Genomic DNA, 121,896 nt, shown 5'->3' with positions numbered 1-121,896 from the left:
TCCCGAGCCATGTTGAACCCATCACATAATTTGGATATGCAAATACAGACATTTTTGCAGTTGTCTGGTCCAATTTTTGACAAAAGTTAAACCATTGTTTAAAACAAAATTAATTTGCTTTGTTTTTCACAGGATGCACAAATTCTTTGTAATAAAAAGGTAAGAATAGAAATAGAAGACTGTAAAAAGCACAACTCGATAGAAGAGTCAGTGAAGAGACGAAATGAACAATGTTTTAAAAAATAAAAGACTTCACAGGAAGCTGTTGGTTAATAAAATGCAGAGTTTCACTTCTCTCTTCAAACTTCTGGAACATAGAAACAGACATGCATCACTAATGAACCATGGCAGCAGACAGGTTTCAGGGCTAAAGTTAAAAGTTTCACACTTTGAGGCCCTTACAGTACACAAAGCACATCGGAAACATGAACAAATTAGTAACCAAGATTTATATTCAATCTCAACCTGTGCAATATACTTCATAATGTAAGGTTAACTTCTTTAAATATACTGTGTTTTAATTTGGCTCTGAAGAAGAGATTGCATTTTCTTAGTGTGCACATTTATTATTAAGTAAGCAATCAAGTATATAAGTAAGTGAACTTTATCTATATAGCACTTTTTACAAATCACAAAGTGCTTTATGGCAAGCTTTAAAATATTTGTTAGGCACAAAATACATGCAAAATACATTAAACTTCATTGAATATTACGTTTAATGCATAGAAATAAGTAACAACAAAGTTGCTGTTATATAATTTTTGCTGTTATTATCTTGGTAATGAGAGTTATTTTACAGCTTATCTTCCACCAATCATGTGATGCAAATTTATTGAGCAGTCTTGCATTTTCTAACACCCTTGTCCCTAGTGAGGTTGGGAGGGGTGCTGGTGCCTGTCTCCAGCGAACGTTTCGGGCGAGAGGCGGGGTCACCCTGGACAGGTCACCAGTCTATCGCAGGGCAACACACCTAGGGAGAATTTAGAGACCAATTAACCTAACAGGCATGTTTCTGGACTGGAGGAGGAAGCCAGAGTACCCGGAGAGAACCCACACATGCAAACATGCAAAAAGCCCCTGGGCCAGGAATCAAACCCAGGACCTTCTTGCTAAGAGGCAACAGCTCTACCAACTGCACCACTGTTCAGCCCTGACTGTAGACAGAGGAAGAAAATATCAAATTATTATTATAATTGGATGTTTATATTATGTTTACAGTAATCTCTTAATTTCACAAACAATTTTCTTATTACTTGAAGTAAAATTAACATTTTGGAGAGGCCAAACCAGACTCAGGACTTGAAGAATTGTGAACTTGGAGAAGGAACTAAAGATGAAGGTGATGGCAAGAAGACCTTCTACCCTCCGTATTTGGAGCTTGAAAGAAAGATCACCAAAATAACAGTCAAAACATGCAAAACAAAAAAGGTCATGCAGTATAATAATGGTTTGTTGTCATGGGGATCAATATTTTACTTAATAATATTGAACGAATTAATAATTTTTAAGTCTGAAGCATACTCAGAATAAACTAGGTCCCTCTTGGAGGTAGTTGGAGCGTTTCCATAGAGCCACTTTGCATCAGCAGCTCCATGCTCCAGCGCTCTGGGAGAGTTTATAGTCCTGAGAGTTGAACTCTGGATGACTGACAGCTGTCCTTCATCACAACAGAAGACACAGAAATCCTCCTCATCAAAAACATGACTTTGATCTGCGTCCTCATCTGGACTCTCCTCTGCTTCACTCAGGGTGAGGAAAATCATTTTTCTGTCATGTGAAAATCATTTGGAGTGTAGCTGAGTTTCACCATCTCATGTCCAGAGTTTCTTCTCTCTCCTCAGGATCTGATGGACAAAATGTTGTTGTGACTCAATCAGCAGCCAAATCAGTGCAGCTTGGTCAGACTGTCACTATTGACTGTAAGGCCAGTAGACAAGTAGCTCTCTGTCGTTATCCATCTGATAACTGTCTGTCCTGGTACCATCAAAAACCCGGAGAAGCTCCTAAAGCTCTGATCTACTGGACATCAGACAGATTTTCAGGAATCTCCTCCAGATTCAGTGGAAGTGGAGCAGGAAATGGATTAGACTTCACTCTGACCATCAGTGGAGTTCAGGCTGAAGATGCAGGAGTTTATTACTGTATGAGTTATCACAGTGGCACCGTGTTCACACAGTGAAAAATCATCGTACAAAAACCTCCCTCAGTCTGACTGAACAGAAACTGAACTTTGTTCTGCAGCTGGAATCTGCATCAGACACTGATACAGTTCACTGAACACATCAGGCCAGAATTTATATTTCCATTAAACACAAGAACATATTCAGTTATGATATTAAGACATTATATTTTAAAATGATACTTTTTCATGATGATTTTAGATGTTTGACTTTATTTTTCCGATTTAGAAAAGAAGGATTTTATTTTCAAAATCTTGAGGAAGGCTGAAGTAACTTTGATTTTAGAAAGGCTACAAAATATTTTCCATGTTTTATTTTTAAACAATCATACATGAAGTCAAGGAAAAACATTGGTAATTTATTCTCATAAGCACATGTAGGAAGAAAGGAAAAACAATCCAGGAGGTTCTTTATTGTTGTGTTGGCTCTGGTTAGAATAATTTAATAAGTCTGCCATTATTATTTTAAAATAATTCATATCTAATCATTATTAATGCTTGATCCTGCATTTAGTTTTTAGAACCTGGACCATATGACTGACAGATGACTAGACCCAACATGTTTTGAATATTTGGTTCTAAAGGTTCTTCCAGATATTTTTCACAGACAGAAATACAACAAGCTGAGATGTGAAGTCATTTCTTGTTCTGCAAATTAACAAATAGAGACATAAACAGTTGTCAGATATTAATGACAGAAAGGTATGAAAACTTTTTCTCTGAATTATCAAGAAGTACATGACATTAGTGCGGTCTGTCAGCAGGAAAAAACTTTTTCAAAAGGTAAAAAATTGGATTCTTTGCCAATTTAATAATTTTGAAAAGATTCCAGCTTAATGTGATCATTTTATCAAGTTATAAATTAAACAACAAACCGTTGGGAAACTAGTTTGAATAGGACAAACTAAATCTTCTAGTGTAAAGATTATTTTGATGATAAACTACGATGAAACGCTCATAAAGATATATACATAGTTTGTAAACACATTTAAATATCTTATTTTGTCATAGAGAGTCACTTTGCATCAGCAGCTCCATGCTCCAGCGCTCTGGGAGAGTTTATAGTCCTGACAGTTGAACTCTGGATGACTGACAGCTGTCCTTCATCACAACAGAAGACACAGAAATCCTCCTCATCAAAAACATGACTTTGATCTGCGTCCTCATCTGGACTCTCCTCTGCTTCACTCAGGGTGAGGAAAATCATTTTTCTGTCATGTGAAAATCATTTGGAGTGTAGCTGAGTTTCACCATCTCATGTCCAGAGTTTCTTCTCTCTCCTCAGGATCTGACGGACAAAATGTTGTTGTGACTCAATCAGCAGCCAAATCAGTGCAGCTTGGTCAGACTGTCACTATTGACTGTAAGGCCAGTGTTCAACTAACAGATTGTATCCCACCCTGTCTGTCCTGGTAACATCAAAAACCTGGAGAAGCTCCTAAAGCTCTGATCTACAGAACATCATCCAGATTTTCAGGAATCTCCTCCAGATTCAGTGGAAGTGGAGCAGGAAATGGATTAGACTTCACTCTGACCATCAGTGGAGTTCAGGCTGAAGATGCAGGAGTTTATTACTGTCAGAGTTATCATTACATCAACAGTCAGAGGGTGTTCACACAGTGAAAAATCATCGTACAAAAACCTCCCTCAGTCTGACTGAACAGAAACTGAACTTTGTTCTGCAGCTGGAATCTGCATCAGACACTGATACAGTTCACTGAACACATCAGGTCAGAAATTATATTTCCATTAAACACAAGAACACATTCAGTTATGATATTCAGTTATTACATTTTAAAATATTATTTCATTTATATTTTTAGATGTTTGACACCTTCTTCTCCAATTAAGTAATGAAGTAACTTTGACTTTAGAAAGGTTTAAAAATATTTTCCATGTTTTATTTTTAAACAATCATACATGAAGTCAAGGAAAACCATTGGTAATAACACCAAAATATATTTTAATGATTGTTAAACACCTTACAGGATTTATTCTCATAAGCACATGTAGGAAGACAGGAAAAACAATCCAGGAGGTTCTTTATTGTTAGCTTAGCCTTGTTTAAAATGATTTGCTAAGTTTGCCATTACTATTGGAAAATAATTCATATCTAAATCAATATTAATGCTTGATAATGGATTTATTTTTAGAGCCTGGATCTTACTGCTGCCAGATGACTAGAACCAACAATTTTTGAACACTTGGTTTTAAAGGTCCTTCCAGATATTTTCCACAAACAGAAATACAACAAGCTGAGATGTGGTGTCAAGTCTCTTTCTTTGAATTAACAAATAGAGACATAAACAGTTTGTCAGGTATGGATGAAAGGAAAATATGAAAACATTTTCTCTGAATTATCAAATGATAACAAGTATGTGACATTAGTGAGGTCTGTCAGCAAGAAAAAACTTTTTCTAAAAGTAACAATTTGGATTCTTTGTTAATTGAATGGTTTTAAAAAGATTCTAGCTTATTGTAATTGTTTCTTTTGAATAAATCAAGTTATAAATAAAAGTTTGAGAATCGGAAACAACAAACCCTTGAGAAATAGTTTGAATAGAAGAAAAAAGATGTTCCAATAAAAAGTTTGTTTTGCTTATTGACATCATAAAGTTCACAAATATGTAAAAGTACTAGACCTATAGAAAATTCCTTCAGTGTTAACTGGTAAAAGATTATAAAGAGCCCTATTAAAGTTCCTCTCTTAGTCTTTCTTAATACATTGATGTTTCAGGAGGAAACCTGCTGCCAGTTCAGCTCCATGTGACTGACTGTGTGTTTGCATATGTGTCCTGCCTCTCTGCTCCAGCTGTTAAGAGGTCAGAGTTGATCAGTGGCTGTCCAGGCCTTTCAGAGCCACTGACACACCAGCAGCACAATGATGATGTCACTGACTCTACTGCTGACCATCCTGGGGCTCCTGGTTCAGGGTGAGACTCTGATAAAAACTTGGTTTGAAGAACAAATCATAATTAAAATTCTGCTATCATGGAGAAATATTGAAACAAGATGTTAATGTTTTCTTTTGTCTATTCAGAGATTATCAATCATTTGTAATCAAACATAGTTTCTCTCAATTGTTATTTTCCATATTTTCCAGGTTCATCAGGAGACATCATCCTTACTCAGACTCCTGGATCTCAGTCTGTTGATCCAGGACAGACTGTCTCCATCACATGTAAAACCAGTTCAAGTGTTAGTAACTATCTCCACTGGTACCTTCAGAAACCTGCAGAAGCTCCTAAACTCCTGATTCGATATGCTACAACTCTTCAGTCTGGAGTTCCAGCTCGTTTCAGTGGAAGTGGATCTGTTTCTGACTTCACTCTGACCATCAGTGGAGTTCAGGCTGAAGATTCAGGAGTTTATTACTGTCAGCAGGGTTACACACCGTTCACACAGTGATAGAATGTTGTACAAAAACCTCCCTCAGTTTCAGGGGAACTGATCTGACTCAACAGCTGCACTGAAACTAAAACATTGAACATTTCCACAAATTATTTATTTATTTATTTTGATTAATTTTCTATTTTTTAAAAGTTTATTTATTCATTCAGTCTTTTTCCAAGCAGTCATTTTTGAAAAACCTCTGACTTCTGATGATGGTAGTTCTTAAATATTTTTTCATAGCTTTCATAACAGTAAAAATTTGGAATCTTTGCCAATGAAATTGTTTTAAAAAGATTCCAGCTCATTGTTATTGTTTCTTTTGAATAAATCAAGTTATGAATAAAAGTTTGATAAGTGGAATCAACAAACCTTTGGAAAATAGTTTGAATAGAAAAAACAAGATGTTGCAGTTTAAAGATTGTTTTGTTTATTCACATCAAAAAGTTCATAAAGATCTAAAAATCCTAGATCTACAGAGAATTCCTTGATTTGCTTGGAACAATTAAAGAAACAAAAAAAGCACTAGGAGTTTAAACAATTTTTATTTTGAAATATTTTTATCAAATCATTTTTGTTCCAAGCAGCCATTTTTGAAAAACCTCTTAATTCTGATGATGGTAATTCCTAAATATTTATTCCCTAGTTTTAAAACTGTATTCCAAATATGTTTTAAATTTAATAATGATTTGCAGGGCATTTAATTCTATAAATGACCACTCTGAATATATATATATATATTTTCTCCAATCAGTGAAAAGGAATCACATCAACTATTCATATCACAGAAATTATGACTTTTCTGGTATTTAAGGATTATAAAAGAGGCAAAAAACATGATAAACGTTTTCAGTTACACATTTTATTGAGTAGATCTCAGGAATAATAACTCAATAGAATTTCTTTAAAATAAATTGCTCCTCTTTAAATGATACTTAAATTACTGCAACCTGAACAGACCTATGTCATGTTTAATGATACATGGAGTAAAAAACTATAATGAGAGTATAATAACACCATAAAGACACAATTTTCAATATTTATTCACATTATCAGCATGGTTCCAGCAGTGAGGAGGAAACCTGCTGCCAGTTCAGCTCCATGTGACTGACTCTGTGTTTGCATATGTGTCCTGCCTCTCTGCTCCAGCTGTTAAGAGGTCAGAGTTGATCAGTGGCTGTCCAGGCCTTTCAGAGCCACTGACACACCAGCAGCACAATGATGATGTCACTGACTCTACTGCTGACCATCCTGGGGCTCCTGGTTCAGGGTGAGACTCTGATAGAAACTTGGTTTGAAGAAGAAATGATCATTAAAATTCTGCTATCATGGAGAAATATTGAAACAAGATGTTAATGTTTTCTTTTGTCTATCAATAATTTGTAATCAAACATAGTTTCTCTCAATTGCTATTTTTCATATTTTCCAGGTTCATCAGGAGACATCATCCTGACTCAGACTCCTGGATCTCAGTCTGTTGCTCCAGGACAGACTGTCTCCATCACATGTAAAACCAGTTCAGGTGTTGGTAGCTATCTCAACTGGTACCTTCAGAAACCTGCAGAAGCTCCTAAACTCCTGATTTATTATGCTACAACTCTTCAGTCTGGAGTTCCAGCTCGGTTCAGTGGAAGTGGATCTGGTTCTGATTACACTCTGACCATCAATGGAGTTCAGGCTGAAGATTCAGGAGTTTATTACTGTCAGCAGGGTTATGACAGACCGTTCACACAGTGATAGAACGTCGTACAAAAACCTCCCTCAGTTTCAGGGGAACTGATCTGACTCAACAGCTGCACTGAAACTAAAACAGTAAAAGTTTTCAGAAATGTTCAACTCTTAATAATGTAGAATTCTTCTTCTTGTGTTTTTTTTTTTTTCCAGTAGTTTTTCTTTTTTTTTTTAAGTCCTATGACTAAATCATATAGAATGATGAATTTGGACTGATCAAAGAAAACGAATAAAGTGAAAAGAAATTCATGTAACAATTAGAAATTGTTCATGTAGCCAAGCTTTTAAGAGTGAGTAGAAACATTTCTTTAACTCTGCTTGAGTTTAGAGATCCACAATGTGAAACATTACAATGATGTCATTTCTTGTCTGTTCAAACTCTTCAGTCACAATACAGAAAATGGTTGAAACAAATATTTTTGTCAAATGACCAAATTATTTGAATTAGCCATAATAATCTATAATAAACCAAACTCTGACTTCTTTTGCTAAAACAGCAATTTATAAAGGCAGCAATAGAAGAACATGAACAATTTGTGACGTCATGTTTTTTAAAACACCGAGTTACAAAATAGTTTTATGTGTTAAATATAAAAATTTGCAAGAATTGCTTCAAAATCTTAAATGACCCAACAGCAGTAAACTCCAAACTCTGGTTTGATTAAAAAAATATGATAGTTTTGACATATAAACACTGAATTCAAACTTACTTTAAAATAAATACAAAAGCAGGTGGAAACCAGAAGTTGATGAGTAAATATTTATTATCTGAACAGTGACCAACATGACAAAGCAAACATGACTCAGTGAAAATAGAGAATAATCATCAGAGAAAGAGTGAGAGCAGTGACAGATTAAAGCCAGTATCAGAGTCTCAGAGAGTCAGGTCAGGACTGGGAACACTGGTCTCTCCTCAGTGTCTCTGTGACTGCGGACTGGGAGCCCTGGGAGGCCTCACAGGTCACAGAGCCCACCTTCCTCCACTGGTCTGCAGGGAGCCTCAGGGTGCTGCTCCAGCTGTAGAGGCCGTCATTCTGCAGCACGCCGGAGCTCCTGCTCTGCTCCCAGCTGCTGCTGCTGCTGCTGCTGCCGTCCAGCTTCCAGGACAGAGTCCAGTCTGAGGGGAAGCCCTTGTTGGCCAGACACATGAGGGTAACCTGCTGCTGCTGCAGCTCCACACTGGAGGGGGGCAGCACTGTCAGGGTGGGGCGGGTATCACCTAGGAGACACCAATCAGGTTAGGGAACAGGAACCACACACTTGTTAACCAGACAGCAGAATCTGGACCATCTTTACTGGGAGAAATGACTTTCTTTAAGATTCTTCAGTTGAACATTTTTCTGCTCCACCAGCCACTCCCTCACACACTGTTTCACTTCCCTTCACTGTGAACTCATGCATATCAGCACACAGAGTCCTCATATAACCTGAAATACAGTAAACTAGAAAATAAGATTAAACATAAATTGAGCTCTACTTTTCTTCCATGTGATTATACGTTAAATTAAATCTTAAATATAATCGTTTTAAAACATCTGAATCAAAAATACTTATCTTGGTAGATAATGTTTCACTTTTTTAAAGTAATAAATAAAATAAAGCAAAAAACAGTCAATATTAATTTTTATAGCAGATCAGCTGTTGGGCATAAATGACAATGAATACAATTTTAAAAATAATATATTGTCTCACATCAATTTTAAAACTGTAATTTAAAGGTCATTACAAAACATTTTGAAATAGTTCAATGAAACTTTTGAGTAAATGTGATTTTCATCCTAATATTTTAGTTGAAACAATATAGAAACATTAAAAACTTGCTTGAAGAATAACATGTTTCAGCATTATTTAAATGTTTTATTTCATTTAATTAGTAATAGAGAAATGTGAAGTCCACAATTCCTTGGAAAATATTTAAAAAATAAATTGCTCCTAACATCACACATGATCGTTTTATGATCATTCTCATAATTTATCTCACAATAAATGTTAAATATTCAGAAACTTACTTCCAACACCCAGCCTGGTTCCTCCACCAAAAGTCCACCACAGTGATACAAACTAATTGAGTCGTCGTACAAAAACCTCTGACTGTAGAGACACGGCTCTCTGACTCTGAACACAACAAACTGGTTCTGGTTTAAAAAACTGCATGAAACTTAAGTTATATTTTCCCTTCATATAATCAACACAATTCTTTCTACCAGATATAAAATAACAATTTATTCTCTCTTGATGATTTTAATTACTGACCCAGTCTGGAGTTTTCATCACTGACTGAAGCAAATTAATAAAAACTTTAATTATGGACATCTTTTTTTGTATTAGTTTGTTGATGAACCTAACAACATTGTGCATCTCAGGTAACAGTGAAATATGTGAAATATTCAACTTACTTCCAACATCCAGCCTGGTTCCTCCACCAAACGTCCACCACAGTGATACAAACTGGTTGAGTCGTCGTACAAAAACCTCTGACTGTAGAGACACGGCTCTCTGACTCTGAACACAACAAACTCTAAATGAACAGTTTCAGCCTCCAAAACACAGCTGGAAAGGTTATTTATTAATTCTGTTTTTTTCTGATATGAACAGTCACTAATTTTAATTCATTGTTCATGAACTTTTATGAAGATTTCTATTGTTAAATCCAGACTACTCAACAACAAAAACAGACATTTGTTGATCTCCTTTCTGGAGCAAAAGAGAAAAAGCGTGAAACAAACATAGTCCTTATCAATACAAAGTATCTTTAAAAATTTTGAAACAAATTATCAGAAAATTTGCCAAAGTTTCCCTTTGTATCGTCTTTCTTCTGGATCCATGAGGAAGCATCATTGTTAAGCTTTGAACTTTGATGACATATAGCTTTCCGTCTGATAAATATATAAAAAAACATCTTTAAGATGTTACCTTCATACTTGATAGTGAAAAAGTAATGATCCAAGGATTAAAAGACATTATTGTCTAATCTCTTACTCCTTGAATTGATTTAAATTTAGAATAAAAAAACAGTCACTTGTTTCTGGCATCAGGCTAATATTACTTTAAGTACAGATTGTTCAAAAGAATGTAGCAAATACAATAGATATAAGTTCAGCCATTCAATCTACAAACCAGCATATTTGGGCCTAATTGGGCCTGAATCAGCTGGTGTCAGTGGGAAACGTCTGCCACATTGGATGCAATAAGATGACAAGTGGAGTGAAGAAATTTCAAAGCAGTTGTCAAAAAATGTTTTAATAATCAACCTTTTAAATAATTAAAATGTTAAAATAATTTCAACAGAAATACTCTATGTTCAATTTACCATAAATGACAACATTTATAATAAAATGTTGTCATTTTACCATAAAACCTGAGAAACTCAAGAGTATATTCCATGAAATTCAACTGTTTTATATAACATTCAAAACCTAACTAAAAATTATTTTTGAATATAATAAACCTAGAATATGTTTAAGCTTTTCTGATATCTAATTTTTATTTGTTTTTATTTTATACAGTTTTTTTATACAGGTTTTTATACAGGTTGACTCCTTGAAGTTGTAGATTTCACTGCTTTGATAAAACAAAAAATGCACAAATACAGAAACAATATGAAGACATTTTTAAACATTGACTCCAATAAATGAACTAGTAAAAAAGCATGCCTGAATTCAGACTAGAGAAGTTGATTGAATAAAGTTATTGCATTAGGTTGGTTGTTTCTGGGTTCATATTATGTTTCCATATTTTCATGGAAAACTCAGAAATTATTTTATATTGACACAAGGAAGATGCAAACAATTAGACTTATTGAATCATAAATCTGTGTAAAAAAGTTATAAATGTTGAATTCCTGAAGTGCTTGGAGCTGACATTTATTGTGAATAAATTAAATTGAATTAAATGTGAACATTAAGATGTAACAGCAGTGAGGAAGAAACCTGCTGCCAGTTCAGCTCCATGTGACTGACTGTGTGTTTGCATATGTGTCCTGCCTCTCTGCTCCAGCTGTTAAGAGGTCAGAGTTGATCAGTGGCTGTCCAGGCCTTTCAGAGCCACTGACACACCAGCAGCACAATGATGATGTCACTGACTCTACTGCTGACCATCCTGGGGCTCCTGGTTCAGGGTGAGACTCTGATAGAAACTTAGTTTGAAGAAGATGGAAAAATATTGAAACAAGATGTTAATGTTTTCTTTTGTCTATTCAGAGATTATCAATCATTTGTAATCAAACATAGTTTCTCTCAATTGTTATTTTCCATATTTTCCAGGTTCATCAGGAGACATCATCCTGACTCAGACTCCTGGATCTCAGTCTGTTGCTCCAGGACAGACTGTCTCTATTAGATGTAAAACCAGTTCATATGTTAGTAGCTATCTCCACTGGTACCTTCAGAAACCTGCAGAACCTCCTAAACTCCTGATTTATTTAGCTACAACTCTTCAGTCTGGAGTTCCAGCTCGGTTCAGTGGAAGTGGATCTGGTTCTGACTTCACTCTGACCATCAGTGGAGTTCAGGCTGAAGATTCAGGAGTTTATTACTGTCAGCAGGGTAGCAGCTCCCCGTTCACACAGTGATAGAACGTCGTACAAAAACCTCCCTCAGCTGGAGAGGAACTGATCTGACTCAACAGCTGCACTGAAACTAAAACATTGAACGTTTCCACAAATTATTTATTTATTTTTATTAATTTTCTATTTTTTAAAAGTTTTTAATTTATTCATTCAGTCGTTTTCTACTAATATATATATATTTGGATATGAGACTAAATAAATAATAATAATAATAATAATAATAATAATTCTTTGCCATTTGGTTAGAACAATTAAAGAAACAAAAGCACTTGGAGTTTAAACTATTTATAGAAATATTTTTTCAAATTATTTTTTGTTCCATGCAGTAATTCTTGAAAACCTTCTGACTGCTGGTGATGGTAGTTCCTAAACATTTTTTTTCATAACTTTTTATAAAATTAAAAACTTGGATTCTTTGCCAATAAAATTGTTTTTAAAAGGTTCCAGCTGATTAATATTTTTTCTTTTGAATAAATCAAGTTATGAACAAAAGCTTGAGAAGTGGAAACAACAAACCTTTGGGAAATAGTTTGAATAGGAAAAACAAGATGTTGCAGTTAAAAGATTGTTTTGCTTATTCACATCAAAATGTTCATAAAGATCTAAAAATCCTAGACCTACAGAGAATTCCTTCAGTGGTATTTGCTACTTGGTTAGAACAATTAAAGACACAAAGGGCACTAGGAGTTTAAACAATTTTTATTTTGAAATGTTTTTTTTTCAAATAATTTTTGTTCCAAGCAGACATTTTTGAAAAACCTCTTTATTCTGATGATGGTAGTTCCTAAATATTTTTTCCTTAGCTTTAAAACTGTATTCCAAATATGTTTTTAAATTTAATAATGATTTGCAGGGCATTTAATTGTACTCTTGTGACGGATAGAGACGATGTCTAAAGAGAATAAAGGCAAGACATAAATAAGTAAAACAGTTGAACATAGCTAAAATATCTAAAGCTGAATAAAAAAGCAGGTGGAAACAAGAAGTTGATGAGTAAATATTTATTATCTGAACAGTGACCAACATGACAAGCAAACATGACTCAATGAAAATAGAGAATAATCAGCAGAGAAAGAGTGAGAGCAGTGACAGATTAAAGCCAGTATCAGAGTCTCAGAGAGTCAGGTCAGGACTGGGAACACTGGTCTCTCCTCAGTGTCTCTGTGACTGCAGACTGGGAGCCCTGGGAGGCCTCACAGGTCACAGAGCCCACCTTCCTCCACTGGTCTGCAGGGAGCCTCAGGGTGCTGCTCCAGCTGTAGAGGCCGTCATTCTGCAGCACCCCGGAGCTCCTGCTCTGCTCCCAGCTGCTGCTGCTGCTGCTGCTGCCGTCCAGCTTCCAGGACAGAGTCCAGTCTGAGGGGAAGCCCTTGTTGGCCAGACACATGAGGGTAACCTGCTGCTGCTGCAGCTCCACACTGGATGGGGGCAGCACTGTCAGGGTGGGGCGGGTATCACCTAGGAGACACCAATCAGGTTAGAGAACAGGAACCACACACCTGTTAACCAGACAGCAGAATCTGGACCATCTTTACTGTGGGAGAAATGACTTTCTTTAAGATTCTTCAGTTGAACATTTTTTCTGCTCCACCAGTCACTCCCTCACACACTGTTTCACTTCCCTTCACTGTGAACTCATGCATATCAGCACACAGAGTCCTCATATAACCTGAAATACATTAACTAGAAAATAAGATTAAACATAAACTGAGCTCTACTTTTCTTCCATGTGATTATGAATGAAATAAACTCTTAAACATAACATTTTTATAAAATCTAAATCAAAACTAATTGATGCTCATGTTGCTTGATAATGCCTCACTCTTTATGTAATGAATAGAATAAAACAAAAAAACTGTCAATATTAACTCTTTCATCCTAATTTTTTTAGCTTATACACTTTAAAAACATTAAGAACTAGTTTTAATTAGTAAGACAAAAATGTGAAGTCCACAATTCTTTAGAAAAGGTTTCAAAAATAAATTGTTCCAAACATCACACATGATCCTCTTATGATCATTCCCATAATTTATCTCACAATAAATGTTTAATATTCAGAAACTTACTTCCAACATCCAGCCTGGTTCCTCCACCAAAAGTCAACCACAGTGATACAAACTAATTGATTCGTCGTACAAAAACCTTTGGCTGTAGAGACACGGCTCTCTGACTCTGAACACAACAAACTGATTCTGGCTTAAAAAACGAAATATAACTTATGTTACATTTCCCCTTCATATAATAAATAAAAACGTTTTACCAGAAATAAAATAATTTATTCTCTCTATGATTCTAACTACTGACCCAACCTGCAGTTTTCATCACTGACTGAAGCAAATTAATATAAACCCAAATTATGGACATCTCCAATTATATTAGTTTATTGATAAAACTAACAACAGTGTACCGCTCATATTATAATAAAATGTGAAATATTGAACTTACTTCCAAACTCCAGCCTGGTTCCTCCACCAAACGTGTACCACAGTGATACAAACTGGTTGAGTCGTCGTACAAAAACCTCTGACTGTAGAGACACGGCTCTCTGACTCTGAACACAACAAACTCTAAATGAACAGTTTCAACCTGAAAAACACAGCTGGAAAATATATTTAATTATATTGTTTCTGACATCAACAGTCACTAATTTTGGTTTCTTCCTCATAAATGTTTTTGTTTATATAAAAGGGAAGGTTCCACCACAAAAACATACATATTTTGACACTTTTTCAGAGAGAGATGCAGGCATAAAAAAATATAAATAAATAAATAAATAACTTGGTGGAGACATAATCCTTATCAATATATGTTAACTTTATTGCAGACATTTTGAAACGTTTTACCAGAGATGTTGCCACACAAAACTGTTTCCTTTTGACTCTATTTCTCCTGAGAGGAGGAGGACGGTAGTATCCATGGAAACACTGAGGAAACATCATTATTGAACTTTGACATCCAGGTTTCAGTCTAAAAAATAAATATATATATATGAAAAAATCTTCATGATGATACTTTCATACTTCAACAAGTAAAACATGATTGAATGATTAGAAGATATTTTCTAATCTCTTACTCCCTGAATTCATTTAGATTTAGAGAAAAAAAACTTTAATTTATGTTTTTGTATCAGGCTAACATTAATTTAAATACACAATGTTCACTGGAATGTAACACATACAACAGATATAAATTCAACTATTCTATATACAACTGAGCACATTTGGGCCTAACTGGGCCTGACTGAGAACACAAGATCTTCCATTATGATATTTTTTATGTGTGGATTATAAATCAGCTGGTATCAGTGGGAAACGTCTGTAACCTTTGCTGCATTAAGACGACAAATGGTTTCAAGCAATTTCACAATGAAATGTTTAAATATTCAGCCAATTAAATGTAAATAATTTGAACAGAAATGGTTATCAGCTCTATCAAACAGATTTACTTTGTTTTTATTTATTGTACTTTTTGTGCCAATCATATTTAAAAACGTAAAAGTCAGGATCTTGTTTCTAAAGTTCACCAGTTTGAATTAAATTGAGTTTTACTGTAAAACCTGTGAAACTCAATAGCATAATGATATATTAACATTTTACAAAACATTCAAAACCTACTAATAAATGAATTTAAAATAAATTAAACCAAAAATACATGTAATATTTTCTCTTCTCTAAATGTAATTTCAATGATACAAAACATTTTGTTTTACAGTTTCTCCTTTTTTTGGATCTAAGATCTCATTTACAATGTAGCCCAGGTTTGAAATGACAAAACAGAAAACAACATTGATAAGCACATACTAAATATTAAAACATTTGACTCAGTTAAATCAGCAATAAAAACATGTCTGTATTTGAAAAGTGTATTTTTGAGACCAGAATTAACCCAAATCTGATATCAGATACATATTGATGAAGCAAGAACTTAATAATAAAATATCAAGTATAAAGAACATAATCTAAAGGATTCCATTCAAATCTTAAATAAACTGATTTGCATCAGCAGCTCCATGCTCCAGCGCTCTGGGAGAGTTTATAGTCCTGACAGTTGAACTCTGGATGACTGACAGCTGTCCTTCATCACAACAGAAGACACAGAAATCCTCCTCATCAAAAACATGACTTTGATCTGCGTCCTCATCTGGACTCTCCTCTGCTTCACTCAGGGTGAGGAAACTCATTTTTCTGTCATGTGAAAATCATTTGGAGTGTAGCTGAGTTTCACCATCTCATGTCCAGAGTTTCTTCTCTCTCCTCAGGATCTGATGGACAAAATGTTGTTGTGACTCAACCAGCAGCCAAATCAGTGCAGCTTGGTCAGACTGTCACTATTGACTGTAAGGCCAGTCAGGCACTTTCAACATCTCAATGCAGCAGCAATTCACAGGTCTGTCTGTCCTGGTACCATCAGAAACCGAGAGAAGCTCCTAAACCTCTGATATATGGAATATCAACCAGATCTTCAGGAATCTCCTCCAGATTCAGTGGAAGTTCAGCAGGAAATGGATTAGACTTCACTCTGACCATCAGTGGAGTTCAGGCTGAAGATGCAGGAGTTTATTACTGTCAGAGTTATCATTACATCAACAGTCAGTACGTGTTCACACAGTAAAAAATCATCGTACAAAAACCTCCCTCAGTCTGACTGAACAGAAACTGAATTATAAAGATGGAAGCAGCTGCACAGACTGAAACAGTTCACTGAACACCCACATGAGGTCCACAAAATATATCTCTATTAAACACAACAACACAATCAGTGACAGGATAAATTCCTGCTACGATCCTCTAAAATATTAAAAAGTTAAATAAGATTAAAACAATGTTTAGTCAGAGTTTTATAAGTGTTGGTCTGAGATTACTTAAAGCAAACCATGGTCAGCACAAATGGGCTGATTGTTTTACTTTTTTGCCAAATCATTGAAAATTAATCATATCAAGCAATCAGTTCAGAAAAATTAGGAAGATTGTTGTTAAAATGATGACAAAATATTTCAATACAAAATAAAAGTTTTCAGTCAGAAACTTTATCAAGATGATCAGAGGATGAATTACAACAGGGTAGATATTTTTTTTAAAATCAATAGTTACTCTTTTGAAATGCCACTACAAATTGCAAAGAAAAAATAAAATGTGGTTATAATGACACCAAAAAGAGAAATACATTTAGATATTTACTGACATTATCAGCATGGTTCCAGCAGTGAGGAGAAAACCTGCTGCCAGTTCAGCCCCATGTGACTGACTGTGTGTGTTTGCATATGTGTCCTGCCTCTCTGCTCCAGCTGTTAAGAGGTCAGAGTTGATCAGTGGCTGTCCAGGCCTTTCAGAGCCACTGACACACCAGCAGCACAATGATGATGTCACTGACTCTACTGCTGACCATCCTGGGGCTCCTGGATCAGGGTGAGACTCTGATAGAAATTTGGTTTAGGATTCTATTTGCTGTGATTAAGAAACATTGAAAAATAATCAAATGAACCATCCATTACAAGTGAATCCTGATCTGGATTTGTGTCAATATCTCTCTGTGTCCTGTTTTTAGGTTCCTCAGCAGTCATCATCCTGACTCAGACTCCAGGATCTCAGTCCGTTACTCCAGGACAGACTGTCTCCTTTAGCTGTAAAGCCAGTTCGCCTGTTGATGATTATTTGCACTGGTACCTTCAAAAACCTGGAGCAGCTCCTAAGCTCCTGATCTATGAAGCTATAACACGTTGGACTGGAGTGTCTGATTGTTTCACTGGAAGCGGATATGATATTGATTTCACTCTGACCATCAGCAGCGTTCAGGCTGAAGATGCAGGAGTTTATTACTGTCAACATAGTGAGAACGTCCCGTTCACACAGTGATGCAACTTCGTACAAAACCCTCACCACTGCAGAGGAACTGATCCAAAGCTGAACTGAAACACAAGTTGTACATGTAGGGAATAAAATACAAATTTTGTACTAAATTAAGACTGTTAGTTTCAGTTAGTGATGGAAAATTTTTCGTCTTTAATTTATTGCCATGTGCAGCCACATAGTTTAGCTCAACTTTTTGTTTGATTACTTCTTTTACGTTCAGGGTTCCCTTTATGTGTAGCCTTACACTTGCTTAATTTTATGTGCTTGTTCTGTGACGCAAGCAGGCTTTCTTACTTTTGCATAATATTTTAATCAAACTTTTCATTTTTGAGCAAAACAGTGGAAAGAAATCTACCAAACAAACCCATACAAAATAAGTTATTATTATATCATATAATATATAATATTTTTAAAATGCAGCCAGATGCTGCTTTGCTGACAGGTTTCAGTGTCAGTATTTTTAATTCCATGAGTAAGAATTGAAAAAAACACATTACACAAGCCTGCTACGTCAACACACCTTTAAAGGTTTAAACACAGAAATCAAAACACAAGTTTTGCTTAATATCTGAAACAATATGAATGTTTGGAAAGGTATTGGCTGGAAATATGACAAAAGATTGGAAAGAAGAATACCCACCATAAGATAATTGCAACATAGTGATACTTTTAGGATTTTTTTTAGATTTCAGTAGGTAAATATCATAAATAGAGTTGAGAAGATCAACATTTGTGTTTTACAATAAATGTCAAAAGACCACAATTATGAGGCACAATAAATTACTGAAATGAAACTGATTGGTTAACTGATCAACAGCAGAGTGACCTGTGACCTGTTGTAGTCAGTCAAAGCATTTCCATAGAGCCTCTTTGCATCAGCAGCTCCATGCTCCAGCGCTCTGGGAGAGTTTATAGTCCTGACAGTTGAACACTGGATGACTGACAGCTGTCCTTCATCACAACAGAAGACACAGAAATCCTCCTCATCAAAAACATGACTTTGATCTGCGTCCTCATCTGGACTCTCCTCTGCTGCTGCTTCACAGGTAAAGTCCAGAGAATCCAACTCCTCTCCTCTATGAACATCTGTCCCTCTGAAAATTGGTTGGCAAGTTCACAAAGGTGTTTAATGTGTGTTTTTTTTAATTATTATTAGAATCCAAAATCCAACCTACAGTGACTCAGCCTGCAGCAGTGAGCTCTTCCTTGGGACGATCTGTCACCATCAGCTGTAAGACCAGTCACAATGTTTATAGCTCCAACCGTTTAGCCTGGTACCAGCAGAAAGATGGAGAGGTTCCTAAGCTCCTGCTGTACTCCACCAGCACTCGAGCATCAGGGACTCCAAGTCGTTTTACAGGCAGTGGATCAAACTCTGACTTCACTCTGACCATCAGTGGAGTTCAGACTGAAGATGCTGCAGTTTACTACTGTAAGGGAGAATTCCCATCAAACACTCACGACGTGTTCACACAGTGAAAAACAGTCATACAAAAACCTCCCTAGGTCTCAGACTGAACTGAAACTGAAGTGGTTGCTGCAGCTTCCAGCAGCTGCTGAAGCTGGTGCACTTCGTCAGAGGCACAAAAACATGACAATAAATGATAGACTTTTGCCTCATGAAATTTCATATTTATGTAATCTCTAATCCTCTTCACATGGTGCAGATTCTTTGAAAATTGCAGTATTTAAATTCAACATAAGATTCACTTTCATTAAAATTTGCAAACAATTCATGAAACTCAGTGAAACTAATAAATGGTAAATGGACTGAACTTATATAGCGCTTTTCCAGTCATTTTGACCACTCAAAGCGCTTTACACTAGAGTCACATTCACCCAGTCACACTCACAAACACATTTATACACCAATACGCAGATTGGTAGGCAATTTGGGGTTAAGTGCCTTGCCCAGAGGCACATCGACATGTGGCAGGAGGAAGCTGGAATCGAACCTTCCTACAACCTTCCGATCGCAAGACGACTACTCTACCAAAGAGCCAGAGTCGCCCAATGGACAAACAGTAAAAGTTTTCACACGTTTGCCTATTTTCTTCATTATACTTTAACATCATGTTTAAAACGATCAACCAGCAATAGCAGGTAAACTATGATTTATAAGTTCCTTAGGTAACACTTTATTTGACGGGTTGTGAATAAGACTGTCATGACATCGTCATAAACATGACATGACACCTGTCATGAACATGAATACGTCTTCAAGAATATTTATGACTGTTGTCATTAAGTGTCATTCAGTGAATCATGACACTTTTAATACAAAGTTGACATTATTCAAAATGTCTTTGTTATGACAACTTGACATTAACCAAGAAATCATGATCTGACATAAATTTGTTATAAAAGTATTGCTGATTAAACTTTAAAAATTATGTAGCTTTATGTTATTAAAGCTAAGTTTATTCAGTAATACTTTTATAACAAATTTATGTCAGATCATGATTTCTCGGTTAATGTCAAGTTGTCATAACAGACATTTTATGACAACAGTCATAAATATTCATGAAGACTTATGTTTATGACAGTGTCACGACAGTCTTATTCACAACCCATCAAATAAAGAGTTACCGTTCTTTATATAGCACTCATGTAAAATAAAAGCCATCAATTGTGGTAAAAACAAAAGAAAGAAGACAAGATGTAAAGCACACCACTTCAAACTAAGACTCTTTAATCTCTTACCATCTTATCATACTTGATCATTTCAGCCCCAAAATAAACATGTTAGCAAAAATACATTTCTGCTCATCTGCAAAAATCTCAAACAGGAGAGGCATATTACAGACATACATCAATCATTGGATGACATCAGTTATCATTTGTCTCATGGTAACTACTGAACTTACTCATAATATTCATATTTTCTGTGGATGTCATGGATATTTTAGTCCAAATAATATGAGAACAGTTACCACATTTGCTTTGTCAACAAGAGGTGTTATGTTATTGCTAAATACTCACAACTTAACTCAATCTTTGTTTTTATTTTATTTGTCTCATTTGATTGTTTCATATATAGGTGTAATTTAACATAGGTGCAAATTGTAACTTTCATTCCTAAGTTGCTTTAAGTTTTGTTAGGTTTCTGTGAATAAAATGTTAACAGATGTAGAATCTTTGGACTGTTCAGGCTGAGCAAATGATCAGTCCAACAAACAAACATCATACTTTTATCCCGGAGTGATATGAGTTAATAACTTATTTTCTAAAGTGTTTAAGTTTTCGTTCAAAGCTTCTCCACCATTTGTTTCTCTTTGAAAGCTTTTTTAATCCCTGAAGTTATATTTGTATTATTTTCATCAAACTCCAAAGTACTGGTTATGATCTAGTCATGCAGCAACTTTATCATTGTTCCATAAAATATTTTTAAAAAAAAAGAAAATGAAAATGGATAGAAAAGTCTTGCATCCTATATAAATTTTCAGAAAAGCTGAACCTCCTTGTTTAAGCTCATTTCTTGGTTTTCCAAATGTAAATCTTTCAGCTTTGATCTGGTAACGTCACAGAATGATGAGCTGAGCTCCATGTGACTGACTCTGTGTTTGCATATGTGTCCTGCCTCTCTGCTCCAGCTGTTAAGAGGTCAAAGTTGATCAGTGGCTGTCCAGGCCTTTCAGAGCCACTGACACACCAGCAGCACAATGATGATGTCACTGACTCTACTGCTGACTGTCCTGGGGCTCCTGGTTCAGGGTGAGACTCTGATAGAAACTTGATTTTTGGATGAAAACTGACATCGCAAAGTCATGTTCTACTGTATTGGGTCACCAAAACACAGCAGACTTTCTTAGTTATTCTCTACAGGTTGATGATTTTCAGTTCAGATCTTAATTCTTTTTCCTTTTTGTATTTTCCAGGTTTAACAGGAGAAATCATGGTGACTCAGACTCCTGGATCTCAGTCTGTTGCTTTGGGACAGACTGTCTCACTAAAATGTAAAACCAGTTCATATGTTAGTAACTATCTCCACTGGTACCTTCAGAAACCTGCAGAAGCTCCTAAACTCCTGATTTATGCTGCTACAACTCGTCAGTCTGGAGTTCCAGCTCGTTTCAGTGGAAGTGGATCTGGTTCTGACTTCACTCTGACCATCAGTGGAGTTCAGGCTGAAGATTCAGGAGTTTATTACTGTCAGCAGAGTTACAGCTCGTTCACACAGTGATAGAACGTCGTACAAAAACCTCCCTCAGCTGGAGAGGAACTGATCTGACTCAACAGCTGCAAGGAAACTAAAACAGTAAAAGTTTTCAGAAATGTATATATATATTTTTTATTATTAATACATTCATTCATTTAGTCATATATTTATGCTACAATGTAGCCATTTTATTTCTATTATTTGGTGTAATCTGAGATAAAAAGAAAAAAAAATCATAGCTATGTGGTCAAAATGAAAAAACAGAATTTAAACACTATTTCTATATAACATTTTTCAGATCATTTTATTGTTCTACATTGTTATAATTATGTGATTTTATATATATATAATTCCTGTTCATGTTAACATATCATTTTTATTTCTTTTAAAGCTTACTATATTTCAAAAATATAATTTTGAAATCAGAATAATTTTATTTCCAGGGTGTTTCATCCTAGTCTGTGGGCACATAATGTCTAAAAACAACAACAGTCAAAGAAAAAACTGTGAGACCAAATAAACAGATTTGAAGCTGAATACAAACGCAGGTGAAAACCAGAAGTTGATGAGTAAATATTTATTATCTGAACAGTGACCAACATGACAAGCAAACATGACTCAGTGAAAATAGAGAATAATCAGCAAAGAAAGAGTGAGAGCAGTGACAGATTAAAGCCAGTATCAGAGTCTCAGAGAGTCAGGTCAGGACTGGGAACACTGGTCTCTCCTCAGTGTCTCTGTGACTGCAGACTGGGAGCCCTGGGAGGCCTCACAGGTCACAGAGCCCACCTTCCTCCACTGGTCTGCAGGGAGCCTCAGGGTGCTGCTCCAGCTGTAGAGGCCGTCATTCTGCAGCACCCCGGAGCTCCTGCTCTGCTCCCAGCTGCTGCTGCTGCTGCTGCTGCTGCCGTCCAGCTTCCAGGACAGAGTCCAGTCTGAGGGGAAGCCCTTGTTGGCCAGACACATGAGGGTAACCTGCTGCTGCTGCAGCTCCACAATGGAGGGGGGCAGCACTGTCAGGGTGGGGCGGGTATCACCTAGGAGACACCAATCAGGTTAGAGAACAGGAACCACACACCTGTTAACCAGACAGCAGAATCTGGACCATCTTTACTGCGGGAGAAATGACTTTCTTTAAGATTCTTCAGTTGAACATTTTTTCTGCTCCACCAGTCACTCCCTCACACACTGTTTCACTTCCCTTCACTGTGAACTCATGCATATCAGCACACAGAGTCCTCATATAACCTGAAATACATTAACTAGAAAATAAGATTAAACATAAACTGAGCTCTACTTTTCTTCCATGTGATTATGAATTAAATAAACTCTTAAACATCAAATTTTTATAAAATCTAAATCAAAACTAGTTGATGCTCATGTTGCTTGATAATGCCTCACTCTTTAAGTAATGAATAGAATAAAAAAACTGTGAATATTAACTCTTTCATCCTAATTTTTTAGCTTATACACTTTAAAAACATTAAGAGCTAGTTTTAATTAGTAAGACAAAAATGTGAAGTCCACAATTCTTTAGAAAAGGTTTAAAACATAAATTGCTCCAAACATCACACATGATCCTCTTATGATCATTCTCATAATTTATCTCACAATAAATGTTAAATATTCAGAAACTTACTTCCAACATCCAGCCTGGTTCCTCCACCAAAAGTCAACCACAGTGATACAAACTAATTGAGTCGTTGTACAAAAACCTCTGACTGTAGAGACACGGCTCTCTGACTCTGAACACAACAAACTGACTCTGGCTTAAAAAACTAAATATAACTAAAATTACATTTCCCCTTCATATAATAAATAAAAAACTTTTTACCAGAAATAAAATAATTTATTCTCTCTATGATTCTAACTACTGACCCAACCTGCAGTTTTCATCACTGACTGAAGCAAATTAATATAAACCTAAATTATGGACATCTCCAATTATATTAGTTTGTTGATAAAACTAACAACAGTGTACCGCTCATATTATAATAAAATATGTGAAATATTGAACTTACTTCCAACATCCAGCCTGGTTCCTCCACCAAACGTGTACCACAGTGATACAAACTGGTTGAGTCGTCGTACAAAAACCTCTGACTGTAGAGACACGGCTCTCTGACTCTGAACACAACAAACTCTAAATGAACAGTTTCAACCTGAAAAACACAGCTGGAAAATAAATTTATTAATTATATTGTTTCTGACATCAACAGTCACTAATTTTGGTTTATTCCTCATAAATAATTTTGTTTATATAAAAGGGAAGGTTCCACCTCAAAAACATACATATTTTGACACTTTTTCAGAGAGAGATGCAGGCATTAAAATAAATAAAAAAAATTAAATAAATAACCTGGTGGAGAAAAAAACTCCTTATCAATATATGATAACTTTATTGCAGACATTTTGAAACGTTTTACCAGAAATGTTGCCACATTCATCCTTCATCATTTTGACTCTATTTCTCCTGAGAGCAGGAGGACGGTTGCATCCATGGAAACACTGAGGAAACGTCATTAATGAACTTTGACATCCAGGTTTCAGTTTAATAAATAAAAATATATAAACAAAAAAATCTTCATGATGTTACTTTCATACTTCATCACGTAAAACAGTGAATGATTAGAAGATATTTTCTAATCTCTTACTCCCTGAATTCATTTAGATTTAGAGAAAAATAAAACTTTAATTTATGTTTTTGGTATCAGGCTAATATTAATTTAAATGCACAATGTTCACTGGAATGTAACACATACAGTAGATATAAATTCAGCTGTTCTATATACAACTGAGCACATTTGGGCCTAACTGGGCCTGACTGGGAACACAAGATCTTCCATTATGATATTTTATATGTGTTGATTATAAATCAGCTGGTATCAGTGGGAAACATCTGTAACCTTTGCTGCATTAAGACGACAAATGTGTTCAATTTCACAATAAAATGTTTAAATAATCAGTCTTTTAAATTTAAATAATTTGAACAGAAATGATTATCAGCTCTATCCAACAGATTTATTTTGTTTTTATTTATTGTACTTTTTGTGCCAATCATATTTAAAAACCTAAAAGTTAGAATCTTGTTTCTAAAGTTCACCAGTATGATTTAAATTTAGTTTTACTGTAAAACCTGTGAAACTCAATAGTATATTGAATAAAAATTAGCCATTTTACAAAACATTTAAAACCTACTAAAAATGACTTTAAAATAAAGTAGATCAAAAATACATGTAATATTTTCTCCTCTCTAAATGTAATTTTATTTATACAAAACATTTTTTTTTACAGATTCTCCTTTTTTAGATCTAAGATCTGATTTACAATGTAGACCAAGTTTGAAATGACAAAACAGAAAACAAAATGGATAAGCAGATACTAAATATTAAAACATTTGACTCAGTTAAATCAGCAATAAAAAACATGTCTGGATTTGAAAAGTTTCTTTTTGAGACCAGAATTAACCCAAATCTGATAGCAGATACATATTCATGAAGCAAGAACTTTATAATAAAATATCAAGTATAAAGAACACAATCTAAAGGATTTCATTCAAATCTTAAATAAACTGATTTGCATCAGCAGCTCCATGCTCCAGCGCTCTGGGAGAGTTTATAGTCCTGAGAGTTGAACTCTGGATGACTGACAGCTGTCCTTCATCACAACAGAAGACACAAAAATCCTCCTCATCAAAAACATGACTTTGATCTGCGTCCTCATCTGGACTCTCCTCTGCTTCACTCAGGGTGAGGAAAATCATTTTTCTGTCATGTGAAAATCATTTGGAGTGTAGCTGAGTTTCACCATCTCATGTCCAGAGTTTCTTCTCTCTCCTCAGGATCTGATGGACAAAATGTTGTTGTGACTCAACCAGCAGCCAAATCAGTGCAGCTTGGTCAGACTGTCACTATTGACTGTAAGGCCAGTAGACAAGTAGATTGTGGCACACCCTGTCTGTCCTGGTACCATCATAAACCTGGAGAAGCTCCTAAAGCTCTGATCTACAGAACATCATCCAGATTTTCAGGAATCTCCTCCAGATTCAGTGGAAGTGGAGCAGGAAATAAATTAGACTTCACTCTGACCATCAGTGGAGTTCAGGCTGAAGATGCAGGAGTTTATTACTGTCAGAGTTACCACAGTGGCCCCGTGTTCACACAGTGAAAAATCATCGTACAAAAACCTCCCTCAGTCTGACTGAACAGAAACTGAACTTTGTTCTGCAGCTGGAATCTGCATCAGACACTGATACAGTTCACTGAACACATCAGGCCATAAATTATATTTCCAGTAAACACAAGAACACATTCAGTTATGATATTCAGTTAATACATTTTAAAATATTATTTCATTTATATTTTTAGATGTTTGACACCTTATTCTCCAATTAAGTAATGAAGTAACTTTGACTTTAGAAAGGTTTAAAAATATTTTCCATGTTTTATTTTTAAACAATCATACATGAAGTCAAGGAAAACCATCGGTAATAACACCAAAATATATTTTAATGATTGTTAAACACCTTACAGGATTTATTCTCATAAGCACATGTAGGAAGACAGGAAAAACAATCCAGGAGGTTCTTTATTGTTAGGTTAGCCTTGTTTAAAATGATTTGCTAAGTTTGCCATTAGTATTGGCAAATAATTCATATCTAAATCAATATTAATGCTTGATAAAGGATTTATTTTTAGAGCCTGGATCTTACTACTGCCAGATGACTAGAACCAACAATTTTTGAATACTTGGTTTTAAAGGTACTGCCAGATTATTTCCACAAACAGAAATACAACAAGCTGAGATGTGGTGTCAAGTCTCTTTCATTGAATTAACAAATAGAGACATAGACAGTTTGTCAGGTATGGATGATAGAAAAATATGAAAACATTTTCTCTGAATTATCAAATGAAAACAAGTATGTGACATTAGTGAGGTCTGTCAGCAAGAAAAAAACGTTTTCTAAATGTAAAAATTTTGATTCTTTGTTAATTGAATGGTTTTAAAAATATTCTAGCGTATTGTAATTGTTTCTTTTGAAAAAATCAAGCTATGAATAAAAGTTTGAGAAGTGCAAACAACAAACCCTTGAGAAATGGTTCGAATAGAAGAAACAAGATGTTCTAGTAAAAAGTTTGTTTTGCTTATTGACATCATAAAGTTCACAAAGATGTAAAAGTACTAGACCTATAGAAAATTCCTTCAATGTTAACTGGTAAAAGATTATAAAGAGCCCTATTAAAGTTCCTCTCTTAGTCTTTAATACATTGATGTTTCAGGAGGAAACCTGCTGCCAGTTCAGCTCCATGTGACTGACTCTGTGTTTGCATATGTGTCCTGCCTCTCTGCTCCAGCTGTTAAGAGGTCAGAGTTGATCAGTGGCTGTCCAGGCCTTTCAGAGCCACTGACACACCAGCAGCACAATGATGATGTCACTGACTCCACTGCTGACCATCCTGGGGCTCCTGGTTCAGGGTGAGACTCTGATAGAAACTTAGTTTGAAGAAGAAATGATCATTAAAATTCTGCTATCATGGAGAAATATTGAAACAAGATGTTAATGTTTTCTTTTGACTATCAATAATTTGTAATCAAACATAGTTTCTCTCAATTATTATTTTTCATGTTTCCCAGGTTCATCAGGAGACATCATCCTGACTCAGACTCCTGGATCTCAGTCTGTTGCTCCAGGACAGACTGTCTCCATCACATGTAAAACCAGTTCAGGTGTTTATAGCAACCTCCACTGGTACCTTCAGAAACCTGCAGAAGCTCCTAAACTCCTGATTTATTTAGCTACAACTCTTCAGTCTGGAGTTCCAGCTCGGTTCAGTGGAAGTGGATCTGGTTCTGACTTCACTCTGACCATCAGTGGAGTTCAGGCTGAAGATTCAGGAGTTTATTACTGTCAGCAGGGTCACAGCTCGTTCACACAGTGATAGAACGTCGTACAAAAACCTCCCTCAGCTGGAGAGGAACTGATCTGACTCAACAGCTGCACTGACACTAAAACAATCAAGTCTCTACAAATGCTAAACCACAAATTAATTATGAAGAAATTACTTTCATTATTATCACTACCAGTTTATTTTAGATTTTTCTAGAGCTACTGATTGAGACAGATTAAGAACAAGGGATATATCAGAATTGATTAAAAAAAAAACCCTGAAAGAAGTAAAATAATATTTCTGAAACTGAAATAGTATTTAAAAGTGAGCCTGAATTATTTCAACTCTACCTCACTCTGCAGATACATATAAATAAAAATGTCAAAGATACTTTAATAGTAAATATTTTTTATTTGAACCGTGACCTACACGACAAAGCAAACATGACTGAATAAGAAGAGCAAACAATCAGCAGGAAAAGGAAGTGAGCATTAAGACACTGGCTGCATTAACACCAGAAGCTATTTGAAGTGATTTCACAGTAACTGTCTAAGGAGGTCTAAACAGTATTTTTAGTTTACTTTTTACTGTAAAAGTGATCATTTCAGAGTTTTAGACTTTAATTTTGAATTAAGAAACATTTTTCTATCTGAGAAATTTAAAAGTCTATAGTTAACTTAAGGTTTCTGCATTGTCCAAAAATGTTAAACAAAGTTGGTCGTCTTTCAAAACTTTTGGGACATGGGAGATAAAAAGTAATATCCTAAAAAAATTATAATATATAATTACATGCATAGTCATAATTTAAGTTTTACATTTTCTGATCACTAGTGGAATATCACTCAAATTAAAATTTACACTTCTGGCAACACCCTGATTCCAAATATATGTAGGAAGTTTTCTGTACGAGTAAAAAGTTCATCACAACAAAAAATGCTGAAGAAAAAGCATCAAAATACACATTTGACACAATTAAAAACATTTGCTACATAAATTGATTCATGTCGAAACTTCATCATCATATTGTTCCTGCCCTGTTGGAGTCATTCAGAGTATTTCCATAGAGCCACTTTGCATCAGCAGCTCCATGCTCCAGTGCTCTGGGAGAGTTTATAGTCCTGACAGTTGAACTCTGGATGACTGACAGCTGTCCTTCATCACAACAGAAGACACAGAAATCCTCCTCATCAAAAACATGACTTTGATCTGCGTCCTCATCTGGACTCTCCTCTACTGCTGCTTCACAGGTAAAGTCCAGAAAATCCAACTGCTCTCCTCTCCCTGCACATCTCAAATGAAGAAAACCATGAATCTGCTGCATGTTTTTGTCTCTGTGTCCTCAGAGTCCAGAGGTCAGGTCACAGTGACTCAGCCTTCAGCAGTAAATACCGGCTTTGGAGGCTCGGCCACCATCAGCTGTAAAACCAGTCAAGCTGTATACTATGTTGGATCAGACTATTTGTTAGCATGGTACCAAAAAAAGGACACAGAACCTCCTAAAATGCTCATTTACTGGGAAAATCACAGAGCATCAGGGATTCCAAATCGTTTCACAGGAAGTGGATCAAACTCAGACTTCACTCTGACCATCAGTGGAGTTCAGGCTGAAGACGCTGCAGTTTATTACTGTCAGAGTGCTCATAATATAAACAGTCAGTGGGTGTTCACACTGTGAAAAATCATCGTACAAAAACCTCCCTCAGTCTGACTGAACAGAAACTGGAGTCAGCTGGAGTCTGATACAGTTCACTGAACACAAACATTGATCACACAGTATTTAATTTCAATACACTTTACTAAAAGTCAAGCTCTAAGAAAAAAATAGCCAAAATTTTCTATATTTCTTTATTCACCCATTTGCTTTTGTCACTAATTATTTTATATTTATTAGTTTCAGATTAAATCAGAAGCAGAAAGAGTGGTGTGTTAGAAAAAATCCAAAATACTGTATTTAAAACAATACTCATTATTTAAAATTTCTTCAGGTAGCTGAGTGTTTCACAGACATTCACTACATTACTTCAACTCTTCCCAGGCACGTGATGCCCTTAGTGCCCTTTTTGAGTTTTTTTTTATCTGTATGTCAGAAGGCCTGCTTGTGTCCCTCAGCAATAATATTTAGCTAAATATATTAATTTAACAAAATAAACTAGCCTGGCTGCCCTCAGTCTAATAATGACTCTGTTTCTCTTCCTCCGTGTTGTTCAGACTCCGGGTCCATGGTGAGGAGGAGGAGGCTGATCTGTGCCCTCTAACTATCAAATTATGGGCAAGAATATTTTTTCATACACTGGTTTGTGAATAAAAACGTAGGTCTGATGTTGACGTTGGAAAAACTGTTTCTATTTATATTTTCATATTTGTCCTCGCAATAGCGGGAAAAAACCCGCCTCGCCCCTAAACACAGAAATGCTTCCGCTGCAGAGAAAACTTCTGACTTTAACTTAATCAGGCTGCTAAATGCCCGGTTCGCTACAGGCAGTCTGCGTTATATCAGACATCCTGATATAAGACACGGTACTGCAACTGTCACCGCGAGTCGTGACGCACCTCAAAGCCCCGGTACCACCTGGTACCACCTGGTACCACCTGCTCTGTGTTCGCTCTGCTTCTCCTTAACGTTTCTACCAGGCGGGTTAAAGTCGCTGCTGACTGGATCTGGGCTGGTGAGCGGCTGTAAAGAGAAGTTATTGCAGAACCTCAAGTGTTAAAGGAAGATTCGGCCCATTTAGAGTTCACAAAATAAACATAAGCGAAAATATTGTAGCAATAATTAGAACCGCAGTAAAAAGCCAAACATGCCAGAATTAAATGAATTAAAATGTCCCCAAAGCATCGGCGGACTGACAGGGGCCACCGGGGGATTCCAGGTAGATTCCAGGTAGATTCCAGAGATGCGCATCGCAGTGGCTGTTCATGCAGGGCCGGTCCAAGGTAATATGGGGCCTTAGACAGAACTCCCCCACCAGCCTGAAACCTTTCCTACTAAGAACCTCAGTATCATGTTTAAATATAGATAAGGTGAAGTCTGTGAGAGGGAGACCAGGTTTATTGGCCGAGTTTAAAATCAATCACGGATTATTGGTTGTTTGGGATGTATTTGTGAACAAACCCACTCAAGCACAAAGATTACACCATATTGTAGCCATGGTAACACAACAACCAAACTATCAAGATGATTCTTTAAACTTTTACAAAGTAAACTTCCTAATTAAATCCTAAATTTTTATTTTTATTTTCCAGCTGAATGCATTAAATAAAATTTAATAACATTGTCATTCTCTATAAATGAAGGCTACAGGTTTTTATCTATGGTTTGTGTTAAGATTAAACCATTTCTAGGGGCCCCTGAATGTCTGGAGGGCCCCTACCAGCAGCTACTGAGTTTTCTTTCCTTGATATTCCAGTCTTACAATTCTAGATCTCAGAGGTGCTAACATCAAAAAATTATATAGAGTTAACCCCTCTGAGCTTTTTTGATCTATAAATCTGTTTCCAGCCAAGTTGTTATAGAGGTTAAATAGATATTATTAGGGCTTAATTATTAAAATCGCATCAAATTTGCTTATTTCATAACTTCATAACCAGCGACCTTCTCTCCTTTGGGTCTGTTTAACAGCTACAGTCTCAGATCAACTCAGACCTCCAGGACTGTCAGCATCAGAAACAGCAACTTTATACCTGTTGGGGAAAATATACTACGTTTGCTTTGCATTGTCCCCACATGATGGCAATGATATAGTAGGATCCATTTACATTCTTGATTAATATGGGTTGTTGCAGTGTTGTTGTACGGTGTTTTAAGATCTTGTTCAATGTGCCCTTTTTTAACTTTGAGCCCCTGCCCCTCCAAAGGTCTCTGCATGGCCCTTACTCTACTTGACATTAAACATTCAAGTAAAATAAAAACAGTCAAATCTACTTTTTAAAAAGCTTTAAAGTAGTCATTTTTATTTGCTGAGACATTTATGGTCAATAATACCATCCATCCATCCATCCATCCATCCATCCATCCATTTTCTGTACACCCTCGTCCCTAGTGGGGTCGGGAAGTGCTGGTGTCTATCTCCAACTAACGTTCTGGGCGAGAGGCGGGTTCACCCTGGACAGGTCGCCAGTCTGTCACCGGGCATCAATAATGCCAGTAGAATTATATTTTTCTGGTCAAATTTTATGATTGTACAATTTGCCATGATGACTAAAGGTAAAAGTATAGATTATGCTGTGAAGAACAACAGTTAGTTGTCTCAAACTTTAAGAAAGTAGGTGGACACCGGTAGTTGAGTAATGTTTTTTCCCAAATTATTTCATTAATTAAACAACAAAGAACGTCTGTAAAATATGTCTGGTCTGGCAGAATCTCAGTATTTTCTAACAAAGTTTTATAAATATATTTACAGCAGAATGGATTCATGTGTTTGATTCAAAACACTTCACCAAATGATTTGAAATGTCATAATAGCTTTCTATTAAGGATAATTAATTTTAATCTGTGGCAAATATAGATAATGTTAAGACACCTAAATTAAAATCAAGAAACTGTAGGACATAACCAACAGGTGGAAACCAGAAGTTGATGAGTAAATATTTATTATCTGAACAGTGACCAACATGACAAGCAAACATGACTCAGTGAAAATAGAGAATAATCAGCAAAGAAAGAGTGAGAGCAGTGACAGATTAAAGCCAGTATCAGAGTCTCAGAGAGTCAGGTCAGGACTGGGAACACTGGTCTCTCCTCAGTGTCTCTGTGACTGCGGACTGGGAGCCCTGGGAGGCCTCACAGGTCACAGAGCCCACCTTCCTCCACTGGTCTGCAGGGAGCCTCAGGGTGCTGCTCCAGCTGTAGAGGCCGTCATTCTGCAGCACCCCGGGGCTCCTGCTCTGCTCCCAGCTGCTGCTGCTGCTGCTGCTGCCGTCCAGCTTCCAGGACAGAGTCCAGTCTGAGGGGAAGCCCTTGTTGGCCAGACACATGAGGCTAACCTGCTGCTGCTGCAGCTCCACACTGGAGGGGGGCAGCACTGTCAAGGTGGGGCGAGTATCACCTAGGAGACACCAATCAGGTTAGAGAACAGGAACCACACACCTGTTAACCAGACAGCAGAATCTGGACCATCTTTACTGTGGGAGAAATGACTTTCTTTAAGATTCTTCAGTTGAACATTTTTTCTGCTCCACCAGTCACTCCCTCACACACTGTTTCACTTCCCTTCACTGTGAACTCATGCATATCAGCACACAAAGTCCTCATATAACCTGAAATACATTAACTAGAAAATAAGATTAAACATAAATTGAGCTCTACTTTTCTATAACTAAAGTTACATTTCCCCTTCATATAATAAATAAAAAACTTTTTACCAGAAATAAAATAATTTATTTTCTCTAAGATTCTAACTACTGACCCAACCTGCAGTTTTCATCACTGACTGAAGCAAATTAATATAAACCCAAATTATGGACGTCTCCAATTATATTAGTTTATTGATAAAACTAACAACAGTGTACCGCTCATATTATAATAAAATGTGAAATATTGAACTTACTTCCAAACTCCAGCCTGGTTCCTCCACCAAACGTGTACCACAGTGATACAAACTGGTTGAGTCGTCGTACAAAAACCTCTGACTGTAGAGACACGGCTCTCTGACTCTGAACACAACAAACTCTAAATGAACAGTTTCAACCTGAAAAACACAGCTGGAAAATATATTTAATTATATTGTTTCTGACATCAACAGTCACTAATTTTGGTTTCTTCTTCATAAATATTTTTGTTTATATAAAGGGAAGGTTCCACCACAAAAACATACATATTTTGACACTTTTTCAGAGAGAGATGCAGGCATAAAAAAATATAAATAAATAAATAAATAACTTGGTGGAGACATAATCCTTATCAATATATGTTAACTTTATTGCAGACATTTTGAAAAGTTTTACCAGAGATGTTGCCACACAAAACAGTTTCCTTTTGACTCTATTTCTCCTGAGAGTAGGAGGACGGTAGTATCCATGGAAACACTGAGGAAACATCATTAATGAACTTTGACATCCAGGTTTCAGTCTAATAAATAAATATAAATATATGAAAAAAATCTTCATGATACCTTCATACTTCATCACGTAAAACATGATTGAATGATTAGAAGATATTTTCTAATCTCTTACTCCCTGAATTCATTTAGATTTAGAGAAAAAAACTTTAATTTATGTTTTTGGTATCAGGCTAATATTAATTTAAATACACAATGTTCACTGGAATGTAACACATACAACAGATATAAATTCAGCTATTCTATATACAACTGAGCGCATTTGGGCCTAACTGGGCCTGACTGAGAACACAAGATCTTCCATTATGATATTTTTTATGTGTGGATTATAAATCAGCTGGTATCAGTGGGAAACGTCTGTAACCTTTGCTGCATTAAGACGACAAATGGTTTCAAGCAATTTCACAATGAAATGTTTAAATAATCAGTCTTTTAAATTTAAATAATTTGAACAGAAATGGTTATCAGCTCTATCCAACAGATTTATTTTGATTTTATTTATTGTACTTTTTGTGCCAATCATATTTAAAAACTTAAAAGTTAGGATCTTGTTTCTAAAGTTCACCAGTTTGAATTAAATTTAGTTTTACTGTAGAACCTGTGAAACTCAATAGTATATTGAATAAATATTAACCATTTTACAAAACATTCAAAACCTACTAAAAATGACTTTAAAATAAATTAAATCAAAAATACATTTAATATTTTCTCCTCCCTAAATGTAATTTTATTCATACAAAACATTTTTTTTTTACAGATTCTCCTTTTTTAGATCTAAGATCTCATTTACAATGTAGCCCAGGTTTGAAATGACAAAACAGAAAACAAAATTGATAAGCAGATACTAAATATTAAAACATTTGACTCAGTTAAATCAGAAATTAAAACATGTTTTTTTTGAGACCAGAATTAACGCTAATCTGATAGCAGATACATATTGATGAAGCAAGAACTTTATAATAAAATATCAAGTATAAAGAACACAATCTAAAGGATTCCATTCAAATCTTAAATAAACTGATTTGCATCAGCAGCTCCATGCTCCAGTGCTCTGGGAGAGTTTATAGTCCTGACAGTTGAACTCTGGATGACTGACAGCTGTCCTTCATCACAACAGAAGACACAGAAATCCTCCTCATCAAAAACATGACTTTGATCTGCGTCCTCATCTGGACTCTCCTCTGCTTCACTCAGGGTGAGGAAAATCATTTTTCTGTCATGTGAAAATCATTTGGAGTGTAGCTGAGTTTCACCATCTCATGTCCAGAGTTTCCTCTCTCTCCTCAGGATCTGATGGACAAAATATTGTTGTGACTCAATCAGCAGCCAAATCAGTGCAGCTTGGTCAGACTGTCACTATTGACTGTAAGGCCAGTAGACAAGTAGCTCTCTGTCGTTATCCATCTGGTTACTGTCTGTCCTGGTACCATCAGAAACCCGGAGAAGCTCCTAAAGCTCTGATCTACCGGACATCAGACAGATTTTCAGGAATCTCCTCCAGATTCAGGGGAAGTGGAGCAGGAAATGGATTAGACTTCACTCTGACCATCAGTGGAGTTCAGGCTGAAGATGCAGGAGTTTATTACTGTCAGAGTTACCACAGTGGCCCCGTGTTCACACAGTGAAAAATCATCGTACAAAAACCTCCCTCAGTCTGACTGAACAGAAACTGAACTTTGTTCTGCAGCTGGAATCTGCATCAGACACTGATACAGTTCACTGAACACATCAGGCCAGAAATTATATTTCCATTAAACACAAGAACACATTCAGTTATGAGATTAAGAAATTATATTTTAAAATGATACTATTTCATGATGATTTTAGATGTTTGACTTTATTTTTCCGATTTAGAAAAGAAGGATTTCATTTTCAAGATCTTGAGGAAGGTTGAAGTAACTTTGATTTTAGAAAGGCTACAAAATATTTTCCATGTATTATTCTTAAACAATCATACATGAAGTCAAGGAAAACCAATGGTAATAACACCAAAATGTATTTTAATCATTGCTAAACACCTTACAGGATTTATTCTCATAAGCACATGTAGGAAGACAGAAAAAATAATCCAGGAGGTTCTTTATTGTTGTGTTGGCCCTGGGAAGAATAATTTAATAACTCTGCCATTACTATTTTAAAATAATTCATATCTAATCATTATTAATGCTTGATCCTGCATTTAGTTTTTAGAACCTGGACCATATGACTGACAGATGATTAGAACCAACATGTTTTGAATATTTGGTTCTAAAGGTTCTTCCAGATATTTTTCACAGACAGAAATACAACAAGCTGAGATGTGAAGTCATTTCTTGTTCTGCAAATTAACAAATAGAAACATAAACAGTTGTCAGATATTAATGAAAGAAAGGTATGAAAGTTTATTCTCTGAATTATCATCAAGTACATGACATTAGTGCAGTCTGTCAGCAGGAAAAAACTTTTTCAAAAGGTAAAAAATTGGATTCTTTGCCAATTTAATTATTTTGAAAAGATTAAAGCTTAATGTGATCATTTTATCAAGTTATAAATTAAACAACGAACCGTTGGGAAACTAGTTTGAATATGACAAACAAAATCTTCTAGTGTAAAGATTATTTTGCTGATAAACTACGATGAAACTCTCATAAAGATATATACATATTTTGCAAACACATTTAAATATCTTATTTTCCCATACAGAGTCACTTTGTGTAGCTGAGTTTCACCATCTCATGTCCAGAGTTTTTCTCTCTCCTCAGGATCTGATGGACAAAATGTTGTTGTGACTCAATCAGCAGCCAAATCTGTGCAGCTTGGTCAGACTGTCACTATTGACTGTAAGGCCAGTAGACAAGTAGGTTGTAACACACCCTGCCTGTCCTGGTACCATCATAAACCTGGAGAAGCTCCTAAAGCTCTGATCTACTGGACATCAGACAGATTTTCAGGAATCTCCTCCAGATTCAGTGGAAGTGGAGCAGGAAATGGATTAGACTTCACTCTGACCATCAGTGGAGTTCAGGCTGAAGATGCAGGAGTTTATTACTGTATGAGTTATCATTACATCAAAAGTCAGCATGTGTTCACACAGTGAAAAATCATCGTACAAAAACCTCCCTCAGTCTGACTGAGCAGAAACTGAACTTTGTTCTGCAGCTGGAATCTGCATCAGACACTGATACAGTTCACTGAACACACAAATTAGACGCACACTTTATAGATTCGGTACATAATAAACAGAACTGGAGCAGTAGCAGGGAAATTATTGTTAATTCTCATCTGACACATTAATTTTTGAAGAATAATTTTCTATGTTCTAAAGAGACGTAAAGCAGAACAGATTCTACAAAAGACCAAGTTGAAATTATATATTTTTTTGCTCATTCAAGTGGAATCACATCAACTATTCATATCACAGAAATTAACATGGTTTGAGTATTTAATTATTCATAATAATCTATAATAAACCAAACTCTGACTTTTTTTTTGCTAGAACAACAGCAATTTATAAAAGCAATAGAAGAACATGAGCAATTTGTGGAGCCATGTTTTTAAAACATCAAGTTACAAAATAGTTTCATGTGTTAAATATTAAAAATTTGCAAGAATGGCTTCAAACTCTTAAATGACCCAACAGTAGTAAACTCCAATCTCTGGTTTGATGACAAAAAATATGATAGTTTGACATATAAACACTGAATTCAAACTAACTATAAAATCAATATAATTTCATTCTGATGAATATATATATACAAAAAATACTTCACAATGATACCTTCATACCTCATCATTGAAAACATGATTGAATGATTAGAAGATATTTTCTAATCTCTTACTCCCTGAATTCATTTAGATTTAGAGAAAAAAACCCTTTAATTCATGTTTTTGGTATCATGCTAATATTTATTTAAATACACAATGTTCACTGGAATGTAACACATACAATAGATATAAATTCAGCTATTCTATATACAACTGAGCATATGTGGGCCTAACTGGGCATAACTGGGGCTGCACAGTGGTGCAGTTGGTAGCACTGTTGCCTTGCAGCAAGAAGGTCCTGGGTTCGATTCCCACCCTGGTCGTCTTTCTGCATGGTGTTTGCATGTTCTCCCTGCGCATGCGTTGGTTCTTTCTGGCTACTCTGGCTTCTTCCCACCAAAAACATGACTGTCAGGTTAAATTTTCTCTCTAAATTCTCCCTAGTGTGTGTGTGCATGGTTGTTTGTCCTGTCTGTCTCTGTGTTGCCTTGCGACAGATTGGCAACCTGTCCAGGGTAACCCCGCCTCTCGCCCGGAACATTAGCTGGCGATAGGCACCAGCACCCCTCCTGACCCCACTAGGGGTAAAGGTGTTAGAAAATGGAAGGATGGGCCTGACTGAGAACACAAGATTTTCTATTATGATATTTTATATGCGTGGATTATAAATCAACTGGTATCAATGGGAAACGTCTGTAACCTTGGCTGCATTAAGACGACAAATGGTTTCAAGCAATTTCACAATAAAATGTTTAAATAATCAGTCTTTTAAATTTAAATAATTTGAACAGAAATGGTTATCAGCTCTATCAAACAGATTTACTTTTTATTTATTGTACTTTTTGTGCCAATCATATTTAAAAACCTAAAAGTTAGGATCTTGTTTCTAAAGTTCACCAGTATGATTTAAATTTAGTTTTACTGTAGAACCTGTGAAACTCAATAGCATAACTAGAAAAACAAAATTTCTGAAGAAATTTAGCCGGGGCCTGCCAAGGCGCGCCCGTCGGGCTTGGGCCCGGCGTCGTCACGCCACAAATCGGCGTCGACGCCAAAGAACGCCGCAACGTAACCAGTGGCACGCGGAGAACCACAAGAACGTTAAGCGAGGCGGACGTGCACCATTCAGTACGATTTAAAATGTTGTCAAGGCTTTTATTTTGGAAGTTTTGTTAAACTTCATTTCAAAGGGCCAAACTAATCCCATGCGTAATAGTCCTTGGGTTAAAATAGTTATATAATGCTCAAAACACAAGTAGCTGATGTAAAAATATTCAAGGCTTTTATTTTGAAATTTTCAGTATGCTCCATTTTAAAGTTCCGAACTAATCCCATGTGTAACAGTGCTTTGGATGAAAAAGTCATATACGGCCAAAAAAAGCAATTACGTCATGTAAAATATTCAAGGCTTTTATTTTGAAATTTTCAGTATGCTTAATTTTAAAGTTCCAAACTAATCCCATGTGTAACAGTGCTTTGGATGAAAAAGTCACATAAAGCCACAAACAGCAATTACGTCATGTAAAAATATTCAAGGCTTTTATTTTAAAATTTTCAGTATGCTTCATTTCAAAGGGCCAAACTAATCCCATGTGTAACAGTGCTTTGGATGAAAAAGTCAAATAAAGCCAAAAAGAGCAATTACATGATGTAAAAAATATTCAAGGCTTTTATTTTGAAATTTTCAGTATGTTTCATTTTAAAGTTCCGAACTAATCCCATGTGTAACAGTGCTTTGGATGAAAAAGTCATACAAAGCCAAAAACAGCAATTACATGATGTAAAAATATTCAAGGCTTTTATTTTAAAATTATTATTATGCTCCATTTTAAAGTTCCAAACTAATACCATGTGTAACAGTGCTTTGGATGAAAAAGTCAAATAAAGCCAAAAAGAGCAATTACATGATGTAAAAATATTCAAGGCTTTTATTTTGGAAGTTTTGTTAAACTTCATTTCAAAGGGCCAAACTAATCCCATGCGTAATAGTCCTTGGGTTAAAATAGTTATATAATGCTCAAAACACAAGTAGCTGATGTAAAAATATTCAAGGCTTTTATTTTGAAATTTTCAGTATGCTCCATTTTAAAGTTCCGAACTAATCCCATGTGTAACAGTGCTTTGGATGAAAAAGTCATATACGGCCAAAAAAAGCAATTACGTCATGTAAAATATTCAAGGCTTTTATTTTGAAATTTTCAGTATGCTTAATTTTAAAGTTCCAAACTAATCCCATGTGTAACAGTGCTTTGGATGAAAAAGTCACATAAAGCCACAAACAGCAATTACGTCATGTAAAAATATTCAAGGCTTTTATTTTAAAATTTTCAGTATGCTTCATTTCAAAGGGCCAAACTAATCCCATGTGTAACAGTGCTTTGGATGAAAAAGTCAAATAAAGCCAAAAAGAGCAATTACATGATGTAAAAAATATTCAAGGCTTTTATTTTGAAATTTTCAGTATGTTTCATTTTAAAGTTCCGAACTAATCCCATGTGTAACAGTGCTTTGGATGAAAAAGTCATACAAAGCCAAAAACAGCAATTACATGATGTAAAAATATTCAAGGCTTTTATTTTAAAATTATTATTATGCTCCATTTTAAAGTTCCAAACTAATACCATGTGTAACAGTGCTTTGGATGAAAAAGTCAAATAAAGCCAAAAAGAGCAATTACATGATGTAAAAATATTCAAGGCTTTTATTTTGAAATTTTCAGTATGCTTCATTTCAAAGGGCCAAACTAATACCATGTGTAACAGTGCTTTGGATGAAAAAGTCAAATAAAGCCAAAAAGAGCAATTACATGATGTAAAAATATTCAAGGCTTTTATTTTGAAATTTTCAGTATGCTTCATTTTAAAGTTCTGAACTAATACCATGTGTAAGAGTGCTTTGGATGAAAAAGTCAAATAAAGCCAAAAAGAGCAATTACGTCATGTAAAAATTTTCAAGGCTTTTATTTTGAAATTATTATTATGCTCCATTTTAAAGTTCCGAACTAATCCCATGTGTAACAGTGCTTTGGATGAAAAAGTCATACAAAGCCAAAAACAGCAATTACATGATGTAAAAATATTCAAGGCTTTTATTTTGAAATTATTATTATGCTCCATTTTAAAGTTCCAAACTAATACCATGTGTAACAGTTCCTGAGTTAAATCAGTTATATACAGCCCATAGCAGCAAATAGTTCTAAAGGCCAGTTCAGTCCTGATCTGTTTCAACTGAGGGTTCCACTATAGATAGAACTACAATGATGCGTATCTGTAGTCCAAACCAGCAGCCAATAGCCTCTTGAGATCCGTTGCTATGGCAAATAATGGTCTCAGCAGGGTGTGAGCTCTGAGCTCTGAGCTGTCAAACACACAATTGTGTGTTTGAGCAAACACGTTTTACTGACAAAAAGCATTGGAAACAAATCCTTCCTGGTCGGGAACCGTAATACATATTCGAAAAGCGTTTTAAGCGTATGACAGTTCAATGTGTCTTCTGCGATAGTCCCGAGATTCATATCTGTACCTCACTCAGAACATTTACAGCGATGAGAGAAAGAAATGTTGTGCCCAGATCTGAAATTCTATTCAAATACATGGGAGAGAGCCTCAGACAGCCTCAGAAAATCCTGTCGCATGACTTTGCTCTGAAGCACCGTGACAGAAAACCGTACGGTCTAGATAAATTTCGAAAACATTTTACCGGAGCAGACAGGCGTATCAATGTCAGGACCGATTTTGATACTAATCGTGCGATATTTGTGGGCGTGATGGCGATTTCAAAAATGATTTGGGTTGAAAAAGTTGTCTTGATCTCTCACTCTAATCAGTGAGAAAAGCACTCTAACTTTAGAAAAAATGAGAAACTTTGGGTCGCTTAGAGGCAAATTGTGGACAAACCGTAACTGTTATCGACGAGCCGTCTTCACTTTCGAAGAGATCACAGACGTATCTACAAAATGAAATTTGAATGGCATTTCTACGTGAATTAGTGACGACACAGAAAATCCTCAAAAATAGGGTATTTCCAGGATTTTTCCCATTGACTTATAATGGGGTTTTTTTCGTAGTTTTTTGCGAATTATGTCGCCACGTTAAGCCCAAATCCCACCAAAAGTAATAGCAACAATGGCGTGAATTTTCTGCACGTTTTGATACCTCATTTGTAGGTGTGCACCCAGCGGTACGAGCCGCATTAACGGTTACGGAAGAAAAATAAAGAACTATAATAATAAAGAGACGCTTGTTGGGTGTAGAGTAATAGGTTCCTGCCATTGCTTTGCATGGCAGGCCCCAACTAGAAAAACAAAATTTCTGAAGAAATTTAGCCGGGGCCTGCCAAGGCGCGCCCGTGGGGTATGGGCCCGGCGTCGTCACGCTACAAATTGGCATCGACGCTAAAGAACGCCGCAACGTAATCAGTGGCACGCGGAGAATCGCAAGAACATAAAGTAAGGCGGACGTGCACCATTCAGTATGATTTAAAATTTTTGTCAAGGCTTTTATTTTGGAAGTTTTGTTAAACTTCATTTCAAAGGGCCAAACTAATCCCATGCGTAATAGTCATTGGGTTAAATCAGTTATATAATGCTCAACAGAGCAATTATCTGATTTAAAAATATTCAAGGCTTTTATTTTGAAATTTGCAGTATGCTTCATTTCAGAGGGCCAAACTATTCCATTGTGTAACAGTGCTTTGGATAAAAAAGTCACATAAAGCCAAAAAGCGCAATTACCTGATGTAAAAATATTCAAGGCTTTTATTTTGAAATTATTATTATGCTCCATTTGAAAGTTCCGAACTAATCCCATGTGTAACAGTGCTTTGGATGAAAAAGTCATACAAAGCCAAAAACAGCAATTACATGATGTAAAAATATTCAAGGCTTTTATTTTGAAATTATTATTATGCTCCATTTTAAAGTTCCGAACTAATCCCATGTGTAACAGTGCTTTGGATGAAAAAGTCATATACGGCCAAAAACAGCAATTACCTGATGTAAAAATATTCAAGGCTTTTATTTTGAAATTATTGTTATGCTCCATTTTAAAGTTCCGAACTAATCCCATGTGTAACAGTGCTTTGGATGAAAAAGTCATACAAAGCCAAAAACAGCAATTACATGATGTAAAAATATTCAAGGCTTTTATTTTGAAATTATTATTATGCTCCATTTTAAAGTTCCGAACTAATCCCATGTGTAACAGTGCTTTGGATGAAAAAGTCATACAAAGCCAAAAACAGCAATTACATGATGTAAAAATATTCAAGGCTTTTATTTTGAAATTATTATTATGCTCCATTTTAAAGTTCCGAACTAATCCCATGTGTAACAGTGCTTTGGATGAAAAAGTCATATAAAGCCAAAAAGAGCAATTACATGATGTAAAAATATTCAAGGCTTTTATTTTGAAATTATTATTATGCTCCATTTTAAAGTTCCGAACGAATCCCATGTGTAACAGTGCTTTGGATGAAAAAGTCATACAAAGCCAAAAAGAGCAATTACATGATGTAAAAATATTCAAGGCTTTTATTTTGAAATTTTCAGTATGCTTCATTTCAGAGGGCCAAACTATTCCATTGTGTAACAGTGCTTTGGATAAAAAAGTCACATAAAGCCAAAAAGCGCAATTACCTGATGTAAAAATATTCAAGGCTTTTATTTTGAAATTATTATTATGCTCCATGTTAAAGTTCCGAAGTAATCCCATGTGTAACAGTGCTTTGGATGAAAAAGTCATATACGGCCAAAAAGAGCAATTACCTGATGTAAAAATATTCAAGGTTTTTATTTTGAAATTATTATTATGCTCCATTTTAAAGTTCCGAAGTAATCCCATGTGTAACAGTGCTTTGGATGAAAAAGTCATATACGGCCAAAAAAAGCAATTACGTCATGTAAAATATTCAAGGCTTTTATTTTGAAATTTTCAGTATGCTTAATTTTAAAGTTCCAAACTAATCCCATGTGTAACAGTGCTTTGGATGAAAAAGTCACATAAAGCCAAAAACAGCAATTACCTGATGTAAAAATATTCAAGGCTTTTATTTTGAAATTATTATTATGCTCCATTTTAAAGTTCCGAACTAATCCCATGTGTAACAGTGCTTTGGATGAAAAAGTCATATAAAGCCAAAAAGAGCAATTACATGATGTAAAAATATTCAAGGCTTTTATTTTGAAATTATTATTATGCTCCATTTTAAAGTTCCGAACGAATCCCATGTGTAACAGTGCTTTGGATGAAAAAGTCATACAAAGCCAAAAAGAGCAATTACATGATGTAAAAATATTCAAGGCTTTTATTTTGAAATTTTCAGTATGCTTCATTTCAGAGGGCCAAACTATTCCATTGTGTAACAGTGCTTTGGATAAAAAAGTCACATAAAGCCAAAAAGCGCAATTACCTGATGTAAAAATATTCAAGGCTTTTATTTTGAAATTATTATTATGCTCCATGTTAAAGTTCCGAAGTAATCCCATGTGTAACAGTGCTTTGGATGAAAAAGTCATATACGGCCAAAAAGAGCAATTACCTGATGTAAAAATATTCAAGGTTTTTATTTTGAAATTATTATTATGCTCCATTTTAAAGTTCCGAAGTAATCCCATGTGTAACAGTGCTTTGGATGAAAAAGTCATATACGGCCAAAAAAAGCAATTACGTCATGTAAAATATTCAAGGCTTTTATTTTGAAATTTTCAGTATGCTTAATTTTAAAGTTCCAAACTAATCCCATGTGTAACAGTGCTTTGGATGAAAAAGTCACATAAAGCCAAAAACAGCAATTACCTGATGTAAAAATATTCAAGGCTTTTATTTTGAAATTATTATTATGCTCCATTTTAAAGTTCCGAACTAATCCCATGTGTAACATTGCTTTGGATGAAAAAGTCATATACGGCCAAAAAGAGCAATTACGTCATGTAAAATATTCAAGGCTTTTATTTTGAAATTTTCAGTATGCTTAATTTTAAAGTTCCAAAATAATCCCATGTGTAACAGTTACTGAGTTAAATCAGTTATATACAGCCCATAGCAGCGGGTAGTTCTAAAGGCCAGTTCTCAGTCCTGATCTGTTTCAACTGAGGATAGATAGAACTACAATGATGCGTATTTGTAGTCCAAATCAGCAGCCAATAGCCTCTTGAGATCCGTTGCTATGTTAAATAAGTTTCACACCAAGGTGTGAAGTGTTAGTGAAACAGCCTGAGAGCCTCAGAAAATCCTGTCGCATGACTTTGCTCTGAAGCACCGTGACAGAAAACCGTACGGTCTAGATAAATTTCGAAAACATTTTACCGGAGCAGACAGGCGTATCAATGTCAGGACCGATTTTGATACAAATCGTGCGATATTTGTGGCCGTGATGGCGATTTCAAAATTATTTTGGGCTCAAAAAACCTCTTCATTTCTCACTCTAGCCGAGATGGGCTGTCACTCTAATTTTAGAAAAAATGAGAAACTTTGGGTCGCTTAGAGGCAAATTGTGGACAAACCGTAACTGGTATCGACGAGCCGTCTTCACTTTCGAAGAGATCACAGACGTATCTACAAAATGAAATTTGAATGGCATTTCTAGGTGAATTTGTGACGACACAGAAAATCCTCAAAAATAGGGTATTTCTAGGATTTTTCCCATTGACTTATAATGGGGTTTTTTTCGTAGTTTTTTGCGAATTATGTCGCCACGTTAAGCCCAAATCCCACCAGAAGTAATAGCTGGAATGGCGTGAATTTTCTGCACGTTTTGATACCTCATTTGTAGGTGTGCACCCAGCGGTATGAGCCGCATTAACGGTTACGGAAGAAAAATAAAGAATAAAGAAACACTTTCTCCGACAATAGCAATAGGTTCCTGCCATTGCTTTGCATGGCAGGCCCCAACTAGAAAATTTCGGAAGAAATTTAGCCGGGGCCTGCCAAGGCGCGCCCGTGGGGTTTGGGCCCGGCGTCGTCACGCCACAAATCGGCATCGACGCTAAAGAACGCCGCAACATAATCAATGGCACGCGGAGAACCGCAAGAACGTTAAGTAAGGCGGACGTGCACCATTCAGTACGATTTAAAATTTTTGTCAAGGCTTTTATTTTGGAAGTTTTGTTAAACTTCATTTCAAAGGGCCAACCTAATCCCATGAATAACAGTCATTGGATAAAATCAGTTATATAGTGCTCAAAACAGCAATAATCTCATGTAAAAATTCTCAAGGCTTTTATTTTGAAATTTTCAGTATGCTCCATTTTAAAGTTCTGAACGAATCCCATGTGTAACAGTGCTTTGGATGAAAAAGTCACATAAAGCCAAAAAGCGCAATTACCTGATGTAAAAATATGCAAGGCTTTTATTTTGAAATTATTATTATGCTCCATTTTAAAGTTCCGAACTAATCCCATGTGTAACAGTGCTTTGGATGAAAAAGTCACATAAAGCCAAAAAGCGCAATTACCTGATGTAAAAATATTCAAGGCTTTTATTTTGAAATTATTATTATGCTCCATTTTAAAGTTCCGAACAAATCCCATGTGTAACAGTGCTTTGGATGAAAAAGTCATATACGGCCAAAAAGAGCAATTACATGACGTAAAAATATTCAAGGCTTTTATTTTGAAATTTTCAGTATGCTTCATTTCAGAGGGCCAAACTATTCCATTGTGTAACAGTGCTTTGGATAAAAAAGTCACATAAAGCCAAAAAGCGCAATTACCTGATGTAAAAATATTCAAGGCTTTTATTTTGAAATTATTATTATGCTCCATTTTAAAGTTCCGAACTAATCCCATGTGTAACAGTGCTTTGGATGAAACAGTCATATACGGCCAAAAAGAGCAATTACATGATGTAAAAATATTCAAGGTTTTTATTTTGAAATTTTCAGTATGCTTCATTTCAGAGGGCCAAACTATTCCATTGTGTAACAGTGCTTTGGATAAAAAAGTCACATAAAGCCAAAAAGCGCAATTACCTGATGTAAAAATATTCAAGGCTTTTATTGTGAAATTTTTGTTAAGCTTCATTTTAAAGTTCAAAACTAATCCCATGTGTAACAGTTACTGAGTTAAATCAGTTATATACAGCCCATAGCAGCAATTAGTTCTAAAGGCCAGTTCAGTCCTGATCTGTTTCAACTGAGGATAGATAGAACTACAATGATGCGTATCTGTAGTCCTAATCAGCAGCCAATAGCCTCTTGAGATCCGTTGCTATGGCAAATAATGGTCTCAGCAGGGTGTGAGCTCTGAGCTCTGAGCTCTCAAACACACAATTGTGTGTTTGAGCAAACACGTTTTACTGAAAAAAAGCATTGGAAACAAATCCTTCCTGTCCGGGAACCGTAATACATATTCGAAAAGCGTTTCGAGCGTATGAGAGGGCAATGTGTCTTCTGCGATAGTCCCGAGATTCATATCTGTACCTCACTCAGAGCATTTACAGCGATGAGAGAAAGAAATGTTGTGCCCAGATCTGAAATTCTATTCAAATACATGGGAGAAAGCCTCAGACAGCCTCAGAAAATCCTGTCGCATGACTTTGCTCTGAAGCACCGTGACAGAAAACCGTACGGTCTAGATAAATTTCGAAAACATTTTACCGGAGCAGACAGGCGTATCAATGTGAGGACCGATTTTGATACTAATCGTGCGATATTTGTGGGCGTGATGGCGATTTCAAAAATGATTTGGGTTGAAAAAGTTGTCTTCATCTCTCACTCTAAGCAGCCAGAGACGCACTCTAACTTTAGGAAAAATGAGAAACTTTGGGTCGCTTAGAGGCAAATTGTGGACAAACCGTAACTGGTATCGACGAGCCGTCTTCACTTTCGAAGAGATCACAGACGTATCTACAAAATGAAATTTTAATGGCATTTCTAGGTGAATTTGTGACGACACAGCAAATCCTCAAAAATAGGGTATTTCCAGGATTTTTCCCATTGACTTATAATGGGGTTTTTTTCGCAGTTTTTTGCGAATTATGTCGCCACGTTAAGCCCAAATCCCACCAAAAATAATAGCTCCAATGGCGTGAATTTTCTGCACGTTTTGATACCTCATTTGTAGGTGTGCACCCAGCTGTATGAGCCGCATTAACGGTGACGGAAGAAAAATAAAGAAGAAGATTAAAGAGACGCTTCTCTCCGACAATAGTAATAGGTTCCTGCCATTGCTTTGCATGGCAGGCCCCAATAAAGAAACACTTTCTCCGACAATAACAATAGGTTCCTGCCATTGCTTTGCATGGCAGGCCCCAATGATATATTACCATTTTACAAAACATTCAAAACCTACTAATAAATGACTTTAAAATAAATTAAACCAAAAATACATTTAATATTTCCTCCTCTCTAAACGTAATTTTAATGGTACAAAACATTTTTTTTTACAGATTGTCCTTTTACAGATCTAAGATCTCATTTACAATGTAGCCCAGGTTTGAAATGACAAAACAGAAAACAAAATTGATAAGCACATACTAAATATTAAAACATTTGACTCAGTTAAATCAGAAATTAAAACATGTTTTTTTTGAGACCAGAATTAACGCTAATCTGATAGCAGATACATATTGATGAAGCAAGAACTTTATAATAAAATATCAAGTATAAAGAACACAATCTAAAGGATTCCATTCAAATCTTAAATAAACTGATTTGCATCAGCAGCTCCATGCTCCAGTGCTCTGGGAGAGTTTATAGTCCTGACAGTTGAACTCTGGATGACTGACAGCTGTCCTTCATCACAACAGAAGACACAGAAATCCTCCTCATCAAAAACATGACTTTGATCTGCGTCCTCATCTGGACTCTCCTCTGCTTCACTCAGGGTGAGGAAAATCATTTTTCTGTCATGTGAAAATCATTTGGAGTGTAGCTGAGTTTCACCATCTCATGTCCAGAGTTTTTTCTCTCTCCTCAGGATCTGATGGACAAAATGTTGTTGTGACTCAATCAGCAGCCAAATCAGTGCAGCTTGGTCAGACTGTCACTATTGAATGTAAGGCCAGTCAGGCACTTTCTGCATCTGATTGCGGCATTGGTTCAGAGGTCTGTCTGTCCTGGTACCACCAGAAACCTTTAGAAGTTCCTAAAGCTCTGATCTATCTAACATCATCCAGATTTTCAGGAATCTCCTCCAGATTCAGTGGAAGTGGAGCAGGAAATAAATTAGACTTCACTCTGACCATCAGTGGAGTTCAGGCTGAAGATGCAGGAGTTTATTACTGTCAGAGTTATCATTACATCAACAGTCAGTGGGTGTTCACACAGTGAAAAATCATCGTACAAAAACCTCCTTCAGTCTGACTGAACAGAAACTGAACTTTGTTCTGCAGCTGGAATCTGCATCAGACACTGATACAGTTCACTGAACACATCAGGCCAGAAATTATATTTCCATTAAACACAAGAACACATTCAGTTATGATATTAAGACATTATATTTTAAAATATTATTTCATGATTATTTTTGATGTTTGACTTTATTGTTCAAACAAAATCTTCCTCAAGGTTTCTGAATCTTGAGGAAGGCTGAAGTAACTTTGATTTTAGAAAGGCTACAAAATATTTTCCATGTTTTATTTTTAAACAATCATACATGAAGTCAAGGAAAACCATTGGTAATAACACCAAAATCTATTTTAATGATTGTTAAACACCTTACAGGATTTATTCTCATAAGCACATGTAGGAAGACAGGAAAAACAATCCAGGAGGTTCTTTAATGTTAGGTTAGCCTTGTTTAAAATGATTTGCTAAGTTTGCCATTACTATTGGAAAATAATTCATATCTAAATCAATATTAATGCTTGATAATGGATTTATTTTTAGAGCCTGGATCTTACTGCTGTCAGATGACTAGAACCAACAATTTTTGAATACTTGGTTTTAAAGGTACTGCCAGATTATTTCCACAAACAGAAATACAACAAGCTGAGATGTGGTGTCAAGTCTTTTTCTTTGAATTAACAAATAGAGACATAGACCGTTTGTCAGGTATGGATGAAAGGAAAATATGAAAACATTTTCTCTGAATTATCAAATGATAACAAGTATGTGACATTAGTGAGGTCTGTCAGCAAGAAAAAACTTTTTCTAAAAGTAACAATTTGGATTCTTTGTTAATTGAATGGTTTTAAAAAGATTCTAGCTTATTGTAATTGTTTCTTTTGAATAAATCAAGTTATAAATAAAAGTTTGAGAATCGGAAACAACAAACCCTTGAGAAATAGTTTGAATAGAAGAAACAAGATGTTCCAATAAAAAGTTTGTTTTGCTTATTGACATCATAAAGTTCACAAAGATGTAAAAGTACTAGACCTATAGAAAATTCCTTCAGTGTTAACTGGTAAAAGATTATAAAGAGCCCTATTAAAGTTCCTCTCTTAGTCTTTCTTAATACATTGATGTTTCAGGAGGAAACCTGCTGCCAGTTCAGCTCCATGTGACTGACTGTGTGTTTGCATATGTGTCCTGCCTCTCTGCTACAGCTGTTAAGAGGTCAGAGTTGATCAGTGGCTGTCCAGGCCTTTCAGAGCCACTGACACACCAGCAGCACAATGATGATGTCACTGACTCTACTGCTGACCATCCTGGGGCTCCTGGTTCAGGGTGAGACTCTGATAAAAACTTGGTTTGAAGAAGAAATGATAATTAAAATTCTGCTATCATGGAGAAATATTGAAACAAGATGTTAATGTTTCCTTTTATCTATTTGGAGATTATCAATAATTTGTAATCAAACATAGTTTCTCTCAATTGTTATTTTCCATATTTTCCAGGTTCATCAGGAGACATCATCCTGACTCAGACTCCTGGATCTCAGTCTGTTGCTCCAGGACAGACTGTCTCCATCACATGTAAAACCAGTTCAGGTGTTGGTAGCATCCTCCACTGGTACCTTCAGAAACCTGCAGAAGCTCCTAAACTTTTGATTCGATATGCTGCAACTCTCCAGTCTGGAGTTCCAGCTCGTTTCAGTGGAAGAAGATCAGGTTCTGACTTCACTCTGACCATCAGTGGAGTTCAGGCTGAAGATTCAGGAGTTTATTACTGTCAGCAGGGTTACAGCTCGTTCACACAGTGATAGAACGTCGTACAAAAACCTCCCTCAGCTGGAGGGGAACTGATCTGACTCAACAGCTGCACTGAAACTAAAACACTGAACGTCTCCACAAATTATTTATTTATTTTTATTAATTTTCTATTTTTTAAAAGTTTTTAATTTATTCATTCAGTCGTTTTCTACTAATATATATATATTTGGATATGAGACTAAATTAATAATAATAATAATAATAATAATAATAATAATTCTTTGCCATTTGGTTAGAACAATTAAAGAAACAAAAGCACTTGGAGTTTAAACTATTTATAGAAATATTTTTTCAAATTATTTTTTGTTCCAAGCAGAAAACCCTCTGACTGCTGGTGATGGTAGTTCCTAAATATTTTTTTTCATAACTTTTTTTAAAATTAAAAACTTGGATTCTTTGCCAATAAAATTGTTTTTAAAAGGTTCCAGCTGATTAATATTGTTTCTTTTGAATAAATCAAGTTATGAACAAAAGCTTGAGAAGTGGAAACAACAAACCTTTGCGAAATAGTTTGAATAGGAAAAACAAGATGTTGCAGTTAAAAGATTGTTTTGCTTATTCAAATCAAAATGTTCATAAAGATCTAAAAATCCTAGACCTACAGAGAATTCCTTCAGTGGTATTTGCTACTTGGTTAGAACAATTAAAGACACAAAGGGCACTAGGAGTTTAAACAATTTTTATTATGAAATGTTTTTTTTCCAAATAATTTTTGTTCCAAGCAGATATTTTTGAAAAACTTCTTTATTCTGATGATGGTAGTTCCGAAATATTTTTTCCTTAGCTTTAAAACTGTATTCCAAATATGTTTTTAAATTTAATAATGATTTGCAGGGCATTTAATTGTACTCTTGTGACGGATAGAGACGATGTCTAAAGAGAATAAAGGCAAGACATAAATAAGTAAAACAGTTGAACATAACTAAAATATTTAAAGCTGAATAAAAAAGCAGGTGGAAACCAGAAGTTGATGAGTAAATATTTATTATCTGAACAGTGACCAACATGACAAGCAAACATGACTCAGTGAAAATAGAGAATAATCAGCAAAGAAAGAGTGAGAGCAGTGACAGATTAAAGCCAGTATCAGAGTCTCAGAGAGTCAGGTCAGGACTGGGAACACTGGTCTCTCCTCAGTGTCTCTGTGACTGCAGACTGGGAGCCCTGGGAGGCCTCACAGGTCACAGAGCCCACCTTCCTCCACTGGTCTGCAGGGAGCCTCAGGGTGCTGCTCCAGCTGTAGAGGCCGTCATTCTGCAGCACCCCGGGGCTCCTGCTCTGCTCCCAGCTGCTGCTGCTGCTGCTGCTGCCGTCCAGCTTCCAGGACAGAGTCCAGTCTGAGGGGAAGCCCTTGTTGGCCAGACACATGAGGCTAACCTGCTGCTGCTGCAGCTCCACACTGGAGGGGGGCAGCACTGTCAAGGTGGGGCGAGTATCACCTAGGAGACACCAATCAGGTTAGAGAACAGGAACCACACACCTGTTAACCAGACAGCAGAATCTGGACCATCTTTACTGTGGGAGAAATGACTTTCTTTAAGATTCTTCAGTTGAACATTTTTTCTGCTCCACCAGTCACTCCCTCACACACTGTTTCACTTCCCTTCACTGTGAACTCATGCATATCAGCACACAGAGTCCTCATGTAACCTGAAATACATTAACTAGAAAATAAGATTAAACATAAACTGAGCTCTACTTTTCTTCCATGTGATTATGAATGAAATAAACTCTTAAACATAACATTTTTATAAAATCTAAATCAAAACTAATTGATGCTCATCTTGCTTGATAATGCCTCACTCATTAAGTAATGAATAGAATAAAAAACTGTCAATATTAACTCTTTCATCCTAATTTCTTTAGTTTAAACAATTTAAAAACATTAAGAGCTAGTTTTAATTAGTAAGACAAAAATGTGAAGTCCACAATTCTTTAGAAAAGGTTTAAAACATAAATTGCTCCAAACATCACACATGATCCTCTTATGATCATTCTCATAATTTATCTCACAATAAATGTTAAATATTCAGAAACTTACTTCCAACATCCAGCCTGGTTCCTCCACCAAAAGTCAACCACAGTGATACAAACTAATTGAGTCGTTGTACAAAAACCTCTGACTGTAGAGACACGGCTCTCTGACTCTGAACACAACAAACTGACTCTGGCTTAAAAAACTAAATATAACTAAAATTACATTTCCCCTTCATATAATAAATAAAAAACTTTTTACCAGAAATAAAATAATTTATTCTCTCTAAGATTCTAACTACTGACCCAACCTGCAGTTTTCATCACTGACTGAAGCAAATTAATATAAACCCAAATTATGGACATCTCCAATTATATTAGTTTGTTGATAAAACTAACAACAATGTATCGCTCATGTTATAATAAAATATGTGAAATATTGAACTTACTTCCAACATCCAGCCTGGTTCCTCCACCAAACGTGTACCACAGTGATACAAACTGGTTGAGTCGTCGTACAAAAACCTCTGACTGTAGAGACACGGCTCTCTGACTCTGAACACAACAAACTCTAAATGAACAGTTTCAACCTGAAAAACACAGCTGGAAAATATATTTATTAATTATATTGTTTCTGACATAAACAGTCACTAATTTTGGTTTATTCCTCATAAATAATTTTGTTTATATAAAAGAGAAGGTTCCACCTCAAAAACATATATTTTATCACTTTTTCAGAGAGAGATGCAAGCAAAAATAAATAAATAAATAAAAAATAATAATAATAGCCTGGTGGAGACAAAATCCTTAACAATATATGTTAAATTTATTGCAGACATTTTGAAACGTTTTACCAGAAATGTTGCCACAGTCATCATTCATCATTTTGACTCTATTTCTCCTGAGAGTAGGAGGACGGTAGCATCCATGAATCCACTGAGTAAACATCATTGTTGAACTTTGAACTTTGACATCCAGGTTTCAGTCTAATAAATAAAAATATGTATGAAAAAAATTTTCATGATGTTACTTTCACACTTCATCACGTAAAACATGGTTGAATGATTAGAAGATATTTTCTAATCTCTTACTCCCTGAATTCATTTAGATTTAGAAGAAAATGAACATTTAATTTATGTTTTTGTTATCAGGCTAATATTAATTTAAATGCACAATGTTCACTGGAATGTAACACATACAATAGATATAAATTCAGCTGTTCTATATACAACTGAGCACATTTGGGCCTAATTGGGCCTGACTGGGAACAAAAGATCTTCCATTATGATATTTTATATGTGTGGATTATAAATCAGCTGGTATCAGTGGGAAACATCTGTAACCTTTGCTGCATTAAGACGACAAATGGGTTCAATTTCACAATAAAATGTTTAAATAATCAGTCTTTTAAATTTAAATAATTTGAACAGAAATGGTTATCAGCTCTATCCAACAGATTTACTTTGTTTTTATTTATTGTACTTTTTGTGCCAATTATATTTAAAAACTTAAAAGTTAGGATCTTGTTTCTAAAGTTCACCAGTTTGAATTAAATTTAGTTTTACTGTAAAACCTGTGAAACTCAATAGTATATTGAATAAAAAATAACCATTTTACAAAACATTCAAAACTTACTAATAAATGACTTTAAAACAAATTAAATCAAAAATCCATGTAATATTTTCTCCTCTCTAAATGTAGTTTTTTTAATACAAAACATTGCTTTTATACAGACTCTCCTTTTTTAGATCTAAGATCTGATTTACAATGTAGACCAGGTTTGAAAAGACAAAACAGAAAACAAAATTGATAAGCAGATACTAAATATTAAAACACTTGACTCAGTTAAATCAGAAATAAAAAACATGTCTGGATTTGAAAAGTTTCTTTTTGAGACCAGAATTAACACAAATCTGATAGCAGATACATATTGATGAAGCAAAACCTTTATATTAAAATATCAAGTATAAAGAACACAATCTAAAGGATTCCATTCAAATCTTAAATAAACTGATTTGCATCAGCAGCTCCATGCTCCAGCGCTCTGGGAGAGTTTATAGTCCTGACAGTTGAACTCTGGATGACTGACAGCTGTCCTTCATCACAACAGAAGACACAGAAATCCTCCTCATCAAAAACATGACTTTGATCTGCGTCCTCATCTGGACTCTCCTCTGCTTCACTCAGGGTGAGGAAAATCATTTTTCTGTCATGTGAAAATCATTTGGAGTGTAGCTGAGTTTCACCATCTCATGTCCAGAGTTTCTTCTCTCTCCTCAGGATCTGATGGACAAAATATTGTTGTGACTCAATCAGCAGCCAAATCAGTGCAGATTGGTCAGACTGTCATTATTGACTGTAAGGCCAGTAGACAAGTATATCAGTACTCTGGTCCGCAGTACTACCTTTCCTGGTACCATCAGAAAACTGGAGAAGCTCCAAAAGCTCTGATCTACTGGACATCAGACAGATTTTCAGGAATCTCCTCCAGATTCAGTGGAAGTGGAGCAGGAAATGGATTAGACTTCACTCTGACCATCAGTGGAGTTCAGGCTGAAGATGCAGGAGTTTATTACTGTCAGAGTTATCATTACATCAACAGTCAGTGGGTGTTCACACAGTGAAAAATCATCGTACAAAAACCTCCCTCAGTCTGACTGAACAGAAACTGAACTTTGTTCTGCAGCTGGAATCTGCATCAGACACTGATACAGTTCACTGAACACATCAGGCCAGAAATTATATTTCCATTAAACACAAGAACACATTCAGTTATGATATTAAGACATTATATTTTAAAATATTATTTCATGATTATTTTTAGATGTTTGACACCTTATTCTCCAATTAAGTAATGAAGTAACTTTGACTTTAGAAAGGTTTAAAAATATTTTCCATGTTTTATTTTTAAACAATCATACATGAAGTCAAGGAAAACCATTGGTAATAACACCAAAATATATTTTAATGATTGTTAAACACATTACAGGATTTATTCTCATAAGCACATGTAGGAAGACAGGAAAAACAATCCAGGAGGTTCTTTAATGTTAGCTTAGCCTTGTTTAAAATGATTTGCTAAGTTTGCCATTACTGTTGGAAAATAATTCATATCTAAATCAATATTAATGCTTGATCCTGCATTTAGTTTTTAGAACCTGGAAGGTACTGCCAGATTATTTCCACAAACAGAAATACAACAAGCTGAGATGTGGTGTCATTTCTTGTTCTGCAAATTAACAAATAGAGACATAAACAGTTTGTCAGGTATGGATGAAAGGAAAATATGAAAACATTTTCTCTGAATTATCAAATGAGAACAAGTATGTGACATTAGTGAGGTCTGTCAGCAAGAACATTTTTTTTCTAAAAGTAAAAATTTGGATTCTTTGTTAATTGAATGGTTTTAAAAATATTCTAGCGTATTGTAATTGTTTCTTTTGAATAAATCAAGTTATAAATAAAAGTTTGAGAATTGGAAACAACAAACCCTTGAGAAATAGTTTGAATAGAAGAAACAAGATGTTCCAATAAAAAGTTTTTTTTTGCTTATTGACATCATAAAGTTCACAAAGATGTAAAAGTACTAGACCTATAGAAAATTCCTTCAGTGTTAAGTGGTAAAAGATTATAAAGAGCCCTATTAAAGTTCCTCTCTTAGTCTTTAATACATTGATGTTTCAGGAGGAAACCTGCTGCCAGTTCAGCTCCATGTGACTGACTGTGTGTTTGCATATGTGTCCTGCCTCTCTGCTCCAGCTGTTAAGAGGTCAGAGTTGATCAGTGGCTGTCCAGGCCTTTCAGAGCCACTGACACACCAGCAGCACAATGATGATGTCACTGACTCTACTGCTGACCATCCTGGGGCTCCTGGTTCAGGGTGAGACTCTGATAGAAACTTAGTTTGAAGAAGAAATGATAATTAAAATTCTGCTATCATGGAGAAATATTGAAACAAGATGTTAATGTTTTCTTTTATCTATTCAAAGATTATCAATTATTTGTAATCAAACATAGTTTCTCTCAATTGTTATTTTTCATGTTTCCCAGGTTCATCAGGAGACATCATCCTGACTCAGACTCCTGGATCTCAGTCTGTTGATCCAGGACAGACTGTCTCCATCACATGTAAAACCAGTTCAGGTGTTGGTAGCAACCTCCACTGGTACCTTCAGAAACCTGCAGAAGCTCCTAAACTCCTGATTTATTCAGCTACAGCTCATCAGTCTGGAGTTCCAGCTCGTTTCAGTGGAAGTGGATTTGGTTCTGACTTCACTCTGACCATCAGTGGAGTTCAGGCTGAAGATTCAGGAGTTTATTACTGTCAGCAGGGTACCAGCTTCCCGTTCACACAGTGATAGAACATCGTACAAAAACCTCCCTCAGTTTCAGGGGAACTGATCTGACTCAACAGCTCCTAGGAAACTGAAAATCTAAAAGTATCCAGTAATAATACAATGTTAATTATTCATGAAGACCCTGTTTAAATATTTATTTATCCATTTGCTTTTCTCACTGAGTAAAATTTTACTTTCTAGGTCTTTTGAATAAATTAGTGAGAGTGATCTTTTATGACTGAAAAAACAAATAATTGTTAAACCACAATTTTGTGATTATTCAAATTTGTTCAAGTGACTAAGTGTTGAACAGTGAACCAGTAAATTACTTCATTTCTGCTTGACTTTAAAGATTCATGTAAATAAAAAAGTCAAACCTTTTTGAAAACAGGTCAGATTTGATCAGTGTCAGTTCAGACCTTTCACAGCCACTGACACCAATTTCTTCTGTCTAATTACTTACTTATTAAAATGATTTTTTAAAAATTACATATCTGACTTGTGGTGATAAAAGTATCTCAATAATATTTACTCTCATATTTTTAATGAGAAAGGTGCACAAATGGTTTGATGTGTTTCAAATAAAAACTTTTAGCATATTTATATGAACTGCATAATGATGTTACATGAAGCAAAAAAAAAGTAAATTCCCCTCTCTGGAATAAAACACATTTTTTGTTTATGACATGAAATTTAAAAATCACAGTTAAAACTAACTGGGTTAAGCCCACAGAGAAACAAGTTGGATACCAGAAATTGAGTAAATGGGATTACTGGTTTCTCCTCAGTGTCTCTGTGACTGGGACTGGGAGCTCTGGGTGACCTCTCAGGTCACAGAGCCCACCGTCTTTCACTGGTCTGCATACGATTAAAAAACCAACACTGCCCATTAAAGAGAGATCTGCTTTTTTATTTCTTAAAGTGAAACTGGAGTTTTTTTTCTTCCCTTTCTGAGCTTCACTAATGAACCGTAGCAGCAGAAACGTTTCAGAAGTAAAGATATTCATTTCCTTTCCATCTGGACTTTACATTTTCTATCATTGCATGACTGGATTCCAGCTGCAGTCAGAATATATAACAGGTCACTTTGAATTGACCTATGAGTTAGCATTTGACCTTGTCTGTTAGACCTGTTTGTCTCAGGTTTGACCTCTAATAGCCTTCTGATCTCTCTGTCTCAACCTACTTTAATTTAATGTACAAACATAAACTTTAAAGTTAAATAATCTAAATTAACTTGTTAAGGTCATTGCTGCTTTTAAATTTGTAATGCATGCAACTAATTTCTTTAAAAATATGTAGCTTCAGATTATAAATTATTTAAAGGCTGGAGTTCTTTTTGTAACCTTAGCAATATTTCTACAAAAAATTACCATAATGGGAGATATGATTTATTATTTGTTGCATTTCAATATTAACTGAAGTTAGTCACATGGAAGTTAAAGTCTTTTTGATGTATTTTACACGATGTGCTACGACTAAAATGAGTTTATATTGATATAACAGTTGACCCAAATCTTAACATACAATTAATTTTAAAAATTGTTGCTTGTTGGGGACATTTAATATCATATTCACGTCATTCTTGACTCATTTGGGTTTAATGAAGGACGCTGTCTCCCTCTACCGATCATTCTGAGAATAACACACTCACTTTGTGTCATATTGAGCCTTATTTATTATAAATCGTGACTGATTCAGCATCTAATTGTTCACGGTTCGAACCACACACCTGCCCAAGTTTTGTTTCTAAAAGCTCAGAACAAAACACAACAGACTTCTTTTACTAGCTTTCACAATGTTCCTACTAGTTTGGGTAATATTTCACCTTTTGTTCTCATCACCAACATTGTCCTTTTCTCCAGCCTCTGTGTGTAATGTTTATTTTACCGCTATATTTACAGTTGCATGCATGGATATTATGATGCAGCTCACATCCAGCTATGCTCAGACCTTGATCCTAGTTTTATTCAAACAACTTTTATAGCTGCTGCATTTCACTGCATGTTAGGCCAATAAAATACAACTCCATCACATGAAGCATGAAACAAATTAATACCACATACTGTATTTTAAGTAAAAGACAACTTTTTTAACTTATTCAATTTTTATGGTCAATATTTGCAGTTATTGTGCAAAGTAATTTTTTTTTTCTCTGTGTTCCCAGAAATGCCACGAGATGGCAGCACTGTTCCAGGGGTGTAGAAATGAGTGCATGGTGTTGGATAAAAGCACTTTATTTTACTTCCAAGAACAGCGAAAATCAGCATATAAAGATTAGATAGATCAAAGACTTGTGTCATGCAACATATTTTCAGTTATGATTAGTTCAACCCTAAAAATTATATAACAACGCTCATTTTATTTTTCTGAATTATTTTAATTATGTCTGTGCCATGAAGCACTAAAAACTATAAGAGGAAAATGTGATAAAATGAGATTGGGTGTAAACTTTGTATGTCATTGTTTGTTTCCACCTTAAATAAATTAAGACCTCCAGTAAAGTTTACAGAGCAGTTTAATTGTCTGAGGCAAAATGGAAGAAGACGTAAAACTCTCCAAAGAATCAACAGGTCTAATCTGATACATACACTTTTGAATGGTATTTATAAACAACTTTAAACACTGTGATCATAATGGTAAGCAAAGGGTCTTGTATTTTACAAAAATATTGGAATTATTTAAATTCATTTTATTTTTCAAGAAATGTCTCCAAGCTGAAAATGTCTGACTTCAAACTCATAAATATTTGCCACATTTTCTACACAACTCTGAAGATAATCTACTGAACTTTCATATTAAGCATGTTAGACATTAATTTGAAGGACAGTTGTCAAGACAAAATGAGAAAAAATACTTTAAAGCAAGAAATATTTGCCTGCTTAGTGTTCTGTGACTCTTAAATTTGTATTACTGTTTCTCTGGACTACAAATAATATCAAGCAAAAGTCATTTTTAGCCTGGCTTCAAAATATGAAATTCAAAGAAAATACTATTTATGATGTGTTAGCATACATCAGAAAATTACTAAAAGAAAGTACATACTCACCTGAATTTGTCCTCTGTCTTTAAGCTTTTTGTGGAAAGATTTTTATTTTAGCTTCAAACTCATCAGATGATTTACTGAATCCATAAATATTACGTACATTACACTTTAATCTGTGGAAAATTAAAAAAAAAAAAAAAAAAGACTAAGTATTTAAATGTTAATGTGTTTTAGTACTGAAGAAAGCTCTTCACCTTAAAACAAATTGAAAATGTGATCTTTTTTCAGACGTTTCAGGGTTTTAAAATAATAATCCAAAGTTAAAGTTTTAGAGCTTTTCAACAGGCTTCTACATATAAACACATTCATCCTCTAACTGTGATCATGAATTATGATATATTCCGTTCAATATTATAAAGAAGACAGAACAGAGCAAAGGAAGAGAATAATTGGTTCTTGAAAATGCCCTGCAGAGTGAAACCAGTTGAAGTATAAAAATCAATCCAGTGAGTCAGGCTGGGCCTCCAAACTCTAGTTGATTTTCAGAGTGACTGAGACTGGAGCCAGTGAGCCCAGAATCGCCCTGCAGGTCACAGACGATATCTTCTTCCAGTTCTCCTCATCAACAGTCAAGAAGCTGCTCCAGGTGTAGTGGTCGTCATCCAGACGCCTCACAGGGCCCCATTCCTCTTTCCAGTGGACTTGGCTGCTGCCATTGACGTGCCACCGCAATTGCCAGTCAGAGGGGAAGCCCTTGTTTCCCAGACATGTGAGGGTTAACTTCTTCTGCTGCAGCTCCTCACTGGAGGGGGCCAGCAAAGTCAGGTTGGGATGTAAAATATCTATGAGACAATAAACATCTTGAAGAATCAACTCAACTGTCCGTCGACAGCACACACATGTTCTGCTAAATAACTAGACTTCTCTTTTTCTGCAAATCATTCACTTCATTCCAGTCGTATTTATAAATGATTTAATTTATGGTCGCAGCAAATGGTAAATGACCTGGACTTGTAAAGCATTTATCAAGTGCAGAGGACCCCAAAAGGCAAAGTGAGACAGACACAGAGGGGATCAAACCGTCAACCTCAAACTCATATCACCATCATCACCTTCACCCCAACAGTACAACAGAATCCTCTAATGAGCATTTAATAATCATTTGAAATATAAAATATACTGAAATAATAGAATCTCCTGTGGCCACACTTTTCTTTAAATTATTTAGTAAAAATATTGTTTTTGGCGTAAGAACAGATGTTTATTGTTGATGTGTAAAAAGTCTTAAAATAAGTTTAATTACACTAAAGCATTCACAAAATTAAAGTTAACTTTCCAGACACTAACCAGCAGGTTGATTTAAATACTTTTAAAAGTCTTAAAACTTTGTTTGATACAGAGAAACCTAAACTTAAATTTTAATCTGACAGAAAATTCCACATATGAATGCTTGTAATGATAAGACTGAAAATGTATTTTAGAAAATGCCACCCTAACAATCCTATTGGCTTGTAAATAGCCCATAATGGTTGTTATAGAAATTTTGTTAACCAAAGATGCCAATCTTGGATTCTTAAAAAAATTGCTTTGGAAATTTTTTGACCCAGTATCCTGCCCATTATATGTAATGACAAGCAACACAAAGCCTGGTCCAAGAATGAAATGAAACTGTGTCATGCCAGGATTATGCCCCAGGGGTCCAAAGACACTTATGACTAATTCAAAGATCCTACAAAGTATAAATAAAAAAGGCTTCAGTTAAATTAATATCAAAAAGATTATTAGAGATGCTACCCGCTAAATTTCCAAGATTAAAATCAATCTTATTTATCGGTCCCTAGATTTGATACGATTGAAAAGCAAAAGAGGCAACACCGGACTCTAGAACTCTGAAGAGATTTTGCAGTAGGACAATATCTCTCTACTTCTCAAAGCAAGTTTCCTAAAACTAAAGTTTCACTAAACTTTAGTGTTAGGAAAAACCTAAATAGAAGCAGATTTTAAAACAATATTTTACAGCTCTGTGTACTGTGACCAGTTTAATAGTATAACCCTAAACTTAACCAGTTTAAGGTCTAAAGCTTAGCTTGCCATTTAAAAAATTGCAGAAAAAGAAAGTCCAGTACATCGGCATGAAAAGTAACAAGATGTTAAAAACAGTAAATAAATTTCTCACCCACAACATGGAGTTTAACTATTCCAATTTCAGTAGTATTTTTCCCCAATACTAAGACAGTATAATTTCCGCTGTCATTCAGTTGTGCGGAGGTCAGAGTCAGGTGGCCGTTGGCTGAATCAATCGAAGCTCTACCTTTGTAGCGTTCATTCACCATGAGACCTTCTGGACGCAGAAGAGCAACATTTAAAATTTGGTTTCCACCTTTGAAATTCCAGGTTATTATGTTACTTGGCTCATTCTCAATCAGGATTTCAAGTGTTGTGTTTTCCCCCAAATAGGCTTGAACTGGACTCTCCGATACAATCTTTTGACCAACACTGGGCCCTGTAGGCAAGCATGGAAGGGTTAGATTGTTTTGTAAACACTTAAAGGTGTAAACAAGAGTAATATTTATTCAAATAGAGGCCAAACTATAATAAGGATCATCATTTAACATTTTTATCAGTATTGAACTCAGCTTAGCAAAAGGAAACAAGATAGACTGATGATCATCAGGTCTTACAGTCATTACAAAATATCCAGTTAATGTAAAACCTTTCATGCATTAAATTATATAGAAATGTTAAACCTTACCTATAAAACAGAGGGAAAACACAAGTGATTTTAAGCTGAACAGATCCATGTTTCACTGATAGGAAGGATGTTATTGCAATGTTTTTTAAAGGGTAAATACTGGAAGCTCAAAGAGCATGTTTTCTCTGTAAACTTACCGTTTGTACAAACACGTTTAGTCAGCCAAAGCTAATTATTCACAGATTTCAACTTGTGTTACTTTTGTTGAAGATTTAAGATTGATATAATCTTTGTGTGGCCAGCAAGATATGATCTGTTTTACTGTCTTTGTTTTTGTTACATTCTACTGTTTGTTTAATGAGATGATATGGAAAATTTCAACCTAGTTTTTCTCCCTGTCACACTTTTTACACATTTCTCCTGCTCTCATGCCTCACATCTCTTTTATTTTTCTATTTTATGCAGTTGCATCTTCATGCATTCTTAAAATAATATGAACTGAACTGATGGCACCATGTCAAGCCTGGATTTATCTCTTATCCTGGATTTCTGAATCCGACGTTTTGTGAAACAGCCTTCAGTTTCGCACTTTGGTTAAATATTCTGTTTTAAGGTATGATTTATGAATAAAATGGGATTGAACATATTCCATTTCCTACATCAAATAAACAGAAGTTGGCATCTGTGTGTGATGACTTGCTGCCTTGAACAAAAGATTTAGTTTTGTGTAACAAAAAGATAAGGCTAATGTTTTTTCTTCACCAATAAACCAAAAATAGTCTTGCTCAAGATAGATAGATAGATAGATAGATAGATAGATAGATAGATAGATAGATAGATAGATAGATAGATTTCTTAGAAGACCACCAGATGGCAGCACCTTGACAAAGATAAAATAAGCCACAATATTTTCTTCCAATTTTTCCCGTTGCTCTGCTTAATTTATAATAGTTTATGCTTTATAATGCATTTTTCTATATGCATTATGTGTTTGTGTGAAACAACCAGAAGATCATCATTAATCTTTTAACAATATTTTTAACGTATTACATTTCAGCCTGGATAATTATTACTAATATTTTATATGACATGATGGTATTACACCAGAACAAATTCAAAGAAAAGGACAGAAACGTATGAAATAAATTTTAAAATGAGAGAAAAAAATAGAAATTAAAAAATGGCTTATGAAATTTTATCTGCGGTTAGTTGAGACTTCGTCATTCAGACTCATTTATCTGAAATATAACTCAACGTTGCTGACGCTATAAATAAAACTCGCTTCTTATCGAAAAGTCGCAGGAAGTGACTCCTACTTGTCTTACTCATGCTCTTGTGTCCACACCTCGCTGGGTGTGTCCTTGTAAAAGCAGCAGGTACATCGAGGTTTCGCTCCTGTGTCTCTCTGCTGGGAAGACTTGAAACCGTCCAGGATGGATCTGATCGCCTTTTCGTTTCTTTTGCTCCTCTCTGTTAAGTTCGGTGAGTCTTAAGTTTCTTTTTATTTAAATTCTTGATACAGTCTGTATTTTAAGGCCTATTTTTAAAGTATCCGACTATTTATGTTTTCGCTCTGTCCTTCATGTCTGTTATTGGGTGTACTTTAACTATATGAATGAAAAACGACTGCTTCATTTATTAGATTGCTTTGCTTTTGCTTACACGCAGGGTGTTCTGCTGGAGACAACGTTCTACCCGACGGTCCTCTGGATGCACTTTTGGGGAAAGATTTGACAATAAATCTCCTGCGTCCAACAGAAAAGGGAGACATTATAACCTGGAATTACAAGGGTTCTGCATCAATTGGTACTGTGAGAGATGGTACTGCTTCAATTAAAGACCCATATAAAGGCAGAGCTTCCATTAACACCACCGACGGGTCCCTGACTCTGAAGTCCCTAAAATCAGTGGACAGCGGAGATTATAATGTAGTTATAATCGGGACTACAGATACTATTCCCGCAGAGGTTAAAATCCGAGTTCTGGGTGAGTCATTATTGCTTTATTATTGTCTGCTTAGTCTCTCTTATAGCTTTAGCATATATATTTGATATATATATATATATTTCTTTTCTGACTTTTTAAATGCAGGAATATGTTTGAAATAATGTAGCCAGTGTCTGCTATAGTCTCTCTTGTAGCTTAAGCGTAAAACTCCTCCGTAAAGAGTTATTTTGTTTGTGTGTTTGTTTGTTTTTCTATATTGTCATATCTTTAACATGTTACGTGTTACTGCGCGTCCGAAAAAGTAACTGTCACACATAACAGGCTACTGAGAAAAAATAACCCTCCGCCAGCAGAAACTCAGGTACATCCGTGGCGACGCCTCGTATTTCGTACCAGCCACTTTACTAGGACTATGTTCCGAGGCTGGGGAAAACACGTCTGTTCAGACCTGTTTTATTTCACGGTTTATACACTGTTAGGGTTTATAAATTTGTTAGAAGTGCATATGAGAAAAATCATGAAATTTGCTGGAAAAGTCACGAGTCCCACACACCAGGAGACACCAGGGCGTGGCTCCTAGTGCTATACTTTGCAGTTGGTATTTGTGCTTGTTTGCTGTTTCATAGGATCTAGCTTGAATAGTTTTACCCTTTGTTTTCCTTCCTTTTTGGCGTGACCCCCTTTTCAGTGCTGTTTTGAAGCCCAGAGCCCATTTGACTAATGGTGTCCTACTTTTACCACATTTGTAGGTCCACTTCCTGTATTTCTGTTCTCGATTTATCCCGAAGGAATAAGGCTATCATGTTGATTTACATCATAGTCTTCCTGGCTCTTTTAGATAGACCAGCTTAGCAAACCAGTTTCCCACCAAAAATCGTGTAAATTCTTCAAAAAAACAAACATGAAGTTGTCGGGCATTTTGGAAAAGAATCAGTTCTTCTGGTTAGCACTCCTTATATACAGATTTCCACAGATTTGTTGCTATTATTAAGAATGGTTAGAAAGTCTTGGTACAAATTCTGCCTTTACAGCAGTATCATAGTCTCAGACCAAAAATCCAATGTCAAGACGACTGTTTCTTGAAATAAATGCAATTGAAGCAACTTCCAGTTTTCTGTTGATCAGAATGTCTAAGGACTTACAATCAGTAATGTCTTTCTTGTTTGTAAATATAGCATGGATCAAAAACCCATTTCTTAAAGTCATTATGCATGAAGCATAATTTAGGATTAAATTAAATTAGATGAAGTTTATCTGATTCCCTGGTGGCTTTCCTTCTGGAGGAGTGGCTTCTTAACAGTTACAGACTTATCCATGAGAGAGTTTGCCTCTGTATTCTTTAAGCAAAGCCATTGTTGGCATTCAAATATTTTTAAAATTTAAGTTCAGTTTTCGTTCCAGTTGGTGTCATTTCTTTCAGCGTTACAGCATATCCATAAATTAGTGTAAGAGTCAGTTGAAAAGTTCTTACAGTTCAGATTCAGATGTGGTTGCCTCTCCTTTATGTTCTCTCACACCCAGTGTTGCCTAACCTGCTGATTGCAAGTAGTACAGTCATTGTTGGAACTCCTGGATTATCGGTAACCAGTTAAACAGGTCTAATGGTTGCAGTACTTCATCCATTTTCATTCACTGTATTGATATGTTGATTTCAGCTCACAAATAAATGTTGAAGAGGACTCAGTCCCGGGTGTGTGCATTATTGACTCTTTGCTTGTCATTATAGTCAGATTTCATCTACAAAAGAACATATTTCTTAAGATCTTTGTGGAAGTGCCTTTCATATGACACATATCCTGTTAAGATTTCAACAAAGTTCAATCAAATACAGTTAAATTTCATAAAACATAGATTTGACATTGTGAAATAAATTTCCCAAGACTTGAATACAACATCTGATTGATGTTGAGAAATGTGGTTGAGATTTATGAATTCTAAATTTGACTCTGAAAACATGCTAGTGATGGAAATCTTCTTGTGTATTTTTCTCTGCAGAGCCTGTGACTGACGTCATGATCAAATCAAACCTTCCTGAAGTCATTGAGTACAACAGCACAGTGGAGCTCACCTGCTCTTGTAAAGGATCTATTGAGAGCTTCACCTGGACCAATGACAGCAAAATCATTGAACCTGATGGCAAACGATTTACTGTGAAATCGTCAGTGATGTCAGACACGGTGAAATTAGTTCATATGCATTTTGACATTAAGAATTTATAATTCGATTAATAGTAGATATGCAAATGCAAAGTTTTCATACACCGAGTATAAGCTTTTAAACTAAACTGGTTGTTTAAATTTGTGAATTAAATTTTCTCTTTTTTCTCTTTAGATTGAAATACCGGGAAAATATTCTAGTAAGCTGACTATCACAGATGTCCAGAGGTATGACCTGGTTGGCCCAATTGTCTGCACAGCAGCAAACTCACTGCAAAAAGAGAGCAGCGCCAAATTCAACCTCACAGTCTACTGTAAGTTATTCACCTACACTTCACAGTAATGTCTTCTTAAGCAGCCTTAAAGGCTGAACTGATATTCTTAGAAAAAAATAAAAGAATTGGATAGAGAGATTGCATTAAACTTCACAGAAAATATGATGATTACAAGCTAATTTTATTCCAGCTGCAACATTTATATCTTGGATACAAGCTTAGCATAAGAAATGTCTTGAGCAAACTTTTCTGGTTGATAAATTCCAGTTATCTCTGAGGTCTGGCCTGCTAGCTTCAATTTAGACTAAATGGGAATTTGTTTTCTTAAGGACTGTAATATACAAAAAAAGATACATTTGTAAAATCCAATATAAAATGAAGGAATTACAATAATGTTCTAATTCCTCAATTATAGTGCTTTCAGAATATTATGGCAAGTGTAAGGGAGTGGGCTATGACTACTTATTTGCCTTGCTGGATTGGCATGTTCTCTTGTTTTTCCCATTCTGACGACTGGCTAAAAGTAATTGGCATTATTTTCACCTTAGGGAAAATGGAAGACACTTTTTGACTATGTTGTGGAATTATATTTTTCCAGTTGAAACAGTGAAGTAAAAGTAATTTGAAGGCTTTATTTTTGGATGCATGTCAAACTTGCAGCTCATATCAGTCATGGCGGTTAGACAGATATCGGTATTCTCTATTCATTTCAGTCAGTTTTCATTGTTTGCCAGGTTACACTTGACTGAATGAGCTCCACACCTGTTTGACAACAAAAGGTCACCGAGAGCAAGTGGCCATTTGTCATAAATAGTTAATCTACATGGGTTTCTTCTTCCAAGTCATGCCAACATATGAGGATGTACATCATGTCTGGAGTTATTCCTGTAAAAGAATTAAATCCTGTTCCAATTCCAACAAAAAAAACTTAACTTAGCAGCTTTGTAGCAATATAAACTACTGCATTTGAAACTGCTGGGCATGTTTGCAAGGCGCTCCCTTTCAGCCTACCCTCTAAGGCCAAAACCACATTGTGTACACAGCAGCCTACACCTCCACTCCTTCAGCATGAATAACCTGAAAGGCAGACAAACCACACCAACCACAGCTTTATCCTGTTATTAATTAATCAAGAGCTTACCGCTACAGTTCAGGAGGGCTCAGAAGGGACAGGTCAAGTTGGATAAGGAAAGCAAAGAATCTGATCATCTGCTCATAAAATCACATTGAAAATTTCATTTTTGTAACTTGTAGCTGCAGAATCACCCTGAAAGAGACTGTTTTGTGAACTCGTAGTTGTACAGTTGTGTAAGAAACAGTAGAAGCAGTTTCACAACCCTCCGTTCCCCAAAACAAGTAAAACTAAGACTACACATAATCCAAAAAACAAACATACATGTTTCTTCCATTATCACTGCAAAAACTCAAAATCTTACCAAGTAATTTTGGTCTAGTTTCTAGTTCAAATATTTTACTATATGTGAAATAAGATAAACGTACTTTAAAGTAACTTTTCAGCAAGATATAGATGAAGCTTATTTTAAGTAAATAATTCCTTAATATTGATGAAAAATTACTTGTTCTATTGGCAGACAAATTAACTTATAACATGCGAAAAAAGACTTAAGTTAAATAATCTGCTAGTACTTTTTCATCTATACTTACTAAAAACAAGCTTCTGTATCTTGCTAAAAGGTTACTTGTAAGTTAGTTTTGTCTTATTTCCAGTTTGCGAACATATCTGCAGTAGAAATTAGACAAAAAAATACTTGGTAAGATTTTGTGTTTTTGCAGTGCATATATTATTTGCAGACAAACAATCTTATATGTTTAGATTTTATTATGTGTATTTGTTCCACAGATGGACCCGAGGATGTCACCATTAAGACCTCTGCACCACTGAAATTTGTCCCGTCCAATTCGAATTTCAACCTGACATGTTCGGCCTCCTCCAAACCCGCTGCCACTTTCACCTGGTTTTACGAAACAAAGCAGATACAGGCCACTGGTCCAGTCCTCACCCTGAAAGTCATTGAGGAGCAGGGGTTTGGGCATACATTGGGCAACTACAAGTGTGTAGCTCAAAATGACAAGACCAAACGATCGGTTCCGTCTACTGCTGTTCAGTTCTCCGTGATGGGTGAGTATTGACTAGAAAATACCCAATGTTAGTTAAATCAGGTACTGTGTTATGCTAATGGCCATCACATTTAGATCTGGAATAGTTGACCAAGTATTTTCTTTTAAAATAGCAGTCTGACTATCATTTGACTGAACTTAATAAAAATGATAAATGAGTTTATATAGTTATTATTATTATTATTATTAACAACATTACCTTAAGAGAAAAAATGGTTTGAATTGACCATTAAGCCAGCAATGTAACTCAAATGAGACCTTATCAATATCTTTAAATTAGAGGTAGAATATGCATACTTATTTTTCTTTTAAATAGAATCAGTAAAAGATGGGAAGTAAGGGAATGATAATTTGATAATTTATTGTTTGCTAAAAACAAATAGTTCATATCAGTGTTTATTCCACAGACAAACAAAACTAAAGTCTCAGATTTGTGACACACCTTAGAAGAACCAGACTGTTAAATTAACACCTACAAGCAAACCTTCTGTGCTTTCAGGGACACCCAACAAACAGACTGTAGCTTGATATTTTGTGTCACAAGCAGTTTCTGTAATTTGTAGCCAAACATTATTTTATATTTTGCTTTCTGTCATGCCTGTTGTTTCCTGCTGATAACAAACCATTTCTGCGTGCAAAGCTGCTGGATTGGATGGTCTTACATTATGCCTGAAGGAGTTATTTTTGTTTTTGTTTGTGAGAAATGTGACAGTTGGATCCAATATGAAACCGGCTTCACCTTTTGTTTTGGTGACTCATGTCATCTTTGGCATGTTGAAACAGCATTAAATTATGAATTCTCCAGCATTACAGCTCAAACCTAGCTGTAATGCAACCTAGCAAGCAGTGATGGACTTCTGGAGTCCATCACGCTTCAAGTTAGGAAGTGAACATTTGCACCTCAAAATGAAAAAGTTCTTTCTAAGCCTGAAAACTAGTTGTGCCACCTTTGGCAGAAACATTTGCAATGAATGAGTTTTTTTATTTTGCTATAGAGAAATTTTTGTTAACTCTTAATTTTAGAGTAGTTTTAATTCAGCCCTCTAGCATGACCAGCCTGTTTGAGACAATCACAAAGTATCTTAATGAATTATTACTTTATTTTATTTCAGAAACCGTGTAGTTTTCCTTTTTTGAGACATTCAGAGGTTAACTGGCAATTGTGCCTCAGATTATTTTCTTGCTTTCTTGATTATTTTCTTTGCACATGCAAAGTTAGTTAGAGCTTAAGGACACATACTGAATGTATGAATTAATGGTTTCATTAGTTGATGCAAGTTGTTCATTCCCTAAATCAACAAGTCAGTCTGAAAGACACTACCACCAGCATGCATAACAGTCGAAATGGTGGCCTTTTTCTGAAATGCAGTGTTGGTATCTTTATGTGAAGTGTTTCCTATTCATTACTTTCTCACTTATTCAGGATTTTTGATTTCAGTAAATTATACTTCCACATTATAAAATTAGGAAAAGGTCAAATAAGACAACAATAATGACATGATACCTAAAGTTATTTGAACTGACTTAAAAACAGCAAGAGTGATGGCTTCCTTCTTTCCATTTATGCTCACAGAGGCCATTTCTGGTATTAAATTAAGTGGTCCAAAAGGTATCCTCATCGCTGACAACAGCAGCGCCAAGCTCAGCTGCCAGGCAACACAAGGCAACGTGACGGATAGAGTCTGGTTGAAGGATGGTAAACCCCTTTCCCCCGACTCCCATGTCAAATTCTCCAACGATAGTAGCTCAATAAGTATCGAAGTGCTGAAGAAAGAGGACAATGGAGAATACATATGTCAGCTCAGCAACTCTGTCAGCTCAAAAGAAGCTAACTTCACAATGGTGGTCGTCTGTAAGTGTTTGCTAAAGCATTTATTGCATTTTGTTGATTCAGTGATGACAGTTTCATGTTAAATCTTTACCTCACTTTATTCAGATGGTCCTGAATCACCAGTGGTGAAGGGAGACAAAGAAGTGCAGTTGAAGACACGTGTGGAGCTCACCTGTTCTGTCTCGTCTGTCCCTCCTGCCAAAATTATTTGGAAGCTAAATGGGACAGTGATCCCTGGTGAAACAAAAGATACGTTGATCTACAATAACATAGAGTATAAGCACTCAGGAACATACACATGTGAGGCAAGCAATGAACTCACTGGGAAGTCCACCAACTCCCCCTCTCTCTCTGTCACTGTTAAAGGTAAGATTGTTCTGTCACTATATTAGTGTTACATCAGGAGTGCCAGGTGCAGAACACAACTGTAGATGAAATCAGTAGCACATATTTTTGATGTTTTAGCATTTCAAATGTTGTATCATTTAACCCCCTAAATGTTTTGTTAATAACCTGCCAGAAAAACCAGAAACCTGTTGCTATTGGAACACTTAGCTACAATATTGGTTTGTCTGACATCATAGAGAGTAAGGGCAACCTGACTCAATGGTTGTCCTGTACTTGACAGAGTTTCATCATTCTCACCTTCAAAAATTACATGTCCATGGCAGAATAATGTGCCTTATTTGGAGTAGTATTTCCACCACATTCCTGGGTATAGAAAAGTTAAAGCCAAACCTAGCAAGCAGTACACACTTGGTAAATTACTCATCTACTGGAATACCTTTACTTTTAGGACTTTGGTATGTATTACATTATTAATAATACATTATAATTATTAGAAATATTATAGTACATTACATAATACATTGTTATGTATTACATAAGAAGCATTTGAGACATTTTATAGCGTAAATTCCAAAAAACTTCTCATGTATTGCGAAACACCAAAGCTGCAAGCTAGAGAGGGACTGACTTAATCATAATCATATTTACAAATATAGACCCCCTGCATGTTATTGTTTACATAAGGAAATTTTGCGCAAGCGGACAAAGCTGGAGGGCAAATCAATTGCCACCATAAAAATAATTTTGCAAACAAACCACAGTAATTACAGGATACCCTTTATGTCTTCTGTTTTGCAACATTCAAAGACATTTAAACCAATGCTACAAATAAAAATAAATTGGACAAATAGTAAATAAGTAAATTCTTCAGAATCAAAACAGAAACATGTCACTCAACCACCTTAAATAATAATTCACAGTACTTAACGGTGTTAACTGATTTGAGTCAGAGCATGTAGTGAAAAGAAAATCTTAAAAATCGTGATTTCCTTAGAAATTAGAATTTAATTTAGTTATGCCTTTCTGTAGAATACATTTCAACTTATATAATATCAATTGTTGAAATGATCAGCATTAGAGATAATTTCCCATACAAAATTTATGTGTTCCTGCAAAACTATCTCATGTGATCAGAGAGATACACCTTACTTCATCTTTCTGGTTCAAGCTGTATTTCATCAACCCCAAAAGGTCACAAGTCTTATCAATGTGCAAAACATCTTTGTGATTACTGAGGTTTTAATCGTTGTTGTGTGATGTTTTTCTAGAAAACATAGACGAAGGTCTCTCAGACGGAGCTATTGCCGGAATCGTCATTGGATGCCTTGTCGCAGTTGGAGCCGCCATCGCCTTGTTCTTCTACTGCAGAGGGAAAGTACCGTAAGTACTCTTTGTCTTTGTACAGCAAGTTTTTATGCAGATTTGATGATGATTTGGTGAAGAAGAGAAAACCAGAGGAATTGCCTAAGAGATGAACTGATGTTCATGTGTGAAAATACCACAAATCCAAGTTCATTGTTATTGTTGTGCTTCTTGTACTTTCAGGACTTCTGTTTGAAATTTCTCATAATCAGAATCCAGGCTCAATGTATTTCTCTTTTAGTTCATGCAAAAGGTCAAAGATAGGATATAGGTCAAGTTCTTTGACAGAAAATGGTTTAAAGGTTAGTTTGTTGTGTACAAGAGAACTGATTGACATTTTGGGAAAAATGGTTTAACAGAACCTCGTTTTAAATATCTGTGAGCTTATTCTTGTCAGATCTAAGGACCAGTTGAAACCAGAATTAATTCAGTCACATGCATCAACACACTTAAAAGCAATGAAAGAGTGAATTGTTTTGAGTCCTGACTGCGTTTCGCTCTGCTATTGTCTCTATAACTTACTGTCCACTGAATACAAGAGAAAGCTGTTGTTGTGTCTTTTGCTTCCGATGAATGATACATTGTTTTAGTACACTGCTTCTTGAAGTGTCTGTAACATCTCTCTTTGTTTCTGTTTTTCCAATATTTCGACCACTTTGTGACCTTCTAGGAAATTCTGGACATTCCTCTTGCTTTGGTGCCTTGCAACATGTCAGGATGATGTACAAACACATCCAAATTATGCAGTTGCTAAACTCTTACAGCACTGAATTCCTTTTGTTGCATGAAAATATTTCACCCCTGAATCCAATCCTTGCACCTACAAAAAATATGGGCAGACAGACCAAATCATTACTACAAATTTACAAAGAGAAGAGCAGGCCCAGCTGTCGAAATATGCTTTTAATTGTTCTTTTTAAATATGGCATGATTAGCACTAGATAGAATAATCGTATGGCTTATAAGTATTTGTAGTTCCCTTCGGTGGAAGTCAACAAGTGTTGTGTTCCTAGTAGAACTGGGCCAGTATGACATTCTCATGGTGTGATAACATAAATTGTAATTGCATTTACAAAAATGGCAGTACTCCATTACCTTATGATTCATACAGCCACAGAAGATTCTGGTCACTCCCAAACTTCCACGGATATCTCACTGAAAAAATATTTAAACCATCGGAACAGTATATATTGTTCCGATTAATCACAGACTTAAGCAACAAATTGAGACCGTTCCTTCACACCCACCTGTCACATTCTCTACATATAAGTAACCTTGAAACACATCCTTTGGTGTTTCATCATACTGTACCACAACAGAAACCGCCATCCTGAAACAAACGAGTGAGTCAGTGAGAGATATTCACATTCCTCACTTCAGAAGCTAGAGGAAAAGAGTTTACACACAGCTGAGCTTTCAAAGTAAAACAATAAAAAACATACTTACATAAATTTTATTAGTAGTTTCATTTTATCACCTTCCTAAATGAATGGCATAATTCTTTTTTTTTGTTGCCAAAATTACATTTGGAAAAAAAATTACTTAGACATTTACTTTAGGAAGTGACAATTTGTAGTGGCCAATAAAAGTCAAATCAGAAAATTAGCTTATTAAATTCATTGCCTATAATGGCAAACCAATAATAGTCTCCTTAAAAAAATTTGAACTGCTGCTTGCAAAATTCAACAAGCATAATTTGTGCGAGGGTACGACCAATAGCCATCCAACCAGTACTTCTACTTTTGTTCCAAAGAAATACACTAAGAAAAAGGAATGAAACCGTCACTTATACTTTCAGTTAAAGTGAGACTATTTTTGCAGCACAAGGAAATCCACAGATGCAGGAGAATTGTTTTAGTCATCATGGAATTACTTACACAAAGTGTAAGAAGTACTTTCAGCCTCTACCTTCAGGTTATTAAAAGATCCTTTATAACTGAAGAAACTGTTCGTCATTGAGGGTGTGAGACCATGGTCTTTAGGTAGACCTTTCCCTCCTTCCTTGGCCTTTAACAAATCTCCTGTCAGGATTATCTGATGCTACGGAGGTCACTGGGTCACAGGTTCAGAGGTAGTGGGAGATGTTCTTATTTAGAGGAACTCCAAAGACCCTGAGGCCTTGAAGGTATTCACTTGTCAGTCTTGCCATTGGGTTGTCTTCATCAAATGTCAATGCCGTTTATGTTAAGGGGCAATTGATTTGCATGGAGCAAGATAAACTGCTCAATGGAGTTGTGCCTGGTAGGAAGAATCCAAGTCATAAATTTGTCTCAGCCTTCTCCTTAAAGGTTCTGGATACACTGTGTGTGAAATCACTCCACACTCTCTAAGATTAAATACTTATATTTTTCTTCAAATGAGATTATGAGTTTGGTTGCTGTCTGAGTTTCCCACTGTTCCTCTCAGGATTTTTGTACATAGGTTTGCTTTGAGGGATTTGATTTGATCACTGGTAGAGTTTTTTAAATCTAATCCTGAAAAGCTTCTCTGCACTGGGGCAGATCTACCTTGCAATTTGGTAACAAACCATGTGATACAGGAGTGAAACTCAAACACTGCTGAGTGGCCCTTTAATCTTACAATTCAGTCTTTAAGTCCATGCTGCAGATGCTTTGGTCAAATATGACATTTGAGAACTTTTTTGTGTAGGTGGAAGGTAATGCAGCTTAAGAGTGTTGTCAAAGAGGAGAAGAGAGAAGTGAGAAAGAAACTAAGTTAATTGTTTCATTCGACCTTCTCAGACATGCCAAACACTGCCAAAAGTGGCAACAACCAAAGTGCAGACAGAAGATGATAGACTGTGCCATAACCTGTACGGGCAGTTAGTTCAGCGCAAATATGCCAGCTCAGCAATAAACATGTTGCTGCGAAGAAGAATGCCCTTATTTCTTATTAAAGTCTTGAAATGTGAATGATTTCTGGTATAAAATGTTAAAAGCTGACTCCTTAGGCTTATCTCAACATTTCTTGGATGACACTGCCTATCAACTGCAGTGTTATTTTCTTAATACACTTGCACAGTCTAGGCTCTTAAAGTACCAAAAGGTAGTAGTATTGTGTAATACCCGGCATAGTTACAGTGTCTCAATCAAAAGAAGTAGTTTTGGGATTTAGTGGAACAGGAGATTTGCATCATGGATGTGCAGCCGAAAAATATGTAGAAACTACCTATTTGCACAGTGCTCTCATGTCAGTATGAACTCAAAATGTCTAAGGAATGCTTCCAAAACCTTGTCCAACGTATGCCACAATGAGCTAAAGCAGATCTCAAGCTAAAAGGGGATCCAAACTGTCACTAGCAGGATGTATTTGATAAAGTGGCTCCTTAGGCTTAAGGAGTCAGTTGACCTCAGACCTTCAGTCTGAGGTCAATTTTCCTGGTACTTGAATGTTTTGTGCTGGTTTTGTGTTTTGTGCTTGAGGGGAAAACAAACATAAAGGATGAACAATAGACTAAAGCCTAGAAGGCCATATCTGAATGTCTTCAAAAGTCAAAATAAAGATAAAAATCCCTGATTATCAATGAGTCTTAAAAGGATTCTGAATGACAAAAAAAAGGATGTAGATTAAACTGCAGGTGCACACTGATAACATACAAAGAGACACTGCCTCAACTTGTGCAACGCAATAAAACCACCCATATGAAACATTGTGCAAACTGTTTTGTGCATAGACATACGTACAATTATGCCCATATTTTTCAGGCATTTAGTTATATTTTAGAAAGGGTTAGATTAGCAGCTCCCTTATATGTATTTACAGTTAAGCAAACAACCTACTGACAAAACAGTGATGATAAAAAATAGCCACTCACTACCACCCATGACTACTATAAAAATATGTAATTTTTACAAACACTTTTTCCTGCAACAATGACTTTATGAGAAGGGCATTTATTGATGCTAAGTTGTAAGTAATACAACCATGCACAATTTCCATGGAGAATGATTTTTTTCTTAGATAGACCTTAATCTCATGGTTTCTGTAAAGCTACTTTTTTGTGAAAACTTGCAAAGCACATTAGTGTAGATCAGTGCAGTTCAGTCAAGAGAAACAGAGACCAAATGTTTTGTTTGCTTAGGAACCAAGGTACAACAACAAAGATCTTGATAATGTTAGATTATGATGTGATAATGCAACTTTAGTCAATGGCAGGGGTTTGGAGACACACCCTGTTATATGTCACAGCTCCAGAGGCACAACAGAAACTGAAATCCCAAAGAAATGCGGAAACAGACAAGCCAGTGGCAGAGTTTCATATCTACAATGAGTAGAAGTGTTTGCGGCCGTTGAAAGTTGAAACTTTTTGCCAGTTTTTTACCACCAAGTGGAAAATCTGTTGTCAGGACAACTATTAATTGTGTACTCCACAAATCTGGCCCATATCGAGTAGTGGCAAGAAGAAAACCAGAGTTGAAAGTTAAAAAGTCCTGTTTCAAGTTGTTAGCAAAATATTTGGAGGAAACAGCAAACATGTTGAAGAAGGTTCTCTGGCCAGAGACTTGGATTGGATGTTTTGTCTTCCATAACAAACACTAGGTATGATGGAAAACTTACGCAGCAGATCACCTTGAACAAACCACCCCTGCTGTAAGACATGGTGGTGGCAGCATCATGTTGTGGGGACGCTTTTCTACAGTAGGGAGATGTCTGAGTTAATATGAGGATTGATGGAGCTAAACACAGAATAATCCTTGGAGATGTCAAAAGACATTAGTCCTGGCTGAAGGTTCGCTTTTCCACAGGAGTTAGAGAGGGTATTCAAGCACATAGGAAACAGTTGACAACCAAACCCCAGTACTCAAATAAAATGCTGCATGAATAAGGAGAACTGGCAAAGACTCACATCTAAAGAACTGACTTCATATGAGAATATAGGACATTAGTTTGTAGTTTAGCAACATGGATCCACTGTAAAAGGTTAACAAACCGAGAAACTTTTCGCATCATATTCATTTAACCTCCGCCTGTTTTCACAGGCATAGAAGTGAGAAACAAAACTCACAGGGAAGTCGCAAGCAAATGTGATGTCAGTTTTGCTCCAAGCTAAAGTGCCCACTATCCCCACATGCTTCCTCTTGTAACTGGCCCTTTCTTTAAGGATTAGCTCCATCTGGTGTTGTGCAAACACAATCTGAGTGCATTCCTGCTTTTCCTCAAGTGTCACTCACATTCAGCATTCAGCCCAGTAATGGAGAGGCGTATGGAGAAACAGCTTGGCGAGCCATGCAGAATTTAGAGGAAATGAATACAACTCCTCACCGCCTGGCAACTGTGACACGCAAATTCAAATTTGAATTACAAAGTGAATAATCAAATATCAACATGTGACAGAAATAGTTGATTTACCAGCAGCTTACATATTTAAGGAAAATGTTTGATTTCTACATAATATAATTTTGGAATAATATTTATAGTTCTAGATTCACCAAGTATTTGGTAACATCCCTGTAATTGTATTATTATGGTGTCTTCCTGCTACCTCTGATATAGTTGTACAGTTGAGTAAATATAAGAAAAATAATTCCTATCCTTTGAATCTATGCCATAAAATACCTCGAGAGTGGTTAAACCAGTGACTATGACCCTAAAGACTTTTTCAGTTAGACTGTTGAAAGTATTTGTTTGCTTGTCGCTGGAGGCATATCCTTCAGCTGCTAGCTCAGACATTGTTGTCAGATTTTTATCTATTGAGTGGCTCACATCACAAAGTGCACTTGTTTTTATGCACATACAAGCTTTGAAGTTCATTTTCAAACTTACAGACACAATTGCTAAAAATGTATGTCAAAATTTTGTGCAGTTATTATATACTGCTTTAGGGTGCAAGTATTGGTTACAATGACTAAACTTCTCAGGTTCTCATAGACCTGTTTGACAAACTGAACCTATTCGGCAACACGGTGGCCTCCTTTTCTTTTCTGAGATTCTCCTTTCTTTAGCAGAAAGAAAAGGGTTCTGTGTTCAACTAGCTTAACCTGTCCCATGTGCACTCATTCACAAAATGCTTTTTTTCCATACAGCTTTATGATGCTGCATTCAGATAAAAAAAAAAAAGCTGCCTGGTGGGAAATCCCACATACCCATCATCCATCAGTCATAATTGCAAGTTGGATATCGAGCTCCATGCTTCCCACCTAAAACTTGTTCCTACAGTGAGGTTGTCTTTTTGTTCTGAGAAATAGTCACAAGCATCTGATTTTGTTTGTTTTAATAGAGTTGAGAACAAAAACATTAAATTTTTAACATGCAAAGCATGTCGGCGCTGTTGTTGGTCTTACAATAACAATTTTAGGGGGAACATTTTTTACTTTGCATATTTGCAAGAAGCAAGTTGTAACATTACTGTGTCATTGGATCTACTTTAATTTTGCTATCACTGAATGATTTACTTCCTGAAACATCTGTTTTAACTGTCGAAGCTGCAGTGTGATTCGATTATAGTTTGACTTTATGTCTACAAGTAATATATTATAGAAACCTTTGACCTCAGTTTCACTCTCAAGTCTGATTCCGACAGCTTACTTTACCTGCTTTTAGTTTTATGAGTCACATTTTTGATAGGGTATCTTTTAAAACAGCTTCTTGGCTTTACAGGTGTACCAAAGAGTCGTTGGTGTTGTTTTTTGCTCTTAGTAGAGCCAGGCTTACATTTTGAAACTATTGCAGGAATGTTGTTGTCATGTCTGAACTCGTTCTCCAGAGCTCACCTGTGTCGCTGCTCTTTAATGCATCTGCTAGTGTCGTTTTGATCTTCTTTCATCTCTTGACCAAGTCATAGTGGCCACATCCTTTTCCTCATTACCACAAACATTCCTTTGGCTATCTTTGTTACTTCCGCTATTTAAAACAATTGAATGTGCTGCCATGATGTTTAGTTGTGCTGCTTTCTGTGAGTGGCTTTGTTTCTCAAGTGTGAGCGGTTTTCTGGAGTCATGTAGCTTCTTTAGGGACAGAAAATCAAGCAACGATTTAACATTTAAAACAATTAACAGGCCCAAAACCTCAAATAAGAAAGAAAAATAAATGCTATAGTGAGATTAGGTTGACTCTTTAGGGAACTGATGATTTATCAGTAAAGTATGCATAACACTTGAATGAAATACTTGCATAATATCTGTTATTTCCTCTTTTTTCTATATTTATTAAGTTTATGATTTATTAAGTGATGGAACAAGTATAAATTCTTAGCATTTCAGAAATAGATAGAGTATAGGCTCAACCCTTACAATCATCCAAGTACAGTTTGTAAGGAACTTTTTATTCCAGCTGTTCAGAATGTTTTCATTTAAGTTGCAGTTCAGGACAAATTATGAGTTTAAGGTTTATTCCACCTTAAACTAGAATGGGAATATACTCTATTGTCCCTCACTGAGAAAATTCTTTAATTCAACTTTCTTAAACGTTCTTGTTTGTTTTTGTTGCCTAAGGTTTTAGAGACCCTATGACACACTTACTACATGTTTTTCCAGTAACTTCTTCCGTTGTTTCGCTTCGTCTGAACTCTGTTGTTTTGTCTGGTTCTGCTCAGCAGCAGGGATAATGTAGCACAGTTTCAGTGATAAGGTAGTGACTCACCTGCAAGGTATTTGTAGGGCCGGTTATTTACTTTCACAATGGCTCTCCGTGGCGGCTTTTTGCACCTTTATGGTCACTTAGTTACTATAATAAAGGGTAAATTAATAAATGATGGGTGGGAGTTAAACAGGCAGAGATTAGAATGAAGTGCAGATTGCATTGGTAAACTTATTTGACAGTTTCTGCTTTTCTTTTATTCAATCAGATTGTAGATCTGACGCTATCACCAGTGTTTTAGCAGCTGTCAGTGATAACACTGAAGTACCCTGCAGAAATGTTGAAACCACTAATGAACATTCAGCATGCAACACAGTTAAACATTTGGAGAAAAGTGTTTTGGAGTGATTGGCCCTATGCCCCAGACATCTCTGAAATTCATATGATTGCTGTCATTCTTTTTGTCGGAAACTGTTACTTCTGTAGATAAAACTGCAACAAATAAATGTAATTAGTCACAATGGTTATCAGATATTGTGAACATTGGTACAGCTGAAATTTTTTTGTTTATTGTTAATTGAGCTTTAATCAGCAAAAATGTCCCTTATAAAGAAATGTGCAGAACGAGTTCAGCAACAATTTTTTGTTACAACCAGATAAACAGATTTTTGTTGTTGTTGTTTTTTACATTTGCAGCATACTAAGTATATATCAATGCAAAGGCAATTCTTTCTCTACTTTCTTAAAGGGGATATTTTGAGGTCATTATCAGAGATGTTCCTTTTTGCTCTCATAGTGCAAAGAGTTTGGAGAAAATGAACAAAATCCTCAGTGCGGGAGGAGGCTTAAAGGATGGGTGTTTAAGATATTTAAAACAAATGAAAATACAAAATACCTGGGATGGACTGGCGACCCGTCCAGGATGTACTCCGCCTCTCGCCTGAAACGTTCGCTGGAGATAGACACCAGCAGCCCTCCCAACCCCACTAGGGACAAGGGTGTGCAGAAAATGGACGGATGGATGGAAAATGCAAGATATTTATACATGTGGGATAAGACCCTAAAATAGCAGCTAAATAAACCTTTGCAGGAGGCTATTTATGCAGCCAAACACTGTCTCTGTCACTAAAGTTATGTTAATCAAAACTGCTGGATGTACCAGTTTGTCTGATCAGTCATTCATCAGTTCACTGGATAAATTTCCCTGGGAAATCTCAACAGCTTTTTCTATATTTGCCTGGATGAAAACCATTGATACAGTTAAACAAGTGACAGCCTGTCTCAAAATCTAAAAGTTAGCTCCGCTCCTAAAGCAGTCTGAGTCGCAGCTCATCCGGCGGTCTGATGCAGCTTTAGTACATATGTGTTGTTCAGCTTAGAAAAGAGCCATGGATTTGTTTTTCTTTTATTGCTAAAATGTTTAACTGGCTGTTAGCCATATACCATGCTGGCTACTTTTAACATTTTCTATAAACTCGCAGAAATGTGATATGGCTAAAAGTCACTTTAAAAAATCAGAATTATTCCTCTAAGAGTACTTTCTGCTAAATACGAGATGAGCTGTTTTAGTAACGAGAATACCAATATTTAAGTTAGTTTAACCCAGAATTAATTTATGTACAAACTTTTTAAAACTTCACAGACATGATTTGGTTTTAATGCAAATGAATGAATTTTTACAAATGACCTCCAACCTAAATTTATTTTATAGTTTCGAGTGCTAATATATTTTTTAAGAATTTGTATTTGATCCAAGACGATGCTATTTTCAGAATGTCTCAAAGAGATAACAATCATCCCAAAAATATGAGATACCAATCATCCCAAAAGTATGTCGAGGAAATAATGTCTTTTTTTTAGTTGCTGTTTGATCTTGATTTTGAACCAAGTGAATCCTGTAGGCATTATGTTTGGTCCACCTGAAAATATTTGTATCTTTTCAGCTGAAATTAAGATTGTAAAAGAAAGAATCTGCAGTCTTGCAGTTTTGCAAACAGTTTCTGTCAGAGGTAAACACTGTTTGTGTTGTGTTTTTCAGAGTGTCGTCACCATACTAAAGACGTCCATCTGCTGGTAAGTCACTGATAACTGTGTTTACTGTATACTTAAAGACATTCTTAGTTTGAGGTTGAGCAACACCCATTTTGAACTTATGTTCAACAATTACACATTCCCAAAATTCAATCTAAAGTGCAAATTTTGATAGAGGTAGTGTAACAATCTCACTTTACAGTTGGCCTCATGATTAAATGCCAATATTAATAAATAATCACAAGCCTCCCCCCATGCTTATCTTTGCACAAATGTCGCCTGTGTTTTTCTGTTTGTTATCTGGGTTTGATGATGTCAGTATGAAACCAGTATAGTTGCTACCAAGGCTGTCTCCACTTTTCTTATGCAGCCTCGGGTGTCTCTGGTTGCAGTAGGAAGGTGGTCACTGTGCTTGAGGCTTTGAAACAAGACCACGTCTGAGCCCTGCAGCTTTCCTTTTAAAGCTTCTGTGTGCAGCGTCGGTGCTGTTTACTGAAAACCGTTTGATCTGCCAACACAAGACCACAGATAAGAATAAAGCCAAGCCAACCACCAGCTGCCAAATTCTCTTAAGAAAAAGTCTTCTGAAGCAAACATCTGTGGTCTTTCTGGTTTTTTTTAGGGCAGCTTAAAAAAAAAAAAAAAAAATTCAAAATTGTATTATATCCAATGTGTTTGTGTTATTTATTTTTTTTGCAGTCTATCAGCTTTCTCATCAAATAAATTAGCAATATTTTAAAGACTTTTCACAGTAAGCGAATGTTTGTGATGGTGCCTCACTTTTTTGATTGCTAACATACTACACACAAAGATTAGCCTGATAGTAAATATAAATATTTTACTAAACATATTTTTGACCGAACACACACAGCCAGTTTTCCATAAACTCTCCTCATGCTTCTGGTGTTTTCATCCAGCGGCTTTTGCTAAAGTGCTATGCTAATGCTAACATGTTTTGATACAGATTCACTGATAATTTGGCTCAAAACATATTTCAGTGAAGCTCCAGTTAATTGTATGTGGGCAAAAAACAGGAAAAAGTATTTTCACCAACAACGTGTGGTAATTCTTGAAGAGTAGTTTTTCAGCTGTGCTCCTCCGTTTCATTTATTGTTTGGGTAGTGAAGCATGCAGCTCAGGTCACCCGACACAAAGGAGCTACAGCAGCAATTATAGTCTCTCTGTCACAGTGTGATGTCATAGTTGTTGTTCTTTAAAATTCAATTTAGTGAGATATTTCCATGGTCTAAAGTATAGTTTTGCAAACAGTGAAGATAAAAACAGGCTGATTTTTAAAACGTAGCTCCTCCATTTGCCGTCTCAGATCTTAAGAGTAGACCAATAATCCTTATTCATAGTTAAATTTTGTCTGGACAAAAAAAACACACCTTTGTAATTAGGGAATCCTGAACTTGGCAATTTATCACAACATTTTTGTGATCTTTATTGCAATAACAATAAAAGTAACAAGCACATTTGACTTTATATTAGAGTTTTGTCATTGGATACATTCAGAGCCTCACAAACTCAAATTCTCCTCAAATAAATTAAACTTAATCATTATCAGACAGCCTAATTGATGGGTGCCAGGGTTCAGTCTGAGAGCTGATGTCCTGCAGCTTTATGCATCTCTTCTCCAACACACCTGAATCAAATGAATGACTTGTCACCAGGCCTCTGTAGAGCCGAACAACTGAATGCTGAATTGTTTTGATTCAGGTGCGTTGGAACAGGAAGGCATCTAAAACTCGCAGGCTTGTTGATGAATGGAGTCGGGCACCCTGACATAATTCACACATTACATTAACCAGTTTAATGACTTACACCATTTGTATCTTCAGTTATGTCGATGTTGTATCACAGCTTATATTACTTCTATCATGAACCAAGAGTGAATTTCATCATTTTTGATAAATGCAATAATTGCCCATCCCTACCTGGGATCAGATCATGAAATCCCTGGTTGTAGTGCCAGACAGGCTAATGGATTGTCTTTATTGGAACAATATAGACATTAAGTACAGACGGTTCTTTACAAGACAGGTTTTCTTCAACTAATTCTAAACCTTAAGCTTAAGCTTCACTAAACGGTAATACTAAACTAATACCAGTTTTGACATACTATTACCCACTTCATGCTTCAAGCCATTTTTAAACAAAAGTTTCTGTTTGCTGTCCTGCTGTGAAAATGCTGATGAGGAAGTAGCATTTGTCCCTAGGTTGTATTTCTGTTTCATTTGCAAAGCACACATGCAGAATATTTTCAGGAATTACCTGCAGTTCTACTCCTATTAATAGTTACTCTGACATCATCCTGAAGAAATTTATGCTGTGATTAAATGTCTGTTATAGTTTGCTCAGCTATCAAAGATGACTAAAGCTGAAGAACTGATCTGCTCTACTTTTGTAACACTGACTCCTCTCCTCTGCTTTTGTTTAGGTTTGAAATGTCTACCGTTTGGTTTCCCATGATCCTCTATGCATCTGGGAGGAGCGGTTGGGTGGATCCAGCTCGTCCAACCAGCTTCTTCATTATGCCTCTCTCTTTCCCCCTCTCTCTGGCAGACAAGGATTATGGAAGTCTAGTTTTACTGGAATACTAGATTATGCTAAGCTTTGGATTGCAAACCTCCTAATTTTACTGCAACTATCTTCAATTTCATTTTTATTTTTCGTTAATAAGCTGCTCCACTTCTCTGGGTCAGTTGCTTTTTTGACTCCCTTTACTACAACATGTTACCAAACCTCGTCGCTTAGCTTCTCACTTCCTTCCTGCTTTGTTTTTTTTGTTGTTTTTTTTTTCCTGGGGAGGAAACAGACATTTCTGCCGTGGAGATGTTTCTTTGACTAAAGCTAAAGAACTGATGACTGCGATGAGTGACTGTCTTTATCCTGCTGGAAACCTGAGGAGAACACACACCTACACACGCACATACACCGAGATAATACCTAAAGAAATGTGATGCATACATGCATGGGTGATCAAAACCATGGAGGCCACAGGGGCAGAATCTGGGGTGGTCTGGTTAAATAAAGTAGTAGAAATATATATGATTTATGTCACCGTCGGTTCCACCTATGTAGAGTTACGCAGATAAGAGCCAAGCACAGCAGAGGGTTTTCAGGATAAACATCTTTCTCAGAGCGTTCATCTGTAATGCCTCAGTTTGTTTGGTGCTCACCAAAGCATAAGAAGTTTTCTGCCACACCTGCTGAGTCAACTTTTTTTTTTATTTATCCTAAACTGAGGTCAAACCTGTCAGCATCTCTTCCTCAACCTGACAGCTTCGCTCAATCACTTTTCTGTAAAAATGAGCAAAGCTGTAACATTTACTGAATTTATCCTGTCTCTTTTATACTAGCAGACCGCCATGATCTTTTAAAATAATAAATGTATAATATTTATTGATTGAAATCCTTAAAATTCTACTATGTAAAATTAAAAAAAACAATCAGAAAAAGCTCATATTTCACATAAATATGCTCAGCTGGTAAAACTAAGCCAGTCTAACAGAAGCAACACATGTAACTGCTTTCTAACTCTTTTCAAAGTTGCTAAGTATTTAGTCTGATGTTTAAAAAAAGCCTCAAAAGGAAGATATCTGTAATACACGTCATGCCACGTTTTGTATCTAATGTATCAGAACCAATATGTCTTTTTATTTGATCGGATGAAGATGAGCATTTATGCAGCTTTAGGTGGTTAAACAATTTAACCATCTTAGGTTTTTTTGCCACCTCTTTTACCTTTTTTAATCTGACTCTGCAAAGTTGAGTTTCTTCAAACAAGTGTTACTCTGTAATCTTAGCTGGCTCCCTCGATTCCTCTCAGCTATCCGTCCTGTACCTTTATATGTTGTTCTCTGAAGCTTAGGATCCACCCTCCCAGTTTGACTCATCCTGTCATCTTAGGAAGAACAGACAGAGGAGGAGGGAAAGGTTAAAGATGGCAGAGACAGGACTCAGCATGCAGAGCCACTTCAGTCAGGTTAGGAGGAAGGCAGGAAGAAAAAGCGAGCGGGAAAGTGTTTTAGCCCTCAAATTCCTTAAAGACTGGAGGGAAAGTTTGATGAGCTGTCACTATGCTGCTCTTTTTTTCTAACCACAACTGTAAAGAAGTTGCTTTAAACTAAATTATGGCTTTTAGAGACTTTGTGGAACTAGTTTTAATTTGAAAAGGCATCTGAAAAGCACATCTGTGGTATTTTGAAGTTCAGCATTTAGCTGTTTCTTCCTGAGTATTTTGTCCGCATCCTTTTTTTAAAAAATAGAAAAATCTTTGTGTGGTTCATAGTTATGTGTGACCTCAGACTTCAACCTGCACTGAGTAAAACAAGTATTTATTTTGCTGAGTTTTAGAAGAAAAAACAACCTTTAGAATCACTGGAGCTGAAGATCACAGCCTGTAAGCAGATCACACACACAGAAACTCTTTATCTGTTTGAGTTGTAGGTGAAGAACATAAATGATTCCAGGTCAGTTTGCCCCTTCATCAATTCGTACCCCTGTTTTGGATTCATGCTTTGTCATTTTGTTCACATTTCTGTAATTTATTTAAATTTGTCAATAAATATTTAATCTAGGCAATAAATTAGTCATGGAAAACCTCAAATCTTGGAAACCTGATACCAGGACTATAATTAGGAGGATGTGGGTCCCTCGTCAGGCATGTTGCTGCAATTTACACTAGATAAATAGTTAAGTATAAATTGCCTTCAGTGTTTTTAGATCTTTGCGTTATAGTTTTTTTAAAACAACCTGTGTGTATGTAATTGTTAGATATTTCTTGCAACATTTCTAGAAATATCTTCTTCCACACAAAATGATGTAACTATGCCTGTAGGTTAAATAGGAAACAAAATAAAACAAAAACTAAACTGTTTTCTTGCCCAAGTTCTCAAAACAGGTGTAAATCCTCTGAAATCCAGGTACGAATTGATGTATGGTTGGTACAAAGCATCCTGTGGCACGAGGTTCCTGCACAAGGTACCACCACTCAAACTGAGTATTGATAAGTTTAAAACAAATGTGTTGAGTTTACAGTAGACTATAATGCAGAGAATGTATTAATAACAACATGTAAATATGACATTTTTTGCCCTAAACGAGACCTGTTCATATGTTTTAAACTGCATGAAACTGCCCTTGTTGTATATAGGAGATGTTGTATTCACTGTACACAGATTTTGACTTGTTTTTTTTTTTGGATTATATATACTATGGGGAAAATAATTTTAATTTCTTGTTACTATATTTTTCAGAGATGTTGTGTTATCTTTTAAGTTTATGTACAAACATAAAAAGCCATAAAGCCCTTGAAAATATTTTCCTAACTTTGATTTGTTTCACCTTTTTTATTTGTAGTTTTTTTATGGGGAAAATTATGCTTCTATTTTAAATGGTGTAAAAAAAGGGAAACAACCAATCAGAGTAGATGTGTGTCTTCAAACCATCCAATCACAGCGTTCGCCTGTATGAGCGTGGCAGTGATCGACAGTTGAAGGAGTGGCCGGATCTCATCTGTCTTGCCTGAAACATATTTTGACACACTCGCTCACAAATGGAAACACTGACAAGAATTTGTCTCAACAAGTTATTTGCAATGAGTCGTTCCACTCTGCTAATAGAAAAAAACAATCTTTTGCTTTTTTGACTTAAACTGACAAATCAAAGTTAATAAAAATGGCTATATTGACTAAGAGTGCACATTTGTTCAGGTGTTTTGTTTCTTTTGGCTTTTCAGTTCTCAGGAAAATTCAAATCTTCTGAAAAACAGAATTTTGAATGTCTATAAACTATTATAAAAATGGCAAAAATCAATGTTTAAATATGTCTTTATGTGTGTATTGAAACTACATAGCATCTCAATGTCACCTTTAAATATGAAAACCAAAATTCAATAATTTCTCAAAAATGTTACCCGTATTTGAGTGCACCTGTGGGGGTCACTAAATGATAGCAGTGGACACAATGTTTTCACTGAAAAAAAAACAAAAAATCGGAAAACAAAGCATCAAGTAGCTTTGTTACTTGATGCAAAGTATAAGTAACAAATTGCAGTGCCTGATTACTGCAGTTTGAGCGCTGCTTTAATTAGAGCAGTTTAATTAGATCAGTGCCCAAACTGCAATTAAAAAGTGGAAAATGAGGGATTTCTGTTGAAACGCTGTGAAATCTGAAGCAGTTGAACAAAACAGTGTGAACATTGTTTTGCTTTGCTAAACTGCTGCAATAGACTAAACTAGTTTTTTCTGCTAAAATTGTTATCATAATAAGCTTCTCATCTGTGTTACACCAACCTTAATTTAACAGGTAGGATCAAAAATTATGCAAACTAAACAGAAAAGCTCCTGTGTGTGGTTACTCTCTTAATGGACAACAGCAAAATCTCCAGAAGAGTTTAAAAGTGAAAGAAACCATTTCAAAGTAGTTTTAAGAAATGTTAGTAAAACCTCTCACTGTCCTATTTATCAGACAGACCTTGTTAGTAGCAGGTTTGCATATCAACATGAAGTTATCTTGCAGTTGTTGCACATTATCTTTTGCACATCCATGATGTGAAGCTCAGGTTTCACCACACCCCAAAGCTGCTTTATTAGATTTAGGTCTAATAACTGTGAAGGGCATTAGAGTACAATGAATTATTTGGCCTGTGCAAGAAACCAATTTTTAAGATTTTAGCTAAGAGACTTCATTCTGCATGGAAGCAGCGATTGGAATATGGGTACACTGTGATTATTAAAGGATGATTACTGTCAGCAACAATTACTGTCAGGGGGGACTAACAGAGCTCTCCAGTTCAGCAACACCTGCAGTTGTGCTCATAATTTGCATACTTATCACAACTTCTTTGGTCTCATATGTGCACAAGCTGACACAAAAGGCTACGAAAGGTAACCATCCTCACCTGTGATCTGTCTGCTTGTAATCAGTGCGTATAAATAAACGGTCAGTGAGTTCCTGGACTCCTGACAGACCCTTGTGTTATTCATCCATTGCTGACTCTTTTGTTTTTAAGTCATGGGGAAAACAAAGGAATCGTCTTAGGATCTGCAAGAAAAGGTAACTGAACTATTTAAAACAGGTAAGGGACATAAAAAATGTTTCCCAAGTAACTGGCAATGGTCAGCAGAGCCCAAACTAATTAAAAACCAAACAATGACCAGGTAGAATAAGAAAAATATTACCAATCACTGCCAGTAAAATTATTTGGATGTAACAAATAAAACTACACATAACAGAACTTTTTTTGGCCATAACCACAAATGTTACATTTGGAGAGAAGTCAACATGGCTTTTGATGAAAGGTGCACCATTCATACTATGAAACATTGCGATAGATAAGCGATCCATAACCATGGATCAGCAAAGTCTGAGATACAAGGAACCCAGAAACCTGTTCAAAAGTAATGGCAGGATGAAGGCAGCATGTTATCAGAAAATGCTGCTCATAAGCTGTGCCTGGTAACTGGATGTTCCAACCCAAAACACAAGGCCAAGTTGACCTGTCAGACCTGCAGCAAATCAAGGTTCTGGAGTGGCCATCTTAATTTCCTGACCTCAAAATCATTGAGCCACTGTAGTTCATGTGAGACCACCCAGGATTTTACAGGGACTGAAGGCTTTTTGCCAAGATTGTGCAGCTCAGAGAAAATAAAAAACCTCATTCACAACTACTACAAAAGACTCCAAGCTGTCATGGCTGTTAAAGGGGGGGATACATGATATTAACCGGTTTATGCATTGGTGATGCAACTGATGAGAAGAACTCCTCAGTCTCATCCAAACAATTTAGATATTAATGATCTGATGTTCAGAATAACATCAACTGCCTGGCAGAGAAAACCGTATTGATAACTATGCCATCATCCGGATTTATACTAATTACAGAATTAAGAAATGTCCGTCATCAATTTGGGTTGTGGAGGCAGCACCTTGAGCAGCGGCCCAAACTGCCATCTGCCTACTCACTTGGGCTGACTCCTCTGAGGGAATTAGATGCTTAAACCAGAACTAACTAAGATTAACCAGGAGGACAAAAAAAGATTGTGTGTTAGCATCCTTATTTCTGTTTGTGGAGATAGTTTCGCAATCTCAGAAAGTATTTTAGAATCACTACATCAGATCAGAGACTCCCAATCCTGGTCGTCAGTGCCCACTGTCCTGCATGTTTCAGATGTTTGCCACTTTGCTCAGCGTTGGCTTAAATTAATGGGTGATTAACAAGTTTCTGCAGCAACTGGACGCATGCATAGGAGGTAATGCAATCATTTGAATCAGCTGCAGGACAGTGGAACCGCTGCGTCGGATGCTGCAAAGGTTACTCTGACGTTTTCTTCCAATAAGTAAATCAATTTCTATATTTTAGTTAAACTAGTTCAACTAGTACTGCAGCAGAGATAATGCCAAAGATAATCTCTTAGTGTAGTCAGTAGTGGTTACACCGAGGAGTGACTTCCTCTTCTAGATCACAGAAGAGCCATTTAGTGTGTGTGGGTGTGTGTGGGCGTGTGTGTGTGTGTGGGGAGGCTGTTTTGCTTTTAAAATTCTGCACTGACTCCACCTACTCAGCGTACTGGTCAAATGGTGCAGAGCAACTCCCTTGTGACTTTCCAGGTATTTGTTCTACAACAAATGTAATTGTAGCATTCATCCCAAACTTTCAAACTAACTCTCAAGATATTAAGTAGCAGAGTATTTTTAGTAAACCCTCAGAAGAAATTAAGTGGCTGGAAAGCGAGTGTTTTCTGGTTTTGTGTTCCCGCCTAACACCTAATACAGTCAGTTCATGTTTTTCTCTTGGTGCAGTAAAGCCAGTATGACTGACAGGACTGGACATGCCTGGCAGACTTTACTCAGGAATGTGTGATACATTGATCACTGCAGGAAATGAGGCAAAGACTGTAGAGTGGAAACGCAACAACATAAAAAACACTGCCTCATCAACTCCTCCTCCTCTTCATTTTGAGCTTCTAGTAACTAGAATGCCTGACTATAACTACACACTTAGTCACACGAGATTTATGGAAATAACATTTCAAGATCACAGGAGTTGAGAGTGGCAGCACAAAAACCTGCCTTATATGCATATATAGAAGGATGCATATAAACTAAACCAATGTCTGTACAAGAGCTACAATCCTGAAACAGTAAATTTAAAATGTGGGAAAGCCCTGAAGGGCTTGTGTGAAATGATCTTGTGTGTGATTTCTTTTTTTTCTTCCTGGAGTGTTTGATCAATCTGAAATTTCAAGCACAATGTCAAAAGGCATCATTCTGGATCAACTATTGATCATTTATACTATGACAAACTGCTTTGATGAACTAAATGTAATTAATTTCTTTCTGTGCATGAAAGACCTAAACCTAAGGATTGTCAAACTGTTAAAAACACAGACGAGTAACGGGACGGGTTTGAAACTGGGCAAAAGAAAATGGCTACAGAAGTCGACACAGACAAGGACAGATGTGATGGTTACTAAATACAGCGGCTCGCAAAAAGAATCAGATGAAGGTCATCAGATTTTGTCACAATGACCAGAAATTTCAATATATTTAATATAGATTCTTTGGGACAGAGCATGTGTACTCAAATATGCAGTCAAATTCAATTAATTAGATCAGTGGTTCAGATAAAACCCGTTAGTCAGATTGAAAGTACCTTTTGAAAGTAGCAACCTTTAAGTATTGAACATACTTTCATTAAGAGAACATTTCTGTATTAAATATGTTTTTTTAGTGGTCTCATGTAATATTCATATTTTAAATGCCATGTTTCCGTTGCCTGTAAGTGACAAGTCATCATATTTATCAGAAATTAAAGCTTTCAAACATCCAATAGCAGATGTAATCTGATCTGTAAAGATGTTAACATATCAGACATATCAGGGATGACGTTGTAGATTAGCTCATTTATTGTAAATATAATAACTACAGACAAACAATTACAAAAAAAGCTAAATCAGAACACAAGGACTCTTAACATATACCATGTGTTAAGTGGTATACTTAACACATATACTTAGTGTTCACATTTTCCTGAACTCGTCATTGGCAGAAACTGCAGTTTCACATTTTTGCCTCTCTTTTACTTCTTATGCAAAAGTTTCCCGTCTCTTTAGTCTTAGTTTGTGGAGCTCACCTTGTTTCTGCAGCCTCACACTGTCATTAGGAATCTCATTGATTTTTTTATTATCTAGCATCAGAGAGCATCTATCAGCAACACGATGCATTGCGTCTTGCATAGATGGCCGACATCAGCATTTAGCCTTAATGTAAGAACATGGCACTAACTAATCTGTCTGAGTCTGCTACATTTACCCAGCAGAAGGAGATCACCATGCTGAGATGAGGGGTAGTGCTGGCAGGCTGTACTGTACCTGTGTGATTACAGGGTGGAGTAATGATGGCTCTGGGGAAAAGTCAACTTAAGGGACAGAACCTCGCTTGTTTTACGCAGACAGGTTGGCTGTAGTTGCTTCATTGGCCAATAAACCTCAACGATTAAATTGCATTTGCAGTTTACTGTCATTACCAAGAGCAATGATTTATATTTTGATCTAAACTTGTTTATGAAGGAATCAGAATCAGTTTGTTTGTAAAGTAGAGATGGCCTCTGACTAGGGGCTTCTGAGCACCACCAAGGATTTAGATGCTTGCGTCTTAAAATTTAATGGAGTGAGAGATGAAAGTGATATTGATTTTTCCAGCTGACTTCCAGGAACAAAAAAAAGAGGTAGAGATGTCGAGCTTCCTTCTTAAGTTGTTTTGATTGAGGAATTGATTGATTTTTCATTCCCTGGCAACAATCTTTTTTCTATTTGTACAAAACACAAACACACACATCCAAAGAAATGTCCCGTACTTCCTTTTATGAATGCACTTCAGAAGTCCTGACATATTTGGTCTACTTCACCTCTTCTTCTGTTTTCCCTGTTTCAGTCTCAATCACTTTGTTTTTGTCTTTGGCAGTCTCCTCAATCAGATCACCACACTCACTTATCAGAGCTCAGCTTACAAAACAACTGGAGTATATTTACACATTCTAGAGTTGTCTTCATCAGATTGGAAAGTCTGTCAGGTTGATGTGACGTCCAACTTGTGCACCTGCTTTCATGTGGGCTCAGCTTTAAATCAAACATATTGACCTTCTTAGGGCGTAAATAAAGCTTTGTCATCTTGGAAATCTTCCTGAAAATCCAGATCTAAGTGTGTAGATATGATTATATGAACTAAAAGAAAAAGGGGAACCTTTACAGAGGGTTATTTTTGTAACATCCTTCCCCTTTTAAAAGTAGTAGTGCCACTGAGACGTCATGAGTTGGAAATCTTTGAATTTAAAACTGTGACCTTTCAGACGGTCACAACTCTGTTACAAATGAAACCATTTAATCAGGAAACTTGTGTAATTTCCCCTTTCGACCGAATTTAGCATCTGTTACGTAAACATGAATGTCTTTAAGGAGTCACGCTCTATGGAACATACTGGCTACAAACTGGAACTCCGGATTGTATTGCATTTTAGGCAAAATGAGTTTTCTCTTTCACTCTGCTTCATGGGCTGGTGGACTTCACCTCTGTTTTCATATCTGTAGGGCAAATGCAAATAGGTGAAGTACTATGCTTGACTAGGTTTTAGGGGGAAACACAAAGAACTGTTTGGTCTGAAAGTCCCTCCAGGAAAAAAAACAACAAAAAACTCAGCAGCTGCTAATAGAGTCATAGGAGTGAAACACTTTCTGTATACAGCTCAAACTAGATATTTATATACAAAATAGTAATCGGCACAGGACCTGTTTCCTCTCACTTTGACATTAAATCACACTAATGGTTTCATGTGTAGGTCAGTTAGAAATAGATATTTTTTCCCCATTTGCAAATTTCCACAGTAGTTTTTAACTTTCTTCAAATTCAAGGAGTTTACGTAAATCTCCTTAGTTTTGGTAGAATTTCGTTTTATACTGAATGGCCTGAGCGAAACACATTGTCGTTCCTTCTAGAAGCTTCTTACAATAGTTTGCTGAAATGAAACTCCTGCTGAAAGATACTGGTGCAATATGTCCAGTTTGTCTGCTGCTCATTTTTCAATGATGTCGCACATGAAGGCAGTGACTTCGAGATGCCTTTTTAAAATACATCCATGCCTGCAGTTATAATCCATTTAACTTAATTCAACTTATCTTGTAAATTAGCCAGAAGAAAGAGCTCATTTAACTCCTGAATTTGAATAAAATATTATCCCCCAAGAACATTTTCCTCAAAATTGTGACAACCAGCAGACAGAAATATTGTTGCTAAATCTAACTAACCAAAAGCAGAAAAGGTTTAGTCTAATTTGATGCAAGATGGTAACAATTTTATTGTGTCTGAAAACATTTGGTCTCAACTGCAGCTTCAACATGTGTGAGGCAAATTAAGAGTTAAATAAACTACAGAGCTCTCCAAGGACAATAACCCTGTATGGGATTTTCCTCCATTTCCATTTCAGGAATTGGTTGCCAAGTTGACCTGGTGAACATTTCATATGTAAGCTACATTACTTTGAATTTAAACTAAAATCTTTTTTACAATAGAAATTCTGTTAGCTCAATCAGAACTCCTAGGCATATTGTTTAAAGCAGTTATGATAAGACATTTATATTTATGGATCCAAACATGACAGGAAATAAAATACAAAAATACCCAATAAAACAATTTCTATGATGTACAATAGGCCACTGTTGCTATGGTGCAGATAAACAGAGTTTTATCAAAACAACAACAAGAAGCAGTATAAAAACTATATGTGCAGGGTTATTAAGGATTATTATTGAGGAAAAAGTGACATTGCTGAGTTTTATTTTTAGTTTAGCTGTATTTTATTAGTTAGTGACAGGTTTTTATTGTTTGCCTAACATGGAATACATAGTGTCCCCAAACCCCTCCCTCATTTTGACAGTCAGTTTCATTTTTCTTTTAATCGGGTTTCCTGTAAGTCAGGGTCTGAGGAATTCCTAAATCTTTGCGTGTTCCAACAAAATCAGATTCAAACACCGTGTTTAAGAGATAAAGAGAAGAATTGTGGAAATTCATGTAATCTGCAGGGTGTGCAATTACTGGCATAATCCAAGTGATTTGTCTGGACATGTCAGCCAAGAAGTCACAATCACATTAGTCAAAGATCTGCAACGGAAACAAATGCTGATTTGTTTGAATGTATTCTCTTCGAGTGAAGTAGCTGAAGGTTTCAGGACCGAGAGAAAATGACAAACACTAACTGTTAAGACTTTAAAGGAGCCAGGGTGTCTGATTTAGGAGCTTACTGAAGGATTAAGTGGAAAAAAACTGTGCGATTCCCGGGCATATTTGTGGTGTGATTCACCTTTTTGATGCGAATGTCAGCTTCTGTGTCAGAGGAGAAAAACGTGCTGCAAGGAATTTGAAGAAATGTTCTTCAACACGCACAGCAATTAGTGCAGAATAGAAACTGCAGAGTAAATATGTTCCAGCTCTATAAAAACTAAGCAACTTCCTTATTTAGCCAAGTCACTTTATTTTCATAGGAAATCGCCATAAACCACCATAATTATTAGTTTTAGTCAAACATCAGGGTTGCAGGGGAGCTCTTCAAAACTGATGTTTTCTCATCCAGCAAGTTTTCTTTTGCTGGTAAGAAGACAGTCATGACAGCTGCCTAATGTGGAACAGAGAAATCAAACATTTCCTGGAATGTTGCAACACACTGACTTCCTAAAATTCATTCATTGTACATTTCAAGAACTTATTGGATAACATGCAACTTCCACTAAAATTCACAAAATGGCAAAAATATGGTCACATTATGACATTTCTTACTATGATGCTTATGTGTTGTTTTTTTTTACTGTTTAGGCTTGGAAATCATTATTTTGGACAAAATATGTAATTATAAAACAATATTTTTTTATGTCTTCTACAGAGCAGATCATGTAAAAATACGTGAATCTATGAGAAAAATATGAATAAAGTCCATTTGAAGGTTTTGGATTTCTTCAAGTGAGTTTATTCTTCACAGGACCTAACAGACATGAACTCTTCATATTTGTTTGGTCAAATAGCTTTCATAGCTTTCATATTGACGTGGATAACATTCAGTATTAAATTCAGACCGATATTGATTATTAAAATTGGAAAAAATCTATTAAAGCAACTGACTGGGCTGATAGACAAGTTTTTGTTGGTTGAGGTTAAAGGTAAAGATGACCGGCTGAAGTTTAAATAGAGCAACAGAAAAGAGGAAAAAGAGAATTACGTTACACTGAACGTGGCGTTGTTGATTAGAATACTAGACACTGTTAATATGCTTGAATTTTCACGCCAAGTCATTTAATGAGTTTACAGAGAATGGGCAGAAAAAGAGCAAATGCCTTGTTTATGTCAGAGGAGCAAACTGGGCAAACTGGTTTGAGGTGCAGGAAAGCAACTGTGACTCAAATAACCACTGGTTACAACTGCAGTGTGCACAACGCCATCTCTAATTTCACAATGCATCAAACCACAAAGTAGATGGACCTCAGCAGCAGAAAACCACAATAGGTGGCACTCCTGTCAGTTAGAAACAGGAAACTGAGGCTGTTCTTTGCAAAACTCACAAAAAATGGGTCAGAATTGGGCGTACACAAAATGAATAATAAAACTGGCATTTGAGTGTGTCACAGCACATTAGTTAAGCCATTTAGAGGGGAATTATAGAAATTTGTAATCACACATTTTCACACTCACTTAAATAAACTAAGAGACTAGGCCTTTGCAGCAGCTGCACAAAAACAATGATATAGTTTATTGGTTTATTTACACACCGCAGTCGGGGAATTTTAGTCACCAGATTTTTCCTACAAATACACTTAAAGTGCAAGTAAGTTCTTCCCCTTAAATTTGATTGTTTTGAAGACAACAATTATGAAAGAAAAAACAAAAAGATGGATAAAAAGCATAAAAAACAACTAGTTCTGCTTCTGAAACACATAATCAAAAAATGTGCTTAAAATAAAGACGAGGCTTGGTTTCTGGGAATGGATGAAGGGAGGATCTCTCCATAAATAGTAACAATCAAGGAGCAAATATATGCAAGGCGAAGTAATTGAGTGAGTGGGTACAGGTGAGCAGTGAGTATCAGGTGGCAATGAGTTGCCATGGAGACAGGCTAGCGGTAATTAAAATGACGGGGAGACGAGGATCAAACTTTGAAAAGTTGTTGCAACTTTTCTCCATGAGCTGATTGAAGGTGACAAAAACAAGTAAATCAGCAGTACACTGATAAATAACTACTAAAATACAAAAAAGTATAAAATATTAAAGTTCTACTAACTAAATGTCACTGCTTTGTCAATTTACTCAGCCAAAAATTAGCTTTATATGCCAATCAGGTTTACACACATAAGCTATTTTATCATAAAATCTAGTTCCACCACGATGTAATCAACTTAGTAAATAAATTGCTATAAATCAGCTTCTGTGGAGTGAGAAACGTGAGGCCCCTCACCTGCTGGTGTAATTTCCACTCACTAAAATGCTAAATGGCTGGCAGGTGGTTGGATGGTTAAAGAGAAACTGGAATGTAATTATTTTTCGCTAAATATCTTGCAGAAACACGATATAATTGGTTCAGTAAAGTCAAACTATATGAATACAAATAGCCAACGGTATAAGGGAGACTTTTCTGGACCAAAAAGTGTTTCTCTAGTGCGATGAATAATACATGTCTTATGGAAGTGAGCTGAAGTGCAGAGTGAATGAAAAGCAGCCAGCTAATCACTGAAGAATGTTAGAAAAATGAAAAATCTTCATGGTAGCCAAAATTGAATATTTAAAACACAGTAAGCAGTTATTTTCTTTTTTGTGACATCTTCGGTTTTTGTTGATTAGTTCTGTTTCGGGTGTTTGTGGTTAAAACTGCTCAAAGAGAAAGAATGTTGTTGTCTTTGGTTCTTAGGAAGGGCAACGTGTTCAGAGGTAAAAGGATTTAGCGCAAAGCTGACGCACTGCTAACCAAGCTGACCAGAGAAGTCCTACAATGACATCAACTTCAACGAAAACAAAGATAGGGAAGTAAATGAGTCAGAAAATATCTTCAGTGACTCCTCCAGACGTTTCTGATGTAAACCTGCTAACATAGTTAGAAAAAAGTAAGGTCTGTGTTTCTGGAAAAAGCTTCATGCATGATGTGTGAAGGAGCAGCGTGATCAACTTTAAGGCAGTGAGTCCAGTAAAATCACAACTCCCAAGAAGATTACATGATTAACAAAACTCCTTTAAAAAATGTAAAGGCCACTTTAAATATATGTTTACGTTACTATCCATTTTTATTTGTTCTTATTAGTTTTAGAAACTGAGTAATTTATTGGAATTTGAAATAAAAATTAGCAAAATAATCCAGAAAATTGCATTATAACTTCCCTTATTCTTTAACTTGTCAACTGCAAAAAGGACTGATTAGGCAGCCTGTGTTTTACTTAGCATCTTCTCCTGAATTACAGAAAGTGATCTACATCTGTTTGCATAAATTTATCATTTTAGAACAGAAAACAGGTGAGAAATATAAGTAATTATAAAGAGAAAAAAACTTATTTGATTTTATTTCTTCATTTCTTTTTCTTAGCTAAATGACAGAAAAAGAGTTTTTAATTCTGTGCTATTTTGGCTGAATTATATAATAAAACCACTGATTCATTCTTACCATGCTGCTATTTCTGTCATTCATGCAGTGATGAATTTCCTTGAGTGGCTTCATCAACTTGTCTAAACATTTTTATTGGGTAATTGCAACAGTGTCCAAATATTTTGTAATATTCTACATCTTAGTGTTATGTTTCATTCTGAGTTATCTCACCTAATATTTTTATTGGCTGCTGCCAGGCGCCACTGTCTAAACAGCTCAGTTAAGTGCTGCAAAACCTGAAACTGTAACCATGTGGTTGTGCTGATCAAAGGAAGCAACAGATCAATTTGATAAAAAACTGTTCACTCTCTATGCATACTAGTTAGTTAGTTTGCTAGCTAGTTAGTTAGTTTTTGACATCAATTATTTTGTACTGATTTGATTACAACAAACATGGGAAAAATAGTCAAAAAGAAACATTTTTAGTCCTACTATTTAAAAGGCCAGCCTCGTCTGCAACCCTATGTATGCTAATGATCAGAGAAGAAATCAGATGGCTTCTTCTAATCAGAACAAAGTTGTTTTCCTCAGTTGAACCACTTTTAACATGTTATGAGCTGGAAAATGGGTTTGCCATATAGCTACAGGGAGATCCTGATGTCATTCAGGTATCAGTTTTCCTTTAGCAAGAATCAATAATATCTTTTGTCCTCTTAGTCAATTACGGGACCTTTCAGATGTTGTTTCATTTGCTCCATTTATTCGGAATCTTAGTGGATTCAATTTTGTTCCTACTGGTTGATTTTTTGTTGATCTGCACTGCCCTCTGCTGGCGGCTTTTTGCTATTAACGCTAAGTACGAGCAATTGATTTTGTTTTGTAAATAAATAATGTTTTCTTTCTTTTTTGGTCAATGATCGCTAAACTCATGATAAAAAGTATTGTGGATTTTTTAAAATATAAATTTAAAATCAACATGTGGAAAGATTTAGGTGGAAGGATTATTTTTTTTAAATACCCCCAGTAACATCAAAGGTATGACGTCATTTTTAAGGCTGGCGTTGAATTTAAATTATTGATTAATTTCTTTTTGCAGATTTTTTTCTTTTCTACCTTCAGGCTTTCTAGTACAGACGGATTCTGATTCTAACAAAGAAAGTGCCTTGAGATGTCGCGTGTTGTGAACTTTAGCTAAATAAGTTCTACTGAAATCTTCTTAAAATTCCAAAAGTCAGTTTTAGGCAATTTGTAGATGCTCTTCATCCCTTTTTTGAAGGAAATTTCTAAATATATCCTGGGGCGTTTCAGATGTTGTTTCATGTTTTTGATTTTTAACTTCCATTTACAGAATACAGAGTGCAGATTTCCCTTTCTGATCTTCTTGCCTAAGCAGAATTTGTAACATCACAGTCAGTTTGGACCAGCTCTGCTTGCTCTGAAATAAACACAGATTTTAAGGTTTTTAACTCCATGTGTTGCTGTTTTTTTTTGCTTTTTTCCTGTACTGTTCCTATACTTTGCCTTTTGTTATCAACCCTTTTCTCTTTCTGTATATTTTACAATATAATATTTATATTAGCCCAGTTTGTGTTTGTTGACACCCAAAATCCATCTGAGAGGAAAATAAAGTTTGAATAACTGCCAGAAAATCCTTAGAATGATCTGATTTTAAACTAAGTGGTTAAATCTAAAAACATAAAATATTTCCAGTGTGCATTAAAGCCTGCATGTTTGCTAATAAACCCAGAATTCACCTTACAACCTAGTGCCAGAATGTAAGGTACATTCTGGCACTAGGTTTTCATGTTTACTGAAAAAATTGGTGCAGCTGCACAGAATTTGCATAATATAAACTAGGAGCAAGTTGGACGACAAACCAGACACAGAGGTCAAACAAACCCACGATCTGTGAAATTATAGTTTGTGTGAAATATCTATTTGCGGATCTTTTCTATTTTAACTAATTTACATCGACTGCTATGAAAAAGTTTACATAGCAGTCGGTGCAGAAGATGAACAAACTGAGTACACGCTTTCTGCATCCATAGATTTTGAGTAAAGTAGCAGCCAGGTGCTGCCAGCTTGTATATGCGTCTCAATAAATTAGAATATTATTGGCAAGTTTATTTGTTTAGTAACTCAATTCACTAAGTGAAGCATATTATATAGATTAATTACACACAGAGTGGTGTTTAAAGCCTTTCTTTATGATGCATTTCCTTTTCAAGCAAATAAAAGCATTTAATTTATTGAAAACAAGTTTTAACCAGACTAATAAAATGTCTGGTTAAAACTTGACATTTTTCTTTAAAGGTTGTTAATCTTTAAAGAATTCTTTAAAGGTTGTTAATCTTAAAAGGTACTTTCAACCTGCAAAATGAGCCTTATTGAAACAGCATAGCCAATTTTACTGTCATGTTCATGTAAATCTTAGTCTTTTAGGGTTTGGTTTGTGAAAAACAGCATTATTGATTATAAAATTAAATGCTTTTTATTTCTGTTTGATAAAAAGTGTTGTTATACCAGATAATTTATTTAGGTTTTCTTTCTTCTTTATTGTTGTTCTTTCTGTTTCTGTGTTTATTCTCTTAGGTTCCCCAATTTGTTGCTTGATTTTATCTACTTTTTTCTCCTCTAAATTAAATATTGTAATTTCCCGTGTTTTTGTTCTTCTGCAGCTGTTCCAAATGCCACTGATTAGCTCACCTGTATCCAAATTACATTCTGTCAGTTTTCTGTCATCATCCTCCTTCACTGAGCTCTCTGAGTTCATGTCTGCATTTTTGTTCTTCTAAATCAATAAAAATATAGCAGCAAAATGAAAATGCACAGAAATAACTGATTAGCAGCAGGTCTGACCACTTTTATAAAAGCAAAAATAATTCAGTTTATATACCTGTTCAAAACAGCTGAAAAATAAACTTTCAGCTTTTTTTTGCTCTCTTGAAACATAGAAAATGAATCACAAAACTTCTAGAGCAAGCCTGAGATGTTCATCTAGTTCTGCACAGCTTCGTAATACCGCAGCAAATCAAAACATCCAAGCTAGCTGCCAAGCTATCAAGGTCTTCCAGTCAGAATCAACTTCAGTTATATAACAATCTAAAATCAGATGTGAAGATATTTGACTGACAGCTAATCCCTTTGAGAAAATGGTTAATTAACGGGACAATAGTCCCAAACAGCTAATCCTGAGCAGAATGGTTGAAAAAGAAAAGAACCAAGGTTTTGAGGTGGTCTAGTCAAAGTAAAAAAAACATGTAGCAGAACCTTAAAAGAACTGTGTAGCAACAAAAGCTCACAAACCTTTAAAGAGCTGGTTAAATTATTCCACAGTGATGTAAGAGATCAATAAAGTGAAACAGTAAACAACTACTAACTAAAAAATAAAAACATCGTAGTCAAGCGCATTTTCAATACAATGACTTTTTAAAAGTTTTTTTTTATTCCAAATATGTTTCTATATATTGAACACCAGAGGGAGGAACCCCTCCTAGAGTCACCCCACACATCAATATTGATAATAATCATGATAACATCAGAATCATCAGAATAGTGTCCTTCTGTCATCCCTGTTCTGGTGTGAACAGCTGAAATCTGCTGGTACAAATCTGAGGGAGGAAAACAAAAACAAAAACCAAACATAGTCAAATGTGCAACAGAACAATGTTCACACATGGATAGATGAGTTTGTGAGGACATGCCAATGACTTCAGCCCCATTCAGACCTGGATCTGAAACTTTCAACGCCTGAACTCACCTTAGTTCTCACAAAGATAGCCAAGCACACAGTCTTACACACCCATACACACCCCAGCGTGAACATACCTTAATTAGTCAGTGACATTTAGGTTTTCATCAACATTCTCCACATTTGCTGCTGCCTCGATATTACAGTTTATATGAAAAAGTAAAATAAAATCACAAAATGAATAAAAATGTACAGGCACTGCTCTTCAAAACAATGTTTCATTTTTCTCTAATCACAGTAACACAAGCCTTTACATGTGGAACTGCTCTTCATAACCAACATGTTTATGATGATCCAGGGTCGGGGAATTTGATTATAAATTAATCTTGCAAGAAAAATTTCCATTATATAAAAAAATATAATAATATTGCAAGTAACACTCCAATTGGACACAATGAAAATACAATCACAAATTTAGTGTGTTGTTTTCCTTCGGTTTGGCCACCAAGTTTACAGTCAAATATGTTTCTGCATGTGTGTTCTTAGGTGTGTGTACAGTACAAAGTTTCCAAGCTTCTTTGAGCCACAAAAACAGCCTAAAATCAGCATAAACTGAATAAACTGACCTAAACCAGATGGAACTGCACTGAGGTAGTTCTTCACTATCTGTATGTTCAGTAAATTTCTTTTTCAAGCATCTTTATCAGAGGTAAAAGGGTCCGTATAGTTTTAATTAACACAACTTTGGATTTTTTATTAGGTTTGCAAAATTTACTGCAACATTAAGAAATAAAAATCCCTAAACATTACAGTGCATCCTCGGTATTTGCTGGGGTTTGGGACCATACCTGCTTAGCAAAAGCTGAAATTTGCAAGTACTTGAGATCCCCGCTAAATGCTTATAAATGCCTCATTTAATAGTTTAAACAACAAATACCTTACTACTCTCATGATACTGGACAACTTAACATCCATGGTCTTTCTTATCTTCACTCTTAGGGGAACAGCAGCAAAGAAAATCAACGCCAAAGGAAGATGACAGTCCTAGATTGTTGCTTTGCAAACACCAGCCAATGGTATGTCAAGTATCATTGCAGTCGGGCTTTTCTTCTTCCCAAGCTGCCATTTCTTTTGAATATCTTAGATATGCTCTACAAAAACTAAAACAATTCAGTGAATATTGAATCCACATATCCTGCACTGTAAATAGACAGCATTAAAGTAGCGAAAGCACACAACAATTCAGTGGTTTTTATAATTGAACATCATTTGAAAGATCACAGTTTTCAGTGTTTTAATTTTCTTCATCCATAAAACAGACAAACAAACAAAAAAATATGGCATTAGAAATTTAAATCGTAACAAAGCTGCATTAGCTTGGTCACATCTACACCTTAAAACATTTACTAAACTTACCAATACGAATTGGTTAGTTTAGTAACATGAACATTTTATGTGCAGTCAAACAAAAAACACTCGATAAGACCGGAGGATCAACTTGCGTTCCTCGAGGGCATCCACGTCGAGGCATTTCATTACTGTAAGTTTTGTGGTTTAATCTTGATTGATATGTGCAAAAACACACGACAAACCTGTACAGGCATGCATTGCAAAACTGCATTGCATGCCAAGTACATAATTGAACTGTTTCCCCCTTAACAGTGATACTCAGAGTGAAAGATAAACTACAAGCAGTTCCCATTTCTGTCATATGACCCGCTCCGCACTTTGTGTTCAGATGCATCTCCATTTAGCTATTAGATCTGACAACGATCAAAGAACAAGTCCAAGTTTAAGAAGCAGAAGAACTTTCTCTGTAAGGTTTGTCTGCACAAGAATTACTGAAATGACACAAGAATGTTTTATGAGCTGAGTTACCAAGTCATAACCAGAGAGAGGAAACATACAAGAGTTATCCTACAGTAAAAGAAAGACAAATAGGAAATATTATAGCATCTAAATTCTCATTGGTGAGACACAGTTACACCATGAATCTAATGCATTTCATTGGACATTTAAGCTGTAGGGTGATATATCGATACATATCGGTTTTTGCCGATATACTGATCTTAAATTACTTGGATCAGTATTAGGGGATAAAAATTTCAATTGGTACAAATCTTGTTATTCTGATTATTATCTGAAACAATATTTTCCAGTTTTAATGCACTTGAATAATATATTTTGTATTCCAATTGTGGCCACTTAATCATCCTTATTAAAAAAATTGCTAAGTCTGGTTGAAGGTTTTGTATTTAGAGGAACATTCTAGCTAGCTTTAAGCTATGGCTAACGTTGTGGAAATAACCCTGCTATTTACCTAATTAAGCAGCTTGGTTTCACATAAAATTATAGAAAACTGATATTTTTTGGCTGGATGAAAGATAATTTTCTAAAATAAGATCTGGATCCTTTCACTTTTTATCCCCATTTGACTGCTTACTGGAAGCTTACTGCTTGAAATTAGTTTTCCATTCCTGTTAGCCTCACTTAGCCTAGCATGCTAAGAAAGAGTTTCAGACTGCTAACTTGACTCAGTATAAATTTTATACATCTGAATTTTACATTAACCTAATGTGTATAAAAATATATGTTAAAGTGACATCTTGAGGTGTATGTTAAATTCACCTGCTCATCCATTTTGTGACATCAGTGTCATTCGATAATAGAAATAGCCTTATATGCTAAATTAAAAACTACAAACCAAAAGGCCTTTGCACAAGTCTACACATATTATATTGTCTTAATCCATCATCTAACAAATTTGAAAGTGCCAAAAGCTAGCAAATGTTGTCCCAAGGGTTTAATTAATCAAACCTTTGTGGAAATTTTACAATACAAGGCAGAATAGAAATGCTATATTGTCAAGGCGGTTTTGTTGTCGTTTACAGTAGAAAAATAAGTAAAAAGCTGGTCCATCCAACCAAGCATGAAGAAGACTTCAGCTGAAAAAACAAATGTGACCATTTCACGATCGATTCATGCATGCTGCTGATAATACTGGATCAGCACATCTAAAAGAAGACCACACACTTCTATAAACAGTTACATGTTCTTTATATCTGAATGGTTGATGCACATCAGACAGTTTTTCTGATTTAATTTTAGACATTCATGTGCATGATTACTCTGCTGACATAAACTGAAGAACTGAGACATGGTGTGCAAAGGCCTTAAGTGATGTTCTTCTCCCCAAACAATGCTAAAAATACCTTTGTTTTTTTACCTAAAAACATTGCTATGCAACTGGTTGTCACATCTTGAAGTTGTGTAACATGACATCTCAAAGATTTCAAACTTTTTTTCTTTGTTTTTTGTTGTTTTCTTTATAAAAATAATGAACTCTTGTTGCTTCTCAGCCCTTTACCTTCAGATGCCTCACAGTGCATTTTTCTGACTTGATACATTTTCTATGCAACACAAGAACTACCTCAGCACAGTTTTGTACACTTTAGGCAAGTAATTACTTTTTTGTTTATCTGCTCTGTGGATCACAGCACCAGCCAGCAGGAATCTTTACAAACAGCAAAAACAGAATGGGGAAAAAGCTACATCCTCCTTCCACAAACGTCCAAAAGTGTGACAGAAGACCATGATTACTGTACAACTGCTCTGCTACCACTTGTCTGCGGGAAGGTATCCTCTTACACAAACACCTACTTCAGTATTGAAATGAAAATAAAGAAAAAAACAAACAAAACAAAAACAACGGTGACCTCTACCTGTTTGTGTCTCAAAGTCGTCTATTCTTGCAGTGGGAGGATTTGCGAGGTAAGAGATGGTGGACTGAATCTGAAGTTGTTCGCTAATTCTCTGCCTATTCGTGCAACTGCTTCAAGTTGCAAATTCCAGAGTTCAATTTATTTAATCCTCTCCGCTGCCAGGTTAGAGGGCTTAGAATCAATCATCACTCAGTAAAGGATGTAGTATGAACTGAGCCAAAGGCTCCACTTTGAGGGATCCAACTTACAAATGGGTCCAAATAGTTTCTTCTCTTCTCTTCCTCAGGAGTTTGGACAGGTACAGCTGTGTTGCTAGGGCCAAAGGAAAAGTTTGAATGTTTTAAAATGTATCTTTTGAGTCTTTACTCAATGTTTTTAAGCACAATTGTGTCCCCCAAGTAAGTCCGTTGGTGGGTATGTTGGTCCTTTGGCAGGTGGCGGCCTGGGTGGAGGTGCGGGTCTGTTTGTCGCCCGTAGTGGGCTCGCTGTTCCCCCATCACTGTCGGCTCTGTCTGTTGAGATTGGGGGAGGAGGAGGAGGGAGGCGGGGTAATGACATGGATCCGTGGTGGTAGTGGAGGTGGTGGTGGGGATTATGGCGATGGTGATGTCCCGACATCGCCAGCGAAGGAGGGATACGGGAGCAGGACGAGGCAGAAGAGGAGGAAGAAGGTGGAGGAGGCGGAGGAGGGGTGAGTGTGACTGGCCGCAGACTTTGGATCCGCCGGCACTCCTGGCAGATGCGGACATGGCTGCAGCTCTGCAGGAAGCTGCGTGGCGGGGCGGGCGGAGCCTCAAAGGCTGGCATAGGGGGAGGTGGAGGAGGGTTACTAGAGGAGGAGTTGACGCCTAATGGATCGTCCAAGAGCCTCTGTGGCCCTGGGCCCAAATCAGGTCCTGTTGCCATACCTGCCCCCAGCCCAGCCAAACCCCCAGTCAGGGGTCCAGTGCCACTGTAGAGTTTCCCATTGCTGAGTCGCATCTCTCGGACTAGCCGAATTGGCCTAGGGCCTGCTAGAGCTAGTCGGGAGGGATGACGCAGAACTCCACCCCCAGCACTGCTCAGGGGGCGGCGCCGACGAGCCCGGGAACTTTTCTTACAAGAAACTGCATTTCGAAACTCTGTCAACATCTCCTGACAAACAGAGACCTGAGAGACAAAAGGAAGATAAGAAAAGATGAAAAAAACGAGAAGAAGCGCTACACCTCCCCAAAAAGCTAAGAAACTGCAGTACGAACATCTTTTTTCTGATTGCCACAGAACAATAAATGAATCTTAAACATTCTAGCTCCATCTGCACAGTATCTTCTTTTTTACTTGAATTGACTATGGCCTAAAATGTTACTTTTACATTTAATACATCATGGAGACAGAGCTCATATTATTGATACAATTAAGAAAATCATGTGTTTTATTTCTAAAATGTTATTTCAAGAACAAAACATAAATATTCAATTAGAAACTAATTTGTGATGTATCAACATCCTCAGACTGTGTCCTAAAAATATACAAAGTCAGAAGTTGTTTTTTTTTTTTTTAAAAAAAGCATATTTAAACATAGAAAAAGCAAGAAAGCACCATTAACAGTATTTTTTATCAGTGCATGTCTGTGTGCAGCTTCCTGTGAATCCACATCCAACCAGTGCTATCTCTGAACACTAAAAACATCCAAAGGAGAGAGTCAAATCAATAACAGATAAATACAAGAAAATAGAAAACAAACAACAAACCCTGTCCTCAGAGGACAAACAAGTCAATGACAGCAGAATATAAATATGACTTTGTCTCAAATCATGTTTTGGATTTTTCTTGTCATATTTTTGGGTCACTTTTTTTTTACTCAAAACTTTAAAATATAACTGTACTCTGTTTCAATGACTACTAAAGTACGCTAATGTTATCCTCCAAGTTGTGCAATTGTGAGTTGCATGGAGACGTAAAAAAATACTGAATGTCTTCAAGTGGTCAGCTTTTGAAAATGAACTACAGGCATAATTTGTAATTAAATTGCTTTAATTAAAATGATGGCTAGGAAACTGAAGAGTTAAACATGTTACACAATGTAACTAATCACCCCTCTCTTCTGGTCAGGCAGAGAGCTGACTGTGGAAGCGAACAAAAACATGGTCGTCCTTCGTGTCACAGCTCAGGTAGGCACAGCTTGGCTCTGCCTTCCCAGTTAATTTTATTCTAAGGATTTGTTTGAGCATATGCAAATAGTAAAGGCACAACTTGAATTAAAAGGCAGCCTGTTGCGCTGCCATTTACATAGACATTACCTACATAATAAAATTCAGGTAATATGCAACCCAAGGAACAGTACATTCATGAAATTATTTTTTATTTTATTTGAAGAAAAGCAGAAGGCAAATCTATGGAACATATTTAATTTGGTTGGACATGCAGAGCTGCATGATATTAGAAAACCTGTGACTGTGATAATATTAATAAATATTGCACTGACGACATCAGCTGTGATATATATGCTTATTTTTTTCCTTCTTATCTGTGCCTCCATCACTCTAGTGTTACATGTGAAATTCATATCTGTTACACTTGGAATATATTAGCCAACAATTATTGCACTCCAAAAAGTCCTTTGTAATATTGGTACTGCAGATATTGCAATGAGGATATATTAGCTTTATATTGAACATTCATTAAGGTCTCTGAGTTGGTGGTGAGATGTATGGTTGATTTGTGCTATGGAACACCTCATTGTGATGTGGTTTGGTCCCAATAATTTTGACCATGCAATTAAGCTACATTTGAGTCCAACATGACACGACTTCTTGTCTGCCATTGCTCACCTGACTCCAGATCTAACCGATCTAACGGACTCTGTATTGGCAGAAGCATGTTCTCATCAGAGTAGGATAAGGATTGGTGACAAAAGGTCCTAATCCTGACAGTTACTCTTCATTCTATAACGTAACAATTACTTTATTTTCTCATATCTTCCTTGCTGCAAAAGTGTAGCTTGTATCTTTTTGTACCCATGTGCTTCTGTGTTTGTGACTGTGTAAAGGGTCATAGAATATATTTTTAGAAGTGGAGTTTGAGTCTGTAGTAAAAGGATGGCTGTTTGTGAACAAAGGCTGCCATTTTGAGTTCGATGGTTTTTTTTAAATAGAATGACTGAGAATGAGGACAGACATGTTTATGCTTTCCTTTCAGTGCAAGAGAACAGAAGTTTATCAGTGCTCCCCAGCTTTGCTCTATATTGACCAGACTTGAATCTTCCTGTTCACTTCCAAAGCTGTAAACTTATGACTTTTTGACTGTTTTCATTTGATTTAACGTCCTTGTTTGCACAAAACAGCCCTAAACATTTACTAAAGCTTAAATGAACTGAAAATACAACAAATGAAATAAAGACTTCAGACTGCTTTGATGTTTTTATAACCCTTTTATTAGAAGCCAGATGACAAATTAACATCACAAATTTATATATAGTTTTTCTTTGCAAAGTTATGAAGTGTTTTTGTGGATATGGTGCAGAAACTGCTCAAAGCTCAGGAATGGTGCAGTAGGAGGACAATGCAAGAGGAAGATGAGGATGCAGTTTTACCTCGCCTGTCTCAGCGGTGCGGCGAGTTGACCACACAAACTCCATGATGGCCACAAACACAGCTACGATGAGGCCACAAATCAGAACTACAAAGATCCCGCCAATATTCTCCATGCCGAGACCTAAAAAACACAAAAACAAGGGGATCACTGTGAATAACTTTTTTTATTTTGTTTTTGATCAGATGAAGATGACCCAAACTAAACCAAATTAAAACAGAAAGTTTGGAAAGGTCAATTTCATGAGCCACACTTAGGTCTAATTATTACATCATTTGTACAATCAAAAAATTATTTGAAATAAGTTTAAAAAAAATCTCAAAACACAACTTTTGATTTATGCCTTGATCCAAAGGAAACCAAGAACAGCTGAGAAACAAGGTAGTTGATTATTCAATGTTTTGTGACGTCATCAAACCACAGCAAGAGCCGTTATGCAAAATATAAAAAAAGATGGTAATAGTCCACAATAGGAACAGTGGTACATTGAGAACTCATTCATTAGGTCACAAAATAATAAAAAACAACAATTGCAGAACTTCAGGCAACTGAAAAATTTCTGATGGAAAAAGTTATGTCATTTTTTTCAATACCTTAAACTCAAGCCCACTTGGGTGATGGAGCAGCATAATGATTGAAAGCGCACCAGTACCACATCTGAATGCCAAAAAAATTACAATGAAAACTTTGGAAAGGCCTAGTTAAAGCCTAGACTTCTGTTTGATTGAGATGCTGTGTCATGACCTTAAAACCACCATATTTGCTGAAAAACGCTGCAGTGCTGCTGAATATGAACAATTCTGTTATACCGCTCTAACCATGATAATTGCACATTGGTGGTAGTTGTTGGCACCAAGAATTAAACAAACAGTTATAAGTTTAGTGTTCAATCACTGTTCACATAGGGCCCAGTGGTTCCGGGTAGCTTTTCTCTTCTGAATATGAACATCCTATGGGATGTGTGACTCTCTCATATGGATAACAAGCCAGTGTTTAAATGCTGTGAGGTCCTGTTTCTGAATGTAGTTCATGTCAAGAACTGAGTGGAAAACTCAGGAGAGAAGCTGCCAGAGGAGATTTTACAGTATGAAGGCTGCTTTATGTTCCTTTTTTTTCTCTGCTTTCTCCTCAGTGATTCAAGTTTGGTGTCTTTAATCCTTCTACAAAAAGAAGGGATTGTACTGCTCTTCTTTGCTGGAAGCAGTCTTTTTGGGAGTCTGGTTAGTCCTGCTAGAAATGTATTGTGGTATTTTTCCCTTTATGCTTTTCTTGTCCATATTTTTCTACTTTTTCAGTTCTAGTTTGCCAAAAGCATGTTAAAAAAGGAAATAACTCAATATTTCTCATTAGACTTTATCTTCACTAACACTAACCACTAACATCTATAAATATTCAGTGAATAACTAATCAGATTTTGAAGTCCTATCAGTATCTTATCTTGTGTGCTCAGATTTAATTACGTTTTTTTTATGTGAAGCAAGACTAGCTTTTGTGGAACTGTCAGCAGCATTTTTGGCTGCTCAACTTGACTATGGGGATGAATTCTGTCCTTAGATGCCCTTCTTTGCCTACTGCAGGTGATGGATGTTAGAATCAGTACCTCTCAACCTATGAATGAATCTGTGACAGCAGTAAAAAGCTTTTCAAAGACAGACTGTGGCATCCAAAATGGGTCAAGAAGTGAAATTGCAGTTCTTTCTTCCCTGCGACTAGAAGACTCTATAAACTAGCGTCGCTACCAAGAAAACAAAGTCCTGCAATTGCCCAGTATGATAACAGCAACTGCGAGCAATTCTTTACTGAAATTGTTCGGCTGACTTCAAAACCACAAACGAAAAGTGCATAAAAAAAAAAACCCTTCAAAGAAACCACTTCTTAGAAACTCATTCTACTATTTTCCCAAGTTCACATCCTTGAGCCTCTCACCGAAGCTCTCCACAGATTGTCAGAAAATGTGATCTTTTTTTGTTGCAGGATTTACCTGCCAGCTGTTTTCTTTCTTTATGAGCACACAGGAGGGACAACACACACATTCAGCTCTCTGCGTGATCATCAACAAAGCGACATTCTGATCATTCATAATGGACCTTTAATGGATTCATTTTGTCAGACTTCACACACAAACAAGCTTCCATCTCTCCCAAGGTCAATGCTTGATTTAAACTGACCTCAGTTTAACCCAATATCACCATAACATCAATTTCTTAATTAATTCTAATTGAATTGACTGATTAATGCCATTGTGACTTGCCCTTTGTCCATAAAAGGCAAAAATTTGTGAGTCTACTTACAGTACAAGTCAAAACTATTGTGTCCAGAGTGCACAGCAAATCTGGGTGAAAACACACACTTGGATTATTATCAAGATATCATTGTTTTCCTGTTTTGGAAATAAAGAAAGCTACACAAACAGTTGACAGAGCTGCTGATCGATTCAGCGGCTGGTCTCATGATTCCATTAAGATTGGCTGCTGAAGCCTTAATCAGAGGGAAAAAGTCAATGAAGACGAACAATGTTGTCTTGTTGCAGCGAGATGTGCCAGAAGTAAATATTAGTTTATTGAGATGCTGGGGGAAAATTTGAGTCTGTAAAATCGATAAACGACAAACAACAAGCAAGATGTAAATGAATAAAATAGCAGGCGGTAATTCTTTTTAATACTGTGTTTCATCTCAGGAAAAGTACAGCAAAGACAGGGTGAAAAATGAAAGAAACAGATCCTATCATACTTTTTGTTCCAAAAACATGACTGTCAGGTTAATTGGTTTCTCTAAATTCTCCCTAGGTGTGAGAGTGTGTATGCATGGTTGTGTGTCCTGTCTGTTTCTGTGTTGCCCTACGACAGACTGGCGACCCGTCCAGGGTGACCCCGCCTCTCGCCCGGAACGTTAGCAAAGGTGTTAGAAAATGGATGGATGGATGGAAAATCAAAATTTTACAAATGCATTTTTCTTTTTAGCTACTAAAAAAATCCCTCTTTTAATTTGAGTTCATTTATGTAAGAGGGGAAATAGACCAAAAGGGAACATATTTTTCCTTTCTTTTTTAACATTTCTCACTGAAATTTTTTTTGACATACCTAACAATTACTAAAAAAGAAATATGTGAATTTCCTATGAAGGGTCATCCATATATAGGAAAAGAGTGTTTTCAGATAATTAAAAAAAATAGAAATCCATGTCAGCTGAGGAGCATACAAACCACAAACTGAGGGGAAGACACTACTAGGGCAAATTAAAGGCTTTTAACCCAGTCAGCATGACTTTTTTTTAATTTTAAACAACAACATCTAAACCAAACAGACATGCTCTCAAACCTGGCTATAAATGTTGTTTAATCCCCCTCTTTCATCTCCACACCGTCTCCATCTGTTTGTGATGGATTTAACTGTCAAATATATCTGAAACTCCAAGAGTTCCCCGAGAAAACCTCTGCACGAGCACACAGTCACATTTCTCTGCAGAACATCTGGTGATATCCATCTTCCTGCAAAGTGTTGACTCCGGTGTAACTGGGATACATTCTGACCACTTAAAACGCTAATTGTTCCACATTTTTAATGACTGCACCATCTGTCACGGCAGAGTGTCTCTGCTTTATTCGAGTTTGGGACTGCACCTTGAATCATGTTGCCTGGCTGGTTTCATCTTGTGTATAAAAGACTAATCCATTGATCTGTCAATCAATGACAGCTTTGATAACACAGCAAAGTACAAGTGTGACTGCAGTGGAATTAATCAATCAGTCAACAGACGACAAATGAACAGGAATTTTTGATGATCAGTGTCATTTAAAAAAATTGGAGTGGCATTTCAAGTAATTTAGAATGGCATGTTTGAAATGATTTCTTATTTGGATGCAAAATGTATTGGCTCTTTATTAAAGTTAAGGTGACAGTGAATGAATTGCATTTCTATTCATATAGTCTCATAAAGCTGACACTGAACTGTTTATCCATCCAAACTACAGCTGTTGTAATTTAGCACAGAGTTCAAACGGACAGTGGGATAATACTAGCATTGTGGTAAAAGGTAACGGTCTGCTGAACCAACCTTTGGCTCGGTGGTCCTCCTCTTTAGGACACTGGCCTCCCTCCCACCAGCGTCTCTTCAGAATCTCCAGCCTGTTGCTCTCCTGCAACTGCAGGATCCCCAGCGTGATCTCATCTCGGTATGGAGAGCCTGCAAGCGAAGGAAAGCAGAGAAATACATGATTACTCTGAAATTACTCCAAAACAAATTGTGGGATATTTTAAGATAATTCAAGAGCTGTCCAATGGCTGCTATAGTGAAACAAACTATTTCTATTTAGGAATACTGCAGACCAAACATATTTATTCCCTTTTTGTCACAGAATGCAGCCTTTTTTAGAATTCTTAGTTCTTTCGATGTGATAAAGATATTTTGCTAAATGCAAGCTCAAAACTGATAAAAACACAAATGAAACATTTTTGCTGCTGTTTTAAAGTTCGTGTTTACATACTTTATGTTCCAGATGACTGAACTAAATATTGATGTCTAAAAAAAACATTTGTTTTGAGCACAAGTTATTATGGAGGCACACTTCACATCAGCAGCAGCAGTCTTCACTCTGGCAGAGTAAAAGGAAATGTTCCCTCTGCATTAAAATTGAAACCCAGTTGGGCTACAAACAGCAAAATTTATATCGTTCCGACATACCATTCCTACACTCTGGGTTCCTTATAATGAGATGTCAGTGAGATATCGCCATTTTCTTCAGCTGTATGGGGCACAGAGTAGCACAGCGTGACCCCACTCTTGAGTATTGCTGTGGACTGCTGGTTAGCTAGCTGAAAGTAGACTACAACACTTTTCCTTCATTCACAAGAAAGTCAAATTGATATACTTAAGTTGCTTGATAGACAGAATGGCAAATAGAAATGCAATGAAAAATAAATGAAAACTGCAATATTCAGATGATTATGATGTATTTTGGCTAAAGTCTATGTATCAAAAATGCCACTGATAATAATATTTTAATGGGATAACCAAGGTTTTATTTTAACAGGTGCAAGGTTCAATTAATTGATTTTTTAACAAAGGGAATATGATCATGCTTTAAATTTTTGTTGAGAATTTATGTTAGTATATGAAGTTATTGTAATTTTAGCCAAAGTTATCATTCTGAAAAATGCACAGGAAAAAAATATACAAGAAAAAAAACTAATTTTAAATAAAATGTTTAATTAGTAATATCTCAATTTGTCATCAGAACTCTTCCAGTTTTAAAAACATTAATTTGTGTCTCTAAGTTTTTGGGGGTTTTTTCCGCTTGCCCAAGGGAAATATTGTTAATGAAGACCAAATGGAACTTATTCACTAAACAGAACAATAAAACTAAAATTCATAATCAGTCACAGGAATAGGTCTTGGATGGTAAAGAAAAAAACTGGTACTAAACTGACAGGAGGAAGTGTAAATTACGCTCTTCTTATGTAAAGCATATGTTTTTATTTTAGAGTCACCTGTTGTCAATATTTTTTCGCATCACCCTGTCAGCACAGACCGTCACAAACTAACAGAATGTATGATTTGAAAGAAGATATTAATGAATCCACCTTTTTACATTTTTTAGAAAAACTTGTGTATTTACTTTCTTTAAAATATAATTTTCCTTTAGGACCCAATATCGAGTTGGGCAACGTTTTAGAAGAATGACTGACTTCAGAAAATGTCAACATTCACAAAATGATCAAAATCTTTTCATCACCAAAACTGTTAACTATTCAAATCATCTACCAGATGAGGTACAAATAAGATACAGATTTAGTACTTCTAAATGTGTCAGGATTATTCTTTCTCTGATTAAAGAAGGAGAACAAGAAACAAAGGGATTACTCTGCAGGACAAAATAATCCTATATGGAGAAAACCTTTCCAGGTTTTTATAAAACCAGCGTAACATTTCTAAATAATATATTCTTGAATAATTTCTTTGCAAAAATAATTCCCCCATGAAAGGTCTTGGTTTCATCCTCTCATAACAATACAAATGAACCAACTTATCCAGGTGGGATAACGGTAAATAAAGAGTTTACTTGAATCCAGACTCGCAGGCAGTTATTCAGGATGTTGTGCAAAGTTGGGATTGAACAGACAGTTAAAATGTATCTCTTGTCTTTCAGACCTGAACAAAGCAGTCTTCTTGAGATTTTTGAATCTGAAATCCTCTTAATACATTTTGCTGCACTGTGCACTCATGTGCATGTAAATATCTATTCACTTTATTCTACTTCTCCAGCTGCCTCTTATTACCGACTTCATGATAAAGTGTCTAGAAAATCTTCACCATAGTTACACTGATGCTGATAATAATGAGAAACATTTAAAGATGAAATATGGGAACCCAAATTACTTTTCCTTTTAATTCTTAAGCTGATGGTAATTGCTTGCTGTCAGTTAGAGCGGTGAGCACGAGAGACGACATCCATTGGGGGCACACCAAAGATCGTGCTGCTTATATTTTCTATCGTTATAGAAAGCTAAACATACTGTAATGTTGCTTATATTTTCATTGCTTAAAACGTAGGTTGACTGACAGACCAGTCTCCTGAAAATATGTTGTTTTTTTTCCTTCCTTTGTTGTTTTTCCTGCTGTTCTCTCTTCTCTGGCTGCATCTGTTCCTACAGCAGGTATTCCATAACTTATGCATGTCTATAGAGCAACACTTATCATCAGGAACATGTGAGACAGATGATGAGGTCAGGCCAGACTCTGGCAGGACTGACCAAAGTCTAATTGGAATCAGTATGGATTTAATTTGCCAAGAAGAACAGATGCACAAATAATCTGGCCTGATTAATGGCCAAAGCAGACTTGGCACTCTATGCCTCTGTAACAAGGTCTCCTTGCAATAAAAAACACAATGTATTTATAGAAAGCTAAACATACTGTAATGTTGCAGAAAAATCATAGTTATCATATTCAGCTGAAAATAATTATACTCGAAAAAGAAATAGATCAATACTGATCTAGTGAGAGAGATAGCAGAAGCTTTGCATGAGTCACAAGGTTTCATTTGCTCATAAAAGTTGGTGTAACCTTCTTCAGCATCAAATCAAGTTGCCAGTCAGCCTCAGGAGCCATTTTTCTGTCAGTTAACTATCAACATGACAGGGAAGGACCCTAGTCTGCATGTTCTCATACTGTGTATCTGAATAATATCTTACCAATCACAGTCCACTCACCCAGCGGCATGCCGATGCCGTATCCCTTTGTGTCCAGCAGTCCTCCGATCTGCGTGAGGTTACAGTTTAGGCTGCGGTAATACTCGTTCATGGTGCTCTCCATCAGGAAGGCGTACTTGGAATTGATGACACGGGCGATTCCCTCTTCTGTGCTCTTCACAAACACACTGGGCTGCTTGGACTTCATGTAGTTCCACATTCGCTGGTACGTCTGGTACCGCGAGTTCTGGAGGAGAAATTGCAAAGTGTTTTGATGGATTAGTCACACAAGTCTGAATTCTTTTTTCTTGAAATTTCTCTCTGTCTCACCATGAAGAAGGTCATGGTGGACCCTCCATGTATGGTGCCATATTGGATGTTGGTTTGGTCTGCCAGGTCGTCAGGAGACTCGATCGGCGCCTCCATTCTCTGTACGGTGAGAAACGCCGCCAGGTTGGCCGTGTAGGAAGAGATTATGATGAGAGTAAACGCCCACCTGAAGAATGGGAAAACAAAAGTTTTAACCTTTATTTACCCTGGTGCCTGCACCACTCTCACAGTAACATCTCCCTGGTTTTATTTTCTCTCCCTGGTTTTATTAAGAGCAGAAAGAGGAAGGCAGTATGGGGAGACAGATGGAAGGCACTGCAGGAAATGTCAGGAGTTTTAGGTAAAAATCATCAACCTAAACATGAACTCGCACTGCAGCAGAGATGAGCAGGATGCCTCTGCTGCACAGAAAATGAAAGCAAAGTTATGAAGAAATATATTAAAGACGGAGCCAAATTTCTGAAAGAAAAATGGAGGGAGTTGGGGGAAGTAGAAGCAAGGCAAGTGCCACATGCAAATATTCCCAGAAATATATGTAGAAAAATGCTACACACCAACATAATTACAATAATTATACACATGGCAACTCTCAGAATAATGTTTGGAAGATTTAATTACTTTTTGTTCAAAATGCATTTATTAATATATTAATTTAACATAATACTGAACTTAAAACTGGGCTAATTTGCAACTATGAATCTGCCATTTGTGAGAATAAACATTTAAACAGAAGCTAAAGCAATGTGGATTTCTGAATTATTGGTAGCTGCAGCTCAGATGAACAGCTGCATGACAATTCTCAGCACATATTTCCTTTATATATTATTATTTGTGGCAGCAATATAAATGGCAAGATATAAAATATTAATCAGTAACCTTTTGAGCTGTTTTTCTGTGTTTTCCAGCTGGGACTATTAGGCTGACAGGCAGACGTGAGAGCGATCTAAATGGTTTTATCTCTCTGTCAGAAAGGAAAAGCTAATAAGTCTTGAATTATTTGTGCCACCAATATACTGTGGAGGGATTTCTGAGAAAAGATTGCACTGATCTGTTGATATGATGAATTAGAGCTGCTGTGTATTCAACTCATCATTATTCCTTAAGTTTGGGTTGTCATCACTGGTAAGCTTTAGTTTTGCCTTGAGGTGTTTCACAGAGAACAATGTTTTTGTCTTTATATGCCTCCTAAAAAATTATTTGAAAAGTTATTTCTTTCCACATGACATATACTGTACATGTTTGCTATAAACACATAATAGACACATTTCTAGACAAATCTTTGCCAACTGGCATTACATATTCAACTGACTTTACCATATTATAGCTTTGTACTATCAAAACTGAATTTAAATTTGTACAATTGGATAAATTGAATCAATTTATCCAATTGGGACTCATAACAGTCATGCATCTCAAATCTCATGACAATAGCCACTGAATCAAGCACCCTTGAGATATTGGACAATAAACAAGTGAGTTAACAATTCAGGTCCATCAGACCAGGTGAATCGTTCATAATTTTAGTGCAAGTGCTTCATTGTTCTATGTAGTTATTGGGTGCAGTCACTGTGGAGAACAGGTTACATGTATTCATCTGGTTTATGTATGATGGCACAATGTGGTTTCTCCGTTCAGATGTTTGGACTGAATATTGACTAAACTAAATGAGAATTAAATACTATTGAATCTGTCATTATTATCATTTTAAAAATTGACATATGAAAATATATTATTGGATTTCTTTGGGCCCCGTTTGTCAAAATGACAGACAACAAAAACATATTGCGCAACCTCAGCTACAGACTCCACTGCAGGTCAACGCCCAATAAAATGTAAACAGTGTTTTTTATTGATTTCTTTTATTTCTAAAGCCAGCACAAACCAGTTCCGTACCATCTTAAGGTAAATGGACAAACATTTTAGGCTGTGAGGAAAGCAGCTTAATTAGAGTCAGACAGAAGGACGAGTTCAACCAAAGTCAACATGTGCAGAATTTAACCCTTTGAAGCACAAGGTGAAACTAAATGAATGAAAGAGACAATACACTGAACAGCTGGGGAGAAACTCACACAGCCGGTCCAAAAGTTATTTACTGTGACTCACAAAGTAAGCCTTTCCTGGAAGAGTCAAAACCAGCTTATGGCCCTTTTGAAGTCAGAACTAAACTGGAAGACTCATCTACCAAATGGCCCTCTCCTAATTAACTGCTTTTATAAGACAGTTTTGAAGAGTTAGGAAATTTACAAGCATCAGTTTTGCTTTTCTTTCCCTTTACAGCAAGGACATGACTGAATTTCTCCATTGTTCCATCTCTTTTAATTGTTATGCAACGTGGACAACCCAGCCAACAAGCCACTCAGACATACAGAGACAGACCTCGGGATGTTGCAACTTGTGCCACGGCTATCATTAGCTTTTATGAGACTAAGTGCCAGACTAGGCAGAGCGCTGTCAGGGAAAATCCGTCGATGGACCCTCCAGCCCCTCCAGTATCGCTCTACCATCTGTCTAGCTGCCGCTACTGGGACTGAGGGACGAGGGATATGAAAGTCAACGATATTCAGTCCAAAATGCTAATTACAAACAGAAACCAAATTTTTTTAACTGACTGAAAATTCTGAAAAACAATTCTACAATGTCCCTTAAAAATAACATAAACCCCAAAAGGCTTCTAATAACATAAAATCAGAAAACCCATATTTAACAGTTGTTTCCAACAATTTGGAGAAAATGAAACAATTGTACAGTAAATGCAATGATTTTTTTCAGATCAAAAGTTTTAAAAGTGGAAACCAAAAGGTTTTCAAACACAAAAAAGTAAAACTAGCATCTGCATTATATCATCTACTGAGAGATCATTAATAATCTGTCAGCAAATTTTTTTGCTAAAAGTTTAGAATAGAAACTAGCTTGAATTAGAGAGGGGACAGAGAGTCAGAGGAGTGGAAATAAAAACCTGAGGAAAAACTGACATCATCATTTTCACATTAGAGTCGATACCATCTGTTCACCTTCCGCTAATGTTGCTGAAGAGGAAGGAATGGGCATAAGGGAGGAGGGAGAAGGAAGAGCAATATGGAGGTCTGCTCTGGCGTTTCTTCTTATCAGTTATCCTTCTTTCCTTGCTTTCTGGGGCAACTTTGTGTCTTTAATTCCTCCTTGACTCATGTTATAATGGTAATGACCACTAGGAGATGCTATTTATTATCACCACTTTGTTCCAGCACATCGACAAATATCACTGCAAATGTTAGACATTACCTAATATTTTTCTGGATTTTTACTCCCCGAAACAGTTATTTTTGATTTATTATGAGCCATTTTAAAATGACATTTTAGTGAGATTATATGATGGCATAATTTTGCCAGTTCACTTGTTTCAAGGTGTGAGGCAGTCAAAGTGGTTTTCAGCTCCAGAGGACACAAAACAAACATGACAAATGCTCTCTGTGTAATAATTGCAAGCTGTTGCGACATGTTTGTGTATCAACCTTTCATGCCTGGAGAAAACACACATCTCTCAATATAATTTCCAAGACACAAAGAATACTTAATTTCTGCTTCCTATTCCATGTGTTGTGAGTATTTTACAAAAAAGGGAGAGTGTTATGTTTCTCAGGTTGTGTTTTTTTCATGTACAGAAGCTGGTGAGTTAAATTAATATTCTTCTGTGCCAAATGGATGCTTGGACTCTGCAAATACTGATCCAATGAGACTTATTATTATCCTCTACACCTCTAGAAAAGATGTGCAAACACCTTAAAAAACAATCTGTTATTAAGATTCATCTTTTATTGTGGTGGCATAATCTCAGAATTATAAGTATGGACATTTGAGTGTTGGATAAATTATATACCTTACAAAATTAACATTTCCAAATTCAATGTGAAGAGTGGGTTCAGTTTCCATAGCAACTGTTCCTGCTTCGGAGGCAAAGTGGAAAAATAATATTTTGCTCCTACCAACACAAATGTAAAGATATTGCGTTTGCTATACATTAAAGGAACTTCAACTTGAAACTATGCACTTTTTTAGTTGGAATAACATAAAAGATTTTGCAATACTCCAGGGTAGTCCATAAAAAAAAAAGAATGAAGAATAAGTTAGGGAGGTTCTGGAAAGAGAATTGGTCAAAGATCCCTCTCTGTTTGCATCAGCCTTGAGAAATGTCAAATGAAATGCAAAGACAAAAGAAGTTTGTCCAAAGAACAGTTTTTTCCCCTTAAAGTTAAAGCTGAAATTTTGGACAATTTATTGCTACTGTAATTACACATTAACATATGAGACTAGATGTCAAAAATGCTTGTGGTGCAAAAAAGTAGGTGTGACTAATTAAAGGTTTCATTTTTGAAAAGCATAATTGCATATGTGTCAGTAAAGATGCTGAAAATTTAAAAAGCATAAAAGTGACACCTACCCCTCTTTTTACTAAATTCACTAAAATAAACTTCTTATTTTCCTTTTTGTTTTCAGACCAGATAGTGTTTATGACTATTAAATGATTGCATCAGTAACGTGGAGATGTTTTGACAGA

At 36.0% G+C, this 121,896-nt stretch overlaps 2 protein-coding genes and 19 gene segments (V, D, J or C); 14 read left to right on the top strand and 7 right to left on the bottom strand.

Moving 5' to 3' along the window:
• Positions 1–2,196: 2,196 nt before the first annotated feature.
• LOC116731178 (probable non-functional immunoglobulin kappa variable 6D-41) lies at positions 2,197–6,506 on the top strand. The segment is given in 3 exon segments: positions 2,197–3,542; positions 4,992–5,112; positions 5,283–6,506. Coding segments are annotated over 2 exon segments (357 nt in total).
• A 156-nt stretch (positions 6,507–6,662) lies between these two features.
• On the top strand, positions 6,663–8,219 carry LOC116731174 (probable non-functional immunoglobulin kappa variable 6D-41). The segment is given in 2 exon segments: positions 6,663–6,839; positions 6,999–8,219. Coding segments are annotated over 2 exon segments (360 nt in total).
• Positions 8,047–10,219, bottom strand: LOC116731610 (Ig kappa-b4 chain C region-like). The segment is given in 3 exon segments: positions 8,047–8,519; positions 9,310–9,361; positions 10,214–10,219. Coding segments are annotated over 3 exon segments (390 nt in total).
• Positions 10,220–11,237: 1,018 nt separating this feature from the next.
• LOC116731175 (Ig kappa chain V-III region MOPC 63-like) lies at positions 11,238–11,979 on the top strand. The segment is given in 2 exon segments: positions 11,238–11,417; positions 11,563–11,979. Coding segments are annotated over 2 exon segments (360 nt in total).
• Positions 11,980–12,853: 874 nt separating this feature from the next.
• On the bottom strand, positions 12,854–14,189 carry LOC116731609 (Ig kappa-b4 chain C region-like). The segment is given in 3 exon segments: positions 12,854–13,325; positions 13,934–13,985; positions 14,172–14,189. Coding segments are annotated over 3 exon segments (402 nt in total).
• Positions 14,190–15,644: 1,455 nt separating this feature from the next.
• On the top strand, positions 15,645–16,981 carry LOC116731167 (immunoglobulin kappa variable 3-15-like). The segment is given in 2 exon segments: positions 15,645–16,033; positions 16,126–16,981. Coding segments are annotated over 2 exon segments (402 nt in total).
• A 245-nt stretch (positions 16,982–17,226) lies between these two features.
• LOC116731608 (immunoglobulin kappa variable 2D-29-like) lies at positions 17,227–17,719 on the top strand. The segment is given in 2 exon segments: positions 17,227–17,272; positions 17,412–17,719. Coding segments are annotated over 2 exon segments (354 nt in total).
• Positions 17,720–18,551: 832 nt separating this feature from the next.
• Positions 18,552–19,225, top strand: LOC116731173 (Ig kappa chain V region K29-213-like). The segment is given in 2 exon segments: positions 18,552–18,762; positions 18,873–19,225. Coding segments are annotated over 2 exon segments (375 nt in total).
• A 2,107-nt stretch (positions 19,226–21,332) lies between these two features.
• LOC116731180 (immunoglobulin kappa variable 1-39-like) lies at positions 21,333–21,975 on the top strand. The segment is given in 2 exon segments: positions 21,333–21,430; positions 21,595–21,975. Coding segments are annotated over 2 exon segments (357 nt in total).
• Positions 21,976–22,437: 462 nt separating this feature from the next.
• On the bottom strand, positions 22,438–23,618 carry LOC116731181 (Ig kappa-b4 chain C region-like). The segment is given in 2 exon segments: positions 22,438–22,912; positions 23,515–23,618. A coding segment is annotated over 1 exon segment (264 nt).
• Positions 23,619–25,373: 1,755 nt separating this feature from the next.
• LOC116731171 (Ig kappa chain V region 3374-like) lies at positions 25,374–26,171 on the top strand. The segment is given in 2 exon segments: positions 25,374–25,624; positions 25,717–26,171. Coding segments are annotated over 2 exon segments (375 nt in total).
• An 831-nt stretch (positions 26,172–27,002) lies between these two features.
• LOC116731177 (immunoglobulin kappa variable 1D-12-like) lies at positions 27,003–27,984 on the top strand. The segment is given in 2 exon segments: positions 27,003–27,350; positions 27,510–27,984. Coding segments are annotated over 2 exon segments (357 nt in total).
• A 936-nt stretch (positions 27,985–28,920) lies between these two features.
• LOC116731170 (probable non-functional immunoglobulin kappa variable 6D-41) lies at positions 28,921–50,768 on the top strand. The segment is given in 3 exon segments: positions 28,921–29,010; positions 50,049–50,169; positions 50,340–50,768. Coding segments are annotated over 2 exon segments (357 nt in total).
• Positions 32,477–33,879, bottom strand: LOC116731607 (Ig kappa-b4 chain C region-like). The segment is given in 3 exon segments: positions 32,477–32,808; positions 33,310–33,415; positions 33,874–33,879. Coding segments are annotated over 3 exon segments (444 nt in total).
• LOC116731169 (Ig kappa chain V region 3368-like) lies at positions 34,762–35,613 on the top strand. The segment is given in 2 exon segments: positions 34,762–35,014; positions 35,107–35,613. Coding segments are annotated over 2 exon segments (387 nt in total).
• Positions 50,769–51,621: 853 nt separating the features above from the next.
• LOC116731605 (Ig kappa-b4 chain C region-like) lies at positions 51,622–53,513 on the bottom strand. The segment is given in 4 exon segments: positions 51,622–52,093; positions 52,696–52,747; positions 53,078–53,199; positions 53,483–53,513. Coding segments are annotated over 4 exon segments (537 nt in total).
• A 987-nt stretch (positions 53,514–54,500) lies between these two features.
• LOC116731168 (immunoglobulin kappa variable 4-1-like) lies at positions 54,501–56,009 on the top strand. The segment is given in 2 exon segments: positions 54,501–54,816; positions 54,909–56,009. Coding segments are annotated over 2 exon segments (393 nt in total).
• Positions 56,010–56,325: 316 nt separating this feature from the next.
• LOC116731176 (immunoglobulin kappa variable 6D-21-like) lies at positions 56,326–57,456 on the top strand. The segment is given in 2 exon segments: positions 56,326–56,508; positions 56,679–57,456. Coding segments are annotated over 2 exon segments (360 nt in total).
• Positions 57,457–59,465: 2,009 nt separating this feature from the next.
• On the bottom strand, positions 59,466–62,784 carry LOC116730715 (Ig kappa-b4 chain C region-like). The segment is given in 3 exon segments: positions 59,466–60,793; positions 62,128–62,292; positions 62,704–62,784. Coding segments are annotated over 3 exon segments (525 nt in total).
• Positions 62,785–63,989: 1,205 nt separating this feature from the next.
• LOC116731098 (carcinoembryonic antigen-related cell adhesion molecule 5-like) lies at positions 63,990–87,953 on the top strand. Its single transcript, XM_032580606.1, has 10 exons — positions 63,990–64,125; positions 64,312–64,629; positions 66,586–66,767; positions 66,922–67,060; positions 68,883–69,161; positions 70,734–71,012; positions 71,097–71,357; positions 72,608–72,719; positions 82,255–82,289; positions 84,688–87,953. The coding sequence occupies exons 1-9, from the start codon at positions 64,077–64,079 to the stop codon at positions 82,271–82,273; spliced, it is 1,638 nt and encodes a 545-aa protein (XP_032436497.1). The 5' UTR covers positions 63,990–64,076; the 3' UTR covers positions 82,274–82,289; positions 84,688–87,953.
• A 14,317-nt stretch (positions 87,954–102,270) lies between these two features.
• The window catches only part of LOC116731683 (glutamate receptor ionotropic, kainate 5-like), a 207,830-nt gene continuing 188,204 nt past the window's right edge, over positions 102,271–121,896 (bottom strand). Inside the window, exons 15-19 of one of the 2 annotated variants that reach the window (XM_032581499.1) lie at positions 117,363–117,528; positions 117,054–117,279; positions 113,899–114,027; positions 109,847–109,968; positions 102,271–107,424 (exon numbers count right to left, since the gene is read on the bottom strand). In XM_032581499.1, the coding sequence (XP_032437390.1) occupies positions 106,651–107,424; positions 109,847–109,968; positions 113,899–114,027; positions 117,054–117,279; positions 117,363–117,528 (1,417 nt within the window). In that variant the 3' untranslated portion in view covers positions 102,271–106,650. The remainder of the gene's footprint in view (positions 107,425–109,846; positions 109,969–113,898; positions 114,028–117,053; positions 117,280–117,362; positions 117,529–121,896) is intronic. The other variant, XM_032581498.1, reaches the window with a different exon arrangement.

Source organism: Xiphophorus hellerii, chromosome 13 (genome assembly GCF_003331165.1).
Source record: "Xiphophorus hellerii strain 12219 chromosome 13, Xiphophorus_hellerii-4.1, whole genome shotgun sequence".
In the NCBI taxonomy this organism is placed as follows: Eukaryota; Metazoa; Chordata; class Actinopteri; order Cyprinodontiformes; family Poeciliidae; genus Xiphophorus; species Xiphophorus hellerii.
This window is presented reverse-complemented; position numbering and strand designations above follow the sequence as displayed.

Coding starts and splice junctions, on each gene's coding strand:
- LOC116731098 (XM_032580606.1), top strand. CDS start 64,077: ATGGATCTGATCGCCTTTTCGTTTCTTTTGCTCCTCTCTGTTAAGTTC. Junction 64,126..64,311: donor GCTCCTCTCTGTTAAGTTCG/GTGAGTCTTAAG, acceptor GCTTACACGCAG/GGTGTTCTGCTGGAGACAAC. Junction 71,358..72,607: donor TCTCTCTGTCACTGTTAAAG/GTAAGATTGTTC, acceptor ATGTTTTTCTAG/AAAACATAGACGAAGGTCTC.